The sequence below is a fragment of the Ursus americanus genome, chromosome 6, assembly GCF_024610735.1.
Source record: "Ursus americanus isolate L20-20 chromosome 6, mUrsAme1.1.p, whole genome shotgun sequence".
NCBI lineage: Eukaryota > Metazoa > Chordata > Mammalia > Carnivora > Ursidae > Ursus > Ursus americanus.
The window spans coordinates 10,028,793-10,162,093 of NC_142132.1; the positions used below are offsets into that span (position 1 = coordinate 10,028,793).

Here is a 133,301-nt window from a genome sequence, read left to right on the forward strand (position 1 = left end):
AGGGCCCAGTATAGCTCTCAGAGGCTCAGTAATGAAAAGAGGCAGGTCTAAGCAGAGTTCAATGGCTGGGTGCTGAGACGCGTGTTAGGGAGGCTGCGAAGGGCAAGCCGCTTGATCTGGGTTTGCAGTGTGTCCCGTGGTCTGCGGCCCCTGGACCAGCAGCATCGGCATCATCCGAAGGCCGGTAGACAGGCAGCATCTCAAGCCCCAGCCCAGAACTAGGGTATGAGACTGCATGTTTTTAGTAGGATCTGCGGCCACTTCATGTGCACACTGAAGTTTGAGACCCTATTTAGACAGTGGCTGCCCACCTGCGGGGGGCGGGGCTCCAAACACAAGGATGAGGCCCCTCGGGTGCTCTGGACCTCCATCATTTTATTTTCTTGTTCACTCTTGGTGTGATCTGTATTGTCTTGTTTATTTATTACTTGATTATTGTCTGTCCCCTCCAGAACATACATTTTGTGGGGGGCAGCGAAGACATTGTCTTATTCAATGCCGAATTCCTGGTGCCTCACAAGGCAGGTGTGCAAAAAAGTATTAGTGGGTTGGCTGGTTGGTTGGGTGAGAATGAATGAATGAATGAATGAATGAATATGGGGAGAGGGGGTAAGGAAGGAAGGAGCGAGGTGGATTGGCTGACAAGTGGCCATCCTTTTCTCAAAGCCCCTAAAGGCAGCTCCCATTGCTTGTGAACTATTTGTCACTATTTGTCACAAAGCTGCATTTATAGATTGATTGTAAGACAACAGAGCTGTCAGTAGGATCCTTCAGTCACCTAGCACTGTGGCTGCCACATTTATTTTAGCGGGGAAACTCCTTTGCAAATGAAATCTGATGCAAGAAACCCAACTTAGATGACATACATGACCAGGGGCAATGGGGCTCCAGATCAGGGACCCTGGCATGCCAGCCGAGGCCTACCAGGTGCCCTGCATGGGGCCAGGCCTGGGCACCTCCTCACTTCCATCCCTCTTGTTGTTCCATCCTTCTTCAGAATGCAACACAGAGCACTCCTGCTACCCCCTCTTTCACGATGGGGCTTGATGGTCAGCGGAGTGATGGCAAAGCTGATGGTGCTTCTCAGCACAGAGCAGTGGGGGCCGCAGCCAGGAGCTCCCTGGAGCCAGCAGCCTTCCCTGGCCTGCACAGTGGGCCTCACCCTGCTAGACATGTAACAGCACACAGGTCCCCAGATAACAGTGGGGTTGGGGACTAGCCCCTGCACCCCAGGGGAAGCCTCCTCCAGTTGCCTCCCTGTTGCTCAGTGAAAGAGCATGGCCAACCGGCCCTTTCCACCCATGTTTGCAGTTAAGAAAACAAAGCCAGAGAAGGGCAGCGGTCTGCCTTTGGTCTCCAGTGACCGAGATGGGATGAGAACCGCCATCCCCTGGGACAGGCCCAGTTCTTCCTCTACCTCCCCAGGGTGGGCCTGCCTTTTGGAAAGAGAGAAAGAAAAGTAGAGAGGAAGAAAGGAAAAGAGGAAGTGAGAAAGAGAGAAAGGAAGGGAGAAAGGGAGAAAGAGAAAGGAAGAAAGGAAGAAAGAAAGAAATTAAGAAATTGAAAGAAAGAAAGAAAGAAAGAGAAAGAAAGAAAGAAAAAAAAGAGAGAGAAAGAAAGAAAGAAAAAAAGAAAGGGAGGGAGGGAGGAAGGGAGAAAGAAAGAAAGGGAGGGAGGGAGAGAGGGACGGAAGAAGGGAGGGAGGAAGAAAGGGGAGGGAAAGAGAGAGGGAGGAAAACATTAGTGAATGCTGTGGACAGGTTTGAATTCCCACCCCCCACCCCTAAATTCATATGTTGAAACTGAATCCTCAGTGTGATGAGATCTGGAGGTGGGGCTTTTGGAAGGGAATCCGGTCATGAGGGTGGAGCCCTCATGAATGGGATTAGTGCCCTGATAACAGAGGCCTGAGAGCTCCCTCCCCCCTCCACCACTTGAGAACGCAGCCAGGAGATGGTCATTCATGAACCAGAAGGCAGGCTCTCCCCAGACCTCCAATCTGCCAGCACCTTGATCTTGGACTTTCCAGCGTCTGGAACTGTGAGAAATTAACTATTTGATGTTTAAGGACCCAGTCTAGGTGTTTCTGTTCTAGCAGCCGGAACAGACTCAGACAGTGAGTCACCAGAATGATGGGCTGTAGGGGTGAGTGATGGAGAAGGAGCTTGTTTTTCTCCATGGTGAAGTGTCCATTCCCTGGTGTGAACTTTAGACACATCTTCGTATGATATATGGTGGCCTGGTCACTGTATCGTGTGCAGGACTGTGCCAATCAAACGCGGCAGCTGACAGCATTCATTCCCAAATCATTTGTTCATAATGTATTAATTTTTCAGACAGGACTTGGGCTGATAGCTGCAGAACCAAATCTGTGGTCACTTTGGAGACACAGGACTAACAACATGATTCGCATTTGCAGCAAGAAGCCGTTCTATGGCGCTCTTCCCACTTGGAATTATTTATTGAACACCTGTGCTCCCACCTGACCACAAGCTCCGGGACGACGGGCTCTAGCAGCCCAGCTGCTCAGTAAATGGTGATTGAATGACTGAATAAACAAATCAGCGTCAGTAGAAGTTGTCTGGAGTTTCCTGGTTATTCATTGCGAGGTTGTCTGTGCATTTTATCAAATGTTCCAATTACCTCCCCGATAAGCCTTGATGTGGAGACCAACTTTTTTGTTTCAATTTGCTTCATTTTAAATTGGCTTTGGGAACACCTCGAAAAGTAGGAGAATGCGTTGAGACAGCTGACCGGCGACACCATTTGTCACCGTGGAAAGCGGGGACACCGGCGTGCCGTGACTGTCCCCGCACCCCCGGGCTGCAGTCCGCAGTTCTGTCTTTACGCACTCTGGAATTGCCTTGTGGATGAGAAATCGCTTTCTGGAAATCTCGTGTGGTTTTTGCATGACCGTTTGGGAGTCCTTTAAAGCAATTTCTGATACCCACACCCATCCCCCCCTGCTTTTCCCAGGAATTGACTGGATTGGCCTTGGGTCTGCAGGGGGTCCTCAGGGGCCCAGCTCAGAGATCCCCGCTGAGCTAAAGTAATATCGGTAGTCTGTGAACAGGAAATCAGGCAGGGATGGGAGAAAGAAGGAAAAAAAAAAAAAGTAAAGTAAGGGTGTGTCTCTTTCCTGAGTGTTCTCTCTATATATAGATTTAAATATACTACCTGTGAACTCAACCGTAGGCTTAAGCTTTAGTTGATTTAGATCACAGCACTGTCACATAGAAAACGTCTACTGGAAAATGCGTTTGGAGTTCGGGATTGAAAAGTGCGGAGAGGAGTGGGTCTTGCGGTCACCAGTAGACTCGAGAGGGCATTTACAACCAGTGAGTGTTCCCTGTTAGTTTGCATCAGGAATGTCCAAACCCAAAGGAGGAGAGAAAAAGTGGCTGGGCCAGTGCAGTGGGGCTTCAAAGCCAAGCCGTGCTCCCCTGCCATCTCTCACCCATTGAGGAAAGGTGGAAAGTTTCCTCATTTCCGGGACTTCGTGTCTCCAGCCATTGGTCCCTCTGCCACTTCAATGTCAAGCCAGGACAGCTGTGTGACTGATCCCTCTGCTCAGGCTGCTGTGAGTCCTTGGCCACCAGCGGTGTCTTTAGCAGCATCAAGATGGAGTCATTCTCCATCCCCCAAGAGTGGTTTCCAGCGGTAGATTAAACATGGCCGCAAATTCTCTGCCGCCCCTCCCGTCGAGGGGTGAAGTCCCTTCCCACTCCCCTTGGATTTGGGCTGGCCTGACTTGCTTGGATGGAAGGGATGTGATGGAACCTCTGGGGCTGGGCTTCCACTGGTCTGCAGCTCCTGCTCGGAACCCAGCGCTATGCCACGAGAAGCTCAAGCCCTGCGGAGGGACCGTAGAGAGGGAAACTGAGGCTCCCTGTTGACAGCCCCCGTGAGCTCCCAGATGACAGCCTGTACACATTGCTGGCTATGTGAGTGAGTGAGAGAGTGAGTGTTCCAGCCCAGTGAAGCTTCCAGAAGAGTGTACCCCCGGTGACACCACTGGAGAGCCCAAGACCCCCCAGCTGAGCCCAGCCAATACGTACAACGGTGGGAATAGCAACCAGCTGCTGTTTGAGTCCCCACGTGTTGGGAGGGTTTGCCATGCAACAACGGATCGCTGAAAAACCCAAAGATGGGCTTGCTAAGGTTTCTGAAGGCTGGCAAAGGGTTTTCCCCATTTCTTACAAAGTGCAGTGTGTGCCAGGATATACATTTCCAGTGAAAACCACACCTGGTTGGTGAATTTCAAAGTCAGAGCCAAGGGGGCCCTTGTAGACCTCATCGTCCATCTTTCATTTCACAGGCAGTGACATTCTTGGTCCCTGTGCCTCTTGGCAACCTCTGTCCCCAGTTGGGCATCAAGAAGCCTTTCTTTTACTTGGTTATCTTCTCTAGCTGTTTTTGTGATATGCATTGCATGATATTTTCCTATCTTCCTCGCCCCTACCTCCAACCAGCCAACAACATCTGGATGCTCTTGGCAGCCGAACCTTGGTGTCTATGGCCTCAAAATGCCAGATGTTGTCTTTATGCATCTTCCACATAAGGGAAAGTTGGGGGAGGGTCAGGGAACCGAGGACCTCAATGCTGTCTCCTCTCGGTCTCATGTCTTGAGGTCCTCTTTTAGCAACAGCCCAGACGTCTCTGCCAATTCAGGGATGCCGTAGAGTCCTCAGAGCTAAATGGACATTAACCCACTTTCATATCGAATAAGCCTGCATGGGAGGCACAGAGGGAATGGTGCGTGAGACAGGGAACAGCCTGGGAATCTTGCCTCCCTTCTTGTGCCCTGAGTGAACCTCCCTATGATGTCTCTCGTATGACCTTGACGAGCTCTATGCTGCCAGACCAACATACAACTTTTGCTATTGTCTTAGGTTGGGTTCCTGGTGAGATAGACTCAGAGGTGCACAGGAAGCTTACTTCGGGGTGTCCTCGGGACCCACCTCCATGGAGGAGTGAAGGAAGTAGGGCCAGGAAAGTCAACTGTGATGTGGTCACAGCCAAGCCCTCAGCCAGCGGCACAGGTGCCCCTGGAGCTGGGGTAGATCCTCAGAGTTGTCTCTCACTGGGTGAGGGGCCAGGCCTTTCTGGGTCCCCACCCCAACAACTGGGGCAGCCAACTGTCATGGGACTGAGGGGCTCCCAGCATGAGGGCCTTTCAGTCCCTAAAGGAGTTGTCCACCCTGCTGATGACCAGCCATTAGATAAGGACTGCCTGGGAGGTGCCATGGGTTCGGGAGGAGGAAGAGTTTCTGTCTTCAGTCTCCTGGCTGAACCTGGCTGAGGGTCATGGCTGCCAGCACTCCCAGCAGCTGAGGGAACCAACTCCGTCCTGAGGGAGGACCTAGGCGCCCCTGCAGTGCCCCCCATTGCCATTTGTTACCTCACTGCACTCCTGGCTGTGTGTGAGGAGCAGGTGGAGGTCAAGGGAGAGCTGGAGCAGCTTCTCTCTGGGAATTGGGGGTAGTGGCCCTTCTGTGGGTGTGTGTGGAGACGTGGGAGTCAGGTCTAGGTTAGCACAAAGGTGAAAATCTCTGTCCAAATCACCCTTGGAGATCTCTGGAGAAGGGTTTCTCCGTCAGTCTTCCAGCACCAGGCTTTCCTCTGGCTGGAGCCGACCTCCAGTTCTTTGAGCCCCAGAGGCAGTGGGCAGTTTACATTTTGGAGCCATATGGTCAAAAAAGAAAGAAAGGAACGTGAAGCTCTTCTCAGGACCATGAGGTACTGTGATGGCGCCCGGAAGCCTGAGGGAGTGCTTCCCGTCTCCCACCTTTTGGCCCATCACCTAGAGGAGTGGGGAATAGGGCCTGCATTATTTGAACCCTCTCCCCCTCCCTCCCACTTTCTTTTCTCTCTCCTTTCTTTCCCCCAACACCCTTTCCCAACACAAAACCCTGAACTCTAAGTTAATGGGTGGGTAGGATACAACTTCACTGAACGGTGCGAAGACCCTCCATCCTGGTGTCAGACCCAGACTCAGAGGCTCTTTCTGCCACCGGCTAGGTGAGACCTTAGCCGAATCCCCCAAGACTTCTCTGGTCTGGGTTTCTGCTTCCTGAAAGCTGGAAGTCTCTACCCGTTGAAGGCAGCCATGGTCTTCAGCCAAGAGCAGCCAAGATCAGGGCCAGGTCCCACACTGGTCCCCAGTAACCTGATGGACCCGTGAATGAATGAACGAACGAACGGTTCCCATAAAGGGCTCCCAGGGGCTCCCTACGGGAATTCTGTGTGGAGGTCCCACAAGCGGCAGAGGCAGGGGAGGCAGGCAGATGTGGTCGAAGATGCCTCAGAGTTGCCATAAAAAGGAGGTCCTGGCTCAAAAGCCCCAGGTGTCCTCTCACCTGGCCTACCCGACCTCACCTGTTCTAGAATGAGTGGAGGCTGTCAGCAGAGATGCTGGTGGTCACCTCCTGGACCATTTGAAGAGTCACCTGGCTCGTGCCTTGGGCTTGACTAGACTGTGCCTGGAGATGTACCAGAAGGATCTGCGGCTTGGGCTCTCCCTCCCCCACAAGCTAGCAGGGAGCATTTCCTCTGAGCGGAACTTCCACACACAGGAGGGGATCCATAAACTAGGTTTATTAAGCAGCTGAAAGGCGAGGAGCTCAGGACCCCGGGCTTTGACGCTAGGAAGATTCAAACATCACCGCATTTGTTTATTTTTTTTACGTTTCTGAGCGAATGTATATTTCTTCATGTTTAGAGACTGGCAGCCCTGGAAAATGAAGCTTATTTATCTACCAGATACACATCATATAAACAGCTGCAAAGGGCTTCCCCCCACCCCGCGCGGCCGTGGCTCTCAGCTCTGACCCGTGGGACCGCACGCTCTGCAGCGAGCCTGCATTCTGGGACCCAGGGAGGGGGCAGGTCGAGTCTCGGCTGCAAGTGGGGGCGGCTTCCAGAATCTGACCTGGTTGCCTCAGATCACTTCCTGGTCCACGCTTACTTGTTCATTCCACAAACCGATATCCATCTTTCCCTGGGCCCTGTGCGAGCCCCTGGTGATGCAGAGATGATCAGCCAGCCCCCCCACCCCCCCACCTCCCCACCCCTGAGAACCCTAACGTTGAAGGTGAGAGTCTTGACAAGCAGTGTCTTGGAGGAAATGGTGACTTTCCTCTGGGGCATCTTTCAACCCCAACTGAGCCCACCCGCCTCTTTTATTTCTCCAGCAGTGACAGCTGTCCCTCGTCCTCCCAGGCCTGTTCCCATCTGTGCTGGGGGGGGGGGGGGCGGGAGTGAGCTTAAGGACGTTTCCGGAAATGAGGAGAGGTCAGGATGCTAAAGTGTTTGGAAGTCATTCTGGAGGACGCCCGCTGAGGCCCTCGCTCTCCACTAAACTCTGCCTGTGGGACTGCTCTGGCTTTGCACGTGTTCCAACTTATTAAATGTGGAGACGCTCGACTTCGGGGTAAGATCCCCGGGCTGCCGATGGGATCCATCAGACCTTTCCTCCGTTGCGTTTCGAAGGCAGGCGGAAGGAAGAAATGTGCGACGAGGGCGGTAATCAGCCAATACCCAGAGCCTTGCATTAACGCGGATCCCCGAAGAATTATGGCTCCGGGTTTGGTTGGATGTTGCTGTTTTTCTTTCTAGGAAGAGCAGTGCACGTTTACAAGATGGATGATTATCGGGCCGGGAGCGGCAGAAGGTGCAATTTCTTGCCTGAAAATTACTCGTCTTCTGAACCTTTCAGCCCCTGAGTCAGCACCTTGCTTTGTCTTCGCTTCTCCCTGGCGGCGCTGGGTTTTTCCTAATAGGAAGGCTCTCTTTTCCAGCCAGCCGAGCGGCAGGATTTCCAGGCTGGTACGGCCTCTCCGATCCCCCTCTTGAATCAGCTCAACCTGCCAACGGGCGGGGCACCTGAGGGGTGGCCTTCCAGAACAGGTGGGACTTGAACAGCGGCCAAGATGTGGATTTGGACAAGCCCAGGAGAAGGGAGGGGGCATCGCAGGCAAGGGGGCAGCCTGCGTAAAGGGCTCTAGGGAAAGCTGAACCCGTGTCGGGACAGGGACAGTTAGGAAGGTAGGACGGAAGGAGGCTCCATGTCTCAGGCTCTTGCTACCAGCCAGCCCAATCCATGCCCACCGGGACCCAGCGCGCATGACTGTAGAGTGGCCTTCTGCCAACAACTCGAACACGTCCGGAGCTGCTTCCTCCCCTAGAGTCTCCAGAAAGGGACACAGCTCCACCAATGCCTTGATTTCAGCTGAGCCCCCCCTTGACCTCTGACCTTACAGAACTGTGACCTGAGAAATGTGTGTTGTTTCAAGCCACTAAGTCTGTGGTCATGTGTTCCGGCAGCCCTAGGCCACCCATGCACCATGTATAAAATAGAGGGAGCACGGAGAGGTTAGTCACCTTGCCCAAGTTCAGGTGGAGGCTCTGTGGAGAAGCAGGCACGGGGACCCAGCTCTGACTGAAACCAATGTCCACGACTTACCTGTTGCAAGCCGAAGAAATTTGCGACAAAGGTGGATGACAGGTAAAGTGAGACAGAGAGCATCACCCGATGTGACATGACAGGGGCTGGCGGGGGGCAGGGGGTGGGTAGGCAGGGGATTCGCGATCCCCAGGCTGATGGGGGGTGGTACCCACAGCAGATGGCTGACACGGACGGGGTCAGGAGAAATTGCTGGGAGCCCCACAGGCTGGAGCAGAGAGCTGGCCCTGACCACCAGAACCAGGTAGGGTGGCAGGGGCTGCTGCTGGAACGCAGCCAGAAAAATGGGCCAAGGGTGTGAGGGTGCAATTGTAGCAGGAGGGCTGTCTGCCTTCATCTTGGACTGAAGTTCCATCTTCCCCGTAAACTAACTCCCTATAGGATGCTGAGACCAGGTGAGAAACCACAGTGGTGGGAGGGCCATCATCCCAGGCTTTGTGGCCAAGTCTTCCTGGATCCACACTAGCCCTGAGCAGGAAGGCAGGACCCAGGATGGCCAGTGAGGGACCATTCCTTGGTGACATGGTCACTGGGTTCTGAGAAATGGATGGTGGCCAGGATTTCTCCAGAGGGCAGGCACCAGAGGCTGGCTGCTGAGGACCTGCCAGTAATGGCCACTTTCTCTGGCTCATGGTGAAACTGGTACCTTATATGTCTGGGGTCTCACGGAGATTGTCCACTGCGGCAAGACTCTGACCCAGGGAACGGACCACAGCCACAAATTTCGTATACACACTTGATGACCAAACACCATAGCATCCTCATATCACAGTCAACACCCTGGTTACTACTTCATTTGAGAGGAAACATGGCGGGGTGCCTGGCAGCTCAGCTGGGAGAGAACATGACTCTTGATCTCAGGGTTGTGAGTTTGAGCCCCATGTTGGGTGTAGAGATTACTTAAAAATAAAACCTTAAAAAAGATTTCTTTAATTAAAAACAAAAAAGAGGAAACGGCTTTCTGTAAGATTATTGTCACTAACACCAAATATACAAATAGCTCTGTCGACACATAAATTAATCACTTCAAAATAGGCCCAAGTCTTGCCATATGGTAACCCCAGAAACCAAGCCCAGGGAAAGCATTACAGAGTTTCTGATCAGGCCTGACCCCCTTTTATTTAATGGGGACTTTTCCAGGATGGAAGGAAAAGGCAGGTAATTCCCAGTGGTCTCTGGGCAGAAGGCCCACTTCTCTTGGACTGGTCCCAGTCAGTCCACCTGTGTGAGTGGCTTCTACCAAGTGTCGGGTTGCCATGGAAGATACAGAACACAAAGTTCAATCTGAATTTCAGGAAAACAATAGTTTTTAATGTAAGTATGTCCCATGGAATATTCGTTCACGCAATATTGAGGAACGCTTCTACTAAAAAAAAAAAAAAAGTGCTTGTGTTTATCCGAAATTCTAATTTAACTGGGTCTCCTGCATTTTTATTAGCTGAATTTGGTGCCGCAAACCAGCGGTGTTCTGAAGTGGTATCTTGTCTTACTTGGAGGAGACAAGGCGAACAGCTGTCTTGGTTCCTACTTTGAAGCACACAGAGGATTTCTCACAAAGAAAATGTCCTTGTCCCCAGAGGATGGAACAAACCAATGCTTCAGGTGGAGAAATGCGGAATCTGCCCATTGGCACGATGAGCTGACACCGGTGATATTGGGAAGATCTTCAGAAGAAAGTGAGCACGCGCTCTGCCCTTGACAGCTCCAACTTCTGCTGGAATCAAGACTCTTAGAGGTGAGTCTGGAATATGGTTACATCCAATATTTACAACCTATGAATAAGGACACAGGGAGTCAGAATGGCTGAGTAACTTGCCCAGGGTCACACAGCAAAGATAAACAGGGGGAGGTAAGACCAGGGTTAGGACACACGGCTACAAAGAGGGAGGTCTGAATGCCTCTAGTCTGGAAATAGTAGCATCAGCTAACATGCACTGATCATTTGCCGTGAACCAAGCACCTTACGTGGAGTTTCCCATTCAATCCACAAAAACTCCGATAAGCACGTTAAGCAGTTATCACACCAATTTACAAAGGAAGATGTGGTAAGAAGGGGCAGACATGAGGCCCTTGGCAGGCAGAACTGGCCTGTAGATCCCATGTTCTGAGCCACTCCAGGACAGCAAAGGATACGACCTGCAGATCACAGGCCAACCCAACAAAGGAGCTAATGTCTAAAAACTGAGACAATGAGGGGCACCTGGGTGGTTCCGTTGGTGAAGCGTCTGCCTTTGGCTCAGGTCATGATCCCAGGGTCCTGGGGTGGAGCCCCACAGTGGGCTCCCTGCTCAGCGGAGAGCCTGCTTCTCCCTCTCCCTCTGCCTCTCCTGCAGCTTGTGCTCTCAATCTCTCCCAGGCTTCTCTCCCAAATAAATAAAATCTTTAAAAAAAAAATAAAAATTGAGACAATTGCCATAATCTGGATGGGATGGCCAACTTCTCTGGAAGGATCAGAAGAATGGGTCCCATTGGTCTACGTTCCCAGTCCTCAGTGGCTGGCCACCCTGGACCTTCCTCTGCCCCGCGCACACCACCTGCTCACGGGATACCAGCTCCCTCCCTCAATGACCCTATGACTTGGGGCAAGCTCTCAGTGTTTCCACTGCCCAATTTGTAAAATTGGGGTCATAGTGGTATCCACCTCACGGGCTCCTTGTAATCAATACGTAATAACTCATTAAAGGCCACGGTCACAGTTGTTTGAAACATAATAAGAACCCAATAAATGTCAGCCACCAGGTACCCACTCTGTGCCAAGACAGCAGTTGCCATAGTTCTTGCAAATGGGAAGCCACCAAGGCTCTGAGTGACCTGATGGAAGAGCAGGGCAGTGGTCCCCACCTCTGGGCAAAGTGGCCAGCAACGAAGAGATTAGACACAGAAGCTGTCCGAGGATCCTGAATGACCGTCCCCAGGGAGCCGGGACAACTTCAGTGATACTAGAGAAAAAACCAAAAAGGATGGGGGTGCGCGGCTTTCAAAAGACAACCCAGATCTAGGCATGGACAGGCCTTGGTGGGAGGGGAGCTGGCAACCCTAGGCCTGGAGGGTGGCGGCCCAGATGGAGACTGGCGCCAGAAGTTGAAGCCGGTAAAGGTAACTCTCTGGCTCCATCGAGGATCCAGGTGGAGAGATGCCGCCCCAAGCCGTGGACAGAGAGGAAGCCGGAGACAGCTTCAGGCCGGGCCAGGCCCCGGGTGGAGACGCCTGCCATCCCCCGTCCCTGCAGGATCCCCTCCCAGCTGTGCTTCAGCAAGCACCAGGATTCCTGCCGCAGACACGCCTCGGCGTTGATCGCTCATCACCTGCACAGCCCGAACGAGTTGGGGGAGGGGGGGCGGGGCGGGGGGAGGCCTGCTGCTGACGGATCGCCCCTCCTCCGCGCCGGGCCTCCGGTCCCCATCACTCACCCAGCCCTGCAGCTCCTTCCCCCGGGCGCCGGCCGCCCCCTCATCCACCCTGCGCCTCTCCCGGCGCCCGCGGCCACACGGGGGCGCCGGCGCCCGCCGCGCGCGTACCTGCACAGAGCCCCGAGAACAAAGGGAGCCCTGGGGACCTTGGCCTCCTTCACCTGCGGCCACCTGCTCCCCAGGCTGCGGGCCCCGAGCGCCAAGCCTGCATCTGGCCCCCGCGAAGGAGTTAATTTTTGCTCAACCCTGCTCTTAGAAATCTGTTAAAGAAATCGCTCCTCCCCTGATGGCCTTTCTCTCCAGCTTGGGGACAGAATATAAGAGCTCTGGGACTCTAAAAGGGTTACTGGTTTTGTGATTTTACAATGCGTCCTGCTCTGTATTCTCCGTCTCCTTCCCGGAGTTTACCAGGATCCTGGCAGCAGCATTTTTCTCCCCTTTGGTTTATTAAAGTGAACTTCTTTTCACGTTTGGACGGAGTAGACACACACTCTGGGGAGATGGTGTAACAAACCAAACACAGAAATCAAGGGGAAGGAGGGAGGAAGGCACCGTGGAAATTGGGTCATCGCAAGGAAGGGAAACTTGCACCGCACAGCTCGGCCGGCTTTGCCCTAACGTGGCTTTTATTCTCTAATTTCGAAATATACCTCGGCGACTAGGTGCAAAACCCTGTGCTAATGCACCCGGATGCCTTAATTGGGAAACCCCAAAAGAGGCTAAGTTACAATCACCATCAATCAAGTATCTATTGAGGGCCTGGGAGCACAAAGGGTCTGTAACAGACTGCCAGAGGCTAGCCAGGCAGCGTGCCTGCCCTGCAACTGCAAGATGGGGGAGGCAGCCTAAGCCTTCTGGGTGTTCTAATTTAGTGGTCCCCGATTAACCCCTCTCCCCCAAATTGATGCCCACCGTCACATTCGATGCAGCGTTTTCCAAGGGCATCACCATCTTGGTTCAGCCACCCTTTCTCCCTCTGGGTTCACAGCTCTGAGCGCATACCTGTGAGTTCCTGAGGACTTGGGGGAACAGGAGGCCTCCCAGAGAGGAACTGAGGGCCTGGACAGAAAACTGGGGCTGCTTCGAGTGGGCCCCAGAATCAGGAGGTGATGCTACAGACACCGTATCACCCACATTCAGTCAATAGTAATATTGCCATTGTCCACCAAAGACCTTTCCTGGGACTCTCCAGCACTCTTCCCATGGCGAGGAGTGGAGTTCCCACCCCTAAACTCCTCGGGTAGCATGACACCGGCAAGACTACATGGGAGTTGGGGTGGGGGGAGGCAGAAGCAGTTCCTGGGGACTCCCCTGGCTAAGGAGATCCTGGAGGGAAAGAGGGAGACAGGGACACTCTCCAGTGACCATTTTCTAGAATACCGGCACGACCTAATTTGGTGGCCAGAGCCACGGGTGGCTATTGAGCTCATGAAATGTAGTTGGCGCTCCTGAAGGGCTGACATGTAAGTTTCATTTAGTTTTAATTCATTTAACTTGAAATAATCACACTGGCTAGTGGCTACTGTATCAGAAGTGCCAGCACAGCTCTAAGCAGTGACAGTGGGCAGGGGGGCAGGGGTAGAGCCAAAGTTGGCAATAAGACATCACTGTTAATCTCTTCCTAATTGCCCCACCCGGGCTAAAAGCACCTGCATATCTTCTTTCCAGTCTGCTGGGAGCCGTTGTTGTGGCCGAGGTGGTGGCTTGAGTGCAGGCTGAGGGTGTCCGAAAGGAGGCACAGAGTCTTGCAGCCAAGCAATGACATGCCATAAATTGTCCTTAAGCAGCAATGGGCCAGGGATTAGAGGACTTTCCCGGTAGATACCATTACCAGCAGACAGGGGTCAACAGCAGGGTTCCTACACTGAGGTTTCAAAATACTTCAAAGAGGATGTCGACTTCCTCTAACTGGTTGGTCTTTGGTGATGGGTCAACGACAACTTTTAGTGTCTCTGGAGGCAGCGAATGTTCCATGATTGGAGGAGCTGGAGGTCTGAGGCAACTGTATTTTTTAAGGGGAGACCCTACTATGCAAAAGAGGGGGAGGCCAAGGAGTGGGGGAGGGGTATGTTAAATGACTTTCCCAGAATCATATGGTTCTTGGCAATGTTGGGATAGAAACCCAGGTCTTGGATGCCCTGGCCTGGCATTGTTTCTATTGCACAACGTGGCTGGTCAAATACCTTGTGACTTTGGGCAGTGTAGACATTACCTCTGGCTGGTTTGGCCAACCAGCAAACTGACCAATCAGTTTTCCTTCACAGATGGGCAGGAGCCTGGTAGGACCTTGTAGCACTGGGCAGGGGGTTGGGGGTGGGTAGTGTTGAGGCCAGAGTAAAAGTTCCCCAATTATTCCCCCTCCCACTCCTTTTATAGCAAGTTTTGCTTTTCTTGAACCAGAATGTTGTCAGGGTTCCTGAATTGCCCATTCATTGACTTTTGAGTAAAAGACCTGGTTACCCAGTTTTAAATAGCAAATGCGTGGCAGATTTGTAAGCCTTAATTCCTCACTGATAAGAGTCATTTTAGGAACCACAAACGTTGGCCCTTACTTCTTCCCCTATTTTGAAGACTGCAAATTCAGCTGATGAACTGTAGGTGTGTGAAAGAGGTCTCACAATCTTATGTACCTAAACTTGAAGGTTCTTGGAAACATTCACAGCAACAGTGACCCTCACCAAATTCTTGGAGCACTTGAAGAAGTAGGATGAACCCATGGCGAGTGGGTAAATGTTCTCTTCAAATACTAACGTTGGCGGAGGCAATGAATTCTACTCAACATATGTCAACTCTGCACTGAGTTGAACCACCTGGAAGGAGCCATCACGTGGCATGGATGGGTGAAAATGGTTGACTTTCTCTGGTGGACACCAGAATGAATCCCAGTCCCATCGGGAGACCAGACTTTTGGTTTCCCTGCCCTTAACCAGTGGTGTGACCGTGAGCCTACCACTTCTCCTCTCTGTGCTCCACTCCCCTCCCCTGTCAAATGTGGGGAGTGTGTACGATTCCGGCAGTCTGCACAGGCGGCATTCCGTCTCAGGTGGGCTTTGCGTTGGCATCACCAGGTCCTTCAGTTGGGGCAGAGGGTGGGCAGAGGGTGGGCATGGGGAATTCAGAAGTCATGGCTCCAGACTCTGTGAAAACCAGGCTGTAATACTATCCGGGTGGTGCCAGTGGGTTCTAGGCTCTTCACTGAAACACTCGAATCCTTCCAATAGACCCAGGGGGTAGGACTATTAAGAACGGCTAATAATAATCATAGGAGACACATTGCATTTCCAGAGCCACGAGGAGTATCTCAATAAAAACAGGTTTTGTCACCCTTTCATTCACTTAATCTTCTTAGTGACCCTATTAATTAACTACAAGATAGGTACCACTATTGTCCTCATTTTACCTGAGAAAATGAAAAACTCAGAGAGTTTAAGTAACCTGTGCAAGGTCACACAGCCATTGAGCGAAGAGTGCCTGTTGGAACCAGAGCCCCTTCGCCTCAAAGTGAGGCAGGGATTCTGGAAGGACTTTGTCCCCAGGGACGTCTTGGCTTTGCGATTCCGTTCTAAGTTTAGAATCATCGCCCATGTTCGACGTTCGATGTGCGGTGCTGGGATTTACGATGTCGCTTCAGTTAAATGCCATAAGCTCCCTGAAGATGGGACCAAGCTGTCAGGGATCAGGTCCCTCCCCTCATCCCAGGAGTTAACCAGGCTAACCACAGTCCTTGGACTATTCTATATTTCTCCTTTCAAAAGCTTCTTTTATGCTCCAGACATTATTGAGATGTAGCCTAAAGAATGAAATTCAGTTTTGCAGGGAGCTCAGAACACATTAGAAGGGCTCATTAGCACTTAATGCCAGTGGCCTTTATTCATCGAACTTTTCTATAGGGTGAAGAACAGCCACCCATTACAAAACAAATTATAAAAAAAAAAAATTCTGAATCTTTAGAGGAGAATGGCCCGTGGCTGCGAGGGCTCCCACCCCTCCCTTCCCCCCCCAAAACCGATGGGCCCGCAACACAATTTGTTTCTTGAAAGTCATGGTGCATCGGAGTTCTGGTGTCCTCATTTTTCTTCCTTCCATTGATGTATCATTACTAGAGTGAAAGAAAGGAGGGCGTCTCGAGGGCTTTTGAAAAAAAAAAAAAGGTGGCTACTCAAGACATTTTGTAAAGGGGGGAAAATTGTGAAGAAAAGGGCCCCCAGTGGGGGGCGAAGGGGTGGTGAATGTGGCCTTGTCTGGCGGTTCTTTCAGCAGAAACCTGGTGCTTGCATTGGCCGTTCAGTGCAAACTGTCACCTTTAGTTCTTGCTGGCTTTTCTGCCCTCGGCCCTGAACCTCAACAGATTGGGGCTTATTTACCTATTCACCCTCGGCCGGGAAGCTCATTAATAGGCTTATTAGCAACACCATTCACGGGAGGCCATTGACAAAAGGGGTTCCAGCCACTTGAAGAGGGAAGAGAAAAAAAACTGTCCAGAGATTATTTTCTCATTCAGAAGCCTCACTGGTGTGAAAACTTTCCTAGACCCACTGAGGTCACTTGAAGCCTAAATATGATGACAGAATTGGGTTTTGTAAAAAAAAAAAAAAAATTCCAAACATGCATTTGCTTCATTCAAAACTGAAGAAGTTTGCTGCTGTGGGCCTGTGGGCTTCGCTGCCTTAAAAACGAACGCTCTTAGGGGAATAAGGGTCTTGTGATGGATGGGTGTCTTTTCATCCCTATAAAGAATAAATTCTGCGAACTGCATCTGGACATGAAAGTAGGTGTTCTGATTTGTCATTTTCAGCGGAAGCCGGCCTTTTTATTCAGTATATATAAAGCTGTCGATGAATGGGGTGAGGGACGATGGCTTCCTGCACCAGTAATTTATGTGAGAATGTGTTAACAGCATTTTCAATGGCTGACGGATATGTTGCAGGATGGGAAGGGAATCTGTCCTGAGACCCTTGAGTTTCCCATTGGTGGGGAATATAAAGATGTTAAGTGCCAGGGCCCGAGCAGGCAGACGTGCAGCCACCTCTCTTTTTGTGACCACAGAGCTGAGGACGTGAAAAAGGTATTGGTGTGTTCCGACCCATCCAGGTGTGAGCCGACAGCTGAGATGTCGGTTCCTGAAAAAGGTGTTAGGACTGATCCAGGTGAAAAGACTGGACCAAACACATACCCAAGCATAGGGACCGATAATTTTGCTTGAGAATCTATTCTTTTTGCTGTCAAATTTCCAAAATAGAATTCCACAGCCATTTGCCTGAAGCATTTCAATGGATTTCATATTCTCAGCATGTAAGTCATTTGCATAAAAGTTTTCTGCGATGGATTGAGAAGAAAAATGATTTTCTCATAATGTGCGGCACCTTCAAAAAAATTTTTTTCGTAAATGTTGAAGTGTGCTATGTCGGTGACCCAGGAGCAACTGCATTTCTAAATGCTGGAAAAGTCGATTTTCCAGGTCAGTTTTGTACTCACTGCTCCATCTATCTTCAGGCCTCAAAAGCATTCTGGAGCACTTCTGGGTTTAATGACCTTTTCTAAGGAAAAATAATTAAGGTTTTTATCTGTATTGTCTCGGACTTAAGCACAAAAGCTTAGGAGCTGGATCAGTGAGGAGGAGAGAAAGTATATTAAAAAATAAATTATCCTGTAGACAGAGCCTCCCAAGAAAGGTAAATGGAAAATATGAACTTTAACCAGTTGCAGTCTGGCATTCAGTTGAAGAATCTAAGATTCGGGAGGAGCTGCTTTGCTCAAGGCCACACAGCTATTTATAGCGTAGTTTCTTTAGAATCTTTCCAATTTCTTTTTATTACTCCAGATACATATTACTAAACACTTTTTTTTTTTTTTTTGGTCGTTGCCGTTTTTGACTTTCTCTATGAGAGGCCAGATTCAAAGTCAGGCTCTGCCAATAACCGGCTGTGTGGCCCTGGACAAATTACTTCACCTCTCTCCTGGTTTCCTTATCAGAAACTGGGAATATTATTCTGCAGGGGGGTGGTTCGGCGTGCCCTCCCGGAGTAGGACCTCCGTAAATACTGGGTTCTTCTCTCACTGCTATTGTTTTGCAGGACAGAAAAGTGCAACGTCCTGCAGACATTCTCCTCCAAAAGTTTCAGTTGCATTAAATTACCCCCCTCCACCCCCCATGCAGTCGCTCCAGGGGTAGGGCAGGCAGTCCGTCATTTGTTTTCTGCCTTGAACTAAACGCAAGGCGATCAGCAGACAAGCCGTCGGTCTAAGTCCCCAGGGAAGAAAGGGGGCGGTGGCGCGGGGCGAGGCCGTCGCCGCACCTCTCGGGGCCCGCGGTGGCCGGGGTCTCGGGCGGCTCGCGGGCGTCGGGAGCCGCGAGGAGCAGGGGCGGCCGGGCGCGCGGCGCTGATTGGCAGAGCGGGCGCCGCCGTCCAGGAAACGGCTCGGGTTTCAGCGGGGGCGTGACCCGCGGGGAGGGGGCGGCGGCGGCGGCGGCGGCGGCGGCGGCGGCGGCGGCGGCGGCGGCGGCGGCGGCGGCGGCGGAGAGCGCCGCGGAGAGCCGAGCGGGCGGGCGGCGGGTGCGGAGCGGGCGAGCGAGTGAGCGAGCGCGGCCGCCACAAAGCTCGGGCGCCGCGGGGTCTGCGGGCGGCGTAGCTGGCCCGGCGCGGCGACTGCTTTCCGGGCTGGCGGGGCCCGGGCGCCCCGAGGCCGCGGCTTTCCAGGGCGCCCTGAGCGTTCGCAAGTTGCGAGCAAAGTTTGGTGGAGGAGACGCCGAGCCTGAGTCCTTTCTTCCTCTCGCTCCCCAAACCCGAGGGCAGCCGGCGGGCGTCATGCCCGCGCTCCTCCGCAGCCTGGGGTGCGCCTGAAGCCTCGCAGCCTTGGCGCAGGCGGGACCCGAGGACCACTCTGTTTCGGAGTTTCCCCCGAGTTCGTCGCTTGCTCCATCCCGACTCACGCCGGGCGCGGGGACAGACCGGCGGCCGAGGAGCGTTGCCATTCAAGGTAATCGCCGTGTCGGGTGCCTCGGGGAGCCTCGCCCGCCGGGGAAGCTGGCGCCGCGGGAGTTCGGGACTCCGGGTGCACCATGCCCCGAGCGGAGGGCGCGGGGGACTGGCACGGTGCAGCCTGTTCCCTGTCCTCCCTCTTTGGCTGCATAGGTGATGGGGGAGTGGGATGCGTGCTGCCGGCGGTCGCTTGGGAAGGTCTGCCTCTACTTATCACCCCCATCCAGATGCTGACATCTGCCTCTGGCACTGACACCCCCTCCCTGTCAAACTCCGGCCGGCTCCGTCCCACCGGCCGGCGCGGTCCTCCGCCCCCAGGGCGGTCAGGCGAGTGGCGGGGGTGCCTCTCTGGTGGTTCGGCCCCGCAGGTCCGGGGTTCGGAGGGGCATCTTCGGGGTGCCTCATTCTGGATGCGGGGGGCTCCCGTCCCGTCCCATCCAGGCCGGGCGGGGTGTGTGTGTGTGTGTGTGTGGAGACGCTTCCCCGGGAGGGAGCCGCCGGATGGGCCCGGCGACTTCTCCGTAGGGCTGGCTGTGCTCGGGGGCGGCACCTTTGAGGAAGAGGCCGCTCGGGTTCCCCGATTTCAGTAACCGGCGCCCCTCTCCCGCTGCCGCTGTCGGCGTTGGAGGGAGCGCAGCGCGCCTGGGGCTAGGGGGCGAACTGGACCGACTTTTTCTAGCTCGCCGCCTGCTCTGCCGGCAGCAGCTCGGGGATGTCGAAAGCGCAGGCGAGTTCTAACTTGCGCGCTCATTTTTTCAGCGCCGGGGCCGCGCCGGGGAGTCAGCCGAGGGCCCTGCGAGGCGCTGGCTCCCACCCTCGCGGCCACAGGGCCAGACTCAGGGGTCCCGGGCTGGCGCGCCGAGTCGCCGCCGCTCCCCTCGAAGCCCGCTCTTGCCAGAGCCTTCTCCGGGCCTGCCTTCCTCCGGCCCAGTTCAATAAAACCTACCCTTAAAAGCAAACCTGCTTTCACACTCGGGGCACCCATTATGTGTTTGGTGTGAAATGCTATCAACATTTAAAACCCCATTGTCCCCCTGGTCCCAAATCCCTGTAAATCTTCCACTGGCCGCGACTCATTTTCATCTGAAAAGCCTGTTTAGTTTGAATAGAAAAGCAATCAGGCGCCCCTCTCCCTCTCCCTGGAATGTCAATTAAAATGCAGATTTCTCTGAGCTCTTTAGCGCCCCAAGAAGGGGGAGAAAACAGGATATTCCAGGCAAACAAATGAAAGAAATGCTACAATGAAACAGGGCTGCTAGTGGTTAGGAGTTCCCCAAAGCTGCTGCAAGTTCTCACTGGCTTGCTAGCGTTAACCACGGAATGGATTGTCGTCCTGGGTCGCCTGTATTTTGTGTTTTTTGATATTTCAGTATGTTGAGGAACCTCCTCTCCACCCCCCCCCCCCCGCCCAGATTTGACCCCTGATAGCTCCCTCCATTACTCAGCTCGGAAGACATGGAGAACAGTAGGGAGGCTTTGAGCTCAGAGATAGGTCTGCCCCCTGGGGGGACACAGGCATCCCAACCTTGCCTGGGACTGTTGACTTTCCTGAAGTAAAAATCCACCAGAAACAAAGTGCCCAAGTGCTCAGCATGGGTGAGCCGGCAGAGGCCAGATAACCACTCAGTGGGAGCTCAGTGAGGTAGGCACTGTGTGGGTTTGCCTTCTTGGCGCGTTGGGGGGGGGGGGGATTGGGAATATTTTGGTTACTCGAGGAGCCCAGCACGAACCTGGCATAGGGACCACTCTCCAGCCAGGCTCTCTTGCTTGTCACTTTGCCTGTCTTTGGGGGCAGGTTTGTGCCCAGGTGAAAACAGACCGGGGAGCGGGTGGCCACGAAGAGCCGTCCATCATAGGGAGGGTGACAACTCCTCCCACAGCCGAGCCTGAGAAGAGAGTTCCCTTTCAAGGGGAAAAGTAAACACGCTGGGGCTTTCACTGAGGCTCAGACTCCAGGAAGGATTATGGTATTGAAGGCAGGAAGCCGGGATTGTGGCCGCCAGCAGCCTGCTGGGCCTGTGTTCCCAACACCGAGCCTCGGGACCTAATTATCCCGCCTAGGAGGTCCCTCCACACTTGTGTCCACTCTGGTGAGGAGTCGTGCAGACCTGCTGCCTTAGGCCTCCGCCTTCCAGAGATTTGGGCAGGGGGCGGCCTGGGGCCTAGACCTAGTAATGACTAAAATTCAAGTTTCTTGTGCAAGCTGATGGGATGAATGAATGGTCTGAGATTTAGCTGATTTAGGTCACTGGATGGCTTTCTCTGCTTGGAGCAAAGGACGACCCTTTGGGCTGGGACATGTGGGTGATGTGGCCAGGGAAGCAGCCTTGGATGAAATCTGCTAGGATTTAAGATTGTTCATGAAGTTGTGTCAGAGGCAGAACATTCCCATGCATTCTGGAAATGCTTAGTAAATCAATGAGAATGCTTGTGTACTTTCCTCCCACACGTATGTAGAAATAGATTGGGAGTTATCTTTTGAGGCTCTTAACTTCAAGAGGAAAGAAAATTTAGGGGAAAAAAACATCCTTCAAGCAACCTGAAATTAGAGGGTGTGCTCACAGGCACACACTTTTCTTGCTTTTGCTGTGAATCACACCTTTTTGTATGTGCTGCTTTTCTTTTCCCAGTTTAATCCTCAGTCAGGGCTAACAGGAACAGTTTTTCTGATGTAGCTTTGGAGAGGCTCAGGCAATGTTGAAATCTTATGGCAGAATTTGAAACATCAGGTTGGCATGCCAAAAGCCCGGACTTTAGAGATTTTTATATTCAAGGTCTCACCCTCACCCTCAGTCCTTAAAATGTGGTTCGTTTATTTGGTTCACCGAATCTGATTGTTTCCAATTTTCTCAAGTTGGTGCATTTCTGTTCTGTACTTGGTCATTGAGGATAATGAATACATTTGAAGTTATTTGGAATAGTTAAGCTTGGACAATTCTCTTTGCCTTGGGGTCACAGACCAGTAAGTGGAGCACCCCCTGTCACTTCTGAAGTTTTAGCCAATAGGTTAACAAATTGAAAGTTACTTGCCCAGTCACTTACCATGACAGTAATTTACATATCACCATCGTCCCTTAATAAACACCTGCGTTATTTCTCAGAGCTTGCATCCACTCCCCTCGGTCGCCCACCCTGTGTGGGCTGAAGACACTTAGGAGGCAGGAGGCCGGGGCTGCCTGTAGTGGCAGTGGAAGGGGATTCAGGCTTTGAGCCTCTTTTTGGATCCGTGGCTTTGAATGTGTTTGCATTTCCTTCACTCTCTGTAAGTGGCTGCTTGGCGGAAGACCGAAATACATTTCCATATTGGAAAATGAATCCTGACAAGTGTAAACTGGTGGGGCTTTTTGGTAGCCTTCCTGGGCTTCCTTTTATTTTGCTGGTCTCCTTTCATGCCGAGTACTACAGTGAGGGCGGAGCCGGCCGTTCAGCTGCAGCCCCAGAAATAAGTCCGCACGCAGACGCCTCCACCATCCAGCTGTCTAAAGCCCCGTTGGCCTAAGAGAAGTTAACAAGGCCGGTTCTGCCAACCCGAGCATTGTTAACTTGCTTTTGTAGTTGCCCTTGAAACTAAGGTCACGTTGCTTCTGCGTGTTGAGGGCCGTGGAGGTGACAGTGGATGGCAGAAGAGAGTGCGCTTTGCCTCACTTGGCGTGGCTGCACGGAGTCCTGTCCTGTAGACTCTTTCTTAAAAGTATGCTTGCTCACAATCAGCCCAGCGCGGCTTGTGGCGGACCCGTCTGGCGGGAACACCTGGGACCCTGAGGCGCGCATGCCAGGTTTGCAGATAATGCAGAGGCTGAGAAACGGTGGTAGCCCACTTGGGTTTCCACGAACTGGCATCAGGGAGGATTTCACTGACTCGCCGGATCTGTCTCCCCTAGAGGCTGCAGCACCGCGGGAGCAGCGGCCAGACCGGCACCTCGGCTCCGGAGCCCATTGCAGGCTGGAGGCATTGCTGGCAGTCCATGCTCGCAGACCAGGTGTGCAGATGGGAGTGACGTCCACGTGGAGATATGGAAGAGGACGGGGGATTGGCACCGCCGCAGCCATGGTCAGCTGGGCCCGCTTCGTCTGCCTGGTCGTGGTCACCATGGCAACCTTGTCCCTGGCCCGGCCCTCCTTCAATTTAGTGGAGGATACCACTTTAGAGCCGGAGGGTAAGTGGTTTCGTCTCACCTTTCAGGGCACCAAGTTTGTTTGGGGATGTGTCTGGGGAAGTGGCACTGAGGTCAAGGCCTGTTTTCCAGTCAGCTGCCCTTGCATTGTAAGTGAGTCTTTAAGAGCAAGGAGTGGGCTCTCTGCTCCCCCCCGGGTCAGAGATCGGCACCCCTCCCCCCCAAGTCAGAGATGGTTAGAGAAGGTTCCTTGCCGTGACACTGCAGGCAGAACGGTATAGTTTGCTGGTTTCTTGGTGTGTGCGTTTCTCTGCGCTGGGTAAGGGAGGCAGCTGGCCCTTCACCTTTTCCACTGCCCAGGAGGGCTGTGGGAGGAGAGCCTGTAGGTGAATGCCATCTAGAACCTTCCTAGCAGGAGCATTCTGACTGAAGAGGGTCTTGCTTATGATGTAAAGAATTGCTGTTTTCTAAAAAATGGAGCCATGAAGGGAAATTGCCAACATCTAAAATGCTGACATTTTATTTTCATTGTCTAAGGAGAAAAAGAAGCTTCTGAAGTTCACAGACTTGCCCTGACATTTTACTTTTTTTTTTTTTTTAAGCCATTGTAATTCCTACTACGTAAGCAGTACGTCACAGATACTGCAAATTCTATTTTAGGTAAATTTGAAAGTGAAGGTACCTGGGTGTCTCCCATATCTAAGAACTTCCAGGTCAAACAGGCCACACACTGGTGTTTCAGCTTTGGAAATTTAATTGTAAAGGCAGAAAGCCAGTTGTGAACCCTACATGGGGCTGAATTACTCAGCCGGGCCGGTCTGGAACCTCCTTCCCGGGTCCTCCCGAGACGACAGTAGCCAAGCCTCCACTTGGGGTGGCATTGAAATCTGTCATCAGCCGGGAATATTGGTAGCTGAGTTATTTTTCGAGTGGTAATCCGAGAATAAAATGGCAGATCCCAGCACTCATCGCCACTTAATGAACCTGTTTGCTGAGAGCCCACCTGGTGCTTGCTTGGCTTTGGGGGCCTGCCGTGGTCCTGAGTGGTCTGGGGTCAGCTCAGCTGTTCTGGAAAAGCACCCAGCGCCACAGGCTGGCAAAGGACAGAGGGTGGGTCAGGACAACACGGGAAGGAGGGCTGCATTCCCGCCTGAGATGACCGCGCTGAGAGAGGGGCTCCCAGTGGGACCCCGTGTTCGGGTCATGAAAGGATAGGTAAGGGCCACAGTTTTTCTAAAAAGACCCTGATTTTACCCAAAGCAGTCCAGCACTGGCCAGAGTGAAGCCGGTGCCCTGTCTAAAGCAGAGGCGTGAAGGCCTCATGAGAACAGGTGCGGTGACATCACAGTGGCTTCCCCATCTCTGGGAGGGGGAATCTGGCGAAAGTTTGCCTCTGTGGCACTTAACAGGCTCTAGCTGCGGTGATGAGGGGACGGCCTCCTTGTGACTTGTGCTGTATTGTAAGCACGCGTGTGATCTGCAAAGGCGATGCCTTTCTCAAGGACTTAACGGGAGAGAAAAGAGTCCTGGTTTCTGAAAGTCAGGCCTGTACCTCCTTAATTTTGCTAATAATTAAAATAGATGTGTTTCCTAATTGCTGGTTTTCCCTTGAGTGCGTGGCCCAGCTGCGTGCTGAGCCAGGATTTCCTTACCGGGTGAGCCCTGGAATGGCCCAGGGTAGGAAGAAACTGTCATTTTTCATTTTGACTTTCAGGGCAGCATTCTTGGGAGTTTATCTCAACAGAAAGTGTAAAACGGTCCTGGAGGACTTCTTTTCTTGTTCTTAATTATTGAAGAAAGTTTAAAATATGCAGGAAGAAAGAGGTGGGGCAGAGAGGGGGAAGAAACCATGGACAGCGATAAAGTGCCCCCAGTGGTTCTTTGTGTGAAATTTTGTATCCAACAATGGGAGTATTGTTGCAAGCAGGTCTTCCCAACCTGGTGGGATCTGGGGATACTCTTGGGGCTTGGGGGTGGGGTGGTTCACGAATTCTCCAAAATTATAGGAAATACTTTGCCAAAGTCGTTTCATGCATTTTTCTGGGCTCACAGCTTCTGTGAGGTTTGTGTCCAGTGTTGGTGAGACGTTTAAGGTAATAGACCCGCAGAGGCGTGGCTTTGGAAGAGCATGCGAAGCCCTGTCCCTCTGTTTCCCTTTTCTGTGGCCCGATGGTTTGATAAGATGATCTTGAAGGTCTTCATTCATGTTAAGTGTATATTAACGTCCTCAGGAGGCTTCTGGTTCCTTACATCAAAAGGTCGTCAGGAGATTTCAGTGTCCCTGGGAGCAGAGAGTGGTCAGCTCATGGCCTGGCGTCTCCTGAGCACCCACGACATGCTGACCTCCCCGTTGCCCATGAGGTGGGCACACGTGTCTGCTCTGTCCCATGTGGGCTGGCCCTGCCCGGTGCCACAATGTCAGGAAACGTGGAGGCTTTTGGGGACAGTTGAGAAGAAAGTCGCTCTGTCACGGAGAAGGCCCTTTGTGACTCCAGACAGCTTTCTGGAGCGCCTGGGCTGCCCTGGTCTGTCAGTACCATATTGGCAACCTATCTGAGTTCTCATTGCAGGTAGTTTTATTTTGGTGTCGGAGGCTATTAGGAAGGTCGTCTAATTCTTGATGGGAAAGGAGTTAACTGGAAGCCAACTGACTGGGACAGCTCTAGTTTAGGCCATGGTCCTGCCGAATTGGGGGGAGAGATGGAGGGACGATGGATGGATGAGTGTGTGCCAGTCCCAGGCTGTCTTCTGTGGTGAGTGTAACTATAGCTTTCGTTAGCATAAGTTCAACCTTAACCTTTTATTGCACCAGGCCCCATCTTGGAAGACTTTCTGGTTTGTTAATTTGAAGGCTCAGATTAGATCAGGTCTCTTGGGCTGGACCAGAGGAAAATGTGTCCGGGGAAAAATGCGAGGAAGTTCCGGGAAGGAGCCTGAGCCCTAAGATTGGAGGATCCTTTTTCAGTCTTCTCGGCTTTGTACGGTATTATCCTATATCATCCTCTCATATCATCTGTCACATGCCATGTGTCTTCTGGACACGACGAAGTGGTAACAGACAGTAGGATTGGATCTACTCAGCTGACTTGAGAAGCAAATAATCTCTAGGAGATTTTCATTAATATCCCAGATTAAAAAAGAATATTTCCAGTTGGTCATTCATTGTTGTAGAGGAATGGCTGAAGGCTGTAAATTCAGTTATTGACTCGGGGGGGGGGGCAGTCCTCAATGCCTAGTACTGTTCTGTTGATTAATATTCTCATCATTTAAAGTATAGTCGAGCTTGATTATCCTGGGGAGGGGTGACACTTTCAAGTTCTCGTCACCTACTCTGGTTAATTAAGTCATTGTTGACATTAATGATATCTTTGTTTACACCAGCCCAGTAGGAGCTAAAATAAAAGGGCTTTTCCAACCCCAAACCCCTAATTACTTTCCCACCCTCCAGAAAGTGTGATTCTGGAAAGCAGCAACCTGGGAAGAAAGTAGTTTGCCTTTTTTTTTTTTTTAAACCAGTTTTTTGGGCAACCTTCTAAGAGGTGATGCTCTCCTGGACCGATGTGAGTTGGTCCAAAGCTCAGTAGCAGAGCGGGTGAGTGAAAGACACACATGGAGAGCTTTCGAAGTCAGATTTCTCCAGCACGGTTTAAGTCCTTTGTTAGAAGTATTATAAATGCCACAACATCAGCCATACGCATTTAATTGCAAGTTAAAAGAAAAGAAAAAAAAAAGAATATATCCGCATACCAAGAGCGAATGATTTAAAATAATCTTCTGTTTTGTATTATCTGCATCTTTGTTTCTCAGTGCGAGTGTTCATATTTAAGAGTCGACTGGAACTTGAGAGTTAGCTTAGGAACAAGGACTTACTCTTGGTCAGTTAAACCAAATGCAGGCATACGCAGGTAAATACACAATAAAGTACACATCCTTTATTAGTATGTAAAGTATTTCACAATCAGAGACAAAGAACTGTGCTTAATATCACTTTGAGAGTGACAGTTTGGCACGCTGAGAGAGTTGGCGTTTGTGTAGTTTCTATACTCGCTCCCTCCGATCCGAATTCAGTGAGTGTGGTGTTCTGCCTGTTACTTTAACCAGTCAGAACGCTGAGTACCTGCTGTGGGGTTGACCCCCCCACCTCTCCACGAGGAACCAGAAGGGGTTCTTCCCAAGTCCTTCTGGCTCAGCTGAGGGTGAGAGTTCCAGATAACCAGAGCGATCCAACAGGAGATGTTTCCAGTATGGGACTGAATGAGGAATTACCTGGTTATGCAATACCAGGGTCGTGTTGAGACAGGAAGAGTCCTGTTTAGTGCTCACATTCTCCGTAAAACGTATCCAGTAGCCTTGCAGCCTGAAGTCTGTTGTTTGGGTGTTGACTTATCTAGAGGAATTGTTAAAAGGCTACCACCCTTTCTCCCCAGAGTCTGGCCTCATTTTCCATTTCCATGGAAGCTGTCTGATTTTAAGTCTTTCAAGGAGAACGTGGGAAATTGGTTTTGGGGCACCAGGTAGGAAGTAAGCTGGTGTGCTACTTTCCACGGCCCTGATTGGATTCTTAGCATGGTGGCTTGTCTGGGTGGGCAACTCAGAAATTGTTTAGGGGAAGTTTTTCAGGCAATACCATAAGTGACTCCGGTCCAATGGGCTTCCTGCCGCTGTGCGGAAATGCCCATGATCTTTATTATTTGTTTTCCTTGAGGAGGGGTGACTTCAGCCTTACGTTTTGTATTCTTTTTTTATCCATTTGCTGCATCTGCTTAGAGATGGCTCTGCTTTTTCAGCTTTAATGGCCTGGAAATGCTCGATGCTGCTCAGCGGGCCACACCTTTGCCTCACGGCCTTTTCTCTGACCGGCCTTTTTACTGTGCTTTCTTTGAACCGATGGTGACCGTGTTCAAGGCTGTATGTGGCTGAACAGTGAACCCGATGTAGGGTCTGAACCTGTGGCCTTAGCTGAAGTGGGGGGTGGGGTCTGAGCAGTTACGTGTCAGCATCATTGTATCCAAGATGAGCAGATTCCTAAGAACACAGCTTGGACTTGTTAGAGGCTCTTGGACTTGAGATTTTACTATTTTTATTTTTTTTTTAAAGATTTTATTTATTCATTCGACAGAGAGAGAGACAGCCAGCGAGAGAGGGAACACAAGCAGAGGGAGCGGGAGAGGAAGAAGCAGGCTCCTAGCGGTAGAGCCTGACGTGGGGCTCGATCCTAGAATGCCAGGATCACGCCCTGAGCCGAAGGCAGACGCTTAACGACTGAGCCACCCAGGCGCCCCGAGATTTCACTATTTTTATTTTTATTTATTTTATTATTTTTTTTTAATGTAAGCTCTGTGCCCAGCGTGGGGCTTGAACTCATGACCCTGAGATCAAGAGTCACCTGCTCTACAGACTGAGACAGCTAAGGGTCCCAGATGTGAAATTTTATTTATTTATTTTTAAAGATTTTATTTATTTATTTTTGAGAGAAAGAGCACGCAAGCACGCATGGGGGGGGGTGCAGAGGGAGGAGCAGTCTCCCTGCTGAGCAGGGAACCCCAAAGGGGCCTCATCCCAGGACCCTGGGATCCTGACCTGAGGAGAAGGCAGACGCTTAACCGACTGAGCCACCCAGGCGCCCAGACATGAGATTCTAAATCTATGTATAACTCATGTTCCATTTTGGGGAAAATGTTTTATCTTCATGAGAAGCCTTGAGGCTTTCTGGAAGCCGTAGAGTCTCCACAAAACAGCCACTTTCTTTTAATTACCCAGGTAGACCTGGAGTGACCCAGCCTGTTCAGCTCTGGCCTTCTTGAATTAGGGAATGTAAAGAAGGAGGTAGGGAAGCCAGCCTGAGACCAGGCTCTTTGATGAGTCTGGTTGAACAAGCTGTTGGCCGCTTTACCAGAAGGATCCTGTGTGTCTTGGAGATGGCCCCTTCTGAAATTAACAAAGGTTACGTTTTTCCCAAGTGTTTTTTTTTTTTTTTTTTTTTTTTTGCCTTCCTTGCTCTGATCTGTAACTACCCCTTTTTAAAAGGGCATGATAGAAAACCCAAAATAGTAGCTTTCACTGGGCTTCATTTATGTAACTTCAAGCTTTTACCACTTCTGTATTCATGCAAAAGTATATTTAATTCTCAGTACAGACTGTGGCTGTCCTTGAAGAGTGTATGTTATGTAAAATGGGCATGCTTTAGGTTTTCAGTAATTTTGGTTTTGGGACACTTGCACCGTGATGGAGTTGTAAGATGCTGGGCGTGAGCTGTTGTCATTTATTCCACTTTGGAATACGTAAGTCATTACGCCTCATTCTGGATTTTTGCCACTTCATGTGAATATTGTAAATTTCAAATTCTTTTTGTAGTGAGTCAGGGAGCCAAGCTGTGGCATATTCTTTCCTTTAACCCCTTGTCCAGGTGAAGAATGGTAAATTCCAAGTCCTGTACGAATGGAATGCACATATTTGGAATTTCAGGTTATAGTGCATATGTTTTATGAGGAGGTCAAAAACCAGCTTCTAAGGAAAGTTCGGATATATTCAGGAATGAGGACAAGGGACGTATTTATTTATATGATTTATATATCACCTTTGCTGGAAAGAAAGGAACTCAGTCCTCAGCTCTGACACTGAGAAACTCTACATGAATTGTCATGTTAATTTTCCAACATGAGAACTCCTTCTTTGTGATTCTATCTGGCCTCTCTTTACACATGACCGTTTACTGTTAAGGTTTTCCATACATGACCAGTTGTAATGTTTTAAGACTATGTAGACATCATAAAGGCCAACTTGGCCTGTTGGGTGGGGAGTGGGGTGGGGAGGGGCCTCAGAGTGAAAATAAGGATCTTTGCAGTGACAAGTTTTGGTTTAAACTTTTTGGAAAACCCTCTAACTTCAGATTCTCAGTGGATGGTGAGATGGCCCCGTAGGAGTGTGGCTGGCTGCCTTTAAGGGGCGCCTCCTTGTCCGCCAAAGCCTCCTGGGTTTCCACCAAAACACGTTGCATTCTTAGCTGATGGGAGGTAGGTTCCCAATTGAATATGGACTCTAAATGTTCTAAATGTTTCAAATTTAATATCACTCAAATTTAAAAGACCGAAAAGCCCCTATAAAATTAGCTTAAATTTTTTATCTGACATTTTTTTTTCTCCATAAAAATGAATAAACTACTTTTGAATGATACGTGATGTGCTTTTTGGACACAGACAGAAGGAACTTAGCCTTGGGGGTTAGGCAAGTCGGGCTTGAATCACTCTCCTGTCTCCTGGTGCTGTGGCCTTGGATAAGATAGATAACCTCTCTGAGCGTCCCTTTATCTAAAATGGGGCTGATAATATCTATGTAAAGAGGGAGAATATGAAGATTAAATGCAAATGGATGTGGAGCCTTTCCTTACCGTAGTTCTTGGCCTAGAAGAGGTGCTCGATAAATGCTGCTTTTCTCTCTACTCATCCCTGCTTCTTGTCCATGTAAAAAACTTGATAAAGGGTTTAAAAAATTTTTTAAATTTTTGATTTTTTAAAGTAGGCAGGAGGGAGGAAGAGGGAGAGAATCTTAAGCTGCGGTGGAGTCGGATGATGTGGGGCTTGATCTCACGACCCTGAGATCATGACCCTGAAATCATGACCTGAGCTGAGACCAAGAGTCGGAGGGTTAACGGACTGAGCCACCCAGGTGCCCCGATAGAGGATTTAAAACCAGTATTTCAGGTGTATTTACCCTACAATGTAAATGATAAATTCTCTGATGGGAGTTCATTTACATTAACAGAAAGGGTGCTCAAGGCCCTGGTTTATCCAGCCCTTTTTATTATCTTGGGTCTTTATAAGTCTGGACTTCAGAAACGTGCTCTGATCTTCTTGCTGGCTGCAGTCCAGATGGTTCTGGGTTGACCTGTTTTTCCCCATTGAGAAAACGCGGTTGCAGTTCTGTCGTCATGGTGGGACACACACTTCGTGGAGAGCAGTATATTTTGGCAAGGAAAGAGTTTTCTGTTTGAGGTTTCCAAAGGATTGAAGAATGATGGAGACTGGGTTTGGGGGGGGCGGGGTTGGGGTGTAGCGGGCTCTGCTTTTGCCCGGGCCATGAGGCGAGCGCTCGTAGCACGTTATGGACATCCTGGCCAAGTTTGTCCATAGTGACTTCTCCTGGGCGGCCTGCTGGGGCATTCCTCGGGGCATAGGTAGCTGGGCTTCCAGAATTTAGGGAAGGGAAGGAAATTGTGAGGGGACCTACATGACTGGGGGCGAGGAGCTGAGCAATACTTTGCCTGCTATAACCTTGCGGGGTCACTTGATAGGATCGGCCAGGGTGTGAGGGGGAGTGGTCAGAATGGATGGATGGGGCCATTTCTTTAGCCCATTCCTTGAGAGGATGAGGATGAGGATGAATGCCTGCCATGTGTCAGACACGGTGCTGGGTACCTTGACCTGTACTATCCCTAATCTTTTTCTCCCCTGTTTAATTGAGATACGCAGACACAGAGCGCTGTGTAAGTGTAGGGAATACAGCATGATGATTTGACTTATTTATATTATGAAATGATTATCACAGTAACTTTAATATCCATTATCTCCCATAGATGCAAAAAAAATACATAGTTTCTCTTGTGATGAGAGCTCTTGGGATCTGTTCCCTGAACAAGTGTCACTACCCGACACAGCCATGGTGACGACAGCCATCATGCCTAGTCCTTGTTCATGTTACAGCTGGAAGTTTGTACCTTGTGACCACCTTCCTCCAGTTCCGCTCTCCCCCCAGCTCTAATCTGAACACTCCAGCTCACCCCAGGCATTCATAGACTCTTTTTTTTTTTTTTTAAAGATTTTATTTATTTATTTTGACAGAGAGAGACAGCCAGTGAGAGAGGGAACACAGCAGGGGGAGTGGGAGAGGAAGAAGCAGGCTCCCAGCGGAGGAGCCCGATGTGGGACTCGATCCTGGAACGCCGGGATCACGCCCTGAGCCGAAGGCAGCCGCCTAACGACTGCGCTACCCAGGCGCCCCTGTGGAGGAGACTCTTGACCGAGACTCTTGGAGATGAAATGTTTCCTCCAAGGCCCCACAGTTAGCATGGGCCCAGGCGTTTGGGTGAATTTATTGGTAGGACAAAGATTTATTGGTTGATTCCTTGTCTTTCCTGAGTAGGAGGGTATTTTGTGGAATACTGTGGTGGCCCCCTCATTCTTTCCTAAATCTGTCATTTGACTCTTAAACGTGTAAGAACGCTGCTGGGTGACTCTGTCTCTTCCCCACATATCCACACCTATTTTCCTAAAGCGATTTGAAGAAAAGTCACGGGCAGTAAAACCATTCCTTTGTGATTCTTCTAGAATGGCTTCCGGTGGTATGTAGCTTATTACTAAGAAGCTAACCCTTCTTCTGCCCAGTAGACGGAGGGAGATGCTGTGAGTCCCAGTTGGTGATCCATGCTAAGTCCCGCTACAGGAGTTGGGGCAGGTCAGGCTGGCTGGTCTAGGTACTTGCCCATTTTCTGGGAGTTTGCTCTGGCACTACGAAATGTTTGACTTGTTGGTTGGCACTCTGGTAATGTGTCAAGCTGTTCTTCCGCATGTCTGATTTTCCGTGGGGTCAAGACCCACCTGTGCAGACTGGTGTGCCTGGGGCTCCTATCACCTGCAGTCATGGCAATGACAAATGCCATGGAAATGAGAAATACCTGGCCCTTACGAGAAAGAAAAAAAAAATAGTGGGGGGAAAAAATACCCGGTCAGAAGAAACAATAGGTACATGCCTTGGCTAGGAGGGGCCTCCCAAGAGGAGGAAGAGGCTGGGGAGTAGAGCATTTTGAAAGCAAACAAAGCTCATTTTGGGTGGTTAAAAGTAATTTCTGAGTGGAGCTGGCTGGACATGGAGGTGAATCGGGGCTGGTTTAGTCCTCTGGACCCTGCTGAACTTGGACAGTGACTGCAGAACATCCAGGGGTTGCGGGTGTTGAGAAGGGGGTGCGCAGTGTTGGACAGAGGGTGTCGAATGCTTGGCCGGAGGAGACCCTGCAGATTTCCCTGTACGCCTCGCAGCCCTGGTGGGGTGATAACTTGCAGAGCTTGGCAGAGACAGCAGATCATCGACACACTCTTCCCGCTGCAGCGTCATTGGCTTTGGCTTTGTTCCCCCAGGTATAGTTTTTGAAACCCTACTATGTGCTAGGTTCTGTGGGGATAGCACGGCAAGCCAAAAACAGCCGCAGGTGCTGTTGAGTGGGTGGCCATCTACCTTTGTCACAGAGCTACAGAAATGAGGCGCCAGTTCCCATGCAGGGTGCAGGTGCTCTGAAGAAGCATGATGGCGAGGCTCACAGGGAGGCAGGAGCTCCGAGGATTTTTCTGGGTGCTCCAACTATGCAGCTTCCCGAGGCCGCTCTTGGCAGGGAGGTGGGCACCCACCTTGATGGGTCAGCTGGACCCCCTGCCTCGGCCCTAGTTTGTACCAGCCGGATGGGCTGGCCAGGTGGCTTCCTTGGCTGCTTGGCCCCTCTGCTGGCCTCTGTGTGTGTTCACTTGTTGCCCTGAGGTGCCCACCCTTACAGGTGTGGCCTGTGGACAGGTGGTCAAGGGGTAACTCTCAGCCTCCTCCCCGACTGTCTCTTTTCCGGAGCTACAGTTGTTTACCAGGCTGCCATGGAGGCAGGGGGATGGTGCAGGGCAGGGGAGCCCGGTGGACCTGGCCTGGGTAGTGAACACCGATTGTGGGACCTCACCCGGGGACCTGGGGGTTCAAGTAAGGCTCCCCCCTTTCCCTGGAGTGGGGTGGGGCACAGTCTTGGGTTAAAAAGGGCAGGTATGTCCTCCACAGCAAGCCAAGATGCTTGGGGGCCCAGCACAGCCCCTTCCAAGGTGAGATGCTCTGGTGGGTTTTGCAAGGGGCTGTGCCTGGAGAAGTGGGATCTCTTCAGAGTTTGTTTTCAAGAAGGTTTTCTTTCTATGCAAATGCGCGGCTTAGGGCCTAGGAGAAAGGTTAGGGTTTAACCCTGGTGGCACCTTTCTTAATTTGGAATTTCCTGAATGAATGTGGTTTCAGTCCTGGGGCACAGGATCGCCCAAGAGGAAAATTTCCTTTTCTCTGTAAATCACTGGAGAAAAGGGATCCTTGGGGCTTGGGGCTTGGACCTGGTTTTCTCCGTCCTGCCTTTCTTGGTCTTGGGGGGCAAAGCCAGCTGGGGACGCGCCCCACCCACCGCAGAGGCTCCCTGCCCCCTCCCACTTTAGGAAACTTCTCCAAGAGGTCATTCCGACCCAGCTGCTTGCTAAAGACCCCTCAGGCTATGAATCTGTGCCTTCAGCCTGATCATGATTTCTGGCCCGGCCAGGCCCGAACTTGCTGAGGCCTGTGTTGCCAGATCAAACCCATTCAAATAAGGAGGGCCATCTGTTTCCCAGTATCCAGCTGCTGTCCCTTCATTTGTAAATGGCCGGGATGCTGCTGGGTGAAGGGGGGGGACCAGTCCTGGGACACAGCTGCAGACTCTGAGCAAGTGTTGGAGCTGGGGTCCTGCTGAGAGTAGGAAGGTCCAGCCCTTTAAGTAAACTTGCAGATCGGTACCGGCAAAGGGCCCCGAGTTGAAGCGCAGGAGGTGGCCATGCCCTCATGGAGGAACTCCTACCCCGCCCCCTTTCCCTTTTCTTTTGTCCCTGGGGGCACTATATTCCTGTGCTCCTGAGGGGAGGGCTGGGGGAAAATGTCACCGAGGATCTGGACACGATCTAACCTTTCAGGGACTTGTAGGGCGAACGTTCCCACTTGAGTGTGCGGTGTGGACTGTTTATTTCTGTCCATGTCAGGGGGTGAACTGGGCCCGGAGCAGCTTCGAGGAGCCAGGGGTAACACTAAGTGTGGAAGAGTGACTTGCCGCCCCTGGAATATAGTCAGAGCCTCTGACTACACGGGACATGGACTCTGGAAAGCAGGCCAGTTACCGCACTTGCTATAACTTGGCTCCTCAAGCTTGGGAGCTGTGCAGGGCACGGGCTGGGCCCCTTGCCCGAGGGGTTTGGTGTCAGGGTTACTCCCAGCATGCTGTGGGGTTGTGGTAAGGCGTCCTGTCAAGAGAACTCTGCTGGGGTTTCTGTGCCCCCATATACAGATCAGGTATCCCCGATTTGTTGGACGGATGAACAGTAAATGCTATTTTAATAAGCCCCAGGCCTCTTCCCTCCCTAAAGTCATCAAACAGGTGTCATCGGTGTTAGTAACAACTCTCGCAAGATCCTTGGATGTTTAGTTCCATTTGTGAACATTCCAGAAATCCCCACTTAGGTAACTTACATAGATATGATGTGACAGATTTGCACATTTGAAAGAAAACCCTGTCTTAAAGTCAGAGGAATGCAAATCAGGGTTCCCATGTGATTGGGGAAAAAAAAAATCTGCTCAGTTAGGATCAAGCTATAGCCCACACATAGGAACCCGGGCCCACCCTGGCCGGAGCTGGGGTGAGGGATGTTTTCTCTCGGATGTGCCCCCCACTTCAGGGTTTACAAAGGCCTTCCTAGGCAGCCTCTTGGTTTGTCCTCATAATGACCTTGACCAGCAGCAGGCTAGCCCGGAGGTGTTTTTCCTCTTCTGTAAACCCGGGCTCAGGCTCAGTAATGGGAAGGGGCTGAGGGGTCATCACTGCAAAACCAGGTCTCAGACTCTTGCCCTTGGACACTGGCGCTGAACTTCTCTCAATGTGGGCTCTGGACCAGCACCGTGACCATTATCTGGGAGCTTGTGGGAAATTCAGACTCTCAGATCCCACTCGACATCTACTGATGCAGAAACTTTGGAAGTGGGACCCAAAGAGCTGTGTTTTAATGAACTCTCCAGGTCTTTATGCAAAATAGAGTTTGGGAAGCACTGTGCTGGTCCCGTCCTCAAGCAGCCCAGTTGGAGAGGGTGGGTGGGGGAGGCGGGCTGTGTTTGGCTGCGTATGTACTAGATGTATCAACAAAGGCTGTAGTGTCTTGGAGGTGAGAGCACTGTGGGCCATGTTCATTAGAATCAGGAATTTTCACGGAGGAGATGCTATTTGAGCTGGGCTTTGAAGGCTGAATAGGAGTTTGCCAGGCAGAGTAGTGGGGCAGGGTTTCCGGGTAGAGGAAAGAGTGCTCATGAGAACAGACAAGTCTCGGGTATGAGGGAGCAGGTGGAGAGGGATCTGGGGCCTGGAGCAACCAAGGCCTTAATGTGGGTGATGTTCTTTGGGTTTTACCCTGTCAGAGTGGGGAGTGGTCGCTGCCTTTTTTTTTTTTTTTTTTTTTTTTAAGGTAAGTTCAGTTTTGCTTTTCAGAAGCTTGCTCTGGTGGTCCGTGGTGGATACATAGGGTGGACTGTGACGGTGGGTTGGGGGCATCGTAGAGGTCTTTTGGAGAAAAGGTAGGGGCTTGGAGTGAGCCTGCGCCAGTGAGGTCTTGCCCTTGCCCTCTTTCCAGAGCTGTTTCAGAGAGAATTCACAGGGGTGCAGATGCAGGCAGGAGGGAGAAGCGGGGCTTTCGTGGGGACTTGGAGCTTGAGTCGTGTTGCGTGGTGATGCCAGTCAGCAAGAGGCTCAGGCGGGGAAGACGTGGAAGGAAGGGCACGTGCTGGTTTGGGGTAGCACCCCTGTAGCTGGGCAGCTGGAAGGGGGAGCCTGTGAGCGGGGACTTGAGCCGCACTGACCTGGAGTGGGTGGGAAGAGCTGCCGAGATGGAGGGGAACAGAGTGCAGGGAAGGGACCCCCAGAGCCAGGGGTGGGATTCAACCCCAGAGCCAGGTGTGGAGGGAGGAGGAGGTCCCAGGAAGCCAGGAACTCCACCACAGGGCTCTGTAGTTAGGAACTCACACACGCACACAAGCAGAAAACAAAATGACACTGTAGATGATTAACGCTAAACTGTGCTGGGGGTGCCAGGAATATACTAGAAGGGTCCCCTCTGTTCTGTTATATCCCCATCCTTCCATGTTGAGAATACCTGGTTAGGTGGCTTTTCTTTTCTTTCATGCTTCATCTGCTGTCGCTGAGGAGCATGATTTCGGCTGGAAGGTCTTGCTGCTGGTGGGTACATTCGTGTTTCTGTGCCGGGTCCCAAGCTGGATGCTTGTTGCCCGCTCTCTCTTTTATTACGTTCCTGGTTTGCGGGTGAAGAAACAGGAAGTGATGACAAAAGCTGAGAAGCTTGTTTCCAGTGGCACAGTTTATAAGTGGCGGATTGGGACTGAGGTCTGTTCTCAGTGTGTTAACGTCTCCAGTGTGTCCTTTTCCCAAGAGTCACCAGGGCAGGGACAGAGCTGGGACCAGAGCCTTAACCCCATAGATAGACCTAAATTATATGGGGGTGTGCCTAAGAGGAAGGGCTCAGGACCCGCTATGGGAATTGAAGGAGCATCCGATTAGGAAGGTGGCTTAACTCCTTTATACGAGGAAGAGGGCTGTGCCGTTGTCAGGACTCGGGGAGCTGAAGACATGTTGAGGGCAGATGAGGTTTTCAGAACCGGAGGTGTTGTGTTCATTTTAGAGGCAACACCTTTGCCAGGCCACTCCTGATCTTAAAGATCGGCTTGGTCAAGGTCCGGCAAATCGCATTCATTCATTCCTTTCCCTCCTGAAGCCCTGTCCCCACCCCGCCAGGTCCCTTCCTGATATAGGGAGTACCTTCCTGCTGGGAGAGATGTCCCAGGAGTCTGGGTTAGTCGGTGGGGCCACCAGCAGTGTGCCCAAGGAAGCCCTGAAGATCTTGAGAAGCGCCAGCTTCCTCCGCGTCTGGCAAGTGTTTCCAGAAGGCAGGAGGCTCAGGCCTGGGTGACCAGCCAGTCAAGCGCATAGACTCCTCGTTGTATATCCGACTGGCGGTGCGGGCTACTGGGACATGACCTGTAGTGCTCGTTTCTGCTTCTAATCTAATGGCATGTTTGGGAATTGCTTTTTGAACAGAGGACTCACTTCTGAGGTTTCAGCTCAAGCAGAGCCGTGGGGACTTGAGGCAGACGAGGCTGTTCGGTACCTGCGTCTTGGTGGTGCGATGGGAATTCTGCTCTCCTGAACATAAGAATTTGATGCAGGTGTCGTGACCAGGGAGAAAACCTTCCTTTTGGTGTCCCCCTCTCTCCCTTTGGGAGAACGTGATAATTAACAGCCTGGAACATCAGGATTTAAAGGAGGGGAGATGCTGGCAGCAAGACCGGGAGTGACTATTTCCACTCCGGGTCCACGTCTTGGGTGATAGTCATGACTCAGGTGAACGTTCCTAGGCACTTGGCTGTTTCTACAGTTTGATTTTCTCGTGGGCAACAGCATCATTTCTTTTCAGACTTGGAAAGCTGTTCGCCATGTATCTCAACGATAGACCTCAATTATGTGAGGGGTGTGCCTAAATATATAATTTTTAATGGTGACCATATTGGAACCATATGCCATTATCCCATCTGATCATGAGGAATGTGAGCCAGTCCAGAATTTCTGGAACAGGCAAGCTACTGTGGCAGAGGTAGCTATTAGTGGTTGTTAGGGCCCCCGAGGAACCGACGAGGAGAGTTTTAAGTGCTGACGTGTGTCTATAAGACACCCCGATGATGGGTTGGAAAGCGGGATCTGCAGCCTTTCAGACTGTTGACGTATCTGCGATCCATTGCTTGGACTTTGTTGTGTCCCCCGTTTTTATGTTGGCAGTATTTCTTGAGGTAGGGAGCTTTCGTTGTTTACATTGTGCAGCGATTTGTCTCTCCCTCCTGCCTCTTAAAGAACGAGGAGTACCCATGCCTTATAAGGTCTCCGTTTGATGTCAGGATTTTTGTCTCCTGCAAGTCTGCTCTTGCAGAGGGGAAGCTCGGAGGAAGTCTGAGCTCGAGCAGCTCTGCGCCCCTGTGTTCACCGGCTGTGTGTCTGCAGAGCCCCCGTGCTAGGGCCCACAGGGGCGGGCATTTCTGATGTCATGGGGGGGGGAGCCCCACTAGCCTTTGTGTCTTTCCATCGGTGAGTTTCGGGGCCAGGCAGGCCGATGGGGTGGCATCCGCCTCTGCGGGTTACGGAGAAGCTGGGCCGTCATGCCCAGGGTCTTGACTGTCCAGACTCCCTCCATTCATGCTCGTAAAAATAATTCAGGAGGCCTGTGTGAGATGAAGGAAGGGTTTTGTATTCCATCCCCATGGACAGAAAGTTGGGTGTCGGCCAGTTAAAACTTCGTACCCGGACTGTGGCGTGGCCGCTTCAGGCCATCCTGAAGACCCGGAGGGTGAGGCAAGGCTAACCGGAACAGACGGGATCAGCCGCCGCTGACTTCCATGTGTCGCAGGCACTGTGACATTGCAGTGACATTTGCAGCTTCGTTCTAGGGCTGCTTCTGTCGAGACGTTGGCAGCCCCGCAGCAGTGATATTTATTTCTCTTGTGCGAGGCGGTCCAGCAGCAGCAGGGCGGGCACCAGGAAGCCCTGGCTGTCGCGCTCCTCTTGCCCCAGGGCTGGTGCCATAGTTCCCGTGGGAGCCCCGAGCTGTGCCGAGGGACGCAGGTTTGTCCCCGCCTCCCCCTCCCGCCCCCCACCTGGCCTCTGCTCCAGGTCCACACCTTGGGGGGAGGTAGGGGGGCGATGGGTCCATCCCGTCCTCCCTTTTTAACCCTTTCTGGAGGAACGTGTTTGGGGCTTGGATGGAGGAGCATCGGGGGTGCCTTCCAGGGGCCACCCCACCGCACCCTCGAAGCCGGGGTTCCAGTTCCTTAGCCACGGGGATCGCGACACGTGAAGAGCCACCGTCCCGAGGAAACCCCAGAAAAGGCTTAATCCGTGCCCTGTGACGTCGTCGTCGTCCCGCTGGCAAAAGCTGCTTTGTTCGCCCGGCACAGTTGAAATCTGTCGTCCAGCCTCCGCAGGCGATGGGCCGGGGCGCGCCGCGGGCTTCCCATCTGTTCTCTGTTTGCATGTGGGCGCCATTTCAACAACCACACGGGAAAGTTTATAGGCAAACGTTATAAAAAGTGACAATCTGAAGTGCTCCTATGGCTGGTTTGGCAACATAAAGCGTTACCTGAAATAGCTTACTGTTCAAACGCCCTCCCCGCGTCAGCTGTCCCCACGCGGTCCTGCTGCTGACACCGGCGAGGGAGCCAGGGACGGGCACGGTGAAGGTGCGTAAGTCACGGCCCTTCGCTGACTTTCACGGGCTGGCCCCCCCAGCCTGCGCTCCCCCGGGCTCTGGGCACCGTCAGCCAGGATTTGCTTCCCTGGGCTTGTTTACCTCGAGGTCAACACCTGTGGCCTGCGGCCAGTGACATCAGCGCCGTGTCACTCCCAACAGTTCATGGCTGTCCTGCCTCAGTTTCCTTGTCTGCCCAGATGAGGCCCCTCTGCTCCCCAGGAGTGAGGGCCTGAGGCCTTCCCGAGGGGAGGGAAGGGTGGCCCACAGCGGGGATGGCACAGACAGCATTCGGGGGACAGCGCTGCGGGTGTGCCTACGGTTTCAGTTACCAACCTCCCACTTGATTGAGAAGCAGCAGCGAGACCTCCTGCTGCTGGCACGTCTCAGGGTTTGAAACTTCTGGGGAGAAAGCTGAAATCCGTGCACCCACTGTGTGCGTGTGGTGCGTAGAAACCAGCACCGCGAGCCCTCCCTGGCCGTCAGCTCACCCGCTTGCCCGCTTGGCCGTTCTAGGTCACAGTGACAGTGTCCTGCGCCAGCGAGCGTCCGTGCTAGCTTTCTCACCTCTCTGTGAACTTACATTAGGAAAGATAGGTGGGAACACTCTGTGTCTGTCTGGGAACGTCCCTGAAAAAGAGTATTTGGTGTGGAGCAGAGTGGCTTCTGGAACCTTCCCCCTGTTGTGTTTTGGCGAGATCAGATGAGGGACAGTGTGGGACTGTGCGCTCCACGTGGATTTCGCCCCCGCTCTGCGCAAGAAAGGTTAAAAGTAAGCTGTAGCACCAGGGGGGAAAAACAAATCCAGAAAATGTTAATATGACTATAAAAGGTATTGTTTAAATCTCCGGGGAATACTTTGCCCTGTGTCAATCGTTGTGTGTTACAGAGCAGACCGAGCGGCTTGTTGGGAGTCAGGGGGAGGCACTGGCCGTGTCCGTGGAGGTGGACCGACCTCAGGGAGGCTGCCGGGACATCGCAGATGCATCGTCACTGGTGTCCGAGGACTTGGCCGGTCTTCTTGGCTCCGCACAGAACAGTGTGAGGGAGATACTTGTGCAGGTGTGGGCAGAGCCCTCGGGGAGCGTGTTTGCAGGGCACAGGCAAGAAAGCCACCTGTAGGATTCGGGCACAGAAGAGAAAGCCAAGCCTGGAGTGGCCTCTTGGGGATGGGTGGGGACAGAGCGGCCTCCACGGAGCCAGCTGTTGGGGTTCCAGGCAAAGCACCCATGCCCTTGGCACCTTGTCCCGAGGTGTCTGATGCTGGAACCCTGAAGCTGGGCGGGGGTGCTCCTGGGTGGTGTGGCAGTGGGCTGGTGTGGCGTCCCTTTCCTGCCTCACTCACCCCCCTACTCATTCCCGGCCCCCCCACCACTGTCCTCCTTCTCTTGGCATTGTTTCTACCCAGACTCTTCCTCCGCCCTCCCCTTCTTTTTATTCACCTGTGCGCCCTTCTCCCTGAACCACGCCTGCAGTCCTCCTGGCGTGCACCCTGGTCTTGGGGGGGCTTCACACACCCCCGGTGAGCTCTCTGTGGACTGATGATGGCTCAGGTGTGAGGGCGGAGCACGTGCTTTCTGCATTTCCTGTGCGGTCGTTACGGGTTCAGACTTGGAGTCGGGAGGCTTCATATTGTGGAAGAAGCTTATCATCTAACTGGAAAACTGTGACAGTTTTGACCTGGTTTTACTAGAAATAAAAACCACTTTTATTTATTTTTTTTTATAATGATTTTTTATTATATTATGTTAGTCACCGTACAGTACATCCCCGGTTTTCGATGTAAGGCTCGATGATTCATTAGTTGTTAAAAACCACTTTTAGTATGTCCTCTTCCACTGAGATGGGAGCCCGTCGGTAAAACTGTCCTGTGTCCCACAGAGATCCACCAATCTGGATTTTCTCTGTGTGTCCTCTGGAAAGAGTGGTGCTCGAGTCACTGCGAGCATCTTCAGCCTTGAAGAATGACAGCAGGAGTGCCTGTCATGGGCCCAGCAAGCTCGAGATTGGACAATGAGGTTCCTGTTGGTTGGCTCATTGGGTCCTCACAAGGGACACCGTGTTATTTGGGCCTCTTGCTCTTCAGTGGATGAGGGACCGGGGGTGGAGAGATCCAGCAGGATGGGAGCGGAATTGGGCCTCAGGGCTCCGTCGTCTTCGCGTGCAGGATGGCACCCATTTATCAAGCAGCCCCTGTGTGTCCAGCCCCAAACAGGACTCGGCCCTTGCCCTTGCGACCTCAGTGTGCCCTGTTCCTCTTCCTACAACCTGCAGGTGGTGGTGTCTTTGGTGACGTGGGTCCGGGCACCTCTGGTGTCAGCGAGACTTAGTGCTTTACCTGTCTCAGGTGAGGCACAGGATTCTTAGTGAAAATGCGTTCCTTTAAAAACGGGGAAATCATAGCTCTACCTTGGTCAAGGGAGAGATTTTTCTGCATCATAAAGGCAAGTATCCTGCTCATCTTTTTTTTTTTTTTTTTTTTTAAGCAGTGTCAGCACATCCCACTGTTGCGTGAACTAGGGACATGGTTCTCCTGACCTGGGGGCCAGGGTGGAGGCAGGCTGGCTGCGTGGGTCCCAGTCTCTCCTGAAGAGAGGAGGGAGCATTGTGCTTTGGGTCCAGCCACCCCTGCTCGGTCATCTCGTGAGGACCACCTCTGGCTCAGAGGAAAGCCAGTTTTGTGATATTCTTTGTGACGGGCTGATGATGCCATGTGGTCCTCATACATACTGATTATTTTATGACCCAGGCTAATGCAGTGTAAATTCATTCTAACATTGCGGCTGCTGTGTCAGTGATTGTCGGTTGTGCGTGGGATCCTTGCTTTAATCAGCTGTGAAAGGGGTTGGGCCAGGTGTCCTCTGGGGGCAGCGTCCCTTCGGAGGTGACTCCAGGCCGCTGGAAGTGGGGCAAAGTCTGAGATTCGGGGCCAGACTGAATTCCTTTTTCTCCTCCTCTTCCTTCCCCTCTTGGCCACATTTTTCCTCCTTTCCCTTTTCTGCCCAGGCTTCGGAGTTCACGATTCTTCTGTTAGTCCCACAGTTCAATTGCCTTAGGACCTGAACTGAGCAACCTCAGAAAGCGTGGCCGGAGGACCTTCCAGCTAAGTTCCCAGTAGCATCTTTCAAATGTTACTGTGCCCTTCACTCCCTAGAGAAACCTTCCCTGAACAGCCCATTCAGCGGGGGTTGGCAAACTTCTTGTACAGGGCAAAGCTTTGCAGGACATAGGGCATCGGTTAGAGCTAATCAGCTCTGCCATTGTAACAACAGCCGCCCCAGACAACACTTGAGGAACGAGCGTGGCTGCGAGCCAGCAGAACTCTGTTTACAAAAACGGGCGATGGCTGGTTCGGCCTGGGGGCCGTCGTTTGCCAGCTCCCGCTCTAGAACGAGTCCTCCCCCACAGCCTCTGCGGGTGCCGCCGTCTTGCTGTGTTTGGCTTCCTGACACTTAAGACCGCCTCCCGTACTTCATATTTTTGGCTGATTTTTTATTTATGGTTGGTCGCCTCCACTGTAATTAAAGTCCCACCAGTGTTGCAAGGGTTTTATTGTGCACTGCCGCTTCCTGAGCATCCAGAGTAAAGCGTGGGCCGTAGTAGGTGTTCAGTAGGCGTTGAATGAGAAAAACAAACGTACTTGGGACATGGAACCTGCCTCTGAGTTGGAGTTTCCTGCCCTTGTTCCCAGGGTATGTTCGTCCACGTCAAATTTGACTTTCATTTTCTTACTTTTTGTTGTGGTTATCCCTTTAGGTCCACATCTGGGCCCGTCCCTCCCGTGTTGGCTGTCGATGGCGGTGCGCTGCAGAGGGTTTCTAGAACCAGAGGCTCACGGTCCTCCCTGTTCCTTCAACAGTGGGACTAAGGCACGGAGTGACTTTATTCCATTGTTACATGGGGGATTTGTCCCGACTACGCTCAAAAGGGCAAAACAGTTGCCTTGTGATGCTGCCCAGATTCGGAGCCATCCCAGAGCTGGGAAGCTTGATGTTTCCCGGGCCTGGGACTCTGTGTACCATTCACAGTCACCATTGCGAGGGATGAAAGCCCACTCCTGGGTCCTCGTGGGTCCCAGCTCTGGCTGCTCTCCTTACAGGCCTGTGGCTCCCTTCACGTCTGCTTGCACGCGTTGCACAGGTCCCCTCTTGCCCTGCCTTTCTGGGGACTGTAGTCCTGTTCATCACCGGCCCCTTCCGTGTGTATGCCTGGGGAGGGACACTCAAGGAGACTTGAGCCCTCGTCGAAATCTCGCTGTCTCCCTGGGAGACAGGACATGGCCGTGGGACCCGTGGTGCTTCCCCTGAAGTGGGCGAAGTGGCAGGTGAACGAGGAGGGGAGATCCACATCACCCCAGGCCTGGGGGACGGATGGCAAGCTCACACCCAGCAGGATAATTCAGGCCTTGAAGGATAAGTTCGGTAAATGGGGAGGTGAGGGAGGAAGGAGTACCCCTAAAGGACATAGAGGCAGAAGCGGGGGGAGGGTAGGGGCTTGGAACCCAGGATGTGTGGTGGGGGCTGGCGGGCAGGGCGGGACCGGGCTAGGACTGTGTCAGAGGGTCAGGTGTGCAGTGCTCAGCGGCTTCGTTTCCAGATGCATTTCAGTGCAATGCGGAGACCTCCTCTCGGCCGTCTGGGGGCATCTTGTTCTTTTTGGTGTGAAGAAAAACAGTGTGTTCCAGCTTACCCAGCACAGAATTAGGTCTCCAGGCCAGCAAAGCGATCTGAGCCTGAGAGTTCTGTAGAAGGACTCATTAGTTTCCCTTGAGTTTGAGGCATTTCATTTTAAGAAGCTCGGCTTTGTGACACCAAAGTCTCGCAAAAATAAACAGGTGTGTGTGTGTGTGTGTTTCATTCATGCAGTCGCATTGAATGAAAAAAATGATAAAACACACGTCCTTGCAAATAAAAAAGTGCCACAAGAATAGAATTACCTGGATGTGACAGTGGCAAGCAAGCTTTGGATCGGCAATCGACCGAAAAGTTTTCTTGTACGATATCGTTCCATGCTGGGTTTCGGGTGTGTGTTTACAGCCCTCCAGCTCGCGCAGACGCAGTGGGGCAGCTTCTGCTGGGTGCTTCCTCTGGTCCACGTCTCGGACACTCAGTCTGCTCTGTGCACGAGGCTGCTTCCTGGGTTCCCGGGCGCGGGCAGAGGCGAACGCCTGCCAGGGCCATTTGCAAACCGACCACTGCCTCTCCCAGGAATAAACGGGCCGCCACTGACCTTTGTTGGACGTTCTCTCCTTTTCCTCCTTCCCATCTGTCTCCATCTTCTCTCTCCTACCTTTCTGCAGAGCCGCCAACCAAATACCAAATCTCCCAACCTGAAGTTTACGTGGCCGCGCCCGGGGAGTCGCTAGAGTTGCGCTGTCTGTTGAGAGATGCCGCCACGATCAGTTGGACTAAGGATGGGGTACACTTGGGGCCCAACAATAGGACAGTGCTTATTGGGGAATACTTGCAGATAAAAGGTGCCACGCCTAGAGACTCCGGCCTCTATGCTTGCACGGCGGCTAGGCCGGTAGACAGTGAGGCTGTCTACTTCATGGTGAATGTCACAGGTGAGTTGGCCTGCGAGCCCTCCGCTCTCTCTCCTCTGCAGCCGTTTTCTGGGTCAAACTGTATTGGACAATTGGACGGGCGAAATCATAGTGGGAGCTGCTAATTGGATGCCATGCACAGAGCTGCCTAGTTGGTTATTGATCTGTTTTTCAAGTTCTTCCACGGGACCAGCTCAGCCAGAGGCTGGTCGTTAAAAATGACAGGATTCTCACGTGCAAAGTAACATTTTCCTTTTAAGACAGTCCACTTTTATAGAAGTAAAAGCACATCTTCAACCCCGCCCCCCTACTGCTGGCATCCTTGGTATTTAGATTGCAGGATTGAAATTTGACGTGGAAGATTTCTGATTCCTTTTATTAAAATTTGAGTTTTTCTCCTTGATTTTCCTTCCAGGCAGTTAGGGGGAACTGCACAGACCCCCTTTGTGGCCGAGTTTAAAGCAGAAGTTAGTAAATGGATGGAAGGCCACACGGGGGCTAAGTTTGGCTAGGGACTAATTCCCTTCTTGAAGGGATCCTGAGAACTGAAAGGTGTTGGAAAGAATCTTTGGATGGATCCTAACACAATCAGTAAATCTGTTGGGGACTTGAATGCTGTTTGAAGCTTAAAACCCAGTTTCATTATATCCAACTTGACAGCATGTTTAAATAACGTGAAAGCAGAAAGCTTTGCGAATCATAATACAGACCCACTGTCATCACGGAGAGAAAATTTAAGCCATTAAAACCACCTTCGCTAAACATGGTCTCGGCCTTTTTGCGTGGGCTCCTGGGTTGTGGAAGGCCCTCTCTCCAGAAGGACTAAGTTGTACGTGATTGTAGCCTTTTGCTTTGCACAAACACAACCATGGCTATATTCTTTTGAATACAGATGCCATCTCATCCGGAGATGACGAGGACGACACAGATGGCTCCGAGGATTTTGTCAGTGAGAACAGTAACAACAAGAGTAAGTAGTGGCCGTCTCGGAAGGTTCCCGAGTGAGCAGAGCCTGGTGGGAAGTCCAGACTCTTAACCTGTCATCTCGTCCTTCCGGATGCTGTATCCAACAGCCCTCGCCTGTCTCCACTGTCCACTCTCCTGACTTTCTAATCTGATAATAAACCAGTGTTCCTGTACACCCTTCTCTTCTGTTTGTCCTTTCTTATTGTGTCGGAAGCCACTGTCTCTGGAAAGCAGTCATGATTTCCCTTTCCTTGATTTTCTATTTCTCTTTGGTTTCTTAGGGTTCAGAGACGTCACCCAAGTAGAACCACATACCATCTCCTGGTTTGCTTTGACAGTGCGGGGCTTAACTCGGGGGTTCTCTGCTGGGGGGATTCTCCTCCTTCTCCCTTCCCTGGGGGACATTGGGCAATGTTGGGTTGTCTCAGCAGGGGGAGGGGGGATGCCAGTGGGAGGAAGCCAGGGGTACTACTAATAAACGTCTGCATTGTACAGGACAGCCCATAACTAAGAAGGTTCTGGTCCAAAATGTCAGTAGTGCTGAGGTTGAGAAATGGGGCCTTTTTAAACATTACGGCATGCTGAGAGGGAATAAGGGGAGTAGTGTGCCTTACTTTGCAGACTGAGATAGAGAAGGGACCAGCAGGTGCTGTTTGCTTTATAAAAGCAATGAACACCGCGCGGTGACACAAGGGCGGTCTTGGTACAGAAGAAGCAAGCACGTGGCCTCTCTCTCACTTCTGAGTTGGGTGGCCTTGGGCAAGTAATTTAACTTCTGTGCCTCAGTTTCTTCAACTATAAAATGGGAATAGTAACAGTGTCCATTGGAGTTGTTACGAGGATTGGATGAGTTTGTATTTGTACAGCACTCAGAAGAGTGTGTGTGTTTGTTCAGTAAAGAAGGTAAAATAGAGCCTTCGTTGTCTTTCCAATAACATGGCTTGCGTGTTCCCAAATGATTTTAGCCTGGTCACCGGCATTCTTTTCTCACGTGTTCCGTTCTACATTTTCTTTCAAAAGGATTTTCGTCAGTTTAATAAATTTAAACGAGGCCTAAATAATAAGACAATTAGTTACTAAAATAGGCCGAGGGCTGTTTAAGGGAAGATGAGAAAATCGATACTGTTAGGGACCTGGAATAGCGTGTTAAGTGGGGAATTGCATTTGTCCCTGAGTCTCCTAGCAGCTTAGGCAAGAAGGGAAATACTTTGGTTTATAGTTTTCACTGTTTCGGCAAGAGAAAGCTTAGGGCCTGGACCACTAGCATCAGCATCATCTCTAAGAGCTCACTAGAAATGAAAATGCCACCCCCCCACCCCCCGCCCCAGACACACTGAATTAGAAACTCCGGGGGTGATTCTCCTTTACAGTGAAGAATGAGAAGGTCTGATTTTGGGATTCACACAGGTTAATGTGCCTTGAGCGGGAGTTTACTATTAGAGCTCTTGTTTATAAAACACTGGGTGAGTGAAACTGTCTTCTGCTGTAATTCATATCCACCTTCTAACAAAGTTATTACTATTTAATAGTGAAACCCTGGTACATCAGAAGACATCACTCATTCCCTATTATTATTAGTTCCTTGGCTCTGGCAGGGGGGGCAATGAAAGACCCTGCTTTGGAGGTCCTGCTTTGGGCAGGCTCCGTGCTGGTTGCTGGCTCAGTCAGTAACCCCCCCCCCCAAAACCCCATAAGGTAGAGAGAGGTATTATTCCCATATTATTGATTGGAAATTCATGATTCAGTGAGCAAAAGGCAAAGCTGCCATTCGCTTGTAGGCCTGTTGCATGTTGAATCACAGCGCCCCTCTCCCAGCCCCTGGGGTGATGAAGGGGGTGCCATGAGGATGCCTGCCCTGTTGTTTACAGCCCTCAAGTGGTGCCCACACATGAGATGTCAGAATCCGGCGGCACCTGGGCTGTGTTGGCATGTCTGCGAGCTGCATTGTCCTGGTGAACCAAGTCTGATAGCATGTTACCAGGAATACTTGGGAAGCAGTACAATGTAACAGCAAGGTATAGGTTACGTAACAAGTAGACTAACTGCGCTGAACCACTTTCTGATGATTGGGAAGGACTACCTGCCGTGGACCTCCAGGCTTTCCTCCTGAACACTAGTCCCATCTGCCTAGTGACTGTGCAGAAGGGCCAGGGAGTGGAGCGCTCTTAATGAATGCCATGCCTTCACCCTGGGACCAGGGTTCTTTGTAATTAGCTCTCGAATGACACCAAGTCTGCCCCGCGATGGGTGCTCTGCAGTGATTAAGGGCTGGTGTTAGCTGTACCAGGGAGATACTGCTGTCGGGAACTGCCTCTGTTTGGTGCCTGTGAAACATTAGATGCGATTTAAAGTGATAGCGGTTCTTAGCTGGCTACTTGGCCTCTGCCATCTGTTAGTGTGATTAGGCTGGTCTGATTCACAGGTGCAGCCTGGGGCAGTGGAGATTAAGCAGCTGTGGCCTGTGCGGACAGAGGAATGCCATGGCCAGGGTAATTGGCAAGGCGGGGAAGGGGATGTTGCCATTAAAACAATTTTTTGCCACCTCCAGTGTCAAATGCCTGACCTGATTAATAGGGAAAATTGTAGAAGCCCTGAATTCCATGCATTTTCAGCCACCTGGAAAACACCGGTGTGTCCAGATTGATTCTTCTGGTGCCTTCTGATTGTCTGGAAATGCCACTGGGTGTGTTTGAAAGTTCCTCTTCAGTGAAGTTAACAAATAATGCTCCTGTGACCCTGTGCTGACAGTGACATTTCTGGGCTTCTCTGAAGTTTTTTTTTTCCCCTTTTTGGGTTGGTAGATGTTAGTTCTGCAGCCGATGGCTTGAAAAATATATTGCAGATCATTCCCTCTGCTGGTATGCTAGATTTTTTTGTTTATCTAATTTGGGTGGTTGGCTGTAAGAAGGCAAGCTTATCTGCCTGGTAGAGTTCTTAAATTTCATACAGAGTACAAAAAGCATGGTAGTCAAATACAGGGGCAAAAATAAGTCCACAATTAAGGCAAGGTTGTTGAATTTTGGCCGTGAGAGTAGGTCCGATCTGATTTTTTTTATAGGGATGTTTTGCAGCATTCAGGTTGACTTAACTCTCAGCACCATCATACAAGACCCAGCTCAGCTCAGAAGTGGGCTCCCTGTATAGATTTTTTCTGCTTACACAAGCAGATTGAGGGGCTCGATTTTGAAAGTTTCACGTGTTCTGTTCTCTGGCATCACCGGCCATATCGCATCATATCTCAGACCCGCCTTTCCTGGTAGACTGCTTCGGGAGTCAAGGACTAGCCTGGATGTTGAGGGAATGTTCTGGGGAATTATAGTCCTCATGTACATCTTCCATGGGTCTCATTACAAGAGGTAATGCTCAGGTCTGGTCTGTGCCTTAAGAGAATAAGCTGGTGTTTCCCAAAGTATATTCCTTAGGAACCCTAGTTGAAAATAATTCTGTGCCAAGAAGGAGTTGTATATTGAAATGAAGTTGAAAACTACCTCCTACTACGACCCTTTCTCAGAGACTTACAGTGTCCATCAATCAGCATAATACAAACTCTGCGTGTTCGATGGTAAAACATCTGTTTAATTTTGGCCTTTCCCAGGGTTTTCCAAACTTATTGACCATAAGATCCTTTTTAAAATACAGCATTTATTCACATCCTGTTGCACATGCTTTGAAAATCCCTGCAATGGGCTGATTTGATTGACCAGACTTTTCTCTTTGCCTTTTAAGTTGAGTCCTTCCATCACAGATGTGAAGGGCATTCCCAGGTCATATTTTAGCAGCTGACTAGCTGATGACCTCACACCTTACCAGTGCTAGACTTTTCCCTGAGCAGAACAATCCTGTGATGTCATTACAAGCCTGGCTGCCAGGAAATAATGCTGCTTACATATGCCCTTTAGTGAAACAGACTTTCTCGGACAGAAAGTTGCGATTTCAAATGCTAATTTTTGAAATGCATCCAGGTTGAGGGTTTTGAAAGGTTCAGAGTTTTATTTCAGCAGGGAAAGCATAACTTAATTAGTCCTTGCCTCCCCTCGGTACAGGTATCTTAATGGGTTATCTGGCAGCCAATAAGTAGACATGCATGTCCTTTTTTTTTTTTTTTTTTTTCCCGAGTGATTTTTACTACCCCAAGCTTGTGTTTAAGTGATTAATGTTTCTGAAGAGCTTGAGACTTCTTTCTTGGGAAGTTCATGATTGACAAAGTTAGGTCAACTCCTGAACTAGAGGGAATTGATAGCGAGGGAGCTTTATCAAGATTTTTGCTCCTGGAGTGGTTCTTTCTCCTGAGTGAAGAGAGAGACAAGGCAGTTTTCTATTTTGGTTTCATTCCTGTTGAGACCTGCTGGTACCTATACGCTGTGTCAGGGAGAAAGGCAATTTTTGTGGAACTAGCTGGGGAAAATGAAGTAACTTGGCCTGAGATCCCATACTCTTTTTGTTGATTAACCTGCTGATAATAACAGTTTACCATCACCTTTGGTCTAATTGGGATTTTTACTTGGTAGAGGTCATATCTAAGTTGGTAAACATTGTGTTACAGTTTCCAGGAATTGAAAATGATAGTAATGATAATAATAATAATAATAATAAATGCAAAGCACACAGGCTTCCTGAATTTTTTGACATTCCTCCGTAATGAAAACCTCATTCTAAATTGGTTTGGGTGTTTTATCACAAAAGCCAGGGATGGTGTTCTATCCGGAAGGTTGAATTGAATCATCTCTTTCTTGGCCTCCCCTATGGTCAACCAGCATGACCAATAAGTGGAGGGTTTTCTTTTGAAGGCAGATGCTAGGAACTCCCACGGGGCAGCTGGTCTCCCTGTGGACTCAGGCATTTCAAAGGAGTGACGGTCACTCGCCAGGTTTGTTTGAATGTGTTTCTTATCAAATGCCTCACTGGTCAGCAAGTTGTTGTTTTTAATGACATTCTCAAATAAAGCCCGCCACCCCCATGATCACGCACGCGCTCACATCTCTGTATTTTGTTAGATTTGTTTTCTCCTGGTTTATGCAAAACTGAAAACAGATGAACCTCCGTCTACTGGAAGGATGGGGGTGGAGCTCAGAGACATCCTCCCACCCCCACCCCAGTCAGGGTCAAAGCATTCAAATGTCCTGATTAGTGATATTTTTAAAGGCCCTAATTATAGACTTAAGACAGAGGCCTTAGTGGGGCTTTAGGGAGTTTGTGAGACTTAATCTAGGAGCTGAAACAGGCTGTGTTTTTTTATTTTTGCATCAATAAAAATACAGTTGGCAGTCATCGGCGTCCACAGCTCACATAAATCTTGAACTTTTGACTTAATTACCATGGGAGAGTTCAGAGGGCAGCCTGGAGTGGTTGAAAGAGCATTGCCCAGGGAGCTGGAGGGCCTGGGTCTTGCCTCAGCCTGGCCTTGGCCATGCAGCCTTGATCAGATCACTTGACCTTTCTGGGTGACATTGATCACATCAGCCGTTGGACCAGATGGTCACTGAGGCCTATTGGTACAGTGGTAATATGATTCCATGTTTTTCCTTTAAACCGCTGGGCTCTGTTCTCTTTTTGATTTCAGAAAGAGAGGCGACCATAGACCTTAGATGTCCATGTTGGGATACATACTGGAGCACATAAGGGCTTCTGTGAGGGCAGCCCATGTTTCCAGTGGCACGATCAAAAAAACTCCTCTAATCCTACCATGTATTGGCACAATCAGTATCTGCCTAGAATACCTGAACAGAATGTTAGGACGGGGAGGGACCTTGTTAGAACATTCAGTTCAACTCCCTCATCTTATAGCTCAAGCTTTTAGCAGTTGTCCATCTGGTACATTTGTCCATCTGTCTGTCCGTCCATCCGTCCATCCATCCATCCATTCAATAAACACTTCAGTGCCTAGTCCGTGGGCTGAAGGCGACGCAGGCTGTACCTTCCGGATGTTCTACTCTAGTGGTCAGCGGACATGGAAAGGGGTTCATTTCAGTATGGAGCCACCCTGGTGATGGAAACACGTAAATGACCAAGAGGAGGCCCAGCGAAGGAGTGTGATGAGTCTTCACTGTGGGATGGAGGTGGTGGGTCGAGGGAACGTTGAGGGCAGTTTTTGTGGGGTTATACATCTCTGTTTAACCAGCACATCTTAAGAGAATACTGTTACAGTAAAGTAAAATTTTACTAACATTTTCACTAATACACAATAACTGTTTCAGTGTTAAAAATGGTACTGAGTAGATACAGTATTCCTTGACGAGATTTTACTTATTTATTTTTTGCCTGGGTTTTACCATTCCTTTAAGCTCATTGTTAGTATTTAATGACTAAGAGAGCATCATTCTTTTGCTACCTGTTACATCAGAAGATCTGAGAATGTCAGAGCGGAAGGGACCCCCTAGCCTATAGGTCAACTTATTTACCTCTGATTTAGTAGAATTCATTTCTTTATGCCATCCAGGATTCATATCACCGTTCCTTTTCTATGGATTGACTTTAAACTCGCTTCTCCTGCATCCGTAAGATTATGCCAGGGAGGTTCCATGAAGTGGATGCTCAGAGACTTCTTTGAAACGTGATTTAGCCTCGGCTTGGAAGTTTCATCTTTTATAAAGTTGTTGTGGAAATGTTTGTACTGAACACCTACTGTGTGCAAGGGTCATCTTGCTTTTGTAAATCATTAATTTGTTAAGGGAGTTCCTTCTCCAAGTGAAAGTTAAAACACTGTTCACCAGCCACAGTATGAAAAGAGGAATTTCTTTAGGAGCCTGGTCCTGGTCTCTCACCAGCTGCATTGTTGTTCTTGGGGGGTGCGTGCCTCTGTGTGTGTGTGTGTGTGTGTGTGTGTGTGTGTGTGTGTGTGTTGGGGAGGGGGTGGAGGTGGTGGCGGCTGGCATATCCATGTGTCCAGACTGCAAAAATGGCAGGAAACATCGAATACAAAGTTTGCAGAAGACATGAGGCCACTGATGAAGAAAGTGCAGCTCGGGCTGGTCCTACAGTCTCATTATTTTTCTAAACCTTCCAAGTTCTTCCGGATCCACACAGAACTAGTTTATTTCAGGAGGAGCCGTTATAAAATAATTCCTCCCCTCCAGCATCATGCTCATTAAAAAAATTCGTGAGCTCAAAATCTTAAAGGAAAGCCTGGTCACCGAAGTGTGTTGTCCTGTGTGATGTGAGTGGGACTGGGCAGAGCACTGGGGGGGCCCACCGCTGCCACACAGAGAACCTGGAAAATGTGGCTCGACAACTTTCCTGTCGAGTTAGTATTTACAGGTATTCAGGAGAAGAGTGTTGACGGATGTAGGTTTCAGGGGGTAGCGGTGTAGGCGGTCGGTTCCTACTCTGCTGATGAGACTTTCCGGTGCCCCGCCCACCTGGCATCTCTGTGACTGTAGATGACGAGCTGGGTGCCCGTGCCCTGCTTCGTGGCTGTGCGTCTATTTTGCATGAGTAGATTTTACAGGTGCAGTTTTGACGATTGAATTTTTACCCCAGGGAAGTGGCTTCCTGCCAGAAGTTCCAGCAAAATTCTTTTCACCCTTGTCCTTAAATCATTCCTTAGGTGCCAAGACAAAGGTGCCAGCTGCCAGTGTGATGTTGCCACAGGCCATGACCGTACGGGCTCATGTGGTCTGGGGTGAGCCCCGTGTGGGTCACAGCCTCCCTGACAGCTTCGCTCCACGAGAGAGGAACACAGCAACGTTCCTAGTTCCTTCAACTAAATCCTACTTTTTAACATTTTGGGGAACGTAAAAAATCATGCCTCGTGGAATGGAAGCACGTATCTGTTGATTCCTTTTATATGAAAAAGAAAAGACATTCCAGAGGATCAGCTCAGCCGTAATTGATGCTATCTCAAAGAGTTACTACATTAATATTTAGCTAATTCACATGAATAGGCCATTGTGTTTACTTAAACAAATGACATGAGTACAGACACCTGACAGCATGAGGTATGCTTTTCATTTAGGTCAGATTTATAAAAGTCTTTGTGTAGCAACAAAGCTCATTATTTATTTTGTGCTCTTAATGGTTTCTTTTTAGTGGCTGTGGCTGTGGATGGATTTTTCTAAGTAGAAGCTTTTAAAATGAAAGATTATTGAAATTGTTCCAGTATATGCCAGGCCCTGGGAGTCTTGTGATGAATAGCAATCAATTACTCCCTGGTGAACCCTCAAAAGAATGGGTATGTTTATGGGCATTTGACACCCAAAGCCAAATGGCTACCCAGTTGCCTCCTCGTTGCAGATACAACTAGATTCAGAGGAAAGCGTGCAGCCCTGTTCGTCCATTCTTGGCTCTCCTCCTGCCCCTGCTCTGGCCTTTCTTTCTCTGGTACACATGACTGACCACCTCAGTTTGCCGTGCTCGCACGGTCTTGGCATTGTGTAGACACCATCTATATCTACATTGATACTTAGATAAACAAGGATAAAGAAGATTCGGCATGCCCTTGTTAAGAAATCTCAGCTCCACCTTTTATAGTCAGGTTTCAAGAGCAAGGGTAAGGCAAACGGGGGTAGGTGTTTTGAACGCAGTTTTTCCAATTCCTAATTCTGCCGTGAGAGTCTGACTGTTAAGTGAAGGGGATTGTTACCCACCCCTCCCCGGGAGTGGGCTGTGTCATGCACAGAAGAGAGGAGGAGACTTGTAAATCCACATCAGAGACAAAACCCTTGCCTGGACCCGTTGGTCTCTGGTTTGTGAAATGTGTGTGCTGCCGCTCAGTCTAAACACAGTTATGAATCAGTCTTCTAGAATTTCAGTGTTACAGAATGTTCTAGAGGGTGCAAGGCCCTTTTGATGGATGCTTTAGGGAAATTTTGGCTACCAGTTTGCTAAGACAGAAACATACATGTGAAAAGTTAAATAGCTACATGAGATTTTAGTGGAACTTTTGGGCAGTGATGGAGAAGGCAGTGTGCCTTAGGCGAGGGCTGGCTCTCCTGGACTCCGGTCTTTAACATCACAGTGGTTGAAGGTATGGATTCCGACCCCGTGGAGAAGCTGGTTCTTACCAGGCATGGAGAGTAGGGGCAAAGACAGAGGGCTCTGGAATCAGACTGCCTTGGCTCAAATCTGCCTGCACCTCTTCCTCGCTTTGTAGCTTCTCTGTGCCTCAGTTTCCTGGTCTGTGAACAAGGACTATAATAATGCCTTTCTTATTCGATTCGTGTCAGGATTAATATGCTAAACATGGGAGAGTTTTTAGATCTCTGTTTGGCAAATAAAAAGCACTCAGTCAGTAGTGCTCATTACCTGCTCTTGGCAGGCATGAAGAATTCACGGCGGTATTCTGGATCGATGCTGTGGTTCTCACTTAGATAAAATGGCCTTCATTTGGCGATTTAAAAAGTTATCTCTTCTCTTGAGTTTAAAAAAATCACTTGTATCCATGACTTGGTGGGTCATTTAGAGGGCTCCACTTCACGTAACATGTAATCGATAGCCTCCTGTTAAGTTTTACCTGTTTAGACACGGTGGTAGAATTATGGCATTCACAACCACTGAAAAATCTTCTCTCCATTTTAAAAATTAAAACATAGTTAGTGATAGGGCTTTTTGGTTTGTCATATAAAGTGCTGGGAAATTAATGATGCCTCCCTGAACAATTTATCGTATTAGGATGGTAAGTCACATAATTGATTGTCCTTTACGGTGTCATTGACTAAACTGACTTGGCATCGAGCGCACCTTGTGTGTCTGTGATCCTTTGCTCAGGGTGATGATCTAAAATGATACATTTCGGAGGACTCAGCTGTTGTTAGTTACCTACGCGTTGTCACTGTCTGTATAAAGTAGCTTTTGAAAACATGATTCGCCATGAATTTATATTCTGGCACTAGGAACAAGGGAGAGAAGGTACCTCAAACACTTTTTCCCCCGTTAAGAGACACAAACTAACAAGCAGTCCATCTCCAGGGACCTTCTGCTAGGCCATCTGCTAGACTTCAGAAAATTTTTTTCCTAATGTAAATATTACCCAAAGATTTTTGAAAATGTCAGCTCGCTCACATACAAAGTAACAGTATCTTCCCTGTTATGGAAATGAAGCTCTCCTCCTCTGTACATTGTAACCTTGTTTTCCACCCCAGGAGCGCCGTACTGGACCAACACAGAAAAGATGGAAAAGCGACTTCATGCTGTCCCTGCAGCCAATACTGTCAAGTTTCGCTGTCCAGCTGGGGGGAATCCAGCACCAACTATGCGATGGCTGAAGAATGGAAAGGAGTTTAAGCAGGAACATCGCATTGGAGGCTATAAGGTAGAATGAAGTTTCCAAAATGTTCTTTCTTACGTTTTTGTGAATCTCTTTTCTAAGTAGTTGAAAGGTAGCAGGAACCGGAAGGAATATAAATGTAAATATCTCTCTATCTCTCTATCTATATTTTTTTAAATCAGTAGATATCCTCACTGGTCATTTCCATGGTTGATATTTTAAAACAGTTTTCCTGGACTTGCATGTACTTTAAAAGCATAATCCCCATTTGCTTTGTTCTTTTTTTTTTTTTTTTTAAAGATTTTATTTATTTATTTGACAGAGAGACAGCCTGCAAGAGAGGGAACACAGCAGGGGGAGTGGGAGAGGAAGAAGCACTCCCAGCAGAGCAGGGAGCCTGATGCGGGCCTCGATCCCAGGACCCTGGGATCACGCCCTGGGCCGAAGGCAAATGCTTAACAACTGAGCCACCCAGGCGCCCCTGCTTTGTTCTTTATTCGAGAAGAGTTTAATGACAGAAGGGTACAAAGTTGAGAGTCTGTTTTCTGTATGCTTTATAGTCCGTAAAACGAAAACTGAAGCAGCATCAGAGAAGTGGCAGCATACGTGCCCTGTCTGAGCAGGGTTGTGTGAGTATGGATGGACTTGGCTTAGACGCTGGATATGAAATCGTACTTAGGAAGAGAGAATGCTTTCATGGTGACAGGCGATCTCTGTCCTCCGTCTGCAAGGCTCTGGAGAGCCCGTCACAGAAGGGGGTGAAGTGTAGTCTCACTCCGGGGCAGGTGGCCCTTGACAACCATGTACAGAAGGAGGTCTGTAGACGCCCATTCAGGCTCTTGTTCCTCCGGTCAGCGGACGCTGATGAGCGTCCTCGGGGACAGGCACCATCTGAGGCGCTGGACAGAGCACAGCCCCAGTTCACAGGGGTTCCTCGTCCAGTAGGGAAGGCAGACCAGAAAGCCGTGATCTGAATGGGCTGAAGTCAGAAGAGCACGTTGTCCTTGGGCTGCGGGGAGAGAGGATGTTGGCTCTTGGGAGGCGAAGGCTAACAGAGGTCAGGGAGGGATCCTGGGCTGAGTTTGAAGGAAGGGTGTCTCAGAAAGAGAGATACGGAGTCTACGTTATTTAGTATGGAAGGGGAGGCCTTGAGGAATTGAGCATATGAGGAAGGCTGGAGGAGTTTGACTGGGACATTCTGGGGTGTGTTTGGAAAGCACGAGTTGGGTGTTAGTTATCTATTACTGTGTGACGGATTCCCCCAAGGCGCAGTAGCCTTAAACAGCCTTTACTATCTCACAGTTTCCAGGTGTGGCTCAGTCAGGTCTTCCACGGCGAGGTCTCTCATAGGACTAAGATTTCAGTTAGTCTGGGGTCTCATTGGTAGGCTCAGCTGGGGGGAAGGACCTGCTCCCAGTCTTATTCCCATGGTTGTCGGACTCACTTCTTTGCAGGTTGTTGGGCCGAGGGCCTCAGTTCCTCACTGGCTGTGGGCTGGAGGCTGCCCTCACTCAGTTCCTTGCCCCGTGGGTCTCTTCGTGTGGTAGCCGGCCCACCTCAGGGAGGGCAGACAAGCAGAGGTAGCATGTGAAGAAGATAGGAGTCACGGCCTTTGGTAACCTAATCATGGAAGTGACCTCCGACCCCTTGGCTGTTTTCTGTTATGCAGCCGGTCATTAGGGGAGGAGATGAATTCCCCAAGGGCGTGGACATCAGGAGACCTGGGATCAGCGGGAGCCACTGGGCAAGCTGCAGGGGGTAAACTAGAGGTGGCTGTAGCCCGGACCCCAGGTTCCAAAGAACCAGGTTGAAGAGGATTTCTTGGTGGGTGGACTTTGCTGCTACAGCTGTGTCCACGACACCGACGTCACTTCAGAGGGCACGTGAGCCCTGACCTCATTGCTGTGGTTTGATGGGCCTCCCTCCACGAAAAAAGTGCCCCAGGGCCCTTTTCTGAAATGCCATACCCAATTCTCTGTTTTAACATTTAAACGTATTTAGAAGCCAAAACCCAGCGGACAACGGGGAAAGCCTGTGAGTAAATTTCTAAGGTGGGACGTGGGGCAGTTTGTGTGTGCGACAGGTGCGAGGTCTGTCTGCTGCGAGGTCCGTGCCTTGGAAGCTGTGCAAGTAGACACACGTGGCCTGTCTTCCACGACTCCTGCTTGGTGGTGGGAGCAGGAAGCGGGAGGGTGCTTCGTCCCTTCGCTCTGAGGTTGGTACTTACACCAGGCACCCTGAGATCCGGAGGTTGGCTGGCTTTCTTTGTAAAGGACGATAAGACAAGGATTTCCTTAGGTGTGTGCTGGTTGGAAAAGAAGAGTTAAAACCACTACGCTTGTGGCCCTGGGGATTGGTCTAACCGCCAAATGCTCTCCAGGAACATAGTGGATGTAGTTCCAATGATTTCATTTCAATACAACCAAAGTATAAGAGTGGTGGTCGAAATCCTGGTAGTGAACGAGTTTCCTCACTGAAGACAGCCTTGGAAAAAAGTAAAAAAGAATTGATGAGCCTCCAGAGACCCTTGGTGTCAAAATAAATAGGCCCAACATCATTATTATGGGTAAGGAGCTTTTTGCAAATCGGGATTAGTGATTATAAATGCGCTAGAAGACGAAGGGTGCCTGATGAGGAAATGCTGCTTGATTTTTAGCAGGTGCAGTTCAGTTTTAATTATCGAGGGCAACATTCTGCTAACTGGAGAGTGTCTGTGTTCTAAAAGCGAAGTGGGGGGCGCCTGGGTGGCTCAGTCGTTAAGCGTCTGCCTTCGGCTCAGGGCGTGATCCCGGTGCTCTGGGATCGAGCCCCACATCAGGCTCCGCCGCTGAGAGCCTGCTTCTTCCTCTCCCACTCCCCCTGCCTGTGTTCCCTCTCTCGCTGGCTGTCTCTCTCTCTGTCAAATAAATAAAATCTTTAAAAAAAAAAAAAAAGCAAAGTGGGGAACCTTGTGCAGAGTACCTTTCGCCTGTTTGCATGGAGGCACAGATGACCGAAGGATTTTTGTCATTTCACGTTGAGGCCGTTTCTGGAGTGAAAGAGAGTGGGAATTTGAGTGCATTGGAACAAATCTAACGTATATTTTGCTGTAGGGGCGCCTGGCTGGCTGGGCCCGTAGAGTGTATAACTCTTGATCTCGGGGGTGTGGGTTCGAGTCCCATGTTGAGTGTAACGATTACTTAAAAAATAAGGTCTTAAGAAAAGATAAAGTATATTTTGCAGTTGGAAAAAGAGCAAGGAGGAGAGAGTATTGGAACCTTTGGAACGTGGTGTGCTGTCTGGCGGTGATGAGTGCACATTTCTGGTCCTGGTGGACTTCCTCCGGGGAAGAGTCTGTGGGCATGCCTGAGGACCCTGGGGTGTGGTGCGGGTGTCACTCCATCAAAAGCAAAGGTAGTCAACCTGGGTTTAATAAGGAGTTTTCACAGCAGTTGTGGCACTGGATGTTGATTTGGGGGTACCGGTTACCTCAGAAATTCCATAGAGCCCCAGGGACCTTCTGGGACTTGAAAGAGATCTCTCATCTCCTGGGAAAACATAGTTACCTAAAGCATAAGCCTTGCTAATGATGTGTTAGACTCACCCTAGGCCCCCAGGTCATGAAGTCCTGGGTGGTCACGCGGGCCGGCAGTCTCCCCCCTACCATGAGTCCAAGCTCTCTGGCTGGTGCAGGCCTCCAAAGGGCCCGAACAGGGCACAGTCGGGAGCATGGTTGCTGCAGAGGGGCTTTCTTTGTTATCTGCAGAGACTTTTAAAGAATTCTGCTTCTCCAACATTCGGCCTGAGGAAATCCCCCAAAGCAGAGACCCCATTGACACGCGGACAGCCCGATGCCCAGATGTCCCTCTCCCCTGACTCCCATCCCTTTGCCATTTTATTTAACGAAGAAGCGAAGTGTCAAGTTTTCCAAGATGTATTTTTCCAGAAAGCAGAACCTGAAAGTTTCCGCAAACAAATGTGTGTTATTTCTGTGATTTTCTTTTTTTTTTTCCTTCATAAATCTCATTCCATAAACCACGGTCGCTCTGTCTGCCCAGCTCAGCTGTCAGTCTAGCTCTTTCTACCTGTTTATGATCAGGCATCTTGGCCCTCGTCCACGGTGTTACAGCCTGTTTTGAAATGGTGTGCGTCTGTGGCCAGGGAAGGGAGAAGGAAACCCCAAAAAACCCCAAACAAAATCAAAGAGAATTATGAAATTGGACAGAAAGCTCATTTTAATTAAAATGACCAAGAGAGCGCTTTGGTATTCTGTGGTTCAGTCTTATTTCTCAAAGAACTCACGCTGAGCCTTCCTTAGGTGATTTAAGAGTCACGTTATTGTTTTTCTTAGTATGTGGGCAAAGGCTGAGTAGAATGTTATTATTTATGGTGATAAAGGTTGACCTGAAGCATAACTGTATCTCCCTAATTGTACTCCTGCCTGGGCTCTTTCATCAGTCTTGACTGTGGGCAAATTGTTGAAGCTCTTCTTTAGGTCACCCATCCTTAAAGTGAAGTTTGGATAGATAGTTTTGAACATCTGATCCCTTCCAACTGTGACTTAGTAGCATAACCACCCACCATTTTTTATCATAAAAAATAGCACGGGTTTTTTTTTTTTTTTTTTTTTTTAGAACAAGGTTACCAAAAGGCTAGATATTTCAAAGGGCTCTGAACAGTAATTACCATTTAATGCAGAAAAGCAAGAAGACCGAGGTAATTAATAGACCCCCTCAGTTCCCGACTCATTCCTAGGTAATGACTCAAGCATAGAGGGGAAGAGTATTCTTAAAAACTGCCTTTCATGCCATTTAATAACTGCCTAAGAACCAAGAGAGATCACAGGATACTGCACTCCCTCAGTCTGGCTGTGGGACGGGCACAAGAGCGCATGGCGTCAGGCGTCCTGGAGGTGAGAACTCCCGTGGACCCCTGAGCAGGGTGAAGCATCCCGGTCTGGACTGTCAGTTTCCTGGTGGGTTTCAGGTCCAAGAAAGGATGAGGCAAAACCCGTTTTCTCATAATCACTACTAAACTGGTGGTTTTGCTGGGTAGCTTCATGAGATTGACATTTTCCAGGTTGCTTAGATATATTAGAGACTTTTGATTAAATGTTTCTTTGGAAAAATCACAACTGATGTCCTTATTCATATATTTTGTTGAGCTCTTTCTCAGCCAAGGCATTTCAGCTTTCATCCGGGATAAGGCCATCGTGATGAGGAAGCAGGTGTATATTGCCATCAGCCAGGACGCACGGACTGCTCACCTGTGTCGTGCCTGCACAGGGCGCCTCCCGTCAGCCATGGCACTGGGTCCCCTGCGCAGCCCGGGGGGGCGGGGCGCTGTTATTTTGCCCCTTTTACAGATGAGGCTTGTCACGTGGCTCCTCGGTGGCGGAACTGCCATTTGGACCCAGGTGGTTTTCCTCCAAAGTTCATGCTCTTACTAAACTGCTTTCTTCAAATGTGGTTCCATGTTTTTATAAAAAACACTGTGATAAATGAGAAACATGGAGGTAGTAAGGGCATCCTAAGAACGGGTTAAGTATCTGTCAGCCCAAGGCTGTTGAGAGCAAAGTTGGGCATATAATCTGTGATCTGATTGGGATTTTTTCAAATTGTGGTAAAATATACAGAATATAAAATTTGTCATTTATTTTTCATCACCCCAAACAGAAACTCTGTATTCGTTAAGAAATAATTCTCTATTCCTCTTCCCTGCCCCCCCCGCCCCACGCAGGCTCTGGTAACGTCTAATTTTTTTGTCTCTGAATTCGCCTGTTGTAGGTATTTCGTGGAAGTGGAATCATAGGATATTTGTCCTTCTGTCTGGGTTCAGATGTGTTGTAGCAAGAATCAGACTTTTATTGCTTTTTAGGGCTGGATAACATTCCATTACATGGCTGGCCCCGTTTTGTGTATCCATCCATCTGTTGATGGGCCCTTGGGATGTTTCCACCTTCTGGCTCCTGTGAAAGAAGCAGCTTTGAACATGGGTGTACAAGTATCTGTTTGAGTCCTTGCTTGCAGTTCCTTTGGGTATCTACCTAGCAGTGCGATTGCTGGGTCATCTGACGATTCTTCATTCAGCTTTTTGAGGAAGGTCATGAGATTTTTAAAGAGTGAAATTCGAAAGGCAGTGACCCTGCTGGCAGTCTGCCCCCACAGCGCCTTTCTGAGCCCCTCCAGGCATCTGAGGACAGCCTTGCCTTTCGTAATTCTCTCCTCACTGCCCTGGGAGATGCATGCATTGTTCACGGGGTGGAGGGAAGGGTTGCTGCAGTTGCGTGCTAGATGGGATCAGAGCTCACCTCGCCCTGTTCTCTGGACGCCTCCTGAAAAGCAAACTTCAGGAGTTTAAGCATTAATCAGGCATTTGCCTCCACATCTGCGTGGAGATAAGCAGCAGTGAGCGCCACAGCCCTTGTCACGTGTAAGCTCAGTTTGCACACCTCCAGAAGCCTGGCTTAGAGACCCCAGGAACTTGCTGGAAAATGGGGTCTGGCACGGGATAGTGATGCTCTGTGCATCTAATGACAACCGGCTTATGGTGAGTTGTAGTTCACGGGCTGCCTTTATGTAGGCCAGGGTTCAAAGGGATTGCTGCCTTTCTCCATAAACTGGGCCCTGATACTGGTGGAAGGAAGTGTTGGGGGTATTTGCCATCACATGGACACAGTATTCATTGACTTGGCATAGAGCAAAACTTTCCATCCAGCTTCTGGATGTTTATTCTGCTTGTTATCGAACACCTAGCTATTTGGAAATGTCCAGATTTTTTTTTTTTTTTTTTTTTTTTTTTTTTGCAATGTGGAAACCAAACATCCAGGTGACAGCCTGGGTCTTTGGCCTTTGACCTTTCCCCTAGGTGTTTTGGTATCGTAACAAACTAAAGCTACATTCCCAGTTGTCACCTGAAGATAGCTGAGGGTTTAAACATGCACCTTGGAAGACTTAGGTAGCAGAGGAATTCTGAAAAAACCTGTCTGGGCCACCTTTTGTCTTTGTGACCACTGGCATGGAATGTTTGTGGAATCCACTTTTTTGTATTAGGAGTAAAAGAGCTTAGGCCATTAGCTTCAATCTGCTTTGTTTCAGTATTGAAATGTTATTTTTACACGTCTTTAGTGAACACAGTTTGAAGCCTCATGCTCTCTAATTCTGTTCCTTGGCAGATGAAAAATAATGATGAATTCCACAAAGATTTGGCCACGGGCAGGAATGAGAAGAAAGGATCGTGCGTGTGTCTGCCGGTGCAGGATTCTGTCCTCCCCGGCCCTCTCGCTCAGTCTGCCAGAGACTTACAGCCAAGCTGGTTCCATAGCACAGCAGTTACTCCTGACGGGGGAGGCAGGGGGCGCGGTTTTATTTCACTTTTTTTGGTCAGATGTGATTTCTGTTTGAATTTGAAAAGTGAAAATGAGAAAAAAGTCAGCAACACGCATAACCGCACCAGTTAATTATAGAAAATGTACTGCTAACGATACAGTACGTTTTCGTTCTGATGTCAGCTGTGTTTATACAGTCATGCTTACAGACTCGGGGCTATACTATAGGCACCTGTTGAGGTGTGTGTGTGTGTGTGTGTGTGTGGACGCACGAGTGTGTATTTCTGTACAATGGAATCCTAAATATACATATTTTTATACCACGTACTCCCCCCCCATCCATAACTATTCACGGTATCTTACCAGGTCTGAACTTAAGAATACCTCATTCTTTTAAATGACCGTATGCTATTTTGTTGGAATGAATTAACTACACGTTAGTTCATGTAGGATCCACTATATATTATTAATGACTCTCTTCCCGATGGATTCATTTTTGCTGTTACAAACGGTGCTCGAAGCACTTGTTCATGGGCCTTGAAGTCATCCTGCTGTTTTCTGTGCAGGCTAGATTTCTAGAAGTGGAATTAACTGGGTAAAAAGAAAAAAAACGTGTTGCTAATTTTAATAGGCCGTGCCAAATTATTTTACCGAAAGGTTTTTCTCTGTGTTCCTGTTCTCAATTTGAGCCTCGTCCCCTCCACCCTCGCTTAAGTACTCAGTGACGCGGCTCTTCCTAATTTTTGTTAATCAGCTGGTGAATAACAGTGTCTCATTATTGTTTTAATTTGCATTTCCCTGATTGTTAATGAGGTTAAGCATCTTTTCATATGTTTATTGGGTATTTACATTCCCTCTTCTGTGAAAGCAGAGAAGTGCATTTGCTCTAAGGGGCAGAAGAATGGTGGCTCTAAAAAGATGAGGAATATATAAAAACACGTAGAAGAGGACATGGGACATTTTTGTTGGAAGGGTCGTGTCTTTAGGTTGACCCAGAATCGGGGTATGGAAGCGTAGGGCTTAGAAAAGAAACACAAAAGTCTTTGTGCCTTTGCTCCCCATCTTGATAGAGTTACCGTTTGTCCTCTCTTAGCTTGTCATTAAGCAACCACTAATTAATGGTAGGATATCCCCCATGGAAGTGTCAAACGTTCCCACTGTTGGCAGCTTCTAAGGGCGTCCATTTGGAAAATGCCACAGCTCATAAAATTTGGGATTGGTGGTATGTCAAGGAATCAAATACTGCAGCAATGGTGTAAGAAAATAAATATTAACAGCACTGCGTGGGACAGTATTGATTGAGTACCAAGGTCTCGGAAAGGGCAGAAGCACCTTGTTTGGTAAATGTGTTTCTCATTGTGAAAGCAGTTTATAAATGTTAACTTGTTCATATTTGCAGTGCATCTGCAGGAAGTAAATATTCAGGGAGCACATGCTCTCGACGAGGGATCTGACGTGGAATGCCATAGCCCCGACGAGAGACTGGATCTGACCATATGCCCTGTGGTTAAAAACGGCAGTGGCATGCCGAGCTGCGTATGCCAAGATGTAATGTCTTGGGCAGAGGCAGACGATGCCCTCCCTGTGTCGTACAGCTTCAGCTCCATTTGGAATGTGCCGTGTGCCAAATCTGGATCCAGGCGCAAGAAAGACATTGACAGTTTGGACGGGGGCCAGAGACAGGCACTAGTCGTGATTAAGGGCTTATGGGCATGACATTTGAGCGGGGGCTCAAAGAACTGAATATTTACAGCAGGGCTAAATGCTGGATTACGTGGCTTGGTGACGTTAGGGCCTATGGCTTCATCCCCAAGTTAGCCTCTGTGTGATTAGCCCTGCAGAGTCCAGGAAAGTCCCATTTCTGATAGGCTTGAGAGCTTGGGGAGAGGGAGGGTCTCCGTGTGGGCCCACCTGACGCAAGTGAAATTAAGGACTTAGTACGTGAGTCTTCTATGCTCTTCAGCACACAGCTCCAGGGTAACACCTGGGGGCACGGATTTCAGGAGAGAATTCTCATTGCCCTGGACAACTTAGCAGTCGCCTCTCCTCTATACACCATTCCCTCTATACACCGTGCATGGAACGCTTATCCCCCCTAAGAGGAGACCTAGCCTCTTGTTTGGGTTCTCCTCCAAGTCTATGGCCCAGCCAAGAGCAGAAGGCACGTCTTCTCCGCTGGAGGGGACAGACTCTCCCCATTGGGGTCTGATGCTTTCAGATTCATTTTACCACCAGACTCTTCGCCTGTGACAGTGAGAATGACTGTCCCGAGTCAGCTCCATGACAGTAGATTGAAGCAGTCTTCAGGGTTATACAGGGGAGCTGGTGTGAGGACAGCAGCTAGAACAAAGGGACTGTCTGCCCAGAGCTCACTCATTCTTCAGTGCCTGTCCTCGGTGAAGAGTCCAGTCCTCACCCCCGGGGTCCTGCAGAGGACTGTCTGTGATGAGCAGTGGTCTCGTTTTTGAACTCAGCATCAGTGGCTGCTCCCTGTGAGAGTGGCTCTAAGCAGAGCTGAACATCTGACGTGACACACGCGTTGGTTGGTAACAGGCTGTGATAACCTCTTACCTCTGTTGGCGCTGCTTTTCGAAGTGGACAGCTGCTCTGCCCTCCCGCTCTTATAATGGAGCATTCATGAGATGACTCTCTTTACTCTCTAGTTCCTTGACTCACTCGTGTGCTTGCAGAGGCTCTGATGGTATTATCGGTTTTTATGTGATTAAGGCAGAAAACACTTGCAATGCTCAGGGAATCATTCAGAAGGTCAGTTGAAATTCCTGAAATCATAGTTAAGACTGGTAGGGCCCTGGCTTTTTTTTTTTTTTTTTTTTTTCTTCTCTCCATGTCTTTACAGTGCCTTGCCCGAAATACCTTTAAAACATGACTTGGATTTAGAGAAAATGTTAAATCCTTGAACCTGCAAGATAAAAATCTGCATTTTGGTCTTTGTAAGGAAAAGTTATGCTTGCTTGAAAGTTTGAGTTGATGAAAATATTTTCAAAGCAAGGTGGGAATGTTGGAGTCTAGTCTGTTTGCATGTTGACAGACCTGTGGGTGGGAATCACTAACCTATTTTCACATGTGCTGCTTATCTTTGAAAAGTCTCAAGGAGTTTGTAAGCAGACAGATATACAACTTAGGTTTCCTGAGGATTCATTGCTCCCATATTTGGAATTCTGAGTATATCTCTCAGAAATATGTAGCATCTTGTCGGCCACTGCCAGAGATGGGAGGGGCAGACCTGTGTTCCCAGTTGAAACTTCTAGAGACTTCCAGACGGCATCTGAGGACCATGGGGAAAGAAACTGGAAGGCTCCAGGAACAATACAGAATCTAGCTTGTGGGCATCTTGGGAGAATCACATTAGCTAAGGCTGGATGGAGTGCTCAGAGCAGTGCCTGGCATACAGTAAGTGCTCGTGGGGGTTGGCGATAAATAGTCCATGGGTGCCGTGGGGCCTCAGGGTTCCTAGTAGGTGAGAACCTTCAGCCTGTCTGCTCTGAGACACTGATAGGGTTGTAGGCTAATGTGCAAGTTCCCCTGGCCATTTGGCAGCTCCTGGAGGAACCCTCAAACCACGACTGTGAGAGACCCACTCCGCACACTTGCATATCTGAACATGTCCGTATCCCAGTGCTAGACATTCACCTTGACGATAATGATTGTTTTCATTTGTCTCCATTCCGCGTCCTTAGTATGAGGGAAATGGAGAAGTCAGGTGATTCTTCTCTACCGTCCTTGTCTCCCTCAACTTCTCTTTAAATGAAGAAAGCAAATACCTGGTATTCTTCACTAAGATTGTTAAATAAGCACCTTTACTTTGATCTTCCCAGGTGCGAAACCAGCATTGGAGCCTTATTATGGAGAGCGTGGTCCCGTCCGACAAAGGAAATTACACCTGTGTGGTAGAGAACGAGTACGGCTCCATCAATCACACATACCACCTCGATGTCGTTGGTGAGTGTGCTTCTCCCAGAGGGGCGGCTGTCCGCCAGCTTGACTCCTGTGACCTTGCGAAAGTGAGTCTTGTTTCTCCCCGTGGTTTAAGGAGAGTTGGTCCATTCTCCTTCTTCTTTTTTTTTTTTTTTAAAGATTTTATTTATTTATTCGACAGAGATAGAGACAGCCAGTGAGAGAGGGAACACAAGCAGGGGGAGTGGGAGAAGAAGAAGCAGGCTCGTAGCGGAGGAGCCTGATGTGGGGCTCGATCCCATAATGCCGGGATCACGCCCTGAGCTGAAGGCAGACGCTTAACCGCTGTGCCACCCAGGCGCCCCCCATTCTCCTTCTTTCTAAATATGCGCTGTTGTTGGAGGATTCTTTTGTCATTTGACAGTGTTCTCTTTCCCAGCAAGCCACGTTTTATGTATTTTGTGTGATCTTCCTGGTTCTCTCATGTCTTGTGCAAAATGGACATGGTATGAAAAGTGCTGACGTACTGGAAGCTGAGATTACTCTGAAGAATGTTAGTGTGTTCAGGGGAAGGGTGCAGGGGGTGGGGGGCAGAGGGAGAGGGAGAGAGAGAATCTTGAGCAGACTCTACGCTGAGCATGGAGCCCAACACGGGGCTCGATCCCAAGACCCTGAGATCATGACCTGAGCTGAAACCAAGAGTTGGATGTTTAACCAACTGAGCCTCCCAGGAGCCCCTCGAAGTTTGTTTTTAAAAGAGAGGCAACATGTTCTAAGGGCAATTGTATTATGCCAGCTGAAGAGTAAAGGAAAAGGTATCACAATGACTGAGCTGATAGCTGGCTAGAGGCAGATCAGGGTCAAGGCGCCCTTCACTTCCATCAGGAGAAAGTCATTTGCTACTGTACGTTCAGCGTTTGTTCCTAGAAACAATTTCTTCTCTGAAAAGGGAACTGTGTATATGGGCTTGTAAACAAATATCTAAGTGCTCAGATTGCCAGGCTATTAATTAAATATCTTAAGACCATGAGCCTCTTGTCCTGGAACTCAGACTTCTTCCCATCTTGCCTGTTGCATTGTAAATGATAAGGAAAGAGGGTTTCTCTGTCTTTTTGGAGGATTGGCAATGCCGAGGATGTCTCGTTGCTGCAGGGATGGTGGGCTAAGATCTTTTCTTTGTACAGTCCGTCTTTTCTCTGTCTTGTCATCTACCTGGACTCTCGGGATCACCACCTGACCTTGAGTCCTGGCTGGGGGTCAGCGAACCGGATTGCCAGCTCCTGCTAAAGGTCTCAACTCCGGGCTCTCCCTGATGGATTTAGCCTTAATGTGACCGTATGTAACTCCACAGACTCATGCCTGCCCCCACGTCTATGAGCCAAAGACTTTCCTCCATCATTTCCTGTGCATGTGTCCCTGGTATTATTTCATATGTGGGCATTTCTTCTCCTTCAAGAAACTAGAAACTCTTTGAAGAGAGGCTCCATAGCGATTTGATTTGCCCAGAGAACCATGAGAACACCTCCCGAAAGCTTGATTAACCAAATTACATAGATTTTGGTTAAATGAAGTGAATGTGAACATTTATTTTGGCATCGAGGTGCCATAAATCTATTGATTGAGCACACAACGTGGAGTTCACATTGGGCCTCCCATCTCCTGTATGTGACGTGAGAGTGTTTCTATTTAAGGAAAGAAAGATTTGGGGCTAAAAGTTCTTAAATACTTAATTTTGAAACCAAGCAATTGAGGGTGTGAATAAAATAATCGTGTTGTAGCGGTCCGTGGGGATTCTAACTTTGCCTGGGGGAGCGCTGGGGACCGGTCCAGGAATCGGGAGTCAGCTTGGCCACCTCAGCCATGGGCTCTGGCTCCTAGCAGGTTTTAGGTTGAGTTGTTATGTAAAACATTCAGAAGCCCCTCACCCCACCTCTCCTTTGAGCTCTCTGGCAGCTCATCTCTGTGAAGCCCTGCAATGTCTCTTACAGTTTAGGGCTGGATTTGAATTAGGCTGCTGAATAATGGAATTGTGCTGTCTAATGTTAATCCCCTGGCAATCAGTCTTGTTGAAAAGAGCGTATGATTCAGTGTTGTAATGTAGAGGGAGCATAGAGCGTATGGAGTAATGCAGAGAAAGGCCTGATTATGTCACAAATTTGGGAGATTGCCCAGCCAGACGTGGGCCAATAATGACACAATGCTGGTTGGGAATATCCATTAAAGCTCAACCCCTAATAATTTTCCAAGCCTTGAACCTTCTTTATAAATAGAAGCCAAAAGTCAGTGGAGTATAAGACATTTTCAGGAAAGATGGAGGTGTGAGATACTCTCATCTTTGCTCAAAAGCCCAGTAATTGCTTTGAGAAGCACTCATAAAATAAGAATTGAGTCAGCTCGAGAGTATCATGCAGACTACGGGATTGGCAGGCGGGCGTCCTGAACATCTCAGCAAGTGGCAAGAAAAGGGATCAGGCTTGAGCAACGATCTTCGGGTGGCCCACAGTCCAAGTGTAATATACCGCCACGTGATAACAGGCTTCCCAGCTACAGCTGCGTCTCACAGAACATCAGAGACTCTTTCCCAGCGAAAGTGAAGTCCTGTCCTCGTTCACATTCTTCGAGGGTTTATTTTGTTGCTATGATACATAGGCTTGCGGTTCAGATATTACGGAGCATCAAAAATGGGCGAATCTTTTTACCGAGGTTCTTCCCTGGAAAGGCATGCCCATAAGCACTTGAATGTAAAAGCCGTGTAATTTAAGTGACATTCTTGTGTGCTGGAATTAAACAGCCAGCCATTGTTGCGTGTGAGGGAAATGCTCTCGTTTATGGGGGCCCTTTTAGGAGCCTTGCTTGATCCTCATTAAAATTGACACCATTACTTTTCAGCCATTTACTTGCAAGGGAAAATTAGTGTGAAACTCCACATCTCGGTAACTGTGACTCTCGTAAACCAGGCTCCCCTCGCAGAGCTGGCCCCGGGAGGTGGCGGGTCTTGGCCCCGGTTCTTCAGCGAAAGGAGGCCGAGGCGCGGGGCTCTGACGGCTCTGCCATCAAGACGCCGCAGCCTGGGACACATCCCGTAACTTTGGGTTTCACAGCCCTCGTGTCTGCGAATGAAGGAGCCGAGACTCGTTCACGTCCACGAACGGCAGCCCGGCGGCGCGGAGAGAGCAGCAGGGCCGCAGGGCCATGCGCCGGGGCGCTGAGTGAATTGCAGCAAGTCCGTTAGCCTTTCCTGAGCCTCTCCGGCCTCATCGGGACGTTGGAATGATGGGACTGAGCTCATTCCTGTGATGGTTGTGTCTGTTTCCTAGGGGCTGCTGTGACAAGTGAGCGCGGACTGAATGGCTTAAGACAGCGGACGTTGGTTCTGTCTCCGTTCTGGAAGCCACACATTGGAAGTCAGGGTGCCAGCGAGGCTGGTTCCTTCTGGAGACTCTCAGGGGGGCGTCTGTTTCATGCCTCTCCCCAGCTTCTGGTGGCTGGTGGCCGCCGTCGGCTTATGGACATGTCATTCCAGTCTCTGCCTCTGTCTTCCGGTGGCCTGCCTCTCTGTGTCGCACATCTCCCCCGTGTGTCTCCTACAGGGACACCTGTCATTGGATTGAGGGCCCGCCCTCCAGCCAGGATGGTCTCATCTCAAGAGCCTTAACTAAAAGACCTTGTTTCCAAATAGGGTCCCATTCACAGGTTCTAGGGGTGAGGACATGGACTTATCTTTTTTGGGGGGGAGGTCACAGTTCAACCCACTACAGTGGTTATGAGGAATCTGTTTGGGTTAACGGATTAAAAAAAAAAATAGCACCAAATTGGCATCAGGTGGCCAGCAACAAATTCTGGTTTCTCCCTTCAAACCTGGACTCTCTGGAGAGTTAGAAGGCATTTTTGTTTATTTATTTATTTGTTTTTTAAAAAAGATTTTACTTATTTGTTTGAGAGAGAGAGTGAGCACAGAGGGAGAGGGAGAAGCAGGCTGAGTGGGGGAGCCCGACGCAGGGCTCGATCCCAGGACTCTGCGATCATGACCTATGCTGAAGGCAGATGCTTAACCGACTGAGCCACCCAGGCGCCCCTAAAATGCATTTTTAGTAGCTTTCCTTAGACTCCATCAGAAGTTTTGTTAAATAAACCGAATGCCATGTTGAGACCAACAGAAAGGGCCAGTGGCTGCCGTTCACGTGTCCTGCTGGGTTTACACCTTTGGTTAACGCAGGCGTCACGGCCGTTCCAGGACTCATCCAGTCGCAGGAGAGGATCGTGTTGTTTGAGAGCTCTGGGTTCCTGAAGCTGGCCTCCACCCTCACCTCTCACCTCACTGATAGTTGAGGAATATCAGGTTGGGGTTGGGGGGCGGGCGGATGAGGGATTTATTTGCCAAGGACCTAGAGAAAACCTCCGAGCCCGGGCCTCCACCCAGGTGTTCTGGAAACCAGGGCTCCGGGTGCTGCACACGGAGATCTCGGTTTAGGTGTCCCATGGTGTGGACCCGTAGGTCCCGCTGCTAAACTCTGAGAAGGTGCTGCTGTTACCCCCACCGCATGTTCAGAACAAGGGAGAGAGAGAGATGAAAGTATTGAACGGACCAGTCGGTCCTCCTCACTCATAGAGACCCTTCATCTTTGATTTATGAACTTTTTCTCCCTTTGGCTGTCCCAATTCTGCAATCCCGGAGACCATGAGATAAATGGTGAGCTTTTCACCTGGCGTTGGATACTTGCGGGCAGAGTGCAGGGGAGGGTGGAAGCAGTGCTTCTGGATTTGCTGAGGCCAGCCATGCCTTGTCCGGCTTTCTAGAGTTTTGTCCTCCCCTGCGACAAGAGCTGTAAGCGCCAGACAGGGTCTCCGTGGATGGCTGGGAGCCAGTCAGCGGCCACGCACACCTCCGGCCGGGTGGGGGTCCCTCAGGCCTCCTCACCAGCCCTCACCTGCTCGGCGGCAGAGCAGAATTGTGCCGTCGACTAGTCCTTGACATAAATTTGCTCTACCTGGGCTCCGGACATGATGGGACGGAGCCCGAAAGCACGAAGGAATCTGTGCTGGGGCTAACCCCCCCTCCGGTGTGTGTTCAGGAGTGAAGAGTCTTTTATTCCAGGCACTGACTGATAAGCCTGGCTGTGGGGTTGACACCTGGCACTGAGCTTTTGGCAGCCTGTCCCCAGTGGGAGAAGGAGAAATTGCATAAATTGTTTACTGCTTGGAGTAGCCTCTGTCCTGGGAAGACAAAGCCTCCAGTGGTCCCTGAGCAGAAGAGGGACTGAGGCAGGCCACACTTCTCCAGGGTGGATTTTGGACCTTTTTTTGTTTTTTTGTTTTTTTTTGTTTTTGTCTTTTTTTGGGTTTGGAACAAAGTAGCATTTAAGTAAATGAAGAAGTGGTGGCCTCCTTGATTAACTGGTTGGTTTCTTAATGAAACTGTCAGAATTGGGATCATTCCTGCTCCCTTGCTCCTCGTGGAAGACCCCTCTCTGTCCTCGTTTCTATCACACCAGGGCTTCTAGACAAAGCTTTCGTTTCTGTGTTCGATGAGGGGTGGCTGTTGTGGAAGGCAGCGTTAAACATGAAACCGTTCATCCAGAGACTCGAATGCCTTGAACACTCGCGTTTCATGTTCAAGAGTTGCCACACTCGTGCATTTCCCTGGCATCTACCGGCCTCAGCTCCACAGAGCCCCTGGCGGTTCTGAACTTGAAGCATCTTGACCTAGAGGCTTCCTGGCCGGGCCCCATTTGATTTTCTGTTTTCATCTTCTTGCTGCCAACGAAGCCTTTCCTTCTCTTGCTCTGGGTTTAGGACGTGATGTGTTTACCCTGATGTTGGTCCTGCATGCCGGCTCTGGAGTGGTGAAATCTCGCCCCGGGGAGATAGAAAGCCCCCTGTTGTCAGTGGGTTGGGGTGCCATGCTCGGTAATAGGGCACAGCGAGCACCTTAATAAGTAGGCTTGTGTAGTTACCATAGAATCACGGAACTGGGCAGGTTGAGGAAGCAAAGTCCTGCTGCTGCTTCTGTGTCTCCAGAGCCCTTTCCCCCTTGTCTTCCCACCCCGTGCTACTGTGTCCAACCTCGTGGGACTCCACCCCTTCCTGGAAGCGTGTCTGGAGGCTCTTGTGCGAATTACAGGATGGAGGGGTTCCCGTTCCATTTCCAGCTTGGGTAGCTCTATGGCCTTGAAAGGCGTGGAACCTCTGAGCCTCAGTTCCCTCGTCTGTAAAGCAGGGGGGCAAAGACCGCCTCCTGTTCTTGGGGTGGGGGGGTGGTGAGGTCATAGGGGCGTTGCTTTTAGATAATAGCACCATGGACGTGACTGTTAGTCACTGCCATTAGGCGGTCCCACACCTCCTTTAGGATCGAGAGGCCGAGGCTCGTGCACTCAGCGCAGCTCTGGTTAAAGGAGTGGTCCGTCCTCTTCTCTCCTCCAGGACCGAGATTTCAAAACTTCCTTTGAGCGACCGTTTAACGAGCTTTGGGTTACTACAGAGCAGATTTTTATACCTGTTTCACAACAGGGATTCCAGGGGGCAGAAGCCGGTCAGTGGGTAGCTACGTCACTGCAAAGGTACTGATCGGCAAGTAAGTGCTTTCCCGCAGGAGCGAGACCCGCCGGAAGTCAGTCCTTCCCGGCGCTGTGAGCAGGGGGTGTCTTGCGTGCTGGGTCCCGAGCTTGGCGCAGGCGCACGCCGGCACGGACGGGCCGTGTCAGGGCTTCACGGTGTCAGCACTTTGCCATGTTCTCTGCAGGCCATCAATTGCCCTCTGCCCCATAGTCGAAGAAGGAAGCCTTATTGATTGCTTTGGATTCTGGCAGGAGTCCCGGCCGAGGTGGCTGCGGAGAAGCCTAGGCTAATATTTGATCTCCTGTCTCCTCTTTGGCATCGCGTCTATGGTGTGGGCAGAGAGGATGTGGAAGTGTCACAGACAAGTGACGCTCTTACAGTTTTTTGTAAGAAGACGGTCTCTTCACCATACTTGGTGGTAGGATCGGTCAGGGCCGGGGGCGCGGAGAAGGCCGCGGCTGTCCGAGTGTGGGTAAGTAGGGTTGGCATGAAGATCTGAGTGCACTGCTGGCAGTCGCCGTGCCCGGGAATGGGCTAGAACTTCGTAAGAGCTCCGTCAGCGCACGCTGAATTGAATAATAGAAGAAAAGCAGTTTAACGCATGACTTTCTTTCTTTTCTTTTTTTTTTGAAGCTTTTATTTATTTATTTGAGAGAGAGCAGAGTGCAAGCACAAGTGGGGGAGGGGCAGAGGCAGAGGGAGAAGCAGACTCCCCTCTGAGCAGGGAGCCCAATGTAGGACTCGATCCCAGGACCCTGGGGTCATGACCTGAGCCGAGGGCAGACGCTCACCCAGGCACCCCTAATGCCTGACTTGTATTTGGAGTTTGGTTCTTCACATGGCGAGTTCTGAAGCGAGTCCTCTTCAGAGCTCCTCTCCGAACACTCCAGTCACCTTTATAAACCAAAAGAACCCGGTTGGGAAGGATTAGGTCAACTGTCATTGAAATGTCAATATAGAAATGCCCTGAGCTTTCTTCCCATGATGCCTCCACCAGAGCGCCTTTATGGACGCCTCTTCCCTTAGAACGGGGTGGCAGTCAGTTGACTGAGACATCCTGTTGGCGTTCTCGTGTCACAGCACAGAAGACCTCAAAACTGCCACAGCGAGATGGTGATAGATAGGGGTGGAGATTTCTGGTTCTTGATAAAACTACTTTTTCTTTCTTCCAGAGCCTCCCCCTCAGAGGGTTCTCTCACACAAGGATTCCCATAATCCTTTCCATCGTAGATAAGTATACAAGTCAACAGGTCAGACTGTGCACCAGACCTGTTTCCCCTCGTATCAGGTTGAAAGTGATATTTTGCAAGACAGGTGTTGGATATTATTCCAGAAGGATCATTTGGCGGTTGTGCTTTCTTTAAAATAGGAAGTCTCTCCTTTTTTTTTTTTTTTTGAGAGAGAGTGCACTGGAGCTGGTTAGGGCTGGGGGGAGGGGCAGAGGAAGAGGGAAGGAGACTCTTAAGTAGGCTCCACGCCCAGCACGAAGCCCAAAATGGGGCTCGATCTCCCAACCCTGAGATCACGACCTGAGCCGAAATCGAGAGTTGGACACTTAACTGACTGAGCCACCCAGGTGCCCCAAGGAAGTCCTCATTTTATTGGGTTCAATGTATACTCTGGACTGGGGCTGAAAAGTAAAGGATTCAGTCCTTTGCATTTTACGTTTTGGCCAAAGGAAACAAAACCATTCTGGCTGTGAAAGGTGCAGTAGGGAGTGGGCTGGGTTGCAGGCTGGCTTGAGGCATCCCAGCAGGCTCAGACAGTGAGAAGTGGAGCCTCTCGGGGGCTGGGGGACTATTTGGACGCTTCTCTGTAGGTGACGCTGACAGCAAGGAGTATCGAGAATCACTTCTATGTTCAGGGTCTGAGTTTGCTGCTAAGAAAACAAAATAAGGTTTTATCGTTTAACTTCTCATGTAGTTTGTACCAAAGGGAGGCATTTCTCGTTGGCCAGTTGGGCTGAAAACTTTTACTTCTGCTTGAACCACCCCAGGAACAAAATAAAGCCCCGAAGAGATTAGTGTGATAGATTTTTCTAGACTTCCTCTAGAATGAAGCCCTTTTCATGGTGGAAGTTGATTGACCTGTGAACGTTATTTTTGTAGACTTCTTTCCATGTCTGATTTCATTCTTACTCGTGACCCGTATGCTCTTGTGTCATGGATGTAGTGTGATTTGTTTGATCATTTCTCCCCTGGGTGGGTGTTCAGGTTGTTTTCCAGTTACAAAAGAGGCAAGCTTTGTACACATCTTCGGTGGCCACCTGGGTGAGTCTCTTTCTGGGATAGATTTCTAGAGCTTGGCTAACTGGATCCTCTCTGATGTCAGTGAAACATTTGCAACCTAAAGAGCTTCATTTTGAGTGCTGCTGTCTTTGGGGACTCCCCAGTGACTTGATTTTTAGCTTCTCTGCAAATCATTTGAGAGAAGACATTCTGCTTTGGAGTTCAGCAGAAAGGTATGTTTCATTCCGGGACTTTGAAGAAACGTTTCCAGCATGCTCTTCCCGTGGAGGAAACCCAGCTATGCAGACACCAGCTGATAGTCTTAGATTCCTGAAAGATGTTGCACCCCCTATGACGAGTGGCGGGGTGCTGAGGCTCTGTGATGTGGCTCCCAGTGTGACTGCGCTCAGCTGTGTTTACCCCAGCACCACTGGAGCGAGCCTGGGGACACTGACGTCTGAGCTTTACGTCAGTGTGAAAACCAAGCACAAGACAGGGAGGGCCCTTGTGTGGAGTCTTTGTGTCAGAACAGAGAAAAGCCCTCGGTAAACTGGACAAGGTCAATACACTTAACTGAGAAGACAGGTTTTCCATGACCCTAGAAGTAGGTCTTGTTCACCCTGTGATGATGTCCTCTTTGCCGCGTCTCCCTTTAAAAAGAATGGTGGCAAGGCATATGTAACAGAATGTACCATGTGAGTCAATTTTGAACGTGCAACTTAGTGGCATGAAATATACATTCTCGTGGTTATGCAACTATCACCAGCGCCTATGCCCAGGACGTTCCATCGCCCGGAAGCCACGTCTCTCTTTGAACCTCACTTGGACATAACTTTGTGGTCATCGAAGAGTCTTCCGTTTCCGGTTTAACTTTTGAAGGCACAGAGCTCAGGGTATCATAAACATTTGGGGTGTAAATAACACACAGCCCGGCTCCGGTAATTTGCCCGAGAAGACCTAAATTGACACCCAGCTGGTAGAAGCCACTCAGCCCCCAGCCACATAATACAGTCGATGACATTAATTAGGGAAGGCACTTTGCCTCCACCTGCTTTGGTCTTCCCAGGCCGCTCGGCCGCGGCCAGCACTTCACTCCGCTCTCCACCTCATCGAGCAAGCACAAAGGAATTAGTGGTGTTTTCCTTCTAGCATTTCACATGGTGCAGCCTCCATAAGTCACCAAGGGACTTCAGCGCCGGAGGGAAGCCGCCGTGGCTTTCCCCAAACAGGCCTGGTCTGCAGACTTTTTTGCTCTCTCCGTAGGAAAAATGTGGATGTTTTGGAGGCAGCTGGATCCCCATCCAGCCCAGTTCCGCAAGACATTCAGGGTCAGATGTCCAGACAGGAGGAAACTGAGGCTCAGCTAAGCTTGGGACAGAGAGAGCGCAACATACCGTGACCTTCTACAAAAAGGCGTTTTTTCCTTTTTTTTAAAGTTATTCTGGGTGTTCAGTACCCCAGGCCGCTCCACCTGTTCTAGAAGATGACAAGTCAGAATACCAGCTACTGGTACTTGGACTCTTTCTAAAAGAGTCCAATCTCTAAAAGCGATCAGTCCTACTGATCATTTTTAGCTCTGATCGTCTTTTGTGCCGATTTCTAGAGGCTGGAGAAAATGTAGGGAGAACAAAACTCAGAACCCAGCTCGATCTCTCCTGACTGTGTTGAGTGCATTAGGTAGAGTCTTGACAAGGCAATGAACTCATTCTACTAATTGCAATTAGTGTGAGGTCTCTGGCAGGTTACTGGGCTCCTCCGACTTCAGAGGGCTTTGATCCCCTCTCGCTGACTGGTTTAGTGAGTTTTTTATGCAACAAAAGCAACCAACTACCTACTCTTTAGAAAACAAGTGAGGCCAGGCTTTTAGAAAAAGAATTCTCCGTTGTTTTCACTTGTCCTCCAAATCGCGTAGAACGTTCTTTCCCTATTCAGCCCCTTGGAGTTGCCCCTTGGAAAGGAAGGGTAATTAAATTCTGATTTCAATTTAAGGACAGAGCAGGCAAGGTTCTCTACACTCCTTACATGAATGAGTGCCCCAGAGCAGGAGACGTGCTGTTTCCAGATCAATACTTGGCACTCCACGTGATTCGAGTCTCTGGGTGTTTTGCTGCCGAGAGAACAGCTTTGAAATGGTTCTTTGTGGCAAGCACTGCTGAACTTTTGGGGAGAAATACTCAGGAGACCAATGTGTGCTGGGAAACCAGCAACTCTGGGCTTGATTAATTTATAGGTGTAATTTAAGAACCTGGTCTCCTTCTGATCCCCGGGATGCGTATTTACTGAGCCTGTAGACATGAGGCCTCTCTGCTCCGTGGACGTTTTTTATGGCCTTTGCTATGTCAGAGCAAAAGTTGTAGATCTCTTATGAGCCAAGCATATTATTATGTCCAGAGGAGGACTGGCATGTTATAAAGTTTCAGTGGTCAATTAACAAAGATTTATTCTTTGTCACTCAGGTATTTTCTCTTTCTCAATAATTACCTCTTGGAACGGAGCAGGCTGTTTTCCGCCTGTTCTTTCTGGTTGTGGCTCCCAGCGTCAGAGCAGGACTTGAGAGGGTCAGTCTCGAAATTCAGACTTGCAGCAGCTGGGCCTTCTGCTTTAGGAAAGTGGACTCACTTGGCGCTCTTGACAAAAGGGAGTGAGAGAGAGAGAACTCGCGGGGGAGAGAATGTGTTTTTAAAGCACTTCAGTCTGTGTTTACTACGCATCGATTTGGTGGAACCTCATTCCAGCCGGGCAGCCAACTGTCCCATCGGCAGCAACCGCGCCCGCCGGGCTTCGTTCCCTTCTGTCTCAAGTTGGAATTCGCACAGGGGCCCGAGAGCCACTCCTTTAAAGGTGCTCGACCTGGTTCGGGTCTGCGCACTGTCTGTCGGCAACCTGTTGCTCTCAGAAAGTGTATTTTCAGAATCGCAGTAAGGATGCAGGGGTTGAGCCGCTCGTCAGCTTTTCTGTTTTCCTTACATTTACTTTACTGCCTCTGGAAAGAGAAAAATCTGTTTTCTGTAAGATCTGAGAGTTAAACGTGCTGTAAGAGAACCTTGCCTAAAACCGTAAAACCTTCCTGGTAGAGAAGCTGTGATTTCCGTTATCACGTAGAAGACCGAGAGATGAGCCAGCTCTTGAGTTTTCGTCCGTAACCCAGAGATAATTCACTGACTTCTTTTTATATTGGCCTGTTGCCCAAAGCGTTGGGAACCTGAGGGGTTTGCTCTGCCCAGGGCCTGGTGAGGTTCCGGGGAGGAGCACATTAGCTGTTGGGGAAGGGGGTCCTCCTGCCCACCGTCACTTCCCTGTTGCTGGGGAGCTGGCCACGGGGGTCCCATCTCTGCGGGAGCTGCTGCCCACACCCTGTCCCCCCCCTTTCAGAAGTTAGAACAGGAGTTCTAATTTCTGTCATCCCCTTCCTGCTGATCACTGTTCTTTCGGGTCTGACAGACACCAGGGAGGAGTGATCGCTGAAGGATCTGAGAAGAAGCACAGCTCTGCAGATGTTGGCATCCCGGGACCTTTTCCAAGATGTTTGGGGCCTGGTCTCTGACTTGTTTAAGGGCAGAGAATAAGGTTGCAAAGGAAATCAAAGCCTGATGTGGAGAAACGAAACATGAGGCCTACTGACTTTTTAAAAACATTTTAAATAACATTCTCTAAGGTTTCATTTTATACTGAAGGCAGCTGTAATAAGTTTTGGAAGACGGTGTAAGGTTTCGATTACAGAGCAATCCCGACTTGCAGTTTTTGTACCAAAAGTGAGAAAGGGCGGAGGGACGTGGGGGTGGTTAAGAGGTTATTTTGTATAAGGTGAGAAAATTTGAAAGGATACATTCAGGACTGCAAGCAGTAACATTTGGTACGCTGTAATTTGCAAATGCAATAACATTAAACCATCGCAGGGGCTTTTTTTTTCCCCCCTTGGTGAAAATAGTCAGGATAGCAATGGAATAACTTAATAACTGGAACGCAGCAGCACGTTGACCACAAGTAAAACAAGGCTGCAGCTCGGGAATGGGCCCTGCCAGTGTCGCCCCAGTGACTACATTCCCTGTTGAAGGCTGGCGCAGGCCAGCGATGTCGGCCTTATGAAAGCGCTCATTGTTCCCAGGGCATCATTATTTGGTATTACATGCACAATGTTTGCTTGTGAAACGATTTATTGGAAACAAGTATGTTTAAGAAGGAGAACTTGGTTTGAAATTCAGTTGATCTGGCTTATGACATTTAAGATTTTATAGGACCTTTGTTTCTAAGAATAAATATTTAGGTCCACTGTAAATATTTATCTTAAAACACACAAACACACGCACACAAAACTGGAAAACTGAGCCAGGGAATGAACTGATACCTAAAATTCACTTCTCTGCAGGAAAGAGTAGACCGCCTCCATATGAGGTATGTGGAAAGGAGTGGATTTTGTGAGCTTGGCTGGCAGTATCCAGCCCAGAGGACCGCTTCCCCTCCCACGGAGCCTCGTGGGAGGAGGCGTGATGAGGTGTGTGTGTGTGTGTGTGTGCGCGCGCGCGCATTTAGCTCTGTTCTTCTCCCGTGGATGGGGCTAGCCGGGATTAAAGCAGCCCTGCCCCTGCCAGCTTCATGCCGGGTGTCCCTGGCATCTAGCTGGCAGCCACACCTGACTGGGAGGCTCGCCATGAGGCCCATCACGGGGATGGCACGTCAGCCGAAGGGTGAGGCTTTCTGATAATGTTTGGAGGTGTCCTAGCTTTGAGATTTTCTGTCCACAAAAGTAGGACTTCTGGGTTCTTTGCTCAGCCTACAGAGTAATGTCCGGCAAATGAATGACTTCTTTGGAGGCTCTGAAATCCTTATCTTTTTAATGTGAAAGCTTAGGTGTCTCCGAAGCGATGGGAGATTTTGGAATGAAATGTGCTAAGAGTAACCCGCTAGCATTTCTTTTCTTTCTTTCCTTTCCTTTCCTTTTTTTTTTTTTTTTTTAAGTTTTTAAAGACCAGCAGACTTGTGCATTAAAATCAATTTACACATGGTTTGGCTTGTGTCCAGCAAATTCCACCAAATGATATTTTAATCTGAAAGGCCCAAATAGAGAAGGGTTTAGATATCTATCATTCTAATTTGCTATTTCCAGTCCACTGCACAGGGATACTCAGGTGCAGGGTGGAGGCATCTTTGGTGTGCTGGGTTGGCTGGGATCTCCTTCTTTCCCTTGGCCATTTTTTAAGTTGGGGGTTAAAGGCGGTGATATCTGCACTGTGGGGAGACCGATAGGGTGGCTTGTACGTGCAGGTATGTGGGGTGGGATGGTACGTTTGTGGCTGGCTGGCTGGCTGGCTGGCTGGGTATGTATGGCTCCTGACCGAACTGCCATGTAACAAGATGGCAGCCAGCTTGTGATTCTAGTGCCTTTGTGGACAGGCTCATGCAACGGGCTGGTCTGTTAACCAGATTCTTGAGGGCTCTTGCCTGCAGTTTCTCATGTACCTTGACCTGGTTGCCTCTACAAGATTTCTGTAGAGACCCCCTCTAAACTGAAGAGCAACTTTTGCAGGTGTAAGATGATGGGTGTCCTCTGTCTCCAATATTATCCCAAGTGGGACAAGTGAAGAGGCCCCCGTTCCCCCACCGTGTGTCCTTTCGATTGTCAAAATAAAATCTTTCCCCTTGTTCGGTAGGTGGCCACGGACAACCAATAACTCGAGATATCAGAAGTTCTTCTTTCTGTTTTCTAAATAAGTATTCTTTTTACAAGGGTCGCGCTCCAGCAGTCTCCTTTGAAGTCGGTTTTGTTATGCATTGGGCCGCGGTGTTATTTCAAAGGAGTCAGCCAGCAGACTTGAGGCCTTTTTGGCTTGTGTTCACGAACAGCCTTCTGGACAGCACAACTTATTTATTCGTCTTCCCCCCCTTTCCCATGCCCCCCCCCTCAGAGCGATCGCCACACCGGCCCATCCTCCAAGCGGGACTGCCGGCCAACGCCTCCACCGTGGTCGGGGGCGACGTGGAGTTCGTCTGCAAAGTGTACAGCGACGCCCAGCCCCACATTCAGTGGATCAAACATGTAGAAAAGAACGGCAGCAAATACGGGCCCGACGGGCTGCCTTACCTCAAGGTGCTGAAGGTGAGGACTTTCTGAATCCGAAGGGACCCACCCTGGGGTCTCCGTCGCGGACGTGGGGACGGGTTCTTTGATTTCCCGTTGGATCTGTGAGAAGAGGATTCTCTTCCTTGACCGGCCAGTAGAGAGTGTGGTAGGGAATTAGCAGATGATGAGGCTCGCTGGCAAAATTGCAAGGGGCGGGGGGGGGGGGGGAAGCAGGCCAGTGGAAGGGCTATTCAAGGGGGAGTCCGAATAATTCAGCTGTTTATCAGACGAGACATTAAGGCTTAGCTGCACATCTATGAAAATGGGGATCGTGGTGCCGTCTCCCCGCCGGGGTGGCCGTGCCGAATCCACGTGATGGCGTGCACTGAAAGAGCTTTGTAAGCTCGAGGCGTGGTACCGGTGTTTACGGTTACGCCGATGTCGACTTCTCTTAATGCGACGTGAGGATCAAATTGGAGTAGCCATCTGTCAGAAGCAATTTACGTCTTACTTTTAAAAGAAGGCGTTTAGCCTTTGAAATTCATTCACATGTGGTGTAGGCAATGAACTTGTAGAAAATGTTTTCGCACCAGTGAAATGTTGAACAAGGAAACGTTCTTTCTCCTTGTATTTCGTATTTGGTCCCTTGCAAGTCCCCACTAAAGAGGGGACGTGGTGATGGCATCAGCCTCTTCAAGTTTTAGGTCTGTCTCGCTCTTCAGGGTGGTGATAGGAAGAGGCAGGTACAGCCCCTCCTTAGCCACCGCCTGTCGCGTCTCCACATTTACGTGCTCGTGGAGAACGTCCTTAGAAAGAACAGTCTTCCCATAGAATAGCTGCCCATAGGTAGCTCCACGAAGGACTCTCAGCCGACGAGGTATTCTCCCCAGCTGAGGATCCCAGTGATCAAAAGAGCTGGAAAAAGATCACCAGCCTGGGGAACCACGGTCCTTTCTGCTAGGCATTGACCACGCCCTTCCATCCCTCTCCACCGGGTCAGCTGTTGGCTTATTTTGTTCTGTCTAAGCCCACAACCCTTTAAGGCAGCTGCTTAGACCTAATGGAGTTTGGGGTTTTTTTTGTTTTTTTTGTTTTTGTTTTTTTGGTGGTGTGTTGGTGGTGGGACCCTAGACAGTGCAAAGTCCTTCCTGGTTGGCCGTTATATTGTTCTCCTGTGTCTGTTCCAGCACTCGGGGATAAATAGTTCCAATGCAGAAGTGCTGGCTCTGTTCAATGTGACTGAGGCGGATGCTGGGGAGTATATATGTAAGGTCTCCAATTATATAGGGCAGGCCAACCAGTCTGCCTGGCTCACTGTCCTGCCAAAACAGCAAGGTAACAATGTTTTGTGTTTTTTGTTTTTGTTTTTGTTTTTTTTAAAAGAAGGCTGGATATAGAAGCTGAAAAGACTTGGTGCTTTGGGAGACTGCAGGCAGCTTAGAGGATGACTCTGTGGCCTTGGTGTATTCGTAATAATCTTTCTTCGGTGATGCAGCTGGTAGGACGCCAGCAGCCATGGAAAAATGCCCACGATGTTCAAAGTGCTTGCTCTCATTTCTTCTAAAGATTACCCTCCACTCCCCGCCCCCACCCAGTTTTTAAGTCGTTCCTTCTGGTGTGTCTTGTTTGGGCTGCACATTCCCCATCATGACTGCACATCATCAGCATTTTAAACGCACACAGGCGTGCCTGTTGAATTTGTGACATTTGCCTATCAGCAGAATTCATAGCTGCTTTTGCCCCAGACTGGTAGAGAAATATTGGCATGTGATCATTTTTCCAGCAGATGTCATTTCGTTGGTTACGTAATGGGTGCTTAGGAGATACTGTCCTTGACCTTGCTCTCCTGAATCAGAGCATAAGCCATTTAATGGATGTGGACGGTCTTGAAGGCACCAGCTGATGTTCTTCGTTCGTCAGGACTCACACTCAAATGTTTATATTGAAGGGAAAAAAAAAAACCCAGTTTTTTTGCTACCAAGATCGTATTTTCTTCTGTTTTCTTTCATGCCATGTGAGTCAAAATGGTTAAATGTGAAAATCAGAGTCCAGTAACCGACACCATATTCCACCCTGGTTGGTTCCCACAGGGCTGGAAGGACGTGCCGGGCGTCCCCTTGGGCGTGTCTCCAGGGTTTTGCTTTATATGCAATAATTCAGCACCATCCTTTTCTCAAGGTGGGAGTCTGCAGCCAACAGGACCAGAACCCAGCTAGGACTTTTGGGTGCTATACTTTTGGAAAACCATTCCTAAACCCAAAGCAACACAAAGGCCAAGAGAACGGATCTCTGTGGGTTGATTTTTCCATGCGTCTGATTGCATGCATGTCTAGGTGGTGAAGCCGGTGTGGTGACGGGCCTGTGGAGGCGAGCTGCTCAGTGTCGCTCAGTGTCTCTCGGTTGTGGGCTTTGTGGATGGGCTGCGATCGGAATCTTCTGGTGGCCAGCACCTGCCGGAGCCCCTGGCGCAATGCCTCATGGTTCCACGGCTCCCTCCACGATCATCCCTGTGTTGTCTAGCCTTTTCTCTTGCTTCCCTGTTTTCTAGGCCGCCGGTGTTAATACCACGGACAAAGAGATTGAGGTTCTCTATATTCGGAATGTAACTTTTGAGGATGCTGGGGAATATACGTGCTTGGCGGGCAATTCTATTGGGATATCGTTTCACTCTGCATGGTTGACGGTTCTGCCAGGTATATACTGCTCTTTCTCTCCGTGGTTTTTCCCCTTTTCTTGGTTGATTGCTATAAAATTAACACAGCTTCTGTTCTCAGAAATGGCCCCTTTTATCCTGGCGTAAAGATTTTTAAAAATGTTGAAAATTATCCCCTGGGGATAAGAAAGTTGCCTTTGGAAAGTCACTTACAATGAGATCCCATACTCACATTTATGATCAAGTGAAATTTCATCCTTAAAACCCAAAGGGATCTTATATTTTCAGTGAGTCACTGAGTCAATGTATAAATTCACCCATCCGCGTTTCTCTTAAGGAAGAAGTGGAAATTACTTTGTAAAATTCAAAGTAATTTTTTCTCATTTCAATTCCATTTCACTAAAATCCCGTATGTACTTTTATTACGTTGTTCCACTCTCTCTTTTTAATGATATGCAACTAGATGGATGTATGTTGAGATGCCTGGGGAGAAACCCCTTGGCACGCAGGGCGTACAGAAGCAGTGTGTTACCTACCTCGGGAATTGGTGGCTTGCCGCATGTTGCAACCAAATGGACCCTCCGTTTGCTTTTCCTGCAAAGCATGCTCTTGCCAGCTCGGGCTTGATGTTATTTCCGCCCTGTGGAGAAATCAACATCAACAAAGCCCTGTTGCCTAAATACTGTTGCTGTCTGGATCTTTAACCGACATCTCTGTCCTAGTCGAGCTTTTCCTGATAATCACGATCTTGATGCGTCTGTCTCTTTGCCATTTCCTTTGTGAAGCTGCATAGACTGGTTTGCTAGCCCATGATGTTCCACTCCAGTTATTAATTCCTTATTTTTAGAGTATGGTGCCTACCTGCATGCTTATTTTTGTATCTAGTCAAAAGAAATTGATCATTATGTGCTGTGCTGCTGGGAGTTTTGACTGTCTTGCAAGTATTTTTCCGATTAAAATGTATAAGCTTTAAATAATACCATTGTATCCGTTTCCCCTTTTGTTGTGAATCTGCTCTGTGAATATTTGCTTTGAAACAATGAGATGCCTCTTACGTTGAGCTTGCTTTTACTTGTAGTACTGCATTCTGCAGGGGCCTAATTGGCGCCTCTTAACCAATTTGCCTGACGGTACTAGCACATTAACTAAGAATGCAGTTGGAAAAAAATACCCTTTGGAAATACACTGCTTGTAGCTCCATGACCATTGAGGACTGAGAAGAGAGCAGATATTACTGGAAATTGACCTAAGAACGTGCCACGTGAAGGCATTAGATGGGTACTCACACATAAAACCGTTTCTGTTTTTTCTTTAAGAGAAAAGTTGTAGTGACCTCAGTATAACCTTTGGAAAACACAAATCTTAAATGGTAATTGATTAAGGGCTATTAGAAACGTTCCATGGTATGGACATCATGATTCTATATTAAAGACAATTTGGTCTTTAAATTCAGTGCATTTGTTTATTTAGTTCAATAATTTGCCGCACTGTATTAAGAAATTTGAAACCTTTCCGGACCAGCCTACTAGATGAATATTTATTTCATTTCATGTGGAAGTGTGTTCATCTGGGGTGAATCACCCCATCACATCTTCCTTTGGAAGAGCTTACCCAAATAAGAGTGAGGCACCTACCATCTCTTCAGATGTAAAAGTGGGCATTGTTTATATTTACGAATTTTTAATTTGGTTTGCATCAGGGACCACCATGGAAGACAGTCCCCCCCCCCCCCCATAGGTGTGGTTAACTGCCCTTCCCTGCCCAAATGTCTGATATAATGTGGCCCTGTAGCCTGCCCTTTGTGTCCTGGAGGCAACCAATCCATCATGATCACTGGATTGCAGAGGCCCATTGAGGCTAGAGATAGTGGCCGCTTGGGCCCTGGTGGTCAAGCGGGGAGCCTTTGGTTACTCACATTCATTTGGGAGAGGTGCATGGCAGGCCCTTAGCCCGTGCCATTCCGCAGCATTGAGTCATTGGGAAGCCTGTGCTTGGGGACGGTCATCACCTTGTGATTCGTTTAGCTATGCCAGGATGCATCGACCCCGTGTAACTCTGTGGCCTGCTTATTTGTTCCTCCCCTGTGGTCTACACTCTAGCTCCTGTAAGAGAAAAGGAGATTACGGCTTCCCCAGACTACCTGGAGATAGCCATTTACTGCATAGGGGTCTTCCTGATTGCGTGTATGGTGGTGACGGTCATCCTGTGCCGAATGAAGACCACGACCAAGAAGCCAGACTTCAGCAGCCAGCCAGCTGTGCACAAGCTGACCAAGCGCATCCCCTTGCGGAGACAGGTAACAGAAAGTAGATAAAGAGTTTGAAGAAATGTACTCCTCCCCCCGCGCCCCAGCCAGCCCTCAGGTCTTTTTCTCGGCTGCAATATCATCTACTTCTGCTAGCTGTCCCGACATGCCTCTCGGTGGCTCTCCAGTTAGTGTTTGGGGCTCGGAGAGTCAGGTCCTGGGGCATCTGTGGGGTCAACTGAGTCAAGTTCCAAAGGCAAGAAAGCATGACGGTGTGAGACTCTGGGAGCTCATCGGTAGGACTGGAAATAACACGGGGAGGCGATGCCCTTGTGTGTGTTTGAGGCTCAAGTGTAGCGGTCTTTTTGAATCATAGGCCACTTTTGTCCGCTGTGATCTAATGCTGTTTTTGAGACAGGCTTATGCCACTAGTTGGAAAGGGAGGGACTCTAGTTCTCTTTGACTTATTTTTTTAAATCAAGGTCAGAAACTTATGCCCTAGAGATGAAACTGAACTACAGCTTGATTTAAACCAGACTATGATGTCTTTCTTCACTGGGTTTTGGCTCGACCTCTCTGATTCTTAAAATAGAAATGTATGCATATAATATGTTATTGTTAATCGTTCACAAGTGTGGCTGTGGATTTGGTGGTAGAAAGATTTTTATATTGAATGAGCAACAGATTGTTCTTCACCCCGTGTCGGGTCTTTGGTGGTTACGTTTTGCTTGTGTCGTTTTGCTTTGGGGAGACAGGGCGAGATCGAGCCTCCACACCTCTGCGTTTAACCAGAGCTGCAAAGCCGAGTGGGACAGGATGTGCTTTGACTCCTTCCTCTGTTCATGAAGATGGGAGGGGAAGGCAGATGTGAATGGAAAGGGTTCACAAATAAAGGGTTGGGAACTGTGTTCCGATCGAGGAATTTCTTTTGAGACAACAAGTAAAATGGCGAACTCAGCAGCTCTGTTGCAATTACAAGATGTTTGTTAAAATTGCAGATTCCTTAGTCTTAGCCCCCGAGATTCTCATTCCGTAGATCTTGAATGGGGCCAGGAATCTGTATTTTAAGCAGGTCCTTAGGTGATTCTGCAATGTACTCCGAGAAACTCTGGGTTAATCCCAGCCCTGCCCCTCCTGGGACTTCAGGTGGCGATGACATTTTCTGGATCAAGCATTAGCACGGATTAGGAACCAGTTGGCCAGCCGCGGTTTTGGCATGGCTCTGGCTGTTCTCAACCCAGCTCCAAGCTCCGGGCTGAATGGGTCCTTGTTGACTTCTCTGAAGCCATGTATCAAGCGGCCCTTTATTCTTCTTAGAGGCTGAGGATAGCGTTTGGAGTGTGTGTGAAGTGCAAGTGATTGCCCAGATTGTGTTAGAGCAAGGGGAATAAAGGTGCCCACTGGGTGACTCCTGCCACCAAGAATGCCGTCGTTATTAAAATGACACCACTGTCATTCTTGGGGCCTTCTAGAGAAGCAATGATGGGGCCACTTGCCTGACTCTTCTTAACATGGCCAGATGGTGCCTTCAGTGACCTTGAGGTGCTCTGGCCAGCCCTCCCCTCCCCCTCCTTTCCAATTACCTCTGGGCCATTCTTCCAGCCACCATCTTGAGAACCTGACCTCAGGAGTTGGAGAAGGGAGTGGTGTTCCCATCTCTATTATTTTTTTTTTTTTTTGATAGGGGAAAATGCTACCTTCTGGAGGAAACCTGCACTTTGGTGTAGCTAGACCGTTGGCCCATAATGATTTCATCTTTTTTTCTGAAACTGTTACAATGCTCTTCTTTTTACTTAAACATAAAAGATACAGCTGCCCTTAACATCGCCTTGACTCAACCCTAGTCATTGTATCTGCATGTCTCTTTGGCTGGCTGGCCTTTCTTCTTTGTCTCCACCCCGGTTGGTCATTCTTCCTGTACTCTCCCCGTGTGTAACCAAAGGGAACATTAGGTTTTCTCCTTTTCTCTCCCTCCTTTTCTTCCTTCCCTTATCATAATTTCCCAAGTGCTTGGTCTAACCCAGGTTCCATGCAGGATACGGCCTGTCACGTTCACCCGTGTTGCCAAGGTTATTTGGGGGTCATCATTTGGAATGTCGTTGACTTGGGTTTTAGTAGAGTCAAGTAGAATAAGAGAAGCAGAGGAAGGTGGACAATTACCAGTGCCCTGGAAAAAGGATCTCTGGGAGATTAATTTATTTGGGGGAACGTTGACACACCTCACCTCCTCTTATATGTTAAAATGGATGTGCGGTTCTTTACAAAGAGCACCCCGACAATAAGCACGGCCCCTTTGGTGGAGAAGGAGATGCCTGTCAGGTATCTGGATAAAAGAGCGTTATTGGACTATAGCTGGAATGAAAAGCCCCATAAAGGCCGGCAGATATGTTGATGACAGAGAAAATACCACGGGGATGCCAGGCATGCCTTTACCTGGCGACAGGTGAGCCTGTAATCAAATGTCTTGAGGACGGGTTCTCCCTAGTTATTTGCAATGCTGTATTTGCCCACTCTCCTCTCCCACACAGGTAACACTGAGTGTCTTCGTGATGGGCGTGCGAGTGTTATCTCCTTGGCCCTGACCCTTGCCCCGCCCCCCCAGCACACATACACGCATCTCACTCAGCTCAATCCATCATTGTTCTCTGTTTAGAACAAGAGGAGTTGTGTTTTTTCTTTTCCTTCTTTTCTTTCATTTTCTTTCTTTCTTTCTTTCTTTCTTTCTTTCTTTCTTTCTTTCTTTCTTTCATCCTGTGAGTTTTTCCTTCTTGACATTTACTAATTTGTCCTGGACTTAACTGTTACAAGACAGTTCAGTTTGTTATTTTTTTGAGTCAAAAAAACTCTTCTTGCGTAGCTAAGAAGACATTCCTTGTGTTCAGGTCCCAGTAAGCTGGAGTTTTTTGAGGCTCTTTATGCATTTTGATGCTTGAGGAGAGAGAAGAGAACTTTTCGGTCAGGCGAGGAAGGTGGCAGCTGCGTCTCCCTGTGTCCCGTGACGGGGGTTCATCCCGCTTTCAGTGCTGGGGCTCGGATACCGTGCCAGCCGCTGGCTCGCCTGCTCCTGCCCCTTTGGAATCCGCGTCATCAAGAGGGCCAGCCCAGGGAGGGTGTCCTCGTGAACTCATCAGCTCCTGTGCAGGTCTCGGGGCTGCACGTGGACAGCCGTAATCGTTGGGAGGCAGCCTTTGCACATCCATGAGTTCAAGAGAGGGTTTCACTTCCCCTGGACTGCACACATCAGTTGGGCACTGGTGGGGAGGGGGGTGCCGAGGAAATTGAGGGTGTTTATTCAGGAGGCACGTGCTGTTGCTGGGTTTGGTGGGTCCGTTTTTCAGTGAGTACGTCGTCTTCCTTCTCCGGAGCCAGAAGTCTCCATAGGGCAGGATGGAAATTTCACTTTTGCCGTGAACAGGTAAACCCATCTCCTGGGTTGGGACGCACGTGCGTGCAACACACTCTCCCACCGCCACTGGCCTCAGAGAAGGGCCCACAGGGTAATGTTTTTCTGAGACTTTAGTGTCACCCTCTGGGTTGCTGATATGGATAGATCAAGGTCATCTTTTATAAGGTATCTTTGAGATGAGTGGCATGTTCCCAGAGACCCGAACAGGTCAGAAGATGTGGAGCGACTGGCTGGGTGCAGGCGACTTATGAGCCGGTTCTTGGGGCGGTGCATTAATAGTTATTAAACACACTGAATCCCGTGAAGGAGGGTTCCACTCCTAGAAGCTCATTCATTGTCTAGCAGCCCTGACCTGGGAATATTCTCCATGTTTTGCTCAGTCACCTGGTCTAATGAGGATGGCCGTGGATGGCTAACCGGACTCTGCCCTTCCTGTGGGTGCCTCACTCTCTCTGGCCCCCATTGGGCTGTTCTCCCCTCTCAGCCTTCCAAAGACAAGGCAGTGTGAGATCTGATTTGGATTTTGGCTCCTGGGATCTTCTAGGAAGAACCAGCCTGTCCAGGACTGGTGAGCCATTGCTCTGATGGCTTGACTCAGGGAGTCCAGGGAACAGCATGGGGGAGGCAGAGACTTGGCAAAGGAGAAGAGTGATAAACCACTTTATCTGATGACTTAAATTTGGTTATGGAGGGAAACAGAATCCACCCCCGAAAGCCCTTGAACCTGTAGCCCTGCCACCTGGTTCGAGGTGGTGAAAGCATTTTGTTTGGCCATCAGGGAATGGCGGGCAGGGCTTAGAGCAAAAAGTATGTTAAACTCAGGGCCTTCTGTTCTGGGTTGGGAACGTAGAGCCCCAGCTTCAGAGTCAGGAATTAGCATGAACATTCGTCACCCCTCCCCTCTTTGCCTCTGCCTGCCTCGTTCTCTGTGAGGTCCCCTGCCTTGGTTCTAATCTAGTCTAATCTAGTGCGTAGAGATAACCCTGTTTCTTGGTGGCCCTTTAAAAAGAAAAGAAAAAAATCACTTTCTTGCTTAATCTCCCATACAGACTGTGGAAATATACAAAAGGCACATTTCATTAAAAGCTTGATTTATGGCACGTGTTAAAGAGATTCCGGAAAGTGGGGAGTTAGATACTGAAAATACATGCTAGAAACGTGCCTGTGGGGATTGAAGACCGGGAAGGCGGTTTATTTTAGGGTGTTCCCATTTATTGTTTGTCACCAACTTAATGATCGCCACCCGTGGAATATTTTTAAATTAGATAGGCTATCCAATAAGGGAAGATCGTGATTTTGTGCAAAAAACAAAAAAACAAAAAGCAGGGATAATTTAATAGTGTTGCGTTCGTCAAGGGATTCACAGGTGGGCAGTGGAATTACTTGAGGGACGTGTTCGGAAGGAAAGAAGTTCCAGCAGGATGCAGTGGGAGGATTGTGCCAAGCCCCGGAACCACATTGGCTCGCAGCAGAAACGGCCTGAAGAGAAAGCCAGCCATGGTTTACAATCCCAAAGGGGATTTGAAAAGCTCAATAAAAATGCATGGAGGTAAAATGAAGATAACACCACCATGGACAGAGGGACCAAATTCTGGTCTCTCATACTTCTGATATTGTCTTACCTTTTCTTCCCCTTTGTGCTTTTTTACAAAAGTATTTTCCAGAGTTATACATTGAACCTAAACCTCCGTCCGTAATCTGGACAGAACTTTCCTAAGTAATCCTTTTTGTAAACATGATTTTCAAGTTTTAATAGTAATGATAACAACCAAGTGTGTCGGGGGAGTTTCCGTTTTAAAAGCTTTCACATGAAAACCTCGTTTGAGATTGTTGGGAGGAAGATGTGTATGTGTGTGAACTTTTGCCGTGGGTTTGTGGGCAGAGAATCTTCTCGGGTCATAGGTTAGCCGCAGAGCAGTTAACGTCTGACTGGACGTTAGGTTTTTCTGTTCGTAAGCAGCGTCTGAGCCATATTTGTCATGAGGACGTTTTCACGCTCTGGCTTTCCTCCTGACTCCCCGATCCTTTGTTTCTTGGGTTCGCTCCTTGCTGGAGCCCCAGCCCATCCTGGCTGTGAGCAGAGGGTCTCATCTTCCAAACCAGTAAGGCAGTCAGCCCTTAATGCCAGCGGGGTTTGGTTCTTTGCGGAGCACACAGTATGCCAGCATCTCCCACACAACAACAGCCACAGGGTCCAGATCATCCGGGTTCCCCGGAAGAAGGTGCCAGTGGTAAGCTCCCCTGGATCTGGGCAGCACAGGATTCTGCAAAGGCGCTAGGAAAAGCAGTTATGGTGTTGGTAGCAAATATTAACTGAGCTCTTCTGAAGTGCCAGGCTCAGCACTAAATGCCTTAATGGGTGTGACCTTATTTTACCGTCATGGTAACTCTGCGGGGTGGGAACTTTCCTGGTTTCCTTTTAACAGGTAGGAAAGTCTAGTTTAGGATGGATAAATGACTTCCCCAAGCTCTCACAGTTGGCCAGCATGGGAACTGGGACGTGACCCCCACCTGACCGGGCCCCCATGTCCTAACAGTTAGCAGGGGGAAGGGTACCAGCTAGGGTTGGCTGCTTGGCTAGGGCCGGTCAGTGCGGTGTCCGCATGGGAGGGTGCGGAGATCACAGAACCCAGGACGGGAACACAGGGGAAGGAGAAAGGCAGTGTTCTTGTCATTTCTAACTCATTTTAGAAGTCAAGTCACTGTGTTTTAAGCATATGCGCTCTGCATTTTTTTTCCCCTTCCTGTGACAGTTTTGACTTCCTCAGTTCATATCTTTGCTATTATAAGAAATATTCTTATTGTTAAAGAAGGTGCTTTTTCTAAAACATAAGAGAAATACGTAGGCATGGCAGTAAAATTCAAATGGCTGGGAAAGTTCTGAGATGAGACAAATTCTGCCCCTTCCCTCCATGGGGCAGAGTGACCAAATGCCCCAACCCTCTGAAGGTGGACACTATTAAATCTCTTCTGTATCCTTCCTGAAAGTTTAAAAACAATGCTGTGTTCTCACACGCCACGTGGGAAGGCTGTTTTCTTCCATCATACTCTAAATCTTGCCGCTAAGAGCAGAGATTTTTGAGGACCTGCCTTTTCCCCCAGAACCGTGCCCCCCTGTTATTTCCCCATTGGGTTTCCCCTCCTCTCCACCGACCGCAGCACACCGGGCACCGATAATGGAATTCTGGAAATCCTCTAGGGCTCGTGGCGCGAGGCTCCCCTGCTGGCCTTGCAGAGAGTCATGGCCGCAGAATCTGCTAGGCCGCGGCCATTTGGGGCCTGTCTCGTCTCATCGCAAGGCTGACTTTTACTAGTGTGGTCGGTACTTGTTGCCAGTGATCCTCAGGTGCGAGTTCCCGTTGCAGCCAGTGGTGATTTTTGCCTCCTCACGGGGGTGAATTTCCAGAAGACCTTATTGTCTCTGCAAATACCAGCCTCCTTTTGTATCCACAGCACAGGGCCTTGAGTCAGTGTAGAGCTGTGTGTGGGGCCCCACGTGGAGTCTGGTGGGTGTTCCAAGTTGTCTCTTTGGCCAGCGTGGGGTCTCTGCCTGTCCCCGGATTAGTGGGGAGCAGCAGTGGGTTCCATGGGAGTCCACACAGTTAACCTTTTGTGCTTTCTTCCTTGCTTCTGCCATTGGAGCGTGTGGACACCTGGGTGTGAGGCCTCAGCCTCTTGGAGCCCAGTCTCTTCACGAGGTTCTCTCAGCTCTAAAATGAATGACTCTTCAGCTCCTTTTTAAAGAAAAAATTATTTACGGTGTTCACAAAAATACTGCTCATACTGTCTGCATAGTAAAATTCAGGAGTGAGTCCCCCTGTCAGAAGATTGCTCAGAAGGCTCAGAATGTTCTCTTGTATGTTTTATTTTTACTTTTTAAAGATTTATGTATTTAGAGAGAGAGAGCATGAATGGCGGGGGGGGGGGGCGGCAGAGGGAAAGGGAGAGTCCTCAGGCAGACTGTGCTGAGTGGGGAACCCAACGTGGGGCTCGATCCCATGGCCGCTGAGATCATGACCCGAGCTGAAATCAAGAGTCAGATGCTCAACTGACTGAGCCACCCGGGGGCCCGTTCTCTTGTACATTTTAAAAGGTAATAGAAATTCTGGGTTAAAAATCACATACACCTTGATTTTCATACTGAAATCAACTTCTTATTCCTAAAATGACCCCCCTCCCCAGTCCATTCTTGGGCCATGTTAAACCTCATGTTCCAACTTTCTTGAGCCCCAAGTCTCATTCATAGTTTAGAATAAGGGGGTGGTCAAGCAGCCCACGATCCTACCAGCATTGTGTAGTAATTCAAAAAATTGGCCTTAAGTGGGCTCTGCTGCATTTTCCTTTATAGAAACCAGCACAGGGAAGATGCCATGTTTAAGGAGTAGCCCTTTTATCAGACTCAGACTGAAATGGGTGAGGGGGAATGAGAAAACCTGGGGAAGCCCTTGCATGCCAAAGCGGGGAGAGGAGCTTTCCCATGTGATTATGAATCAAGGATGTAGTTTTTTGCATCTTGACTCTTCGTCCCATGTGTTCAATCCACTAGTTTCTGAAAGTGAAGTTGACCAGAGTCCGTTGATTTTCACTGAATGGCCTGGACATCAGCCAGCTCCTGGAAGGACTGGGGAGAAGCAGAGAACGGCCCCAGTGCCTGGGCCTCGGGTTACCTGGACTCAGGGCACTTGGAGCTACTGGGAATGCCTTCACGTTCGAACCCCAGAGCTAGTTCCTTGAGACATTTCGGCTTTTCATTCCAGAGGCAAACGAAATACCGAAGAGCTGATTTTCTAAGAAGTTTTCTTGGAGTGTCATAGATACAGAACTGATTCATGATCTGAGCTGTTCTGCAGGGAGATTGATCACGAGGGGCTCTGAGACAGGCCTAGGCAAAAAGGCAGTCATGAAGCCCATGGGGTGGTTGTCCTGTCCTCGGGTGCGTGTTTTGAGGAATTATGTCAGAAAGCTGACTTACGTGTTAACGCAGGTACACTGTCTTCAAATGTTTGCAGACCTGGTCTTAGGAATGTAGGATGTGGGTGAAATCTGGTACTGCATAGATGGGAGGACAGAGGAGCTGGAATCCAGTGGTTTTGGTCCCAAATTCTTGACTTTGGCCAGCTCTTCCACTTGTCTTCCTTTCTGAGACTCGAACATCTGGCTGGGCTCTGGCTGGCCGCCAGGCTTCTCAGGTGGAGCCAGGATTACATCTGTCTTTGCATTTTGTATCCAGGTTTCTGCCGAGTCCAGCTCCTCCATGAACTCCAACACCCCGCTGGTCAGGATAACCACGCGCCTCTCCTCAACTGCAGACACCCCCATGCTGGCAGGGGTCTCCGAGTATGAATTGCCGGAAGATCCAAAGTGGGAGTTCCCAAGAGATAAGTGAGTACTTCTGTTGGACACATCCCCGAATGGAATCGTAGGTATACATGGGGATGTTGGGTCGACATGTTCTTTTTCTGATCCTAACTGCAAAGGCCACGTCTGATGGTGTCAACAGGAGCGCGTGAGATTGTATTTCTAAATAACCAACTCCCAAAAAAGAAAAGTATGGATTTTTCTCTCTCTCTCTTTTACTGGTTCTTTTAAAAGTTGGCATGGCTGGTCCCCAACCAAGATAGTCGCCTTGTGAGCACTTATTTTACTTTTTAGATGATTCGAACCCAGTCCCATGTTCAAAACGTAGGACTGTATCCTATTTGTAAAACAGATAGGACATTCCACCTTCTGGTTATTAGAACATGACTGTTCCGTAGTTCATTTCTTTGGGGAAATTAGGTGTAAAATACAAATTGCCTTAGGAATCTTCAGTCAGCATTGCTCTTTTTAAGGTTTTTTTTTTTTTTTTTTTTTTTTTTTTAAGATTTTATTTAATTTATTTGACAGAGAGAGAGACAGCCAGCGAAAGAGGGAACACAGGCAGGGGGAGTGGGAGAGGGAGAAGCAGGCTCCCAGCAGAGGAGCCCGATGCGGGGCTCGATCCCATAACGCCGGGATCACGCCCTGAGCCGAAGGCAGATGCTTAATGACTGAGCCAGCCAGGCGCCCTCTTTTTAAGGGTTGTTAATGTCATACGGGGCTGTAGAGTTTTGAATATGGTACCTGACATCGAATTTCCCGTGGTCCATGATATTTTCTTTCTCGGATGTTGTGGAGGTGTTCCCATCAGACGTTCAGTCAGAGCACGGCCCCCAGGCTCTGTTGAAGGCGTTACGGGGAGCTGTCAGCTCTCTCTTTGGCTTCAGGTCCATGTATTTGGGCTGTCCTGGGCGGAATTTGAATCCTGGCGCAGCTAGGTGGTGGCTGGGCAGCCTTGATTCTCTGAACTTCATGTTTATAAAATGATGACCATGGTCTAGACCTCCCAGGACCGAGTGCAGTTCTTGGCTCACGAGCTTCCCCGTCTTGCGCTTCCCTTCACGCAGTGCTGAGCTGGGAGCTCTGAACCGCAGACCCCAACGACGTGGCAGTGCCAGGCAGAGAGTGTGTGGGTCCGATCCTATGCTCCCAGCCCCCTGTCTTCCGGGCAGGACCAGCGCCCAGACCCACCTTCTGAATTAAAGTAGGATGGTCCTTGAAGGCCAGCAGCTCGCGTCTGGGGTACCGCTTGTAGTCCCTCGAATCTGAGCCTTGGTAGTAGCGGGAGGTGGAAGTGACGGACTGTTGATCTGTATCCCATCAACTGGAGAAGCTCTTGCCTTGCTTCTCTACAGCTCCCGCTCCCTGTTCGTCTTGACATCGGCAGCATCTCCCTGCGATTAGGCCAGAGAGGTGTTTAATTACAGTAGAAGAAACACATCCACAAATGTGGAGGCACCAAGATAAGCTTTTCTAGAGCCTGGGTCCGACGAGCTCTCTTGGGAAAGAGGTAGCTTACAGGGCACCGTGATTGCGAGTCCCACCACTCCACGCCCGTCTTGTTTCCCAGGAGCCAGTTTGGAGATACTAATGTGCGTCATACGCTAGGCCCAAAGAACTGCACAGGGATCGCCCTGCCAAGAGAGTTAATAGCTGTAATTTCCAGAGTATTCGTGTACCATCGCGGAGAGACTTGTTGATCGAACAACAACTGGGAGGCAGCAGAGAAAAACACAAAGAATGGCTCCTTTACCTGAAGAGTGTGGAAAGAGGACAGGGTTGTTTCTCACGAAGCCACCTCGCTCCCTCCTCTGGGGGTACAAGTAGGAGGGCTCGCGCGCACAGTTCTCTCTGCGTGTAGGACCGACCTAGGCGGCTCTGATCGCACGTGAAGAAGTTACGGCTCCCAGGTTCGGGCCCCAGTGTTTGCGGCTGGGACCCTGCAGTCCACAGGGGAAGCCTGTGTGTGCCTAGCCATCAGCTCCCACCTGGGGGGGACCCTGAGTGCGGAAAATCTGAGTGCTGAGCGTTTCGGAACGGAGTTGAGCACAGACGTAGGGGGAGCAACTTTCCAGTGAATGAAGGCTCTTTAGAAGCAGTTTATTAGATTGGAGGCAAAGGTGGCACAAAGAAAGGATTGTTGTGCTTGTAGTAGCAGGGCAAGAGGACATAAATTAGCCATTTTTCTAATGCAAATGTTTATTTTCTGCCAAGATACTCAGTTTAATTTTAGTTCAAGAGAGAAACGGAATGACCTCAGCCCAGCGTACACGGCCCTCAGTCTTTGCTTAGCATTTGTAAACCATTGTGTACTTACTGTAAATAAGGCATATTTACTAAGGGCTGTGAAATACTTTGCTGTGTTGTGCTTAAGTGAAAAAAACCACATTCATGAGTATTCCAAAGATTTCTCCATTCTGTCGGCTTCCAGAAGTTCCAGAGACAATATATGGCTATTAGTAGGACGTGCACCGAGCTTCTGAGCTTAGAAATACAGTTGATCGTGTTCACTCTGGGTTTTCTTCATTATTAATTTTGGGTAGTTAAGGATTTCTAAACTGTTCGGTCAAAAAAGATGCCCCTCAATTTCTAGAATTTTCTTTGTCCTTTTGGGAAAAATTAGAGATTCCTTAAAATGTGTTTAAGATTCATATCATGTAACTTGGCCAGGAATGTGACCGTAAAATCCACTGGTATTTGAATAATAGTGATTTTAAAGACATCGCTTCACAGAGACCAAGAAATAAGAACAGCTTTAACGTTTTTTTCTTTGAGACATTCTAAATTACGAATATTCAACTGGCTGGAGATGAAAAGCTCCTCATGGTTAGCACTTAGGAAAGCTGACCACCTCACTAGCAAGGGTGCCTTCCACAAAGAAAATAAATCGTGAACACAAATGTGAAATTTAATAGCTGTCCCGCCTGTAATTGGCATTCTCTACAACGTCACTAAGAAAATACTCGAGCGCGTGTATACCCCGGGTCTCATTAGTTCCATATGATAAATGCCCCATGCTTTTGCAAGCCGCTGAAAGATTTTTATATTTAGTTCTGGAATTTCCCCTTCACCAGATGCTGTGCACTAATCCCCTATTTACACATTTAGGCTGACGCTGGGCAAACCTCTGGGGGAAGGTTGCTTTGGGCAAGTGGTCATGGCTGAGGCGGTGGGAATCGACAAAGAGAAGCCCAAGGAAGCAGTCACTGTGGCGGTGAAGATGTTGAAAGGTGCGTGGGGAGGGGGCCGGGCCGGGTGGGGGTGGGAAGGGGGGGGACGTCTTATCAAGAATGTTCCTTTTGTGGCATGTGAACTCTATCATGGCAGGGGGTCAGAGAGCACATAGTTGACCTAGGGGTTGAGAAGTTTTCAGTATAAATCAGCGTCCTGGACAGACGATTTATCTTGTGCTGTGTGCACTTACAAGAAAGAAAAGCCAGTTTTGTTAGAAAGTGGTAGCCTCCCAGATGATTCGTCAGCTCCTCGTTGGTGACTGTTTTTTTTTTTATTCCCTCTATATTTGTATGTGCTTCAAAATATCAACTCACGTGTACCTGGTTAATTTAGGTGAGTCTTGGTATGCTGAATTTGGGACGCAAACCTTAATTTACAAATAAAGGAAGGTTGGCCTTTGGGAGGGAGGGAGGAGTCGTGGGGAGAGGAGGACACACCTTCTCTTTTGTAAGAGGAACAAAGCAGAATTGACACTGGTCTGGGAGAAGCCCTTAGAAAACTAAAAGGGAAGGAGCAGGATCGGTTGCCGGGCGGAACCTTCTGGAACATGGGAACAGTTAACCCTGGGATGTGAATGTCGCATGGCGTTCGTGGGATGACTGTCCAGCCCTGCTTCATGCTCGTGTCCAAGGAGCTTATAGCTCAACCGTCACCTTCCTCGTCTGCACTGTTCTTTTAGGAGAGGAGCTCTAGGGAGTGGTTCCGTTCTGAATCCTGTTACAGGGAGCTGAGAAAGGACGGAGTTTTTCCCATCTGTCCGGGCAGAGACGCCTGTTCTTGGATGCGGGTGCCTGACCCATTGTGGTTGCTCCTGGAGTTAGGCTTTTTCTTTCGTGGCCTGTCGTGCGAAGGTCGTCCTATCCCTTCCCAAGTGGGTGGAAGTAGCCAAAAAAATGAATTTTTTTAAGCTGCTGATTTGAATGGCTGCTAAGGAAAACTTGAGTGTTCTGAACTCCTCACCTTGGGATTTGATGCGAGGGAGGCCTGTGCTCGGCTGCCCCACGTGTCTCAGCTCAGCTCCACCCACAGAGGTGGCCCTCTGGCTTTTGTCCTGTGTGGTCAGGGTCTGCCTGTGTGCCCTCGGCCCCCTGTGTGGCGGCTGGAGGGGGCTGCGTGCCTCACAACAGCCAGCCTCAGCAGCCCCTGGCCACGGCCCGGGGCAAACGTGGGGAAGGCCCAGGCTTCCAGCCTCTTGGCAGAACTTTTGTTTGGTTTTTGGAGCTCAGAATTAGAGGTCTGGGCGTTTATTTCTCTAGATATACTTAGGCTGGCCTTCCCTTTCAGGGTAAAGAAGGACATTAGCCCCAGAGCCCGGTGGGGCCCTGGCGATTTTTATAGCCAGTGGGAGGCTCGCTGCCAGCCCTCCCCATGCTGTGTGTGTCTTACCTCGCAGCCATGGCATTGATCTTCCTTTTGTGAAGTTAAAAAGCTTTTTGCCACATGGCTCCTATACATGTCCTTATCTCATTTTCTTAGTAAATGCAGAATTTTCTGTATCGAATTAACTCAAAGAGAGGCACATGGGAAGAGTCTTGCCACTTTCCAGAAGCGATGAGCCGTGAATGTGGGACCTAAACTGTTCTTGAAATGAGAGAGCAGAGGTTTAGAAAACTTTCATTTTTTTTTTAGGTTGGGAATCGCAGCCCCCCTTTGAGAATCCCACAGTTGAAAGCACGAACCTTTGCCCGCTCAGAATCACGTGCACACACGCACTTTTGTAAACACTTACGAGGTGCCCCCGAACGTGTCTCTGAATTCTGTGAGGGCTCGGATTAGCAGGATTTAGTCTGGAGAGAGTCTGGTGGTTGGAGATGCCCCATTCTCCTCCTCCTCTTCCTTTCTGTTGTACCCTCAGTTGCTTTCAGGCCCCTTGAAGTTCGATAGGGTTTTTTTGAGGCCCCATAGCTCGACCAGAGGATGGACTTATTTCACGATAAGGTTAAAGCCCCCCACACTGGTGAGGGTTGCTGGAAAAGAATTGGCCTTAGCATCAGAAGCCTGTATTCTCATCCTGACCTTTGACCCCATTGACCCCAAATTAGCTATTGGACACGGATCAGGGCAGTTCCCCGTCTGGGCCTTTGCCCCCTTACCAATAAAATGTGGGAGATGATTTGGAAAGTCTTTTCTGGTTCTAAAATTCAATTTCATGCTGTTTCCACTAAGTTGTTGACAACTAGCACCAGCCGCCGATGGGTTAGAGAAAACTAACTGGTTTTTAATTTACCTAATGTTTGTAGATGATGCCACCGAGAAGGATCTTTCTGATCTGGTGTCAGAGATGGAGATGATGAAGATGATTGGAAAACACAAAAATATCATAAATCTCCTTGGAGCCTGTACTCAGGATGGTGAGTAGGAGGAAAAAATGCTTTCATCCAAATAATTTACGCTTCGATGTTAAAATCATTTTAGAAACGGTGGGACTTTTGGATCTTGCTCCTAGGGCACCTCAAGTGCATGTTTAAAGTTCCCTTTAAAATCCCCACAGGAAGATGTTCCTGGCCATGAACACAAAGGGGACTTTGTGACCGTACCGGGGGGCTGGGGAAAGGTAGGCGTTGTGTGGCTTTGGATGGGAGGGCCTTCTAGAGTCCTGCTGTTTTTAGGGCATAACCTGGAGGGTGTTGAGAAAGGACAGTGTCCTATTGTGTTTTGTAGTGCTAAGAGGGACTTCTCAAAATAAGACCCTATGCGGGGGCATCTGCGTGGCTCAGTCGGTTAAGCGTCTGCCTCTGGCTCGGGTCATGGTCCTGGGGTCCTGGGATCGAGCCCCGCATCGGGTTCCCTGCTCAGTGGGGCGTCTGCTGGTCCCTCTCCCACTGCCTCTCCTCCTGTTCATGCGCGCTCTCTCTCTCTCTCTCTCTTTCTCAAATACATAAAATCTTAGAAAGAAAAAAGACCCCATATTTTGGTTGACAAATCCCTTAAAATGGGGATGGAAGAAGCCGTGTCTTGCTATGGGCAGTGATGGCTGAACTCCCAGGAATAGTGCAGGAGAGGGAGGGAGTGGAATGAAGGGACACATTATCTTCCTTAGGGGGGGAGAGAGCGCTGACTTCTCTCACTGGAGAGCTAACTAACACTTCGGGAATTGGTTCGGTGATAATAAACTTGATGCCTATCTTTGCGTCAGCCATTTCTCTTTTAGGTCTGTACCAGCAGTCGGGAGACTTTCTGTGAAGGATGATTGTAAATAAATTTGGTTTTGTGGCCTTTAGGGTCTTTGTGGCAACTACTCATTTTGCCATTGTAGCGAGAAAGCCACAGACAATACAGAAATGAATGGGCCTGGCTGTGTGCCAGTGCAATTTAATTACAAAAACAGGCAGTGGGCAGGATTTGGCCTGCGGGCTGTAGTTTGCCAACCTCTGGGCTACGCCATGGAGAAAGGATTGCACGTGTGTGTAAGGAGGCACACGCAGAAATGTTCGCTGTGTACTCTTTGTTACAGCCCAAACCCGGAGGCGACGTAAATGCCCCTAAGTGTAGGGAAATAAGTAAATAAAGTGTGGTATGTTTGTATGATGGAATATCGATAGCTCTTAAAAGGAATGATCTAGATTTATTTTTATCTGCCCGACTGGGTTCCACGAGGATAACGTGTAGGGGAAAATGTTGCAAAGCTGTAGCTTTATTACTCATAGATGTGATTAAAATAACATTTATTGATACATATGTGTATGTAAAATGGTTAAAATGGACCGGAAAAGGCAAATTTATGATAACCATTGCTCCGCAGGAGGGCACAGGGGAGCATGGGAGTGACAGGGGAAGGACACTGACTATATCTCTGTCTATTCCTTGAAGACTTTGGAGGCTATCTTGACCCAAGTGTCGATGATCATTCTGGGGGAGATGAGAATGCAGGTGTTCTATTTTGCTGTATGTTTCAATGAATTAAAAAAAAAAAGTAGTGGGTTATAAGAAACAAACCTGGGCTGAGCTTCCCAGGGTTGGATCTGGGTGCGTCGTCTGAGCGAGCTTGCCCTCTCCATCCACAGGGCCTCTCTACGTCATCGTGGAGTATGCCTCGAAAGGCAACCTCCGCGAATACCTCCGAGCGCGCAGGCCGCCGGGGATGGAGTACTCCTATGACATTAACCGCGTTCCCGAGGAGCAGATGACCTTCAAGGACTTGGTGTCCTGCACCTACCAGCTGGCGAGAGGCATGGAGTACTTGGCTTCCCAGAAAGTGAGTCCTTCACATTCTCCTCAGTTGGGTGGATTCCAGTTAAAAAGGTCTGTGAGGAAAACAGGCAGTTTGGACGTGCTCGTTTGCTGAATCAAGCCCTCGCATGTCTTGTACAACCTGGCAAATATTTATTGCGTTATTCACATCGGGGTTTGGTGGACTCTTTAAAAGCCAGAGCGGCCTCAGAAGCCTATAGTGACACTGCAGAGAAGAGCAGAGAAGATGTCTCGTCCCCTGGGATTCTGCTTCCGGTAGAGGACGGCTAGGTTAGGAGGCACTGTCTTTCATTCTGATGAGTTTTTTGGGCTTTATTTGTTTTGGGTTGAGTTTTTGGACATAGACTTTGGTTGTTGCGTTTATGGTTTTAAGCTTGAAAGGCCATTAAATATTCTACGAACAAAGATCAAGCGAAGGGATATTTTAGTAACACCGAGTCCTGGTGTCATCCGGGTTTATTTTGTCTTACTTAGCGGGGTGACCCTCTGGTTCGAAGTTGGCCAGGTCCCCTGAGGTGAACCGTCTGCATTCCAAGCATGCCACTTGCAATGGAACTTTAAACATCTGAGTTATTCTGAAAGCAGTTAGACAGGTGCCCCAATGTCCTCTGGGGCATTTTGGATGACCCGAGACACTGTCCCTTAGCTCACACTTCGGGGGGAGGCTTGCAGGACTTCCTCTTTGGGCAGAGGTGGGGTCCCTTCCTACCTGTGGTGAAGCTTGATGCCAATCCGAGTCCCCAAAGGAGTGAGATTCTCTTGTGGGCGTGGACCCCTTGTCACTGGCGAGCCCGGGCTGGGTCATGGCTCTGCCCAGTCACAGGAGTGAGGGATCCGACCACAGGGCATCGGGGGTTCGGGAAGGGAGCGGCTGCACCTTAGCCCCTGCTTCTGTGGCCGTGTTGGAAGGTGGCCAGAGCTCCCACACATTCTGTTTTTTGTTCTTTATTTTCTTTTTTGTTTGTTTTTTTATTTCCAAGAGAGCCCAGAATTGAAGACTTTCTCAGATTTTTTTTTTCCCTGTAAAGGCTTTTAACCTATAGATTTTAGGAAACAAACAGCTTTTGTGCCTGTGATGGCGTCACCTGTGCAGGAATACAGGGGAGTCCGCCAACTGAAAAGTCTTCGACGTGAGGAAATGGATCAGATCCAGAATGTAGGACATTTGACAAGACATCGCTTCAAAATGTCCACGTCACGAGAGACAAAAACCACTGGGGAGACAGTTCCAGATTAAGGGAGGCTTAAGAGACAGGACAGCCAGGTGTACACGTGTGGCCCTGGACTGGGCCTCGTTCAGGGTGGGAGGCGGCAGCTTTTATAAAGAACATTTAGGAACAACTGAAACTTGACTAGGGTCTACGTCAGCTCGTATGATTGGATCGATGTTAACTCTTGGGGCGGTGGTAGTGGTCCTGTGTTGAGGTAGGAGACGTCTGCTCACGTGTGGTGGTGTGGGGCGTGCAGTCACTTCTAAGTGGTTCAGGCAGACAAAGTATGTGTGTTGGGGGGGGAGTGTGTGTGAAGAGAGAGAACCAGCAGGACAGGCGATCCCGGCCCCCGTGGACCACCGTTGTTCTGTTTCGCCTTTGCTGCAGCTTTCAAATGTTCCTCACTAAACCTTGGGGAGCGGGCCTGCCTGCAGGCTGCCTGCAGTGACCCCCAGGGCCTGGCCACTCCGTACCCTTCCCTGTGTGGAAGGTGGGGAAGCGTGTTTCGGACGCAGCATGGCTCTGCTATTAATACAAAAGCGGTAGGAGGGCTGGCCGGCTTGGCCATTTTATTAATCCTTCCAGCGAATATTCCCAAGCACTCCTGACTCCGGTGCCTCGTGCCCTAGGTCAGGCTCCCGTGGTGGGTGGCCGCAATGGACAGAGTCCTTGGACCTCTTGGAACAGGAACCTCGGGCGACAGCAGGAGAGGTCAACAATAAGTGTGGGAATAAAAATAAGGATGGGAAAGGTTGAGAGGCATGCTGTGCAGGAAACAAATTGTGGGAGGTCAGTGGGAGGTTCGGGGGGGAAAGGTGGCTGGTGGGCACCCCCGCCGGGGGACAGCTGTGTGCAGCTTCTAGGGAGGGACGCGGGGTGTGGAGAGCAGCATGTGAGACGTGGCTGGAGATGGGCAGGCCCACCTCATTCAGGGCCTCACGGAGCCGGGCCAGGCCTCCAGATTGCGCTCTCGGCGCGTGGCGGGCCACCGAGGGGTGGGTAATGGGGTCGGGTCTGAGCCATAAAGCTCCCTTGCCGTTAGGCTGCTCACAGCTGGTGGGTTGCAGGCTCGGGGCTGGTGTTTGGGGCTAGGGTTTACTGGCTCCCACAGGCACTGGAGAAGACTGATTTTGGATAGATTTTGCTCTTGGGATAGTTAGTGTGTCCAGCGTGAGAGATCGGATGGTAGTGCAGCCGATCAGGACGAGGAAGACTCCGGGGTGGGAGGTGCAGGGAGAGGCTGGTGGGAAGAGATTCTGGTGCGCGATTCAGGATGCACTTTGATCACATATGAGAGCCATTCCAGGGCCGGTGCCGGGCAGGAAGCTGCAGGCCAGAGCTCAGACCTTGGGAGCCAGCAAAGGAAGTGTAGTTCCAAGGCATGGGAGGTCATCTGTGGGGGGGGGGGGGCAGAGAAGAGGGGGAGTAGAAAAAGCTCTCGATTTCTGGAGCTTGGCTCAAAGCGCTTGATGGCAGTGGAGGCTGGGGGGACACAGAGGTAGGAGGAAAGGCAGGATGTGGGTCACAGAGGCCACAGGACGGGTTTCAGGAAGGCGGAGTGTCCTGCGCAGAATGGGAGAGAAGGATGTGCCTTGCATCTGGCTCAGATGGAGCCCGTGTGGACCACCCCATTGCTCTCCAGCCCTGAGGACTCTGAGATCCTTCCCCCTTTGGAACTGTTCAGTATAGTGAAGAGGGAACTTTGTGAAAGGAAGCAATTCTCGTTATTAATTAATACTAGTTTTTGAGAACTCAACATCTGCCAGGCACAGGACGAGCGTTTTACGTACAGTATCCTCCGTAACCTCAGAACATGTCTGAAGTATGTGCGATTTTAGGATAAGTATGCTGAGGACCGTTGGGAGGTGCCAGGACACCTTTGAGTCAGGTGGACCTTAGTCATTGTCCTCCTTTCCAAGGTGGGGACTCCTAGGTCCACAGAGAAAAGTCGCTGGTCCCGGACCTGGCCCTTCAGTTCTCCACTCACCCACTCTGCTCCCCAGCCTCCCCGCTGTTCTCAGGTAATCCCTGCCTCACTCTGGATGGCGGGGAGGACCGATAAGATGCCCTGTGCCCGGGCTTTGCTCACTGACACAGAGTGGGCTGGAAGGGTCAGAGCTGTATGTCCTTAGGGCCTTGAAGGGTTCCGAAGCCCTTTGCAGAAGATCGCCTGCAGGTAAAGACTTGGTGGATGAAGAACTTAAGAATGGTCCCTGCGAGTAGAGCCTGCTTCTTAAGGTGGAGGGCTTAGTGCCGACTGTGGAGGATGAAGAAGCAGGGAAAGGGCCAGATTCTGGCCTGCTCACACTCCCGCCTCGCAGCCGCCAGCCATGAGCCGCTTAAAATGCTGTTGAGCGAGCTCTCTGGCTCATTACTGATGGAATGCAGTAACAGATTCGGCTTAGTAAACATTTACTGGGTCAGGCTCTGTGCGCGGTGCTGGGAATATAGAGATGAACGTACAGGGCCTGTCCTTGAGCCACTTAAAAATGCACGCGTGCACGCACGTGTGTGCATGTGTTTGTGGGGAACTAGGGGGCGGGCAAGGAAAGAAACACCGGATGTATACGGAATGCAACAAGGTAATACGGGGTATTTGAAGCTTATACAAATTATGAAAGCTTTGCTGTTTTTAGTTCAAAGTACACTAATTATTCTTTTTACCAAATCCCAAACCAGTTCAATGTACTCCACGGTGTTAAACCTGAGTGGGTGTTGTTTTTGCTATTTAAAGCAGGCGCCAGCTTTCCCATCTGTAAAATGGGTGCAGTCATACCTATCTCATGGGTCGCCATGGGAATTTAATTCGATCAGCCATGCAGAGGCACCCATCACGGTGTCTGGGCCATTGGGATGTCAGTCTTCCTTCCCTTAGTGACCTGTGGATCTCTGCTCACTTAAGAAATGGATACCAAATGGTCTGAGGGCCCTAGTTATGTAAATGGTCAGCTCTGCCCTGGAAAACAGCTCCGATTTCTGCAGATGATGGGAATTTGGCTTGATGTTAATTATTTTCTTTTTCTTGCACGGTGGTTCCAAGTCTCTTACCGTCCAGCCCAGAGGGTGGGCGTTCGTGTCTGCTAGCGTCGTGGGATGTGGGAGGATGGTGCTCGACCCTGGCTGTCGCCAACATGATGATGGAGGTCACCGTCCTGGTATCTCTTGAGTGGAGCCCTCGTGTGTGGTGGGAGCCCAGCGTGTGGGAATCCAGATTCTTCTGACCACACAGCTTGCCAAATGCACAGAGCTCGTGTCGGCAGGGAGCACGCCGCCGGGAGAGTTTGGCCGAGGGCTTGGAAGTTCAATTTGAAGAGGCCTCCAAACTCGGAACACGGCTCCCGCCCCGGCTGGATCCCCAGGCAGCTTCTGGGAGCGCTCACATTTCCTGCTTCCGTTTTGGCCGGCCACAGGCCTTCTTACTTGTGGGGTTTTCCTGCTCTCCCTTTCCTGGTCCTCGCCCATCCAGGGGGCCACAGAAGCGTCTAAAAACAAGGAATCGTGGGGCAGTGGGCAGGAAAAAATAATTGCTCATTTATTCTGCAGAGAGAGAGTGGCTTGCTCGCGGAGTCCCTAATTGCCACCAGCCCCATTTCACCCTTGTCACGGGGCTTGATAAGGCTCTCCTTCACCCAGTAGTTCACTTTGCCAGGAGCCTGTGGCAAAGCATTTGGTAGAGAAGTTCGCTTCCTTAGACCTTGCCTTTTTCAAAAACAGGGGATGATGATTGGGGATTCTCATGACCATGTGTCATGATGAAACCTTGTGATAATGAAGTGTAACACTTCACAGAAGTGTATCATTTGTAGAAAGGACAGATGGGGTTTATAATGACTAGACCTTTCTAGTCTGAAGAGCATCAGAACTATAAATTAGCTGCCCTGTAGGGAGCGTGTCTGCATCCTGCCTCCCCGCCCCCAGGTATTTTGCAGACCTAGGTGGGGCCCTTTGTGTGGGCCGGTGTCCTACGGGCCCCGGGCATGGACAGACAGGCGTTGGTCTTGATATAAGCGGGGGAAAGGACGTGGTCAGTTCTTTGAGAAACATAACTTGTGGGGAGCATAGCAGGTGCGGTAGGGCTGAGTTTGGAGGCGTGGAGACCGGTCAGGCAGGCAGTGCGGCTCTCCGTGGGGCTGAGGGTGGGCAGTGGTGATGTCCTGGGCTAAGTGTGGTTAGTGGTGGTGACTGAGTGGGGTGGACAAATCGTCGAGGCAGGTGGGAGTCTGCTGAGCACAGAACTTGAGAGCAGTGTGCACAGGATTCTGTTGTATACTTGGACCGAGAGAGAGACTGAAGGAGGTAAGAATTAGGGGGAGCAGAGACCTTGAACTTGAGGTGCCAAAGGGATATCACAGTGGAAATGTCCCATAGCCTGTGGAAGATGACAGTGAGGGTGCCAGGAGAGAGGTTAGGAGAGAGAGAGGAATTTGCAAATCTTTTGTGTGTATCTAAGAACAGAAGCCCTAGGGATACGTGGAAATATACAGAATTAATGGGACATTTCTCCTATTTTGAGGGACAGGGGAAGAGAGGAACTAGATTGAGAGGGTGAGCCAAGACAAGGGATGGGATAGAACTCAAGGCAGGTGGTGGGGACCGTTTTTTAAAAAGGAGCATGAAATCAGCAGTGTCCGGAGCTGCGGAGGGAAACATTGAGAACGAGCTCACTTGGGTCTGACAAGAGGTTCCGCATACACTTTTGGGAGGGGCAGGGATGGAAACAGAATGTTTGCAGACGGACCAGGAGGTGAAGACTAGATACGGTGTTGGAGTTTAACCAGCTCTTCCGAAAGTCTGGCTGTAAAGGGCGGGAGAGTAAGTGTTGAGATAAGATAATCTAGTACGAGTCTCCTAGGAAGGACGCCGGTGTTTGTTGGTCATTTGCAGGTAAAAGAGAATTGGCTGCTTGGTGTGTCTTTGCTCTTTGAAATGATTGGGGCCTTGGTTTTTTAGTTACTTTTAATTAGAAAAACACCAATTTTTGACTTAAGATGTATTTTCTGTCTGTGTCATAAGACGTGAGTATGTTTTCTCTTTATTCTGGAAACATTTTGAAATGAGTTCTTTCTTGATTTCAGTGTATTCATCGGGATTTAGCAGCCAGAAATGTTTTGGTCACAGAAAACAATGTCATGAAAATAGCAGATTTTGGACTGGCCAGGGATATCAACAATATAGACTATTACAAAAAGACCACGAACGTAAGTCTATGGCAGTGCTGTGGTGGAAGGCAGGGGGGTGGCACGGAATGTTCCAGAAGAAAGATAATAGGCGTTCATTCCTCTGCCCTTTATCCCTGTTCTTTTGCCATAGTCTGGACAGACTTCTCAAGAAGCAAATTTCAGCTGTATTTAAGATACTTTCAGTAAATGCGAAACAGCCTTGTAGCAAGAATGATCGGCAGCCTCTCGGGTCTTCATTAGGCCCTTTGTCAAGAACTTCTCTAGCCAAGACTAGAGCTGGGGAGTTTCTGGGTTAAGTTTTGCCCGGAAGGTGGTCAGGCTGTGTCTGTGTGCGAGGGAGATCGAGGATAATGAGAGTCCAAAGAAATGGCATTTTCCTCATGTGCCCAAACGTGCCTGGTGCCCAGTTAAGTGTAGTCCCTGCTGGAACTTACTTCTGCCCTAACGACTGACCGGTGAAAATCATTCATTCAGCTCTCCAATAGGGCACAGCCTGTCGAGCCAGCCAAAGTAAACTGGTTTTAATCTAGTGGTTTTTTTACCTTTCTTCCCCACACTTGCAGGGGCGACTTCCAGTCAAGTGGATGGCCCCAGAAGCCCTTTTTGACCGGGTGTACACCCATCAGAGTGACGTGTAAGTAACTCCCTTCTCTCTGGCTTCTCCCTCGGGTTGAGCTGCAAAAATACTACTGTATGCACCTTTCTTCAGGCTTTGGTGCCTGCTGTATTTCACACGTTTCTGGAAGGTGCAGGAGCCGGCCTTAGAAAGGACGGATTTTATGGTAGGCTGGTAACCAATGCGCTGTTACTTATCTGCCCAGCTTCAAAGTGCACGGGAGGCGTAACCTCGAACCTCCTCCTGCCAGGGACGAGGTGCCCCCCTCCCCCCCCACTTACTCACGGATCTACGACTGCAAAGCTGCTCTCTCATTTGCCAGGCCGTTGGCATGTTCTCTGTTCCCTGAAACAAGGAATTTTGAAGCTTTTCCTACTCCCCCCCCCGCCCACCCATCCTAGGTTTGTCCTTGCAGGGAGAAGCTGAGCAGGGCCGAGTCTGCTCAGGTGATTTCCACGGGGCCCCCTTGTTCTGCTTATCCTTTGAAAAAATCCGATCTCATCCTGGCACCCTTGGTGACATTAGAGAAATAGCGTGCAAATTCTAGAACAATTTCCAGTAGGATACACTGAAAAATACCGTCAGGGTCAGGCTGCAACTGAGATTTTAGAATTTGAGGTTTGGAAATTAGGTTGGAAGAAGTTACCCTGGTGGGAAGCGGGGCGGAAGGTACAGAGCATCTCTGTACCGTGTTTCTCCAAGTTCCTGCGAGTCTATAATTAGTCCAAAATAAAAAGTTAAAAAAAAATCGGTGGAACTGTTTTTATTTACGTGAACAGGAGGCCCCCTTGGGGTAGGCCTGGAGTCCATTCTGTCGCGGCTGCCCCCCTTTAGCGGTCCTAGAGGGAAGGCGTGACGGGGCCTGTTTTCGTAGTGCGTCAGCCGCCTGCATCGTGCTGCCGCTTTTGCTCGACACAAAACCGGGGAGAGTTTCACTTCTCACCCCAAAGCTGGAGAGAGGCAGGAAGGGTGTGTGTCCAGAGCCACAGTGACATGGGGTAAATGCGGGAGTCTTGGCTCGGTTATCGCAGGAATTGTGAGTATCCTGAACGAGGCTCAGAAAGTCCCGCTGTGGGTCTCCACGAGGTCAGGTACCCACGGTGCCCTCGAGACGTTTTCAGTTTCTGTTGTAGGAAACTCATCCGGGCCACAGGATTCCTTCATCCTCATCCCAGCCTGATGCCCACTCTCTTCATGACCTTAGCGAGTCATGAACCGTTTGTGCTCTCAGATGCTCCAACGGGCCACGCCGGGCAGCTGTTTACCTGGCAGGATTGGCTTGCTGGCCTTATTCGGTCAACAGCCCATCCTGGTGGGTCACAGCCCCGGGGGTGAGGCCCAGAGGCCGGTGGACGAGCTGGACGGAAGCCCGGAGAGGTTTGCAGTTAGGAGCTGAGCTCCTCGCAGGGCTGACACTGCATTTCAGGACCAGTAACTTCATTTGAGAGGGTCAGAATGAAAAATCAACCACCCCAAATCTCCACCAAAACAAAAAAGAGAGGGATGGTTTCCCACCCCTGCTCTGTTGTCTGTTGATGGAAAATTCCACGGGAACATCCCTCACTTCGTCCTCGTTTGGGGAGAGTGCTCCTTTGGGGCAGGGAGGGGCCTTGGGATGAACTGCAGGACGGTTCAGGCCGCTGGTCTTTGAACTTGAGAAGTGAGTGGGTGTTTACTTTATTCACTGGGCACATTTGGGGTTTTGGGATTCAGGTGGGTTTAGTAACACTGTTTTCTCTCTTCCTTGCAGTTGGTCCTTCGGGGTGTTAATGTGGGAGATCTTCACGTTAGGGGGCTCCCCCTACCCAGGGATTCCGGTGGAGGAACTTTTTAAGCTGCTTAAGGAAGGACACAGGATGGATAAGCCGGCCAACTGCACCAATGAGCTGTAAGGACCGTTGTCCCCCCGATACCGAGCGGACCCGCCGTGCCTTTAACTCTTCTCCTGACTGACTTCGGCTTTCCCAGGGCCCCTGGCTTTTCGTACAGGCCCTAAGAAGGCTTACTGCTGAAGCTTTCTGGGCTCAATCCCAGGGCTGGGGTGGATGGCCACACTGACGGCCACAACTGTCCAAAAGCGAGAACACCATTCTGAGGTGTATGGAGGGAGCTTTAAGTCAGGGCATTGGGCTTCCCAGCCGAGGGCTTCTGACTTAGAGAGTGAGCCGCAGTGATCTTCCTGGGCTACCGTGCTGTGCTTTGCTATTTTCTCTCCTCAGAGGGACAGGGAAATAGATCTGGCCTTTGCTCATACACAAGTTAGAAAGCCATGGACCTGCCCCCACGGAGCGTGGGATTAAAGAGCCAGCACGGCCTTTCCTCACGGCTTGTGCCTGCCCCCAGCACAGCCAGTGGGCATGGGTGACACTGAAAATTGCTCTTAATAGATTGACATTGACCCCATTTCTTCAGAGCAAACTGGTGTCTAGTTACCTCTATTTTAGCCATAGTGGAGCACAGACAATTAAGAATGTGTCCAGGTGCCATCCTTAGGGTCCCAGATCTGACTATAAAACCGTGAGCTGGCTCGAGAAAAACCTACCCCACACTTCAAGTGGGATTATGTGTGTTTGTGACATGCGTCTTGTGCAGTAGAATCAGTGCTTTGAAAAAGAGTCTCTCTTCCCAACTCCCCCCTCCAGGATTAACTAAGAAGAGTGATTGTCCCGGAGACTGTGGTCTATTGTGTATCGTTTCATGGGGATTTTATATCCGTAATCCCATGAGTGCTTTTCCCTGTACAGTGGACATCTGATGAATGGCCACATTTTATAGTATATTATATAAAGGTATTTATTGTGCTGCCTGTCATTCCTATTGCTTTTTCTAATATAGAGGGTCTGTCGAAACCCATAATCAAGATAAGGCCTGGGACCCTAGGCCTATCCAAGAGTTAGTCAGGAAGTTAATGTGCAGCCCAGGGATGGCAGATTAATTCATAAAAACCTTACCTTAAAGTTGTGGTTTTCAGACTTCATTTTTTTTTAAACTGAGGAACCTTTGTCCTCTGCAATCATTAAAATAAAACCCAAAGTGTCAGAAGAATGTGTAGCTGCTGCGGTCTGGAGCAAGAGCAGGGGGTGGGAGGGCGGGGTGTGCTGGGGGGAGGCTGGAGACCTGGTTGCTCTAAGAAGGCTTTTCCCGCAGCGTCTGAAAATGCGAGAAAGGTGTGATACCGCTGTGCTGTGTCACCGTCACGGAAACGCACAGTCAGCAGCAGAAACGTAGAAAAAAGTCTTTCTGATGGTGTAGACACTATCCTGAAACATTGGGGTAAAGTGCCGTCTTGTAGCTCGAAGTGCCTGTCAGAGGAACCGAGCAGTGAATTTTGAGGGAAAGCAAATAACTGCCTTCTAATTCGGGAAGTTCTGAAACATTCTCATAATTTAGGACGTATCTCCCTAGGACCTGTTAACACTGATAGCCATGCCCCTAGTACTTACAAAATTAATTCACCAGGAAATCCGTTTCCCCAGATATATGATGATGAGGGACTGTTGGCATGCGGTGCCCTCCCAGAGGCCGACATTCAAACAGCTGGTAGAAGACTTGGATCGGATTCTCACTCTCACAACCAATGAGGTAAGAACCTTCCAGAACCCTGTGGTCCTTTCTTGGGAGGCCGGTGTGGCTTTTTCAATGCAACCTCCCCTGTCAGAGTCTGGGGTAGAGATTAGGGTCAGGCAGTTAAAATATGTGTTCCTGATTTTTCTCAGAACTGCGTTTTGAGAGTTCTGACTCATGAAACCAGACCAAGGGCCCGACTTGAGGCTGCCCCTCTCTGTGGCCTTTGGGTGGTGGGTCCAGGCTGTGGTGCGCTGGACAGTGTGGAGGCGGAAGAAATGGTCAACAGCAGCATTTGGGTTTGTGCGTGAGGGGCTTGGGTTTCTGTGCTGCGTGGATTCTGTGCCCTAGTCATTAATGTAGGAGCCGCTGACGTTCCGTTACTGGTGGGCTCCATTGGAAGCAGTGAAGTTCTGCCATTCTAGCGCAGTCCGCCATGACCCTGTCCGCCATGATCCCGTCTGGTAATGGCGCAGTCCGCCATGACCCTGTCCGCCATGATCCCGTCTGGTAATGGCGCAGTCCGCCATGACCCTGTCCGCCATGATCCCGTCTGGTAATGGCGCAGTCCGCCATGACCCTGTCCGCCATGATCCCGTCTGGTAATGGCGCAGTCCGCCATGACCCTGTCCGCCATGATCCTGTCTGGTAATGGCACGTGGCATGTGGTCTCCATCTACGTGTATGTGAATGTACACACAGTTTCATGTAATGAGGGATTTGTGATTTTTCTTTTTAAAGATTTATTTATTTGAGAGAGAAAGAGCGAGAGCGCCAGCAATGAGAAAGGGCAGAGGGAGAGGGAGAGAGAGAATCCCCAGCAGACTCCCTGTTGAGCCCAGAGCCTGACGTGGGGTTCGATCTCACCACCCTGAATCACGTCCTGAGTCAGAATCGAGTCAGAAGGTTAACTGACTGACCCACCCAGGCACCTCGGGTCTTGTGATTTTTAAGTGAAAACTTAACACCTTTTGTTAAAATATTTTCTATAAAATATTTATAATCTGTACCAATGAAAGAAACGCTCTTCTGTCCCTCTGAGTTTACTCATGGTAGTGCTTGCTGCAGCGCGCAGATAGAGTGGTCTCTGTGGTTGTAGAGTGTGTGTGATCTGAGCAGGAAAGATGATAAACGCATCAAGGTCGGAAAAATCCCATGAAAAAATTGTTAATGAACGATTTTGAGTTTTTTAATGAGTGTGCAGCAAGCAGTCTTCCTTCAAACAGGAAAAAAACTCCCCCAAACCCAGTTATCTTAACAACAACAAAAAGAGGTTAAAATTGCTGGAATAAAAATTATACATTTAATGTATTTTTAAATACATGTAATAGCTTTAGAATGATTTAAAAAAATAGTCAAATGTTGTGATACGAAGCCTTAAGCCAGCAACATTATCTTGTGCGTCTGACTCTAGCTGGTAAAAGGAGAGATTGCGTTTAAATGAGTACAGCTGACCTTCCGAAGTTGAAAGGAACAGTTCAAGGGGAAAGAAAGCAACTTTCTTCTCCTGCCAAAATTGTTGTTTCTAGTGTGAGTTCCTTTAACCCTAGACTTGGAATCCACTGATACCCCTCTTCTTCCCCTATCAGATCTGAACATTTATGGCTGCATTTAGAAACTAGGAAAGCAATAATGTTCCATTTTAATGGTCCTAAGTCCATGCTCAATGCTCTTTATTTATGTATTTATATTTAAAGTGGGCCCATTCATACTGAAATTTACATCTAGCATCCTAACATAAAAAAACAGAATGCCATATTGTCTAACGGATATAAAAATCGAAGTTTCTTTCCTTCTGAAAATCATTACCATATGCTTGAGAAAAATGGTTCCATTTAGGACAAAATTTCATTTTTATCATTGTAAGCAAAAAGTTCTCTTTTGATGTGGTGGGCGTGTTTGTTTCCAGTTGTGCGGTTAATGCTGATGTTGTTGGAACTGACACATCCCCCCGTTCTCGGATGGGGACTCTTTCCCTTGCCAACGCTGGTGATGAATTATAGTGGTTTTTTTTTTTTTTTTTAATTTTTTTTTGGGGGGGGTCTTTTAACATGTAGGGTTGCCAACATTCTGCGGGCTCTTTTCTGATAACACTGGGGCTGGTTGTGCTGTGGTCTGCACTTTTTGCCTCCCCTCTCAGCAAAACCACACATCCTGGAATGTCACTGGCCTCAGGGTGTGGGAGCAGAACCACCCCAGTGTGTGAGCCTGGTGGTGGCAGCGAGACCCAGAAGTTCCTCAGTTTAGAAATCTTTCCATAGTTTCAGAGCGTCTGTGAATCTCTTTGGTAAAGGGTCAGATAGTAAACATTCTTTATTTTTGTGAGCCAGACTGTTCAGTTCTGCCATCAAGGCGAGGAAGCAGTTGTGGACGATATGTCAGTGAGTGTGTCTGTGCCCTGGGTAAAACTTGATGGACCCTAGCATTTAAATTTTATATGAATTTTATGTCCTTTTATGCTAATTTTAATGCTACGAGATATTATTCTTTTGATTCCCCATCCCACCCTACCCCTTGAAAAATGTTGAAGAACATTTTAGTTCATGTTTCACAGCATGTTTTAACTCAGGGGCCATACAAGACCAGGCAGTGGGCTCTCATCTTGCCCTAAGTTGGAGGAAATGTTATCCTGGGTCCTCCAGTCGGCTCTCTTCCGCAGCGACCCCAGCAGAGGCTGTAGGGAACAGAAGAGCCCCTTTTTGAATTTCAAACTTTTCTTTAACAGTCCATTATGGATTTAACATACACGAGTACATCCGAGCCTTTTCTGAACCTGTTTACATTTTCAACTCGGAGAGCTTCTGAGAGTAATGAATTACATCTGTGAAATTACCCGCTGAATGGAGACAGATTCCCCCTAAATTATCCTAGAAACTGCAATAGTAAAATGTAATTCGTAAAATAAATATTCATGGTCTCAACTATTTAAAGGGGTCCCCGGAATCCATAACACCTTATAGTTTTTGTTTTTGTGTTTTCATTGTGCGGGGGCTCGGGTTTGAACCGTGTGCTCTCTCTCGAGGAGGCCGTAGCAAGCCGCTTGCTTGGGTCTGTGCGAGTGGACGGGAGTGCTCGGCATTTTCCCATTCCCTCCTTGCCTCTCGTTTATTCATGATGGATTGAAGAGTTAAGGGCAGCCTAGGGTCAATAAAAGCGGGGTCTCGAGGAGGTCTTTGCGGAGAGCCTAGGGTGGGGGGGTGCTGGGTCTCTGAGTCGTCAAGGGGTGCCCCGTCCTGTCTCAACTCCAGTAGAGCACCTCGAGAACGTGCATTTGAAATAAAAGTCTTCTCTTCCCTTCTTTCAGGAATACTTGGACCTCAGTCAACCTCTCGAACCGTATTCACCTTGTTATCCTGACCCGAGATGAAATAAAACGTCTCTCTTCCCTTCTTTCAGGAATACTTGGACCTCAGTCAGCCTCTCGAACAGTATTCACCTAGTTATCCTGACACAAGGAGTTCTTGTTCTTCAGGAGACGATTCTGTTTTCTCTCCGGACCCCATGCCTTACGAACCCTGCCTTCCTCAGTATCCACATGTGAACGGCAGTGTTAAAACATGAATGAGCTTGTCCTTCTGTCCCCACACAGGACGGCACCAGGAACCTAGCCACACTGAGCAGGGAGGCCACACCTCCAGGAGCTTGTGGGCTCTGCTTGTATATATGGATCAGAGGAGTAAATAATTGGAAAAGTAATCGGCACACGTGTAAAGAATTTATACAGTTGGAAACTTGTAATCTTCACCAGGAGAAGAAGAATGTTTCTGGGGCGGACCATGGAGTGCCGTGGGCCACCACGCGCCCGTGACCCGCTGTGGGTACTGGCTGCGGACCGGCTGGACTCAGGGCAGACTTACGTTCTGCCTTCCTTGTGAATTTTGTAATAATTGGAGAAAATATATGTCAGCACACACTACAGAGCACAATTGCAGTACATAGGTGCTGGGTGTATGTAAATATATTCAAATTATGTATAAATATATATTATATATTTACAAGGAATTATTTTTTGTATTGATTTTAAATGGATGTCCCAATGCACCTAGAAAATTGGTCTCTCTTTTTTTAATAGCTATTTGCTAAATGCTGTTCTTACACAGAATTTCTTAATTTTCACCGAGCAGAGGTGGAAGATTACTCTTGCTTTCAGGGAAAATGGTATAACATTAATTTATTAACGAATTGGTAATATACAAAACAATTAATCATTTATAGTTTTGTGGGGTTTTTTTTTGTTTGTTTTTGTTTTGTAATTTAAGCGGCATTTCTATTGCAGGCAGTACATCGGACTAGTTAATCTACTGCTCGGACTTAACTAGTTATCAGAGTCTTTGAAAAGAGAAAATATTTACAGAATATGACTAATTTGGGGAAAATGAAGTTTTGATTTATTTGTTTAAACTCTGCTGTCAAATGATTGTTCTTACACCATCAAAATGCCAATAGGAAACAAACCCGTTCATGAGAGAGTATTTTGTTTTGCTGTGCAGCTCTGTCACTGGGCCCATGGAACATTGAACTGGACTTCCCAAGACAAATGGTACCAGCGTTCTCTTAAAAAGATGCCTTAATCCATTCCTCGAGGATGGACCCTTAGTTGAGATGATAGCAGACTGCACTCCTCTCCGGCAGCTGGCCTTCTGCCCTGAGTTGCACGTTAATCAGATTAGCCTGTATTCTCTTCAGTGGATTTTGATAATGGCTTCCAGATTCATTGGCGGTAGAGACGCCTTTTAGAATCTTCACGTCTCATGGTAGAAATTGAAACACTGAGTTGTTCTGCTGATGGTTTGTGGAGACACTTCCATCTTTTTAAGGGATTGCTTCTGTCTAATTCTGGCAGGACCTCACCAAAAGGCGGGGCCTCATACCCACGTCAGACACAATGTTGCCACGTCCTGCGTTCTGTAGGAAAGTATCATGTTTTGCTTTGGCAATACTTACTCACTTGGCCGTAGCCATGCAACATGAATGCAGATTACACTGATTCTACTTGTTACGAAATTGGAGAAAGTATTTAATAAAACCTGTTAATTTTTATACTGACAATAAAAATGTTTCTACAGATATTAATGTTAACAAGACAAAATAAATGTCACGGAGCTTATTTTTTTAAGACTCGTGTCTCACCAAATGGTTTCCTGTGCTTGGAGGTGTTGACTCGGTGCTGTTCGGTATGATCGCCTGAAAGGCGGAGCTGGGAAGGTTGGTTGTTGGCTACAAACCGGTGACTTGCCGCCGGGATTGGCCAGGACCAGCGGGACCTGGGACAGGTGGATCCGGTGGAAAATCAGGGGAGGTTGGGTTAAGCTCGGGCTCTGTTGCTTCCTGGGGCCCCTGAAGATACCGTTGTGTCTTTCCGGGCTTTAACTTCTAGAAAAGGAAATGGGGATGGCGTGGACGAAGCCTTGCCAACGGGCAGGTGTGTGGAGGATGGCAGCTGCTGTGAGAGGAGAGGTTCAGGCGATCGGGAGACTAGGGAGGGACCTTGCAGCCTGGTCAGGCTGGCTGCTTCATGACCTGCAGAGGGTAGAACTGGCCTCAACATTTCAGAAAGAAAGCTTGAACACATTTTAAAATAATTTGACCTATTTCCAGGCCACCAAGGAGCTGAAGAGGGAAATGGTGTTTTGCCTGCTAACAATGTGAATTTATGATTCAAGGTCCCCTTATATCTGTTTGCCAGCCTCCGTATCAGAAAACGGAGACAGAAATAGCCTGAGTTTGTCCAAACTTCAGCCGGGCTCTCAGAACCGTATGGTTAACTAGTGCCGTGTTGAGGCTCTTCATTGGGTTTGAGGCCATTGGTCGTGGGACGAGGGTCTGGCCAGCCGTTTGGAGGGTGGCGCACTGTCCTGGGGGTTCAGTGTTTGCCAACCTCCTACGCTACCCACCGTTTATTATCGGTAGAGCAGAGTTAGAATCCCACTCGAGATAATGTGACTTGAGAAAATAATTGGAAGCCGCTTTTAATCACCTGCGTGCAGGATGCGGATTCTGCAGCCCGCTGGGCATTTTCCCTGGTGGGAGGGCTTGCTGGTGCTGCGGGTGCGTTTGAAGCCAGGCTCCACGTCTGTGCGCTGCTGCTCGGGGGAGATCACTGGGGCGCATTTTATGCTTTTGAGACTGAAGGGGCAGTTGATGGCTTTCCAGGAGACCATGTAGATTAGAAGCGTGTGCGGGCTGTTGGCCATTTGGCTTTGAAATTATTTGGAAAGATCTGACATCCAGGGGAAGAAGGCAGTATGGGGCATGAGAAGAATGAGAAATACTTCCTTTTGGAGTCCTGGCCCCAAATAAATAGATGGAAGCAGGGTGTGATAGGCTCCTGGAGCTTACGGCTTCCCCACCGGCCCCCCGACCAGACCTGAGGAAATTAGCTGGACCACAGTGTGTGATTGGCTCTGTGATGTGAGATCAGTTCGTTTACAAAGAACCAAGAGTCGCAGGCATCTCCGTGAGAAGTGGGTGGTGCTGCCTGGCTCTTCCGTCTCCAGCGGGGAAGGGTGGAGTCAAGAGGCTACCTCAGAAAGTAGCTGGTGATGGGCTCGGGCGGGCCGGGGAGGATAGGGGAGCCGGGCAGAGAAGTGGGGCCTTCTAGAGAGTTCTGTGGATTCCTTTGGGACTAGGTACCCTTCTCCACTGCTCAGCCTCTCCATCCCTCTTTACCTCAGGAAACTTCCCTCCATCGGGTCTTGTGGAAGGTTCCTTGATCCCACACACAGGAAAGTAAAATATGCCGTTACAGTCAAACATCTGGCAGACTTGAACGGCCACGGGTTGAGGACCCAACCACCGATCTGGAAACAAGAACTTGGTCTGTGAGCTTGTAATGTAGTTGAGGCTCCGGAAGGGTGGAGGACTGAGATCTCCACTCGTACAGATCAGGAACGAGAGGTTCCCGGGGGTCACGTGGCTGGGAACGGTCTAAATAAGGCTGCAGCCTTATGCAGTAGGGGAGGAAGACACCGGATGGTGGGTTGAGACAGATTTGGATTGGTTTATTTCCTAAAGTTGGGCGATGTTGGGCAAGTCACGGATTCTATCTGGACTGTCCTTTCCTCAGTTGCAAAACTAGTTTATCACCAGCCTCGTGCTCTTAACAGTGAGGGCTACCTATAGGAGCTGAGCTCAGCTCTGGCAGACCATACTCTAAGTGTTCTAAGAATTGGGTTTTGTACACTTGTGATTTTTTTTTTTAAGTATATTCACAAGGTTAGGCAACCATCACCACCATCTAATTCCAGAACATTCTCATTACTCCAAAAGGAAGCCCTGTACCAATTAGCAATCACTTCCCAGTTTCCTTTTCCCCTATAGCCCTGACAACCATCGATCTGCTTCCTGTCTATGGATTTGCCTATTCTAGCCGTTCTGGAGAAATGGAATGGTACCCTGTATGGTCTTTCGTGTTTGGCCATTCTTTCACTTAGCCTGATGTTTTCAAGATTCCCCCATTTTATAGTATCTATTAGTACTTCATTCTCTTTTTTTAAAAAAGATGTTATTCATTTATTTGAGAGAGAGAGAGAGAGAGAGAGCACGAGCAGGGCGGTGGGGGCAGAGGGAGAGGGAGAAGCAGCTCCCCACTGAGCAGGGAGCCCGACACAGGGCTCGATCCCAGGATCCTGAGACCATGACCTGAGCCGAAGGCAGATGCTTAACCGACCGAGCCACCCAGGTGCCCACTTCATTCCTTTTTTGCCAAATTATATTCTATTGTGTGGAAATAGACAAATTTTGTCTTTCTGTTCATTGGTTGATGGCCATTTGGGTCTCCACTTTGTGGCTGTTCGGAATAGTGCTGCCATGCACATTCCTGTACCAGTTTTTGTGTGGACACACGTTTTCATTTCTCTGGGGTGCACGCCTGGCAGCGGAATTGCTGGGTCATACGGTCACTCCGTGTTTAACCTTCTGAGGAACGGCCAGAGTGTTTCCAAAGTGGTCGCACTGTTGTACATTCTCGCTAGTAACGTAGGAGCGTTCCAATTTCTACGTGCCCTGGCCAACATGTGTTATTGTCCATAATTTTTACTATAGCCATCTTGGTGGGTGTGAAATGTCTTCCTAAGAATTTAATAGCTGGAGAGATACCATTCCGATCATGAATCAAAGATATAGAAGACCTTACTGGGTTTTCTAGAACAGAATACTTCACTTCAAATAATCGGCAGGCTTTTGTGCTTAGAAAATGGCCAAGATACCTGAGGGGGCTTCCGGGGAGCCTCATGGAGTGGAGGGGCTGAGAGATTGATCATTATCATTTTCTTCTTGGTGGAGAAAGGAAGGAAGCTCTAGCATGTGATGCCAAGGAATGGCCATGCTTTCCGGCTGGAATTCTGAGTATGTCTCTGTCCCACGTCCCCAGTTTTACGCAGTCCGGTGAGCTTGAACGATCCACTGGGACTGATGAATGCACCCCTACTTACGTATGCACATCGGAGCCCTCCTCATCCAGACTGCGTTTTGATGTTATTTATTTTTTGATGTTTTTAAAGATGAAAGCCAAGTTTATCTTCTCTCACATTTCATCCCCAGGAAGCCTTGAAATGACTTGGCGGGGCACAGACTGCAGAAACCTTCCACGGCTTAAGTGACGTTCTGGAAAGGGGCCCCTCTTGTGTCCTTTCTCCCTCAGGGTTCTGGGAGGTTTTGAATGGCTGCTCAAAATTGCCTCTAAGTCCGGCTCAGAGGTCACACGAGGTGCTGTAGAACGAAGACAGTGGCTATGAGAACGATCAGTGTTGACCGTCACCTTGCCATTATCTAGGGATGTTGGAAATGAAAGGTTGTGGATTTCTTCTAATTTGCAAAGCTGGATCCTGGAGTATACAGCAGCTGAGTGACAGAATTGGGCTTAAATACATATGCAGATAAGTGATCTTTCCTCCTATGGCTCGGAACACTGCTTCCTTCTGGGCCCTGTCTTTTTAGAGTCTTTCTCTGTTCTAATTCCCTAGTTGAGACACTTAACCAAACCCTGAATGAGTCCCTTTCAAGTCAAAGTCCGCAGCACCGTGTATTTGGAAAGGGACAGAGAACACCTACGGATTTGTAAATTAAGAATAGAGGAGGAAACTATTCTTATTCTGTAAATGGATGACAGATTATCTCTTTCTCAAATGATTGTTGAATTAAACGAGATTTTACCTGGGAAGCACTGAACACAGTGCCTGCTACGTAGCCCTCAAATATTTTTTTTTTAATGATTTTTTATTATATTATGTTAGTCACCATACAGTACATCCCCGGTTGTAGCCCTCAAATATTAACAGCTGTTTGTTTATTTTTTTAAAAGATTTATTTATTAGGAGAGAGAGAATCTCAAGCAGACTCCCCACTAAGCATGGAGCCTGACACGCGGCTCGATCCCACAACCCTGAGATCATGACCTGAGCTTAAACCAAGGGGGGTTTACCAAATAAACAAAAATCATGTAAGTTTTAATTCAAGGAAAATGATCAAAAAATTTTAAAATGAAATCATGCTTACAACATTCAACCTGTTATGTTCCCCCTTTAAACAAGAATTTGCTCTATAAACACTGCCAGGCAATGCCCTGTCTGGGCTTTAAGGGACAACTCAACAAGTTAAGAACTGTATGGACCAGGCTGCTGAATGGTTGGAGTACCACGGTCTGAAAGGCAGACCAGAACAGAAGCAAGAGTTCAGGAGGGTTTTTGCAAGGGAAGCTCCTTTCCAGCTCTGCCTGTGATGTTGTTACGAGCAAATCCAAATGGGTTCCGTGACAAAAGGAAATATCACGTGGAAAAAACAGGAGGCCTGATGCAGTCTTCTCCCGGGATCGGGGTTGTGTATTGTTTAGGGGCGGTCCCACGGAATCTTTGGGAATTGTGAAATGAACGTAAGTTACCCAACAGGGTTGGAGAGGCTGAAAGACGCTCTGTTCCATGGGGGAAGTTTGTTAAGTGTTCTGGTCGACTATGGGCATATCTTGTTCCCGCAGCAAACACCAGGAGAGTAGAAATGGGAGAAGATGGCTGGATACTTGATGCAGACTGAGAGCTGCCCTTTCAAAATATGCTGTGACTTGAGTGGCTGCCTTTTTTGGAAAAAGGCTAAGTGTGCACACACTCACCCAGTGGGAGAGGAAGTCAGCACCTAGTTTCCTTCCTGGGATCGTCGTTACTCCCCGCGAGACTAGCTAGCCCTTTGGTTGCTTTGTATTGGATTTAGATTTAACCAGGGGCGCCTGGGTGGCACAGCGGTTAAGCGTCTGCCTTCGGCTCAGGGCGTGATCCCGGAGTTCTGGGATCGAGCCCCACATCAGGCTCCTCCGCTGTGAGCCTGCTTCTTCCTCTCCCACTCCCCCTGCTTGTGTTCCCTCTCTCGCTGGCTGTCTCTATCTCTGTCAAATAAATAAATAAAATCTTAAAAAAAAAAAAAGATTTAACCAAAATGCAGAAGTTTCTGGTTTATGGCTGGCCATCAGCCACTAGCTGCCAGGGCTGTGAAGGAAAAAGGCAAAGTGAAAATATTAAATCGCAAAATGGGCAGTGATATCCCTGGGTTTGCAGGTGTGGTTAGTGGGAGAGCTTTCCTGCTCTTGAGTAGATCGGGATGGACAAACGGTGGCCCACAGACCAAATCTGGCCGACCATCTGCTTTTGTACTGCTTGTCAGCTGTAAGAAATCTTTTTACATTTTTATTTGTTTTTTTATTTGTTCATTTTTAAAGATTTATTTATTTTAGAGAGAGAGAGCTCGAGCTGGAAGGGTGGAGAGAGGGGGAGGGAGAGAATCTCAAGCAGACTCCCCATTGAGCAGGGAGACCAACATGGGGCTCGATCCCACAACCCATGAGATCGTAACCTGAGCCGAAACCAAGAGTCAGATGCTTAGCTGACTGAGCCACCCAGGCGCCCCTGATTTTTACATTTTTAAATGGTTGAAAGAAAATAAAAAAGATATCTTGTGACATATGAAAATTACATAAAACTTAAATTTCAGTGTCCATACATAAAGTTTTATTGGAACACCGCCATGCACGTTCATTTACGCATCGTGCACTATGGTAGTGCTGTAACAGCAATCGAAGAGTTTCGACGGAAGCCGCGTGGCCCAACAAGGCCGAACATATTTACTATCTGTGACCCTTTACTGAAAGTTTGCTGACCCCTGGTTTAGATAATGACACACCAGTTAGAGGGTTGGCTTCATGCAGGTGGCTTGTGGGCAAGGACAGCCGCAGATAACGAGGTTCCGAAAATGGGCAACGCATTCGAGAATGGGGTCCATTTGAAAGAGAGGCCTGGGGGTGTGGATGAAAGTCATGAACAACACCCTTTGGCAAAGCTGGGTGTTTTAAGATCCTTTGGAGGCGGTGAGTGGCCAATGTGATGTGTCTAAACGAGCCTTCCTGGCACCGTTTCTCCCCTGGAGCGTCATGTAGCAACACGCCCAGTGCTCCTCAAGACAAGGTTGACCCAGAGATCCGCAAACCGAAGGCTGAATAAATAGTGTGGCTCTTCCAGAAGGAGGGAAAGGGAGAGGTTGACATTCGGGTTTGAAGGATGCTCCTTTGGCAGGAAGTAAATCTGATCTCTTCCAGCGAAGGAACACCTTTGTGCTGTCACACCGTATTCCTCGGCAGGGCTGGGAACACCAAGTCCGGGGGCAGGATGACCCCTCATCTCGTTAGCCGGGTTTTATTTTCCACCACCCTGGTGTTCTTGTGTGCAGTAGGATTTTTATGGATGAGATCGGAGGCACACGTCCTTGTCCAAACTCTTCTCTGAACACAAAGGCCCATCGCCGGACGGATCATGTTGGGGCTGCCTTAGTTTACCTGCCCACACCCCCGAGTATGACTTCTATTTGCTTCCCAAGAGCTGGAGCTCAGAACATTTCTAAAGGTCAGGCTTGACCTGGCAGGGCCACTCGCCCCATACATCAGCATGCAACTCCCCCACGTAAGCAGATCCGGAAAAAATCTACATATGCGATCCATGCATACAGGTAGTGGAGACTTGTAATAAAAATGCGTGGATCTGGTTTCAGCTTTTCCCTTGTCTTCTGAATGAGGGGTAAAGCAAATCAAACATGAAACCATTATTTTTCTGACCCGAAAGCAGGTGAGTTTAGTCAAGTGCAGGAGACAGAGATGGGGGGGGGGAGCATGGGTGTGCGTAGCAGCTTGGGGCAAGCCGAGCCTCCAGCAGATCCCCAGGGTGAAAGCCTAGACCCTTTGCAAACACTGGGACAAGTGTGAGGGAGAAGGCAAGAGTGTAAGTGGTGTTCCCTGAAAGGTACACATTGTTGGCCTGGCCTGATTTACATGGCACCTGTGGACCCAAGGAGAACCCGAGAAGGGGCCCCTGGGCAGTGGCCGGGCGGGTACGTGTGGTGGCGTGCGTGTACACAGGGACCCTTGTAGACTCGGCTTTCACAGCTTTTCAGGGCAGTAAGAACATTCAGATCCTCCTGGTGATTTAGGATCTCCAACGCGACTCGAGCACATCTTCGGAGAGCTCCGATCAGCCCCTCACCTACAGGAGAGCGAGCCAGCTATTAAGACAGAAGGGGCCGGTCTGGATGGTTCCAGAATTTCTTCATCATTGGATGAGCTGAGGGTCTGGCGTTGGCATGGAAGGGGGCCTGGAGACTTGGGGAAGTGACTTGACGCTGCTCGCGCCTAGCAAGTACCTTGCTTTGATGTAAATCCTGTGGTCTGGTTGTTTTTGCTGAGTTTGAAGGGTTGGAGGTTGGCAGGGAGTGTCCCAAACTACCAGCGCCCCCCCCCCCCAAGAGTTCTATTAGCCCGAGCAGTTTCCTTCTCAACCCCTTCTCTCCGGCAGTCCACCGGCCCCCCGCCGTTCTAACCTCTCCTGGCCACCCCGCCTCCCCCACCCTCGCAGGTAGGAAGGAACATGGAGTATCTTTCCCCCTCCCTTAAGAAGTCTGCCTTCCTTGTTGCCTGGAGCCGTGGCTGCTGGATACAGCTCCAGTGATCAACACAGAGCACCATCTGTCCTGCAGGCTCAACGGCTCTCCGAGTTTGTGCAGAGGGAGGCTCTGGCGGAGTGTTTCACTTAGTTCCCATGAGGCAGGTGTTCTGACATTTGGCAGAGCCAAGGGTCACGGTGCATTCTGGAAGTGTGTAGTCAAACCCTGCTTCTGGGGGAGGAAAGACAATTTGGGTAGAGTTGGCATTGGGTGAGGAGAAAGGGGGCGAGGACCTTCAGAAATGGCTCTGTAAGCCACTTGTGAAGTCGCTTTGTCTGGGACAATTTCTAGGCTCAGTCTTCCAATCTCGACCGAACCAGCCAGCCCCAAGTTATGTGCTATGGGCCCAGCCCTGCACTAGGGATGGAGGGTGTATTAGTTATTAGTCATTGTTGAAATAGGCCTATGGGGTGTTTTATTTTCCTGTGGCTGCTGTAAGAAATGGCCGCAAGCTTGATGGCTTCACGCAACAGAAGTCTGTTCTGTCGCTGTTCTGAAGACCGGAGTCCCACAGCAAGGTCTCAGCAAGGCAAGAATCTATCTTTGCTTCTTCTAGCTTCTGGTAGCCCCAGGAATTCCTTAGCTGGTGGCTTGTCACTCTGTCTCCGTCTTCACGTGGCCTCTTCTCCTCCGCGTGTCTCTGATAAGGACACTTGTCATCAGACTCAGCAACCACCACTTGATTCAGGAGGATCTTGACTTGAGACCCTTAATTGAATGATATCTGCAAAAGCCCTGTGTCCCCCCAAATTCACATTCACAGGTTTCAGGGGTTAGGACATGGACCTACTTTTGTGGGGGGCTCTACTCAACCTGTGACGTAAGGGGAGGGCGGGATATGGGAGCCTTGCTGGCCCTCTCACATAATGTTACGATCAAGTCGGCAGAGAACAAGGCTGGAACTCATGAAATAATTTGCTGGGCGCTTCCATTTTATTCAAGAGCTTTCTGGTGTGCCAGGTACTGGCTTGATGAGAGCAGTAAGACCCATTCCCTCCCTGGCCCTGATGAGAAGGGAACTCAGCTGCCAGGGGCGGGGGAAGGGTGACTTCGGAGCACCTTCTCACACTTGGCCTTCACCACACTCCCTGAGGCATGGAGTCACTCGGCGTGCTCACAATCACACAGTTGCCACAGGGCGAGCCGGGATCCATACCCCGCAGGCCGGATTCTAGATCTGGAAGCCTTCTCCACACCCGCATCTCTGGGAACTGCCCCACAGTCAGGCCCTCCCTAATGGGGTGACCCACACCCGACTTTCTCAAAGGATAGAACCTGCTGAGGAAAGGGACCTAGGTCAGAGGAACACCCGAGGGTCATTCTCCAGAGGGCAACAGCAATAGGCACGCCCCCCCCCCCCCCAGGAGGGAAACAGTGAGCGAATCTGCCCACGTGAAGGTCAGTTTTTAAGGACGAATGGGCCCCTGAGCTGACTGGGGCAGACCTCAGCCCAGGTCTCCGTGGAATGGGAATGGGATCCCTTGTGCTCCTCTGAAGGTGGAAGAGATTTTGCGGGGAGGGTGTTAGGCATGAAAACTGAGGGTTGAGGGCAACGTCATGTATGCTGGGTGGTGACCACAGCGAGGCTGTTCTTTCTCCCTCTTCTCCTGAGTCTGTGCTTGTCTTAGCTCAGGCAGCCGAGACAAAGCACCACGGACTGGGCGGCTTAAACAACAGAAATTTCCCACTGTTCTGGAGGCTGGGACTGCAACATCCGGGCTTCCGCTGATTCGGTTTCTGGTAAGAGCTCCCTTGCTTGCTTGTCCATGGGCGCCTTCTCACTATGTTCTTCTATGACCTTTTCTTAGTGCCTGTGCAGAGAGTGGGGAGAGGGAGAGTGGGAGGGAGCTGGGGGGAGAGGGAGGAGGGAGACGGGACGAGGGAGAGACAGAGGGAGAGAGGGGGAGTGCACTCTCTTCCTCTTCATCTGAGCCCGCCAATCCTATAGGATGAGGTCCTTACCCTCGTTTACCGTTAATTAGCTCCCTAGAGGTCCCATTTCCAAATACAGTCACATGAGGGAACAGGGCATCAACGCGCGAGTCTGGGAGGGACACAGTCCAGTCCATAGCAGCTCTTGTCTCCCCCTTCCTCTCCTTGTCTTCCTGGCCTCACGTCCAGCCCTCAGACGTTGTCCAGCGGAGATACGAGGGGTGGATTTCTCCTCAGGCCACCGCCAACGTTGTCTCTCCAAGCTGGCGGGGTGGCCTCGGAGTGGCCAGGGCTGGCATCTCCTGTCCACCCTCCCTGTCCAGAACACAGGGAGGCCCCCTGGCCTTCAAAGGGGTGAGGAGAGGTCACAGTGTGGCCAGGCAGCCTGTCCAGTGGAGATCGGAAGCCAGACTTCAAAGCCAGCTCAGCCCTTCCCAGCCAGATGGTCCCGGGCAAGTCGCTCGGTCCCTTTGAGCCTCAGGTTGTCTTCTCCAGCACCAGGGCAGTAGTCTAAGCCCTGGCCCCGCCTCCCCGGCACAAGAGTTGTCAGGTAACTTTGGGAAAGCCCTGGAAAGGGGCAAAACACAGTACACGTCTAAAGGGTAACTGTGAGCCTGTGTGTAAATAAATAAGAAACCCCTGGATCTGGGCCACAGAGAAGGTGGCTCTGCCCAGACCCAGGTTCATGGCTGGGCTTCGGGCCCAAGGGAGCCGAGTCTTGGGGTGCGGTCAGGACACAGGCCGTGGGCCGTGGCTTTCTGCGGCAGAGGCGGCATTGGCAGCCCCTCCAGCTCCTTCTGGTTGTTCGAGGCACGTGGTTCTGGAGAAGAAGCCCAGTTATCGCAGAGCACAGGGGACCTGGGTTTCCCCTGGAGACACAGGCTGCTTGCTCTGTCTTCTCTGATCCCAGGGCGCTGCAGGGATGAGGGGGGCCCTGTAGGCATCACACAGACGCAGAAGGTATTCTGTTTTCTCCCACATCTGGGCTTATGAAAGAAAATGCCATCAAAGAGAAAGGAGAAAAACTCACTTTCTTTTCCAGGTAACGAATCTGATTTGTATTTAAGGGGAGTTACGTCGGAGGGTGGGCTACTTGGCTGAAGAAAGTCCTTCAAAGCTACAGGATGTGGTCCCGGATTGGGTTGACCTCCCACTGTGGTCTTTCTGTGCCAGGGCAGGTGTAGAAGGCACGGACGATGATGATGGCCCGGGGGTTTTTTTGGTTTATTTAATTTTTATTTAATTTTTTATTATGTTATGTTAGTCGCTGTTTTTTGTTTTGTTTTGTTTTTAACACAGACGCTCATGCCTCCTGTCGATTTGGGTCCCTAGTGCCTAGAAAAGAGTAGCGTTTCCTTACAGACACCAGCCTTAGTTGACCCTGACCTCCTACTTGCTGTGTGACCTTGGGTAAGATGCTTAACACTGCTGAGCCTCTCTCTCCTCATCTTCAAACATAGACAAAGACCTGGACTTTGTCCCAGGGCTTACTGTGAGGACGAGGCGCGGTGGTGGAGCAGAGATGCCTCCAGAAACCTTTGTGGGGTCCATGAGGTGGGAAAGCAGGTCACCGTATCCTTGACACCTCAGTGTGACTTCAGCACGTCAGCGTCTTCCTTCCTCACAAGAAACCAGAGGAAACCTGAGGGTAGTATAGAGGGCCTCATCTATCCGAATTTGCTGTTAGCTCAAGGTTGCCTCTATGTTCCAGAAAATACCTCTTACTCATTGAATGGTTTCTCTCAGCCGAGGGCTCAGAATCCTAGGCTGTAGCAGGACGAGCTCTGGGAGCGCACGTTGTCCGACCTCCTCATTTCAGAGAAGGGGGAGTGAAGGCCCAGAGAAGGCAGGCGGCTGGCCCCATGACACACAGCGGAGTTGGTCAAAGACCTAAGACAGGAACCCACGTTTCCTGACTTCGGGTATCAAGACAGTGAATAACAAATGTGTCCTCTCTTCTCTTTCCTTCTCATGATGTTGAAATTCTGCCATGAGAGTGGCCAGGCACAGCCGAGCACAGGTCTCAAACAGAGCTGGGCAGTGTTTGGCCTAGGCTGGGTTTTAAAGTTTTTGGAATTGATTTTCAAGGTGGCAATTCAGAAGATTTCACATAAACATGCATATTTCAAGCTTCTCTTAGAAGGTCAGAGACTGGTGACATTAGCACCGCGTGGTCACATCCCTGTGGGTGGATTTGCATTCGCTGCCTTCAGACCAGGCCCATGAGCTCCACCTGGTCGGCCTCTTCCTGGCTGGCCTCGCTGCTGGGCGCAGCCGCTGACGCTCAGAGGGGCTCAGAGGGGACCTGAGGCTGTGACATCTGGATAGAAGTTGCTGATCCGGCATCGTCAATTCTCCCAGCTCATCAGACATCGAGTCCGGACAACAGGTGGCTCCTATATTCTGTCTCTGTAATCTCGACCCGTTAACCTGACTGCGGGTAAAAGCAAAGGCACTAAGACGTCCCATTCCGTAATGGAGTTATTTCTCTAACGTCCGTTTGCAAACTGCAAACTTTCCAGAAGAAATTCTTGCTTTCTCTCCCAGCTGACCTAGTTGTAAAGGAAAGTCTTATTTTCTTAAGGAGCCGAAATCTTGCTGGGGCGGCGGTGTGCGGACAGGCCGGTCAGCGTTTCCATTAGGAACACTTTCCTGGGCTTTAAAACCCAGCCATAAAGATGTGTTTTGGACAAAATGGGCCCTCCCCCAGTGGAACCTGGGAATCTTTATTTCAAGGACACTTTCAAAAGATCTTTCACTCTTGAAGTGCAAATATGTGTGGCTTGCGGCTCGCTCGACCGTGTTTGGGGTTTGGATTTTGCTGGATGACATTTTTCCAACCTTTAAGTTTCAAGCCATCCTGTCCTATATTTATTTCCATGGTTAAAGTTGGTATTTTCTCTCTCTCTTTTTTTCTTCTAGTGGAGGAGGGTTACATAAAAGGGGACTTTGTCTCTCATTCCCAGTCGGGGTGCACCCTGCCACGAGGCCTTGGCAGAGTCCGAGGGCGGATGTCTCCTAAGTGTGCTAATTTACGTTAACCGACAAAAGTAAGTGGACATGATGCAATTAGGAATGGAGAGGAGGGTGGCATTCCCAGCAGGGCCTTGCTTGTTGCTCTCGTTTTGATGCCTGCCCAACCTCTTGCAGACACTGACGATTCTCTTGATTGTTTTAATAATCAAGAAATAGGGCTTCAGGGGCGCCTGGGTGGCACAGCGGTTAAGCGTCGGCCTTCGGCTCAGGGCGTGATCCCGGCGTTCTGGATCGAGCCCCACATCAGGCTCCTCCGCTATAAGCCTGCTTCTTCCTCTCCCACTTCCCCTGCTTGTGTTCCCTCTCTCGCTGGCTGTCTCTATCTCTGTCGAATGAATACATAAAATAAAAAAAAATTAAAAAAAAAAAAGAAATAGGGCTTCAGTCTCCATAGCGTTGTTCTCGGGCAAATTTTGCAACTCTGCTCTGTATCGCCGGGTCGTTTTCTTTTTTCAAGGATTACTTGACATTTTAAGTATGGAGAGGAGGCCTACGTCTGTAACTCACCCCAGGTGTATCCATTTGCTCCACTCATGCCGACCTACTCAAGCCTGCTCCTCTTCTTGGTTCCCTACCTTGGTCCAGACCATCCACCCAGTTTCCCAAGCTGGACTCTAGATGCTGCCTTGATTTCTCCCACCTTTCCCTCCCAACATCCAAGTAGCCACTGCTTCCTGTCCCGTGTCCCCATGAAAATACCCTGACTTTGTCTCCCTCCTTCCTACCTCCGTGCCGCCCCCTTATTCCCATCCTCACCATCTCTTGCCTGGGCTCAGCCTCCTGAGAGCCTGGCTGTGCCAGGCTCTCGCCAGGCAGGCCAACCTCCACTCCGCTACCAGCTTTAGTCCTAAAAAAAGTCACATCTCA

The 133,301-nt window shown here is 49.5% G+C and overlaps 1 protein-coding gene across 20 annotated transcripts; it reads left to right on the forward strand.

The window, feature by feature from the left end:
• Nucleotides 1-18,413: 18,413 nt before the first annotated feature.
• Nucleotides 18,414-119,613, forward strand: FGFR2 (fibroblast growth factor receptor 2). 20 transcript variants are annotated; one of them, XM_045803296.2, is made up of 18 exons: nt 18,414-18,852; nt 22,736-23,011; nt 45,365-45,631; nt 46,503-46,580; nt 56,653-56,822; nt 67,920-68,043; nt 82,685-82,875; nt 84,027-84,174; nt 87,592-87,794; nt 96,374-96,525; nt 99,610-99,731; nt 101,976-102,086; nt 103,740-103,930; nt 110,213-110,335; nt 110,881-110,951; nt 112,684-112,821; nt 114,410-114,515; nt 117,802-117,932. In XM_045803296.2, the coding sequence occupies exons 2-18, from the start codon at nt 22,843-22,845 to the stop codon at nt 117,862-117,864; spliced, it is 2,427 nt and encodes an 808-aa protein (XP_045659252.1). In that variant the 5' UTR covers nt 18,414-18,852; nt 22,736-22,842; the 3' UTR covers nt 117,865-117,932. The 20 variants fall into 20 exon arrangements, with proteins under 20 accessions (XP_045659252.1, XP_045659244.1, XP_045659246.1 ...); XM_045803288.2 differs by lacking the exon at nt 117,802-117,932 and adding an exon at nt 118,087-119,613 and having other exon boundaries at nt 18,415-18,852; XM_045803290.2 differs by lacking the exon at nt 117,802-117,932 and adding an exon at nt 118,087-119,613 and having other exon boundaries at nt 18,415-18,852; nt 87,592-87,788.
• The last annotated feature ends 13,688 nt before the right edge of the window (nt 119,614-133,301 follow it).

Coding starts and splice junctions, on each gene's coding strand:
- FGFR2 (XM_045803288.2), top strand. CDS start 22,843: ATGGGAGTGACGTCCACGTGGAGATATGGAAGAGGACGGGGGATTGGC. Junction 45,632..46,502: donor CTTCATGGTGAATGTCACAG/GTGAGTTGGCCT, acceptor TTTTGAATACAG/ATGCCATCTCATCCGGAGAT. Junction 103,931..110,212: donor AGTACTTGGCTTCCCAGAAA/GTGAGTCCTTCA, acceptor TCTTGATTTCAG/TGTATTCATCGGGATTTAGC.